Source organism: Indicator indicator, chromosome 10 (genome assembly GCF_027791375.1).
Source record: "Indicator indicator isolate 239-I01 chromosome 10, UM_Iind_1.1, whole genome shotgun sequence".
NCBI lineage: Eukaryota > Metazoa > Chordata > Aves > Piciformes > Indicatoridae > Indicator > Indicator indicator.
This window is the reverse complement of record NC_072019.1, coordinates 22,037,686-22,177,039: the sequence shown is the minus strand read 5'-3', so window position 1 is coordinate 22,177,039 and position 139,354 is coordinate 22,037,686. Positions and strand designations below refer to the sequence as shown.

Below are 139,354 nucleotides of genomic sequence, written 5' to 3'. Positions count from 1 at the left end.
CAGCTGAGCATCATGGATCCTCTGGCTGGCACTTGCAAATCAGTGGGGAGGATAAGACATCAGCCAGGTCTCTGTACGTTCCCTCTCTGTTTTCAAGTGAGAAATAAAATATTGGCTGATGGTACAGCAAGCAGAAAAGGGCAGTTTCACCCTGGGTTATAGGTGGGAAAGCAGTTTACACCTGCAAATCTATTCAGCTGTACCTTCAGCTGGTTCTTGCTACCTATTAATTCCTCTGTTTGGGGGGTTTGACTCATTACATGGGGAAGAGACCCTGATGCAGCTCCATGGGGACTCCAACCCAGGAGTGATTAAAGCACTTGAAGGTAGTGAGGACTTCAAGGTCTCCAGAACCACAGCTTCCCTTTTGCCCTCAATTCCTCCTGTCAGTTTCCCCACACATACACACATACCTTTGCAAATCCTTTGACTCAAGTCACTCGACCCCATCCCCTCCTGGGAATAAAGGGACACAGCACGGTAGGAGCCCACCTGGGCCAGTCACACTCAAAGCTAGCTACAAGGATGGCTCAGCCTGGAGCAGATGCTCTCCCTTTCCCTCTCGTTGATGCACTGGTGCCATGGCAACTGCTAACACCAAACAGCTGCATCAAAAATACAGCTTCAGAGCAGCTTCACTCCCCAAGGACCAGTGGGAATATCCTGGGGATTGTCTTCTCTGGAGGACCCTAGCCAAAGGATGGGCCTCTGGAGTAGGGCAAATCCAGACTGCACTGGAGCACCCCTGCATAAGGCCTAAAACACACCTTGCATAGAAAAGTTCTTATAAAAATAATCTTGCTACATTTTCCCTATTGGAAGGATAAAATCTGGTGTTGCAGGACAGAGTCTGAGAACAGAGCCATTTGCCCTTAGCTCCTGACTCCTGTCCTGGCCCTCAAAGCATCCCTGTGGCTTCAGGCTCTGGAAGCAGAGGAGCAGTTCCAACCCCACTTATCATGATAATGGGGCAGAAAGACACCAGGACATGTCCTGTTGCAGGACAAGTCTTCGTGCAGCAGCCAGATGTGTTTCAGCAACCAGTCACAGATCTGTCACTTGTGAGCAGAAATTTTAGGATGCTGTAAAATGGTTCTGGGGAACAGAAGTCACTGGGACCTGGTCCATGTGCACACCAAGGGGGGCAGAAAAGCTTTTTTCTTTCCATTTTCTTTGCTACTGGGCTGTACAATCTGTCCCACACTTACCTGAGTCCTGATGGTTTTATTGTAACAGAAAGATTTTATTCTATACACTTCCAAGCCCAAGGCAGCTGGCAGGATTGCTGCTGGTTGGAAACACTCAAAAAAAAAAAGTTGATCTTTTGCTATTATTTCTCAGAAGCTCCATTTGGCTGCCTTCAAGCCTCGTGTGGTGATTTCTTTGCCTTCATGGCAGCTATTTCTTACATGGGGGAGCTTCACACACATACAAAAAGATGTGAAAAATGGAACTGTGATTTATTTTCACCTCCAAAAATAGAAAGACAGTTTCCCCCTCTCTAAGCTTCCCTTTCATCCTCTTTAAATAAGTTCCAGTGGCTTCAAACCAAGCCAGCACCCCAGTGAAATCCCATTGCCAAGGCAGATGAGGCAATGTGTTTGTAGGAAACTCGCACCAGTTTCAAACCGTCATCAAGGTGACCAGGGACAGGCTGGCTCTTACCAGTTTACACAGACAGCTAACTGGGGAGGGGAGATGGTGAGGAAGCTCAGCCCCAGATCCTCTGGGCTTTCTGCAAATCAGGCACCCCGCTAATGCTAAAACTTCTCTGGGCGGAGATCGGAGGGGAGCAGAGCCGTGGGGAGCGTTGCTCCCCTGGGATGTGGCAGTGGGATTGATGATGTCCGTCCTCCTCCCGGCAGCGCCCGCGATTTGATTTCTCTTTGCCAGCGGTGCAGCTCCCAGACAAAGGCTGTGTTTAGCACTCGCAAGTGTGCTGGAGCTGAGGGGACACCAGACCTGTCCTCAGCGCTCCCTGAGCCCGCGCTGCCGCTGGGACACGCCGGCTGTGCCCCCGCGCACACGCGTGTACCCACACCTACCCACACGCACGCTCCGGCTGCTCCCCACCTTGCCCTCCACCTCTCCAGGAAGATCCAGTGGTCGGATCAAGGCACATCTTTTGGCATCGAAAGGATTAACTCCCCGAGGAGCAGCAGCGGAGGCTGAGCCTACGCTCTCACCGCGCATCGCCGGCATCTCGGCGCGCTCGGGAGTTGTGGAGCCAACCTCTCGTCAGCTAATCCCCCTCGCTGCTGGCAGCCGGGGAGGCTGGGAAGAGCGAGCGGGGCTGGAGGGTGAAGGGACGGGGAGGAAGAGAAGGAGGAGGAGTGCACACACACCACACACACACACACACGCACGCATGCACGCGCACCCCGCCGATGGCAGGCAGCGGCACCAGATCGGTTGCTGTTTGCGGGGAGGTCTGTCGGGAGCCTAGCGCTGAATAGATCAGGCGAGCAGATCTGTTCTCTTGCAAAAGTCCGTAAGGTAAAATCTGAGAACGGCCGTTCCTCGTTCAGCTGCCCTTTGGACGCCGGACGCTGGGCTGGCTGTTGTCGTGGTTGTTGTCTCTGACTATGATTTTATTTTCAAAGGAATCGATGTCGAGATGCCAGCAAAAGAAGTTCCTGGAAGCCAGGCTGGCGTGGCCAGGAGCTGTGTGCTGCTGGCTCTGTTGCAGACTGGGAGCAGCTGAACTTTTTGGGGTTTGAATATACCTTTCTCCTCTGCAAACACTTCGGACACTGTTACGGCGTTAGGGGAAGAGTGACAGGTCGGCACCATACACCTGGCGCCAGCCATTACCCAGACTGAGTCTGGGGGACAGCAAAGCAAGGATTTTTGTCTCTTCAAGGACCTTCAACTGTGACAAGAAGCTGGAGAAAGGCAGTTTATTTTTCTTTTCCAGATGACTGAAAATACCTACAGGATCCTGTCTCTCCGCCTTTCTTCACTGAGTACCATCAGGGAGAGATGGCTGAGGAACAAAAATGATATTGGTCAAAATCATTCCAGCACCTACTTTTGCCCAAGGAACTTCATGCCCATAGGGGTTTGCTGCAGGCACTTGCAGGAGTGAGGACTTTCATATCACAAATGCATCACTACTGGATCATGTAAGAATTTGCAAATGAGAAACCTGCCCCAGCAAGACCTTCTCTGCCCAGTTTGCAGTACATGGTTTGGTGTAAGCACAGCAATTCTCGCTTCTTTCTCTCCTTTTTAAATCTCTTGAGCTTGGATATCTCTTTCCTCATTGCAATTATGATTATTTGTAACATCAGTGCCATCAAAGATTGGAGCACTTTCCTCTCCCAGATTCTACCCAGCGTTAACAAAACTCTAAACTTGGTACAGCAAGTGGAAGCCACTACCAGCTCAGTTGTAAGTGTCCTCCAGGACCCTGAGCAGGACAACTACCTGTCCAACAGCCAGTCCATGAATTCCAGCAACTTCACAGCTGGCCTCGACCACTTGTTCCAGTACTCATACTCAGACAATGACCAGCTTTACAAGGAGTACAAACCTCCTCCTCGAGATGCTATTCCTCTGCCAAAGGCTGTCCTCTACCTTCTCATGGCAGCCCTGGTGGTGGTGGCAGTGGCGTATGCCATCGTCGGGCATCTCATCAAGGACCTCATTCATGACTTTATAGGTGAGTGTGGGCATCGTGCATTGTGTGCTTTTGGTCAAAAGGAGCCTGGTACAAAGCCTGGGGATGCCATCTGGCTTCTCTCCTTTGCTTTAGGTGGGGTTTAGACCAAGACTTGACCATTTCACATTTACAAGGGTGTTAGTCTATCTGATGTGCTGGGTTCCCCCAGACAAACTATGTGTTGAGCAGATTTCCAGACAAAATCCTTGGGTTTAGTCCCCTTCCTAACGAAATGAGGCTTGTGTATGTGTGGTGTGTGTGTAAAAGTGTGTGCATAGAAGCCTGTGCCACCAAGCCATTCTAAAATTCACTGGCTGGCCTCAACTGATTAGAGGTCTCCAAAATGAAAAGTTTCATTGCAACAGATGCCTGAGCACAGGATAACAACCTGCTTGTCCATTGTGAATGAAAAGCTGCCATATGAGCTTAACCCCTTATCAGACTCCAGTGAATCCACAAACTCATAGGAAACACAGCTCAGCAGTCTGGGTCCCTTCTACAGCACTTCACAAGACCATCACAGCCTCTAGAAGACTACACAACAATAACCCAAAGAGTGAGGGTTCGCTTACCAGCTCTTTCATTTCATCCCATTGTCTCCCTCCTCACTGGGGAGAAGACTGCAAACACACAGCCTTCAACCACCATGGGCAGGCAGAAGCACAGGCAAAGGTGCTTGGCTGGTCAAGGCAAGCTCTCAGTGATACTCTTGCTGTTTGCCCCATAATTTGTAAGGCTGGTGGTGCCAGGGAGCACAAATGTGCACAATTCCCTTCTGAATTCCTGATACTTTCAGTCCCCACACCCCAAGAGCCAGCTCGTCATGTCCTTTTCGGGGGACAGGGCCCTGCTGTAGTGAGCTGGTGGCAATCTTCCAACTTGGATGGGAGGCCAGGAGGGATCCACAGAGGGATTTAAGCTCTTGGCTCCTCCAGATGTGCATACCACCCCGCAAAAGCTCTGGGAACCAGTGTTCTCTGCAAGGGGAGCTGGGCTGAAATCCCTTTGCATACTCCCTACTTTGAGCCTGGGAAGCCCACAGGCTCAATCTCTGCAGTGGGATGGGGATCACACTCATCTGGAGCACAATCCATGTGTTTGTTCACTATTACCCTGTATTTCTGTTTTCCTGGAATGCAAGAGAGACACAGCAGCCCAAACTCTAGCTGGTGCCTGCAGGGTGGACAGCACCCATGCCTTGCTGATGGGACATCAAGCCAAGTGCCTTGGGTTGGGGGTCATGAGTAGGCAAGGGCTGGCAGATATCTGGGACACAGGTATTTGGGAAGGAAGTATCTGGGACAAGAAATGCCAAATCTCCTTGTAGGGAGCAGTGCTAAGGGTCTCACATGAGGCTCAGCCAGGAAAATAACAGGGAGCTGCTGCTGAGGAGTCTTTCATTGTCCCAGCTGGAAGGGAACGGATACTGTCTTAAAGTGTTAAATATAACACTTAATCAGCAGCTTGCTGGGGCTGTAACGTCTCCAGGCTCTGTCACTCATCTGATTTAGCGTTGCTTTCCCAACAAAGATAGGCAGCAAGGACAGAACCTAAAAATATATGTGCTCCTGCCCTGAGACGATCGAAGGACCAGGTCAGAGCAGGTTAGAAACTCTACCAAGGCAGGACCTGGTCCAGTGGCAGTGCCCTCATGGAGCAGACACCCCTGCCTTGGTTGCTGGGGTCCCTGATGCAAGAGAGCATGGATACAGGAACTTAAAAACACCTCCTTGGGATGAGTACTGTAAAACAGGGCCAAAATCCACATAGATGTCATGCTTCCCAGGCAGCAAGAAACACTGAAGCTGTAGTGAGAGGCACCCATGCCTCTGCCATGCTATTTCCAGCTCAGCACCAACGTTCTCTGGTGACCTTGGGCACCTTTTGGGTTTGCCTCTGTGTGGGACGAGGTCAGCAGGCTGCCCCTTCCCTCACAAAGCCTTTTGCAGAGAGACTTTCACAGCCTTTCACCATCAGCACAGCTGTCCCAGTGCTGGACAGGGGATGGGACAGCCCTGGGGTCTGCCTGCTTTCTGCCACTTCAGAAAAAGCCCTTTCCCAACTGAGCTGAGAGCCGAGCATCCTCCCTGCTCCCAAGTTAAGACCAGAAACCCAGATGAGATCTTCTGCCTTATCCAGACAGAGGAGAAGGCATTTCCCAAACTCTGGCAGCACCCTTCAGTGCTGAAGGCTTCTCCCAGCTATTCCTGTTTAGCACTCTGGGCCTGTCTTCACATCATTTATACACTTAAAATGAGCCAGTCCTCAGAGGAGAGCAGATGAGACCATGTTTGTTAACACTGGCAAGCAGCAGCCTTTAAGGAGAAGGTTTCATTTGAATGAGTTTACATAAAATTACTTCAGGGACAGGACAGAGGGACCAAGGGACAGTAAATAAGAAGCTGGTCTATTAGCTGCCTTAACACAATGCCTGGATTTATATACTCAGCAGCAGCTCCAACCTCAGCGTTTCTGTGCTAATCATATTTAGAAGGATACTGGGAGAGATGGAAATAAGATGCCAAAGGGCTGGAGCCTGTTTTGGGGAGATTAAAGTGCGAATAGTTAATCGCTACTTTAAATAGTGACTGGGAGACATCAAGGATGATTTGGACTCCTCAATAACAGCTTGTAGGACACAGCTGAGGGAGTCAAATCATTATGCAGCCCTTTGTGTTCACCAGGACCATGAGAAGCAGATGCTGGGCTTGGTTTGGGGTGGCAGATGAGCTCTCAGGATGCAGCTGAGCTTTTCCCTGTCAAAGTCTGAAAGGGTATTCAAGACACCAGCACCTCTCTTGCAGCCACTTCTTAAAAATTCAATTAGAGCTTGTCCAGGCATCCCTGGAGAGAGATGAATGCTGCTGTGATACTGAGTAGGAGTGGAAAATGGGAGGATGCATTGAAGGAGAGGGAAAGATGTATTGAAGAGGAGGAAGGCAGAGTTCCCCTCCATCCAGGGTGGGGTTCCTGTCTGTCCTCAACTCCCAGAGCACCTGGATATGAGTAAGAGGGCTCTGAATGGGCCCCTCTTCAGCTTTTCCTGAAGAGACCTGACCAAGGAGAGCCCAAAATACCTTCATTTCTCTCTGTGCCCTCCCTGCTTACTCAGACCTGACAAAGTCTCATGTATGTGACTTTCCCAAAATTCATTATATGCCTCTGCTTGGGGACAGATGCAAGCCTCCCGAGGTAGGAGGAAGGCTCCTTCGTGAGCACAGCTAAGACCTGGCTACCAGTTAAGATAAATTGGGTCGAAGCATTTGGAAAGCAGCTTAACTCAGAGCGCTGGAGAGCTGCCAGAGACGGCGCTGCGGCGAAGTGCCGGCTGTGCAAATGACAAGCCTGTCGCCAACGTACCCAGCGCCTAATTACTGCAATGCTTGAGAATCAGCCCGCCCTCCCTCCTCCATCCTCAGCAGTTCACTGAATGTCGCCCTTATTTAAACACCAAAAAAAAAAAAAAAAAAAAAAAAAAGGGGGGGGGGGAAAGAGGCGGGGGGGGAAAAGTTTGACTGGAAACAAAGCTGTTGCCATAGAGACGGTGGCGTGTGTGGTTCCCAGGAAAGCATCTCACTGCCTCGCTTCCCGGGAACCACACGGGGAGGGTCTGTTAGTTTGTGTGGGAGCTGATGTTTTGTGCAAAGGCCTTTGTCAGTGTCACACAGTTCAGCCAACGTCTCCTCTGTGTTGCTGATCTCTGGAGGAGACCGTGAGGAAACTTTTCTTGACCAGGTGAAGTAAGGCAAGGCAGGCTCACTGACACCAGTGAGACCGTCCTGGTCAGTGGCTTTGGGACTGCTCAAAACCCCAAGCCATTCTTGGATTGGGGTATTTCTTCTCTCTGCTCTTTTGACCCACCAGCTGTATTTTTATTTTTCTGCCTTATCTCCACACACCACATTTCAGGCTTCTTTAGAAACTGTGCATGAATGTAGCATTGCTGAAAATAGCTGCTGGGTGATCCTGCAGGGACTCAGGATCTGCTTTTAATTGCTCCCACGCATAACCACAGGGCTCTTAGGATAATTCAGCCTGTGGCAGAGATTGCAGATAGCATCTCAGGCCCATCAGAGAGGACTTATATTTTCTTTTCAGGCTCTTTTTTGAGGATTATTCATTTGCCTCAAAGTTATGGGAAGAAACCATGTCAGGTTCCCTTCTGTTTGGCCACCCTGGTGCTAACCACCTCTGACACTAACCCCCCAGCTTTAGTTTTCCTTTTGATGCATAGTGGTGCATTAGGAGTTCCTTAGCCACTGTTTTAGTGGGGGCTAATGTCTAGCAGCAGCCATAGGATAACTTTCACCAGGTTAATTCCCATTCCTAGGTACTGTAACAACAGTAGATGCCCCATCTCTTCATCCACCTTGACATCGCTGCAGCTGCAGGACAAGCAGCCCTGAGAATAGCAAGCAGAGGTGGCCCCACTCTGGGTCAGATGCTTTTACTGCCAAACTTTTGAAGCACAAAGCCTAAGCAGTGGGATGGCTCCTAGCACACACTTCCAGCTATAAACCTAGGCTAGCTTTGAGGATGAACCCTCCCACATGGTCCAGCATGGTCCAGCAATGGACTGCATCTTGTGCCTGGAGCAAGGATTATGCCTTTCTACTCCTCTTCAAGTGCTGGTCTTCCTTGACCAAGCGTGGTTCCTTACCCTCTGGCCATCTTTGATCTGCTTCTGTGGTGAACAACTAAGGCTGGAGGATATGGAGAGAAACTAACCACACCCCAGAGCATCTCTGCCTCCCACCTACCATACCTGAGTCATCATCTCTCTGGGACCCACTCTCTGGAAAAGCAGTGTTACCCGGCAGATGGGACTGGGAAAAAATGCAGGCTTGGTCCAGTCTTATACTGTTGCAGAGAAGCTATTTTTAAGAGAGTATCACAATTAAATGAAGGCCTTGTCTGTGTCACCCCACTGTCACATAAGACCCTTCATGCTGCTGTCAGCTCTGCAGAGGGACAGTGTCCTTACCTGTCCATTAGCAAAGCAGTGTGCTGGTGTCACTCAGGTTGCAGGGCAGTTTCAACTCATCCAGCACAGCTAACCTAAGAAATTTCTGAAAACAGGGAAGAACAGACTCTGACAGCATGTTAATTTAGAAAGATGTGAATCCTGGGGGAACAGGGGACTTCTTCCTAACAAATCACTACTGCCAGAGGCAGGCAGACATTTTTTTTCCAGCAGAACAAACCTGGGAGATATCTCCTGATTTTGCTAGTGAATAAACAGTCTGTCCTTCAAATGAGACAGATATGATGTCCAGCTGTGACTGCTGCATCGTGTCCAACACATTGATGAATACCCTTGAACTTTCGTGTCCATTGGGAATGCTTTGGCCAGAGCTGGTCTTGCTTTGCTGCAAAGCATAAGGATATTGTTGGGTTGGGACCTGTTTCAATAAAAAAGGTGCTTCTGCTCCTGCTGCTAGGAAAAGGGCTTTTTTAGCAGCTGTTTTCACACCCAGCTCCATTTAAAGCAAATAAACCGAGCATGAGTTTGCTTGTTCATCTAGCATGTTTCCTCTTCCGTTGCTTGTTTCCATCTCTGCAGGGAGTGTGAATGTCTCACTGATCAAGCTGCATTTAAATTCCAGCCCTTTCTCCCACCTCCCTCTCTTCTTCTGTTAGGAGCATCTCTTTTCCCGTGGCTGAAGTGCCTCATGGACCTCCCACCCTGTCCTCAGTGAATGCAGGGGAGCTGGATACCCCACTGGGATGGGACATAGAGCATCCCTGTGTCGCTTGCGCACAAAGGCAGCGGGAGGCTACTCCCTGCTGCCTGCAGCGTGAGGAGCTTCTGACGAAGGACTGTCCCTCATGCTAAAACACATCATGAAATCTGGGCAGCCCCATACAGCATTTTTATGCCTCAAAAAACACAGCAGATCCCAAGAGTCTTTCTCCAGGGATGCTCTTGACAACCAGGGCAGAGCCAGGGAGGTGCAGGGGCAGTTTGCGCCACGTCATTTGGGTGTTCAGGGAGAGATGCTATTCCACAGCTTCTGTCTACCCTATCTCCTCTCCCCAGCTGCTTTGGATCAATTTCTTAGTATTGATCTCACCCCATTTCAGTACTTTCCACCTCATCTTTCGCCCTGCAAGACCTCAGCAGTCAAGCTGAGCCTCGGCACTGCCCAGCGAGCAGGGAGAAGTGTCTCTGAGTTAGATGCTGATATGCCCAGCGAGCAGGGAGAAGTGTCTCTGAGTTAGATGCTGATACCCTAGCATGGCCAACAAAGCCACTTTGTAGTAGAGGCAGACACTACTTTTTCTTGTCTCCAAAGCATGACTGTGCCACTGCCCTGTGCACAATGGGGCCCCCACTCACCACAGCTTTGCCCTTGTGTGTCCCAGGTTCACTGGCTGCAGTTTGACTGCTTGCCTTCTGGATGAAGCCTACATGAGCCCAAATGCGGACTTTGCTCCAAAAGAGGATTTAATTTTCCTCTTGGTGGCAGTTGTGTCAATTTCTGTAATGGATGGAGAAAGAAATACCTATTGTGATGCTACCTTCAGCGGATCACCACCATTCCTCAGCTCCCAGGCCCTCACACCCTCCATTAGCTGATTACACACCCCCACAGGGTTCATCATCCAAGGTTTCTTATGCATGCTTGTGCACAATAGGAGGTTGTGCATCTCATCTCCTGAAAACAACCTTCCACATAAAAGCAAGGTTTAATCCCACTGGGGCCTAAGATGTGCAGCTCTCTTGTCATTTTCCCCTCATCTCTCCCTGGGCATTCCATGGGAGATGCTGGAGCATCCCAGTTTCTCAGCCACAGTCTGGGAGGAGCTGGAGGAAGAAGTTGGGGAGCAGGGTGCAATAGCTGGGACAGAACCAACCAGCAGCAGCTGTCAGGGAAGATGAGGATGATGACATTTTTATGGTTGGTTCTCCAGGGTCCTGCTGGCAGGAGATCTTCTGCCAGCTCCACGGGGCCTCGCTCCTCCCTTCCACACATGGCAACACGCTGAAGTTACAGGCCATAAATGGCCACAAATAACGTGTAATTGTGTAATTACTTCACTCCTTACTTACACAGTCAAATCATAAAGGCATTGCAGTAAATACCCTCTAATGACAGCCTAATTACATCTTCCTGCAGATTACCGGGTAATTAGATCCAGCAGGCTCCAGAAATAATTCCCAGGGAAGCAGCAATTCAGATTAGCACATACAATCCAGCCTGCTTTTACCCAGGAATTAGATTGTGGCATCCTCACACAAGCCACCTTCCCTGGATATCCCCATTGGTGACTGCTCCATGACCCTTTTCCTGTGGAAATGGCTTTTACTGAGCCTCCCCCATCACTTTCCCAAAGCACCCATCCTCTGTATTTCTGCCTCAGCATGATGCTGTGGTGCTATGCTCAGATCTTGCTTCCTCTGCTGCCTGCAGATGTCACCAGGAGTTCATTGTTTGGCCACCAAATGCCACTTCCTCTTGCTCACAGGCATGCAAAGCTGCACTCTTTGCTTCCCAATGCATGCAGCAACCCTCACTCCATGGTTGCTGGGATACCTGGAGACCTGTTACCTCTTTTCCTACAGGTTATTCCCCACCTTCCCTGCCAGACCAACCTCTGCTCCCACTGGACTTTGACAGCTGAGGTCAAGGAAAGCAAGCCAAGGCCTTTAGCAGTATTTGTAGGAGACAATTTTGTCATTGCCTTCTGGCTCCTCCTCACACCAAGCAGCTGTGCGGGGGCTGGTTCAAGCCTGGGAGGTCTTGGGGGTAGGAGAGGGAGGCCCAACTGGCGTGGACCCAGCCTGGGCTGTACAGCCAGACTGGGAAGCAGCCAGTAGAGTGTTTGGCTTTGGTCTAAGCCCAGTAAATCCAAGCAAAATGGAGGCTATAAAGGAAAAAAGACCTAAATGAGCCTTCCAGGCTTGGCTGATTTCCCTGAGGAAGGGTTGTAATGGGGAGCCCAAGCTCCAGTGAACTATGCAAATGAAAGCTGAATGTCCTGTTTGGGACTCAGGGCAGACCCAGGGCTCCCCTAAAGCCTTTAGACCATCTCTCTGCCAAGTTCTCTAATCACCCTTGCCTGCACTGTAGTAGTAGTGGGGGCTGTGGGATTTCTTCGTCCCTTCCCTGCACAATAGAGAGACCCCACTGGTGCGGTGATGGAGGTGAAAAAAAATTAGAAAACCAAGAAAAAAACAGTCACTCTCTGGACACATCATCTGAACAGCATAGTTGGAGCTCTCTCCTCCTGGGAACCTGCACCCATGTCCAGCCAGCTGATGCCAGCAGCAGAGCACAACCCTGCTCTGCTCCCTGCCTGGCCCCCATGGCGGGGCTGGACACTTGCCCTGGCTCCACAGCGTGAGCATCACCCTGAAAGCCATGCACCATGTAACTGGGTATGGTGTGGCCAAATGGCTTCAGTCTGGAGAAGAAAGTCAATTTTTGTATTCTAAAAATAACAAGACTTCTGGGTTTTCTTCAAAACAGGAAAAGAAGCTTTGGAACTGCCAAAAAAAGCCCTACGGTGCACACACACCAAGCACAGGGAGGACCACAGGTCATTCCCATCTCTGTTTTCACGTCTGCAGCAATGTCTGGACACCATTGGTGACCTAGGAAATTAGATCTTAATCTCTCTTCACATCTAGGATCCTACCCTGGCACTTGCCATCATTCAGCCTTGGTCTCCGCAGTGTCTAACTCTGATTGCATTTCTCTGGCCGGGCAGAAGAGGACACGTTCTCCACCTGGCAACCTGTGTCCTCCACCAAAGAGCTGAAACTGAAATGCCCATGCCACAAAGGAGGGAAATGTTCTTCCTTGAGAGCACTCCACTGACAAAAAAAAAGTCCCTCAGAAACACCTAAATAAGGGTGGTCCTTTTGTCTGCCTCCTGACAGCGATCTCCTCTTTATTTTGGGACAGGGCTGTAGCAGAGGGGCCCTGGTGCTCCACTGCCCACTGCTGGCAGAACCTGCCCGGCCGAAAGGGCTCCTCTCTCCTCACCTGCATTTCCCTAATTTTGGTTTCCTCCTTGCTGGTTCCTCTCCATCACAGCTTGGGATGACCTCTCACAGCCCAAATGGACAATTTGGTTGTTTGGGTTTTTTAATGGATTTGTGGAAGCAGCACCACCTGCCTCCACTGAGCCACAGCCCCTCATGCTGCAGGGCATGTCTCGGTCACAACCCCACTGAGCAGCCTGTATTTAGGAGGGTGATCAGTCACCCCCAAGGTTGTGAGAGTGGCTGGAACAGCTCACAGGCACGTTCTGGAGCTCTGGTAGCTGCCAGAAGTCCAGCCCTGAAGCAGCCCATGGAGGATTTGAAACCTTAGCATGGCTGTGATATAATCCCGTGGCAGAGAAGCCATGAGCCCAGCCATGCCTCCAGCCCCATTTGGATGTCACATGGTTATTTAATCATCTCCTCTGCTTCTGACAGCAAAAATTCACTGTAGGAAATCTGTTGCCAGAAAGCCCAGATGCACACTTTGCTTCAAAGACACTTCATTTTCATTTTGGGGATTAGCAGGGTGTTTTCATTTGCCTAAGCAAGGAGGGCTTCCAGAAACCAGCAGTCTGAAAACCACCCCAGAGCTGGGAAGAGCAGAGATCTTGGTACCACAGAAATGGAGGGGATTGAAGGAGCAGAGGTGGACAAGGGACCCTCCTGGGGGGGTGAACACCCAGAGCAAGGGGTAGGATGTAGCGAGAGGTAGTGATTTCCAAATCAGCTTTGACCCTGGGAACAGCCAGAGGTAACCAGGGGCTGGTTTTGTGCTTTTCCCTCCTCCAGACTGGATCTTTGGCCCCAGCCCCGACGACAACAGCAACAAGAGCGACGTCAACTGCATCAGCAACAGTGTCAACGAGATGAGCGAGATGCCCGAGGTGCCGCGGCGTCGGGATCGCCAGCCTCAGGATGTGGTCATTTCCATCAGCGAGACCTGCCACCTGCCACAACAGACATGACAGTGGGGGACAGGCCAGGCAGGACACAGCAGCAGGATGGAGCAGAAGCCACCTTGCAGGACTGAGCAGTGAGAGGAAAGGATGGGGCAGAGCTGGCACCACAGAGAAAAGCCCTTCTTGCCCTGGTTTTGCCAACCTCTAAGGACCTTGCCAGGGTGGGAGGTGTCACCCCTTTTCCTGGACTTGTCAGTCCTGCCCGTGGGTTTGTGACCTTCCCTTCTTCCCTGTGAATAGCAAAAAAAAAAATCCAACCAAAAAGCAAATGCAAAATACACCCACCAGACAAAGCTCACAAGAGAAATGAGCCAGACAGCAGCTGGGCAGTCCTTTGGCATGGGGATGGGGGTGGCGAAAAGGGCAAAGGAGACAAAGAGGCCGTGGGAGAAATGGGGGTGGCTGCATTTCTGGAGAAAGATCCAGGGCTCAGCAAGGAGCTGGGGCAGCAACGTGAGCCAGGGGCTGCCAAAAGGCACTGAAAAGTTACTAGGGGCTAAATCCAGCCCAGTACATTGATGACCTGCCCAGGCCATCACTCCTCCCCTGGCAGCCCATTTTAGCACGTGCATCCTCTAGCTCTGAAGCAGTGGGGTGGCAGCCCCACCTCCCCAGGAAGCCTTCCTCCCCCATGTCCATGGCTAGGCCAGGAACACCGCCTTCCCTCCACCCAGCATTTCCTGAGCAGCAGCAGCTGTACTGGCACACAGCACACCCCTGTTCCCTGAGGCAAGCTGCTGGAGGGGAGGGCAGGGACCCACTTGCAGGAAACTCCAACTCTCAGTGAGGCAAACCAGCCCCTATATGACTGCATGCCTCAGATTCATCTCAGCGTGGCCAGTAGGAGCAGGGAAGTCACTGTTAGGTTAGGTCAACTCTGGTTGGGTCACACCTTGAGTACTGTGTCCAGTTCTGGGCTCCTCAATTTAAGAAGGATATTGAGACACTTGAACATGTCCAGAGAAGGGCAAAGAGGCTGGGGAGAGGTCTGGAGCACAAGCCCTATGAGGAGAGGCTGAGGGAGCTGGGGGTGTTTAGCCTGGAGAAGAGGAGGCTCAGGGGTGACCTCATTGCTGTCTACAACTACCTGAAGGGAGGTTGTAGCCAGGAGGGGGTTGGTCTCTTCTCCCAGGCCACCAGCTCCAGAACAAGAGGACACAGTCTCAAACTGTGTTAGGGGAAGTTTAGGCTCCAGATGAGGAGAAAGTTCTTCACAGAAAGAGTGATCTGCCATTGGAATGTGCTGCCCAGGGAGGTGGTGGAGTCACCATCCCTGGAGGTGTTCAAGAGGGGATTGGATGTGGCACTTGAAGCCATGGTTTAGTTAGTCATGAGGTGCTTGGTGATGGGTTGGACTTGATGATCTCTGAGGTCTTTTCCAACTTTGTTGATTCTATGATCTCCCTCACCACCCCTAAACTAACTGCCACCATGAGGGCTGCTGGCTCTGCACTGGGGTCAGCAGCATGTGCCTGAGCTGACACCTTGTCTGTCTGGGTGCCTTCCTCTTCTCTGCCAGGGCACTGACACCCAAAACTGCCCTTCTCTCTTCCTGCCACTTCTCTCTGCCCAAAGGCAGATCCCCACTTCCCCCTTTTTAAGGGACTTAGGGAACAGTCAAGGTATGAGGGGGGGTGTGTGAGCTTCCAAACCAAGTGGGAAAGGAAGCATCGTGATAGTTTCACTGATATTTTAAGGGCAGCTTTTGCTTGGCTTGGGGTTTTAAACCAGAATTCATCATGTCTCTGTACAGCAGAGTGGAGATATCAGGACCAGTGAGGGGACAACAACGTGCCCTTGTGGCCAAGAAGACTAATGTTATCCTGGGGTGCATTAAGAAGAGTGTCCAGCCAGGCAAGGGAGGTTCTCCTCCCCCTCTACTCTGCCCTGGTGAGATTGCATCTGGAGTAGTGTGTCCAGTTCTGGGCTCCCCAATTCAAGAGAGAGGGAAACACTAATAATAGTCCAGCAGAGGGCCAGGGGATGATTAAGGGACTGAAACACCTGTCTTATGAAGAAAGGCTGGGAGACCTGGGTCTGTTTAACTTGGAGAAGAGAAGAGAGAGAGGAGATATTATTAATGTTTGTAAATATCTGAAGGGTGGCTGTCAAGAAGAAGGGGACAGTGTCTTTTCAGTGGTCCCCTGTGATAGGATGAGGGGCAACAGGTATGAGCTGGAACCCAGGAAGTCCCACCTCAACATTAGGAAAACCTTTACTGTGAGGATGATAGAACACTGCCCAAAGACATTGTGGTCTCCTTCTCTTGAGACTTTCAAACCCACCTGGATGTGTTCCTGTGTTGCCTGCCCTAGGTGATCCTGCTTTGTCAGGGGAGTTAGACCAGATGATCTCCACAAGTCCCTTCCAGCCCCTACCATTCTATGATTCTATCAATGAACTTGGTCCCAATGCCTCTTCCTTATGAAGATCCCTTTGACCTCCACATCTTTACTGGACTTTAAAAAAAAAGTCTGTATTGATGGTCTAGAGAATCCACCCCAGGAAAAGGCAAGTGGTCAGGGCTTTTGCCTCTGCATTCAGGGAGATGAGCCCTGCTTTTCCCAGCCCAAAGTACCCAGCACACCCCCAATAGCAGGGGCCAGAGCACCATTTTCCCCTTCTGAAAGTGGTTAGGAAAAATGGATGTGGTTTCAACCTCCTGCTCTGATGGCTTTTAATAAGAGCCATTACCAATAGTGCCACCTGGGGCTTTGTCAGCTTTGCAGCAAGCAAAGGCTGTATTGACAGTATCACAAACCTCCCCCAAGTAAGTTCCCATTTCCAGTCAGACACACCATAGCTGCCACCATCTTTTTCTTCCATTTTTTTGACCCAGGGTTTGAAAGGTGGCTGTTCTGGGAGCTGCCTGCTGGCTCCTGCACTGGGGCTGTCAAGGGGAGCCAGGCAGCAATGCCGTGGCAGTGCAGGGAGATGCTGGGGAGTGATCCCAGGTCTGTTCCCTGGGAGTAGGCTGCAGTGCCAGGGCTGCCTGTGGCGTGGGGAAAATGGGAAGGTCCAGGTTCCTGGGGGACAGGAGATTCAGGAAATTTTATGGGGGAGCAGAGTTGTTTTCCTTGCTCCTCTGCCTTTTCAACATCTAGAGGCTGGACATTGGGGTGATCCAGGTCCTCCTAGCCACTGCTGTAGAGGGATGGTGAGACCATGTGTCTGGTACTGGCACTGTTCTCAAAAGGATTGGTCCCTGCCATGGGGACATGCCACTCACAGGGCATGAATGGTACCCCCATGGCTGCAGCAACAGCCCCAGTGGCTCCTCTGCTTTGGGAATGCAATGCCCACCAGCTGCTGGAAAGAAGGTGAGATCTTCCCTGAGGATGGAGGCTGCCACCTCCACTCCAGATGGGTTCTTGCTCCCTTCATGAGTTATCTTGGGTGCCACACAATATGGTTTCTCCTACACCACGCAGCAGCTCACACCCAGGGCCAGTGTGGCTGTCACCCACTCTAGGCCACCGTCCTCCAAGCAGAAGAAAGGAACCAAGCTCCCTCCTGTGGCCACCTGCACTGGGGTTCACCAGGCTGCTGAAGGCTGGTTAAAGACCTGGTGAGGCAGTGCCCTCCACTCCCCTCCTGGGGGACAGAACTTTGAAGCCTCTCTCTTGCAGGGATGCACAGCACCAAGGGGGCTTGGTGCTGTGTCCATCCCCTGGATTCACCCAGCCCCCAGGTAATGTTATGGCAGTGTGCCTGGGGAAGGAAACCACTGACCATCTACCTGAGCTGCAGGGTCATGCCTGCCAGGAACCAGGCTGGCACTGGGGCTATGCAGGACCCCTTGGCTGTAGCTGCTTTCTCTACTAACCCCTCTGGAACCTGCTGCATGCAGGGGGAGAACTGCAGAGGACAGCAGTTTCCCACACCACCTTCCTTCACATTCTGCCACCCCTGCCTCCTTGCCATCATCTGGCACCTGCCTTCCATCTAATTTGTCCCCAGACATGTCACCAGGCTTTACACTAGTGTCTTGCTCTGAGGACACTTGTGAGCCTGTCAGAGCCCCAAGAAGCCATGAAGCCATTTTGCCTCCAGACACTGGAAGCTTAGGGTGGCTTTTGGCTGAAAGCAGCTCCTGTCCCTCCAAGAAATCAGTGGCTTTTAGTCCAGCCACCCACTCCTGCAGCTGGCTACAGCACCCTCACAGGACCTCTGAAGTGAAGTGTCAGGACAGGATGACACGGACAAGCAAGGCTGCAAGGATGGGAAAGGGAGAGCTGTTTGTGGGCCAGTAAAAATGGTACAGCAACCTCACCTGCTCTTCTCACCCACTAGGACCCCTGATCTGGACTGTCACCACTAGCCCTTTCCTTTGCCCCCACATCTTCTGAGCCAGGGACGAGGGTCTGGCCATCCAATATCAGAGGCCCATGGGAAGAGGTGCTGAGGATGCTTTACCCAAGAGGTTTAGGGAGTGCTGAGGGGGCAGGGGGCTAATGAGGGTATCAGGCTGCTCTGACTGCTCCCTGCACCTCTTCCGTGCAGGAGGTTGCTCTTTAAGTCCTTCTTTCCTCTCCTAAGCGCCTTAGGGAGCCAGAGTGAGAGATGCTGCTGCTTTTTATAGTAGCTGTAATTCCTGGTGCTCACATCACATGTGCCCTCCCTCCCTGAGGCCAAGGGCTGAGCTTCCCAAACGGGGGCTGCTGCCCAAAAACTGCTTCAAACGCCTTCCGTTTCCAGCATCACCTCTCTCCCAGGGCACAGATCCTGGCTGGGGCTGGTTCTGAGATCAAAAGCCCTTTGCAGAAGGCATTGGAGGGCCACGAGTGTTGCACTCACTTCCCACTCACAGCACTCTGCCAAGGGACAGACAGATGCATGAACAAGCATCAGAGCAAACACCCAGCATCCCCACTCTGCTCTGAGGCTCATGGAGCTGGAACCAAGCCTACTGCGCAGCCAGGAGAAAGGCCCTGAGAGCAGGAGGAGCTGAGGGAAGCTGAGGGGTTCTTTCCTTTCTAATCTCCTCCACCTTTAACAACTGGGAAACTGAGGCAGAGAGGGAGCAGGAAGGAGGCAGAGCTCTCATGGCCCTGCAGTACAGGAGCGGAGCCCTTTGCAGGGCAGCTGATGAAGCTCCACCCCAAGATGTGAGCTTCAGTGTTCCATCTGGGTGGTTCTGGTGCTGGGTGCTGGTTCCCTTCACCCTGTGCTTGTAAAACCAGGGATGGTATTTGAGCAACACAGGTTTCATCCCTGAGGAGAAGGGATGGGGTGGGGTGGGAGTGCCTGCCAGAAGCATATTCCACCTCCCGTTCCTGTGCTGGTGGTCAGTGCTGTCGCCCTACCCAGTCCCCCACTACAGCCATGTGTGGAGGACAGCAAGCACTGCAGCTGGCAGGGGACACCCCTCTCCAGTGCTGCTCCCCATTCATCTCCACTGGTGTCCCCAGTGAGGATGTATCCTGACAACCCCCTGAGAGGTGGCTGTGCAGCATGAGGCCATCAGCCCTGGCCAGGCGGTGTCCCTGCTGGCTGCCATGTGACTTCTTTAAGCAGCTCCACTTCTACTTCTCTGCTGCCACAAGTCCCCCTGACTTTGCACCCTGAAAGGGTGAACTCAACACAACGTTTAGCCTTTTACCATTTCTGTTTCACCGCCCACTGCAGATGCAATTTTCTCCAGCACTCCAGGACCAGAGGAGTCTCATGGGAGAGGACAGCATGGAAAATCCTGCCTAAAACCATTCTGACCCTGCGTGCATCACTTTCCTGCTCCTGCAGGCATGGCCCCTGTCTCCCACACCCTCTTGGCAACACGTTTACTGTAATCCTCACTTTAAACACCCTCCAGGGAAAAACAAACAAACAAACAAACCAAAACACACAAAAAAACCACCCCACGCCAGGGGGGTTCTTCTAGGTCAGGATGCTCTAAGACAATAAAAGCAGATTAATTTCTCAGAGAGCAATTCAGATTTTTCTACCCCTCCCTGCTGGGGACTGAAGCAGGGTCAGGAGGCAGGAGCAGGAGCACACCCCTCTCCTGGGCACATGCAGCTTTTGGTGTCACCCTTGGGGGTGGCATTGAGTGGGGATGACCCCAGGTCCTATCCCTGCGTGCAAGGCAGGGGAAACCCTTGCCAACTGATGAGCCACAGAAGTGGGAAGGAAAAGGTGGCACATCAGGGACCATGATGGGCCAGGGTGGGTGCCCACCACCCAGGGAGGAGGAAGGGGATTGCTGTGCCACTGCTTCCTCCTGGCACCCTGGATGGGCTGGAAGGCAGGCACAGGAAGGGAACACAGCCCTGAGCATGTTGTAGTTACCCACCCATGCCCACACACCCACAAGGCCTTGAGCAGTCACGCTTGTTTTTCACTCCCAAAGCGTGCTGGGAAGCTCTAAAGCCAGAGGATTAGTGTCCAAAGCAAAGACCTGGCCCGCTGCCCGTCCAGGCAGGGAACAGCCTGGGGAGGCGTTTCCTAAAGGCTCAGTTTGCTCCTGGCTCAGGTTCCAGATTTGTCCCCATGTTCACCAGCCTAAGAGTCATTCAGCCCCTGAGGAGAGCAGGCTCCTGGTGGGGGGAACCTCTCAGCGGGAAGCTGAAGGGGGTCCCACAGGAGGGAGGAGGCAGGAGGTGACCATGAGATTCCCACTTGGTGCCTGAGCTGCCCTGGGCAGTTGGAGCATTCCCTGCTCCAGTGTGACTTCTCCAGTGTGCAGTAGAGGTTGAGCACATGCGGCAAGACCACACTTTGGAAGATGGGCACCGGCTGACATCTCTCTCCCTTCTCCTTGGCTACCTCTTAGCATAAAACCTGTAGGAGGTTTCTGCCTTCCTGGAACTCTGGGGCAGTGGGAAGCAAAAGCTGAAAAGTGGGTGGAAACTCAGGACACAGGAACAGCCCTCCACTGGGCTGGTTTAACCCCATACTGGGGAGGTCCTGGGCAGGGCATGGGGAGCAGGCTGAGTGCGAGTTGCTGGCCACAGTTGAATGATGGGGTCATCCTGTATGCCAGGACCCCCAGGACAAAGACTGAATGCCATCCTGAACTGGAGGTGGTTTCAGCATCACTGGGCTCTTCCTGGGGATCACCACTTTGCTCTGACCTGAACCAACACTTCAGCCTTGCCCAACAAACCATCTCAGCTGCCAAAAAACAAAGGGCACACTGAGGCTTAGGAGCATGACCAGCCCAATTTGTCTGCCTCTCCTGCCCCAGCAGGTCAGGCGGTACAAGCCCAGGGTTCTGCTCATAGCAATAAGGCTTACAGAGAACTATGGTGTGCATGGGTCTGCTATTTCTCCAGAGCTTGCCACTGCCTCTGGTGTTACTGGGCCACTTCATTGCACTGCTCTGGCTCAAAACTTTCTCTCGAGGAGTCTGATTCACAGGCAGATCAGGAACCTGCACAGGAACCTGTGCTCAGGCTGGGGAAATAGGCAGAGAGAACACTGTCAGCCCTGGGTTGGGCTTACTTCATCTGGACCTTTTCTTATTTTTTCACCTCAGAGCAGCAGGTTCCAGAGGAAACACTGTGGCAGGGAGGTCTGAGACAAGCTGGTGCTTGTGCATGGCCCTGTATTAGAGCAGCCCCGATACAGAGAGTCTGCCTCCCAGCATCTGATCCCTGAACCATGCAGAGGGAATGGCACAAGGGACAACAACGAGCACCACCCCTACTCCCAGCACCAAGGAGGTGATTGTGCCAGGATCCAGCCCTGCAGGCTGCATCTAGACATCCCCTGTACCTGCTCCCCAGGCCACCCCACAGTGACACAGCCCATGCAGCAAGCCCACTGGGATGTTTGGGGGCCACTGGGCTGCCAGACCAAAGGCCACAGTGGTTGGCACAGAGCCTGGATGCCACCTCCCTTCTGACCATGGAGGCCAGCCTCTTCTCTCCTGGGAAAAGGTTATTTTCACGCCACCTCCCCATAGGAAGAAACATAAATTGCTTAAGTGGCTGCAGTGCTCAGGGGACAGGCCCTTTTAGAGCTGAGCTGCACACAGGGAGGGGAAAGCCCAGGGGACTTTTTAATAACTAGCAAGGGGAGCTATTAAAGCATTTTACTGCCTCATAAAGGCAGTCTAATCTCTGTGTGTATCTTTAAAAAAAAAAAAAAAAGGCTTGCTGGTGGTTTTATTGTAAGAGAGGTGCGTGTTTTCTGGCACCAGCTGGAATCCTGCCTGCTTTATTTGCTTTTTGCTTACCTGATACCAGCACTGAACAGCCCAAGAACAGCCCAAGGGCAGCAACAGGCAGGGCCAGGCAGAGCACTCCTCCCCCAGCAGCTGCAAGGATAGGTTGCAGATCTGCATTGTGGGCCACTTCCCACCCACGGGTGCAGTGCAGAAAGGAGGTCACCAGGGCTGGTTTGGGGCACGTTGGCTCTGCGCGTGCCTCGGCCAAGCCCGGAGGTGGGTGACCCTGCATCCAGGCAGCCGAGACAGGGCAGGTGAAGGCAGGAAAACTGGATGTCTCATCCACCCCTCCAGCTCCAAGGACTGAGATTTGGGAGAATCCCAGATTTTTGGGCTGTGAGAAATGTAGGCTCCTCAGCTGAAAAGTCCATGCCCAGAGGATCCCCAGCAAAGGTTCATCTGCCGTGATACAGAGCAGTCCGATCGCTGGGGTCTAGGTCTGGAAGAGGAATTTTGTTTCTAAGGCTTCTTCACTTGATTTTGGTTTTTGCCTAAGCCCAGCAGAAAATGGGGAAATCCTGCCGAGTCTTGCTGGCTCCAGCATCCACCTCTCCATCTGCAAAAGCTCAGTTTCAAAGCCAGGAGCCGGAACGGATGCTGAGGCCGGGACGGATGGCAGGGCTGGATAAGTTGCTTGGGTTTGCTTTGGAAAGGCTGATGTTTGCATGAGCACTGGCTCCAGTGCTTTTAAAGGGACCCACCCAGGAGCAAATCCCAACAGCCTGAAATCAGAGCTGCGTCTGCTCCCGCCCCCGGCTGGGCTGGAGAAATCTCTGTCCTACACCCAGACCCCTGGCATGTCCTGGGTGGAGAAGGCCCCAGGAGCCAAAGCTACAGCTGCAGAACAAGGGAAGCAAATGGAGAGCCCAGCACAACTAATGGGGCTGGCAAACTCCTAGAAAGATCTTCCTTGAAAATTTTGGGCAGGAAGGGTGAAGCTGCCATTTGTAGTTGGAGACAGCTAAGCTCAGTATCTCCCAGGGATCCAGTCTCATCAGCATCCTTGTTCCCAGCAGACTTGCTCTGCTACCTGACTGTTTCAGGAAGCATGACTTTATGTGTCACCACCCTGATGTGACAAGGGACAGGTCCCTGAACACATGGTTTGTGCCTGATTCAGGACTGGGGCTAAACTGCTGTGTCTGCAGAGCTGCCAGCAGCCCCAGGGAGTTTCAGCCCAGAGCCTCAGCCCTTCCCCTAGAAACCCCATAAGCTCAGCAAAGCACCAACCATTTGGCCTGGGAGAAATGCTACCATTTATTAAGCCAGCTTTTTTTTTCTGCTGAGAATTATTTTAACAGTGCTGGAGGCCTTACCCTGTCACCCCCAGGGACCCTCAGCTGATTGACTGCATGCAGAACTAGCAAGAAAGCAGGGGACAGCCAGCCTTGGGGGACATGGTGGCTCAGCAGCAGCAGTGGAGCTATGCAGGGAGCCACAAGCTGCTCACAGGCAACAGTAAGCCAAGCACAGCTGCTCTGGGGCAGCTAGGTGAGATGCTCATGTAGGGCAACCCAGTCCTCCTTTGTTGGGATTCCAAGTCCTTGCAGATGTGGTCTCTAGGGAAGTCTGAAGGTTGTTCTGCTCTCCATGTCCATCCAGGATGCTCTGAAGATCTGCAGGGGGAAGGAGAGTGCTCGGGGGTCTCAGCACAGAAGGTAGTTTCCACTGAGCTTGCTGCTTCAGAGGCACAATTTGAACCTGTTGTGCAGTCAACCACCTTCCTAACCATGGTAAGCTCTTATCTCACAACTAGAAATAGTTACAGTCAAGTCTTTCCTCTCTCCTGGCTTCTCATTGACATTAAGAGATGTTAACCTCATTCCCACCACCCAGCAAGTAAAGAGCCAGCCTGCAGCCCATGCTGGCAGGGGATCACAGCACTGTGGCAGGAGAAAAGCTGTCACAGCACTCAGCCAGGGAGAGATACACCGATGGGTTGTGAAGCCAGGACCCTCCAGGTGAGTCCATGCATGTGGAAGAGCCCCTCTCCTTGAAGCAGGGGGCTACAGAATGCTCAGGTCCTTTCCTGCATTGTCTGGTGAAGGCAGCAGGTCCTGCCCAAGCTCTCATCCAGCTCCAGCTGCAAGCCATGCTCTACAAGCCATCAAGGAGTGTGCTGGGAGATATGGTGGATGGATAGTAAAAGGCACAGGCAGAAGCCAAGGCTGAAAGTACAGAGAAGATGTCTCCAGGGCAGGGTCACTCCAAATCCACTCTGGCAGAGGAGCCTCACATTTCTGGTTGCTGGTAGAGGGCAGAGATCCGGTGCCATACATCACACAGATGGAGAATCCTGGCTGCCACTCCTGTCACACTGTATCAGGGGAAAGCAGGAGCCTTTTGGAGATTGAGCCCCATGGGTTCTGCCAGGCTTCCCACATGCTGCTACATCCCAGGGTTTCTGCAAGACTTGGTCCTGAGGTGGAAGGCTGTCTAGAAACAAACTGGGACAACTGGATCACTGTCTCCCATCCAGTACTTTGCCCTTCTTGTGTAATCACACTAGAAAGGGAAGCTTGTACCACTGTCCTTCCATTGTAGGGCACAAAGTCATCCAGCCCAAGGGGAGCAGCTATAGTGACAGTCCTGATGGCTCTTCAGGTCAGCATCACAGAGGCAGAGATCCACCCACACAGGAGGAGGGGTTAGCATCTGTCATGTGCTGTGACCAAGCCCCAGGTGCCCCAGGTCAGCTCTGCTCTGAGCAGACACTGGCCTTGAAGATGACAATGGAAATGAGCACATCCAACAGGGATGCCCTGCTGATGGTCCTGCCCTCACCTCACATGCTGGTGCCACTGAGCTGTGGTGCTTGTGAGCACCTCCTGTCTTCTCTGCATAGCCAATTTGGGGGAAACATCCTCAGCTTTTGCAGATAGGATGCTGAGGATTAGAAGGGAGAGGTCCCAGGAGTCTCACTGTCCTGGGTTTCCTGATCAACTCTTCCCTGCCACCAACATCAACGAGAACAGAGTGACCAGCCACTACCTACAAGCACCATCCCAGAGCAAAGGACTAATTTATGGGGACTACCTCATCCCACCTCTTCCAGAAATTTACCACAGGGTAGGCACCCCATCCTTTAGGGCTGCATCACCAAACACTGCTGGGGAGCTGAGAGGAACAGCACAAGCACAACACCATCAAGCCAGGCGGTCCCCTCCTCTCCAGCCTCCCCAACTTTCCCAAGCAGAGACAAATGAAGAAGACCAGGCCAGTTGGAAGAACTGGACTGGGAAGGCAAAGCCACGAGCTACAAGAACGTAACATCATCCTGAGACTGGAGCCAGCGCCAGTGGGCATCGTACTCCATGTGTAGTTTGCTGTTGAGTTTGCAGTTCTCAAGGTCAGCCTCGGCTTTTCGAGCCTTCCCACCTGAGTTCCCCTTCCCCACCCTCTCCCCAGCCCCTGAAGGCAATTTGATGTCTCTGCATGGTTCCAGAGAGGAGGGATGTTCATCCAAATACCCGTTGGCCACCTGGGGCTCCTTAGCAAAGGGGTCATCCTGGGGCAGCCCCGGCAGGGAGAGGTCTATGTGGGGCCATTCATGCTCTGCTTTGCCCTTCTCTTGCTTTGCGAGACCCCTTTCAGGGTCAATCCTGACCCAATCCTGCTCCGCCCTGATCAGGACCCTGCCTGGTGTGGAGGCAGTGGCGGTTTCAGAGGCGTTTTGGGAATACTCATCCATGTCATCAGCCAAGGTGTCTAGGTAGCTACCGACAGAGATGCTGTCCAGCCTGTCGTTGGGGTCCTGCAGGCTGTCCCAGCTGCCCCGCCGCGAGGCCTCCTGGCTCTCCACCAGGCTGTACTGGCTGCTGGCCAGGCTGCTGCAGCGGCTGGTCAGAGTGCTCCTCTCTTCCAGCAGCCACTTCACCGCCTCGATGCCCTCGTTCACCACCACCAGCTGCTGCAGGATCTTCACGTCAACTGCTCGCAAGTAGGCCTGGTGGGAAGACAGAGAGAAGGGTTTTTTGAGGGGGGCCAAGATAACCCTGGTGGCCAAGGGACCCAAGTCCCAGCAGATCCCAGCAGGAGTGTCACCATGGTGGTTGCAGGTCTCCCTAGCTGCCTGATGAACAGCACAGCACGTGGGAACATCCAGCAGGCAACCATCCCAGGGGACCCTTTCCAAGACCTGGCAATACAACCATCAGAACCAATGACTTATGGCACCCACCAGCCACCAACTCCCCAGGGAAAATAAATCTAGAAGACTGGCGACAGGGGTAAGCAAGGACCTGGAGACACTGGGTGCAGAACTGAGCCCAGAGCATCCCCCAAGCTCCGAGAGGTTGATGGCAGGGCAAGAGGACCAGGTAGGGGCACTGTTCAGGGCAAGGGTCTGTTTGGCCCATCAGCATCTCCCTGGTCTGTTTCAGTCAGGTCCCTTCATGCAGTTACTTTCCTGCTTCAAGGGTCTAATCCAAGCCTGATGACAACACGACATGTCAGAATTTTGAGCCTGAGACACCAATCACTCCCAAAAGAGGGGAGGGTGATTCAGGGGACAGATATTGATGATTGTACCACGTTCCTTGCTGACTCCTACCCCTCTGAGCCTGGGGAAGTTCTTTGCAAACCTTGAGTTGCTGCAGAAACATCTGTTTTCCTAACGGGAAGCCCTGCATGCCAAGACATTCCTGTCTGTGTGATACTGGCCGCTGAAAGCCACTGGATTTCCCCTGCGCAGGATGCAAATATTTTGCCAGGAAAGGGAATAAGGCAGCTGTGGAGGGGGAGAGGGAGAGAAACCTATTGTAGGACAGGTACAGGCAGCCTGGAAGCTGTGTATGCCCATGGGCTTGTTCACAAACACACCCCATCCCCAGCACTGGCAAGCTGTGATGGAAATCCATGCAGTCCCCTGGGATCACTCCTAAGCACAGCACTAGGTCCCCAGCATCCGGTGCCCTCAGAGTCAGCCGCCTGCCCATGAGTGACCCTCTGGTCTCTTGAGACCCCTGTCTCCAGTCTCACAGCAAGCACAGCAGCAAAAGCATTTGAGGAACGAGCCTGGGAAAACTCTGGCTGGGTTTTAGCATGTGACACTTCTCAGTCCAGAGGACACGAAAAAAAGAGGCAAAGCAATCCAACAGCAACCCCACGCCCCCCTCCCCTTGCTCCTCAAGCTGGATTTAAATAAATAATAGCAGTGATGTGCCTGGATTGGAGCAGGAGCCAGCTTTGAAGTGCAGAAACTTCCTTTCTAGGCAAGTTATTTCAAAAACTGCCTACAATGGACTTTTCTGCACACGCTGCTAAAGCATCTGGCCTTGGCAGGGAGAAGATGCAGGAGGAGGAAGGCTGGAAAGCTCTGATGGGGAGGTTCCCCATTTTTCTCTGCTTCATGCAACTGTGGCTTTCAGAGATGCCATGGGAGCAAAGAGGGAGAAAGCACTCCCCACTTCCCATATCATTTGCTGCGAAGAGTTGTCTGTTGATTTGCTGCTTTTTCTGGCCAGCCTGACCCCACTTCTCCAGCAAGGTAAGGCTAGCATGGGAGAGAGCCTAGGTCCAGCCACTCTCTGTATTTCTCCAGATGTGGTGGTGATGGATCTGGTCCAGTCAGTTAGTACCAATCTCATACCAACAACAGCCAAACTGTGGTCTGTCACACTCCTCCTCACGTTCTCTTAGGGGCAGGCAGGGGTAGAGAGCATCCTCCAGGGAGAATAGATTCCCTGCTCCCCTCCCCAGCATGCAAGAAACCTGCAGGCACCTTCTCCCTTCAATACATCTAGCCCCATGGATAAAACATCTTCCTCAGACAGAGGCAAGAATGGGAATTTGCCATCTTCTCTCACTGCCCATTCCTCAGAGCTTCAACTCTGAGATTTGGTTCGCTGGTGTCTGCTTGGGGGATTCAAATTTTGGGTTCTGTTCATGGGGATGGGGAGATAGGGGGAGCCCTGGGCTGGGTTTTGGGCACACAGGTGCCATTGCCAGGCTTCTACCCTAGGTGAGAGATGTCCTTGCTTCTCCATCAAGCCAGCAAGAAGAGCCAAAAATAAATAAGAAAAAGCCTTTGTCGGCTGAGGTTAATAACACATGGCTAAGGCCAGGCCTTGCAGAGCATGGGATGACCCTGCCTGCACCTGGGCAGGGCAAACACCACTGCTGCTTCCTCCTCCTTCTCCTCTGAGCAACCCAGGACCTTTCTACTCGGATCAGAGGGCAGCCTGGAAGCTGGGGCAGAGGGAGGATGAAAGTGGAAGAACGATGAAAGCTTTTACTTGGATGGGGAATACCAGTTTGGCAAAGGCATGGGTGCAGAGCACTCCAGCCCCCCAGGTGGCAGGCGGGGGTGTCAGTATATTTAGGCTGTTTCCCTATGGAAACCACTCTCGTTGCCTCCCGCTCCAGTGTGTGCGTGGGAGCGTCCCTTCCCCCCAGCAGCACTTGAACCCATTGCCCAATCTCGCCACGTTTCCCGCAGGCGCAGGCATCATCGGGATCCACAAAAAGAAGGAGGCAAGAAAGCTGCCACCGGCACTCCCACGGTTCTAGGGAAAGGCTGCCACCAGAGCCCAACCCTTCACTAGTCACTGGAGAAGCCTCATAAGGAAGTGAACCCCGGGAAAATTCCCAGTGATGTTTGTGCCTTGTCACCCAGGGGTGACTCCCTGTACGGGGCGGGAGGGGAGACGGGGACAGGGACCCGCCAGCATGCCCTTGGTGAAGGTCCCCGCCCTAAATCCTGATCCCTGAGACACTCGGTCTCTGCCGGAGCCAGCGCCTGAGGAGCTCGTGGAGTGAGGGAGGAAGGACAGAAGTGAATAGAAAGGTCCGTGGGACCTCGGGGGCGGGATGCTCCCCGGGCCGGGAAGCAGAAGACCAGAGGAGTGGGGGCCATGTGTTGGGGGCTGTTAACTCAGACAGGAAAGAGCGAAAGGTGGCAGGGTCCCCAAAATGCAGGCAAAACGCGGGTCATTATTAGGGGACCGTAACCCCAGGGTGGGCAGGCAGTTACCTGGGGGGATGTAGCTACCGTTGGAGGGGAAACACGGACAGTTACGGGGGGCATGCAGTTATTGAGAGGGTCAGCGGGCAGTTACGGAGGGTGTCAAGCAATGCTCTCGGTGCGGCGGGACTCACCAGCTCTAGGCGGAGCGCCCGGAGGCGGTCGGCGAGCGGCAGGCGGGCACCGCGGGCCGGTGCTGGTGGCGGTGCTGTCGCCGGCGGTGCGGGGGCAGTCTCGGCCCGCAGCCCCCGCAGCAGCCCGGCGGGCGGCCGCCGTCCCACCTTGCCGACCAGTTCCCGCAGGTCGGCGGGCAGCGCCTCCCCACCGACCTCCATGCGGGTGGGGCGGCAGCGCCGCGCGGGGCGGTGGCCGCGCTGTCACCCTGCACCGAACCCCGGCCCCGCCCCGGGCCCGCCCCCCCGCCTCCACCTGCCCGCTCACCAGCAAGGTCCGCCGGGGAGCGCAGAGCGGCGCCGGGGGTGGGGATGGCCTTGGCCCCGCCCCTCGCGGCGTCTCTGCGGCGCCGGAAGCGGCGCGGTTCCGCTGGCGTTGAGGGTTTGCGGGGCGGCCGCCGCACCGGCACCGCTGATCCGGGCCCTGCCCAGCCCAGCCTCTGCTCGCTCCGCCTTAGCTTCACCGCGCGGACCGTGAGTAGCGCGGCCGGCACACGCTCTCCGGGCCGCACCGTCCGGCTTCCCGCCCACCCCCCGGGCTCTCCGCTGTCGCGAAGAGCCTGAGCACGCCCAATCCTCCGCTGCTGCTACGGGGGGGCCGCTGCTCCTTTTTGCCTCCATCCGTGGACGCCTGTCTCTCCTTTCCCCCTCCAGCGTGGAGCGTCTCAGTTGCCTTCGCAACCCCTCCTCGCAGCCCTGTGTCCCTGCGGTACCCGTCCTCCTCTCTCCGGCATTGTTGCATATCCCTTGAGCGCTCTTGGTCCCCAGTCATCCTCTTCCTCCTCCGGCAGCTGCTGTGGGCTCTCCGACCCCTAACTGATGCTCTCCGCGCTGGGGAGGGGCCTAGCTGGAGCACCAGAGCCGGTTTTGGGCCTCTGCATCCCTCCCCGGGCCCAGCAGGTTGTGCGGGGAGTCTGGCCTCACCCCGGCAGGGCCCCTCAGCCCAGGGGTGCCGGGATCTCCATCAGGGCTATGGTCCCTGTGTCTAGGCTCGCTGTGTCCCTGCAGCTGGGGATGGTGCTGCTTCACAGCCCTGCTGCTGCAAGTGGGGATGGTGCCTCTCCCTACCAGGGACCCCGCAGGACAGCGATGGCACCTCTGTTATTCCTCCTGGTCAGCCTCTTGGCCGCTTTTGTGTTCCAGAGCATGGGAGTGTGCCCACTGCACTGCAGCAGACTTGCTAAGGGGCTGGCCAGAAACAGAGGTCCTCACAGGCTCATATGTTCAAGGGCTTCCTCTCGCCCTGCTTACAGTCCTCCAGCGAATCGTGGCTTCCTGGATTGCTGCCTGTGGGGCTGGGGATGCTGGCAGGTGAAGCGGCTCCATGGGCCTTTTGCTTGTGCTACAAGTGCCATCCATGGCTGCTGCTTGTGCCAGGCCCTATCTCTCCTGGGGAGAAGGTTTGAAGGTTCTTGCCTTCCTCACCCTGCGCCCATCCCATCCTGGCAGGGAGCCCTGATGGACGTGAGAGCGGAGCGGAGTGCTTCCTGACCCCTGCCCCACACGGCTGCTCCTGTGCCAGCCTCCATGACAATGGACGAGTGGAAACCCAACCCTGCTGCCAAAGCCCACAAGAAGCGGAGCTGGTACCTCGCCTGGAAGTACAAGCTGATGAACCAGCGCGCGCTGCGGAAGCTGTGCCAGGTGAGTCACCCACGGGTCCATGGTGGATTAGGAAGGATAATCTACAGGATTTGCAAGTTTATGGAGCAGCTGTGTAGATGGAAGCGGGTCTGCTGGCAGTCCTGAGTGACCTAACATGCTGGGAAAGTTAATTTTTTTCCCTGAAAAAGCTACCTCTAACAGCTTTGTGCTGATTTATAGGAGGGTCTGCCAGTTTAGCATCCCCTTCCAATGGACCTATTGGATGGCTGTGACAGGAAATGCAATTATCCTGGTGTCATTGGGAGGCTTTCAGCTGGAAACCTGACCAATTCCTTCTCTCCTGGTTCCAGACCCATGCCAAGTGCAAGCAGGGCTCAGCCTGCAATGGAAAACCATTGTTGCCCCATTTGGTTTGCAGTCAAGACTGGTATAATGCACAACAGGTGGACAGAGGAAATAGGACTGGATAACAGGATCTTGTGCCCCAGAGACAGCTGGTGTCTGGGAAAGTCGCAGGCCTGGTTGCTTGTGCTGTAAAACAGCTAATCCTTGGTGGAGCCAATGTCCTAGGGGTGTCTGGGGATATAAGGACAGGAAGGATTTAGCCCTGTGGCAGCAAGCTGCAGATAACGGGTTTTCCTGGTATGAGCAGAGCTCATAAAATCTGTCAGTCTGTTCCTGTGGGAGGGAGCAGGGGAAGGTTTTGCATATGCCTGGGAGGACAAAGGCTTGTGAGGGTTCCCTGAGGAGGGAGACTGCTCAGTCCTGTGTCCCCTGTGGTGCCCAGGGCTTGGGAACAGACTTGGTCACTTAGGCTGCTCACTGTACTGGGGGCAGAGGGCTAGAGCCTGTCTGCTGTCATCTCTGTCCCTCATGGTACTGCTGTGGCTCAAAACAGATGAAAATTTGGCTTAAAATAAAGTAAACTAGAGCTGCAGGTATGAATTAGCCAGGTCTGCAGCAGCTGAGCCTCTCAGCAGCTGTGACTGAGCCTGTCGATAGACCTGACTGCTGGTCTTGCTCTCTGTTGCCTAACAAGGTCACCAAGGCTGCTTTCCTACCTCCCCAGTACAGGGCAGGATGGAAGGTCTGGACAGGTTGGTGAGGTGGCCTTGCTGCTTGCCACCAGGCACAGCCTTCTTGCCATGAGCCCAAGGCTAGGTTCTTGCCTAATTAAAAGCTTTCTGTGCATAGATCCCAAAGGGTGCTCTTACTCCTGATTCAACAGCAAATGAACAAGCCAAAATGCCACACTGACATTTATATCATCATGTCTTATTGCTGGTTTTCCATCTTCCTCAGTTTCTTCTTGAATAAATTTGGCTCCTGCTGGCATGGGAGCTGGTGGTGGAGCCCTGCAGCAGTGTTAGTTTTGGGGGTAATGGCTACTTGGGGTTTTGTGCCCTAAATCCAATTGCAAAGCTTTCCCTTGCTGTATGACTGTCCAGGGCAGTTTTTGGCTTCCCTCTAGAGCTGTGTCAGGGCTGTAGCTACTGGGCAGGGACTTTGTTCCCATGTGGAGCTTCATGACAGAGAAGCTCACCAGGAGCTGTCAGTGTGCACTTGCAGCCCAGAAAGCCAACCAGAGCCTGGGCTGCATCAAGAGAAGTGTGGCCAGCAGGTCAAGGGAGGTGATTCTCCCTCTCTACTCAGCTCTGGTGAGACCCCACCTGGAGTACTGCATGCAGTTCTGGAGCCCCTATTACAAGAGGGATCTGGACATGCTGGAAGGTGTCCAGAGAAGGGCCACCAGGATGAGCAGAGGGCTGGAGCACCTCTCCTATGAGGACAGACTGAAAGAGTTGGGGCTGTTCAGTCTGGAGAAGAGAAGGCTCTGAGGTGACCTTCTTGTGGCTTTTCAATATCTGAAGGGGGCTACAAGAAAGCTGGGGAGGGACTTTTTAGGATATCAGGTAGTGATAGGACTAGGGGGAATGGAATAAAGCTGGAAGTGGGGAGATTCAGACTGGACATGAGGAAGAAGTTCTTCATCATGAGAGTGGTGAGAGCCTGGAATGGGTTGTGCAGGGAGGTGGTTGAGGCCCCATCCCTGGAGGTGTTTGCAGCCAGGCTGGATGAGGCTCTGGCCAGCCTGCTGTAGTGTGAGGTGTCCCTGCCCATGGCAGGTGGGGTTGGAACTGGATGATCCTCGTGGTCCCTTCCAACCCTGACTGATTCTATCATTCTATGACATGCTGCTGTCACCTTTCCACCATGGAGAACTTGGGCCCTGGGTTACAAAGCTCCCTGGATCAAGTAAAGACAAATTGCTTCAGCTGAAATCTTGTCTTTGAATCCTACATCCCAGGCCAACAATGCAGCTCTAAGACCATTTTACCCTTGTAGGTGGATTATTTCTCAACATCAGATGTTTGTGGTCCAAGTCATCCTCCTGTGTGGCTGTTTCAGAAAAGGTCCTTTTAGTGTGCCCTTTCCTGCTTTTCACTGGGTCCAGATACCAGGATAAAGTCTGAAAGTGAGGAAGAGAGGAGCAAGATGTGTTTAATTAAATATGAGTGCTTGCAGCAGTATTGTGGTCTTTTTTTTTTTTTTCCTCCTCTTGATCTAGGAGCAACAAGGCCATTAGCAATGGTGATGATCACATCAGAGGGAATGGACTCCATAGCCCCTGGACCTTCCCGTAGCCCTCTGTGTCAGCATCCTCGTGGGCTGCCTTGAAGTTTGCTGCAGGCAGTAAGGCTGCAGCCTCTGATGCAGTGCAGTTTCCTGAAGTCAGACCTCAGCTTCTTCCCATTGCCTTGCTTTAGTCACACAGCATCTCCTCTTCTGCTGAGTACCCTGAATACGTCCTCGGTTGCAGAGAGAGAGAGAGACACGATCGGTGATGCTGCAGGAGAGGCAGGAGCTAAGGTTACCGTGGGAGCTGTAACTTTGAATTACCAAACTCCTTGCCTGCAGACACCCTCAGCCTTGATGCAGTATCTTAGCAGGAATTTGCTTGCAGATCTGGAAGCAGGGATATGTTGGAAGTGGGTTAATTCTCATGTACCAAGACGTCTGTGCTCTCCAGCTGATGCAAGTGTTTCACCCTAAAACTCAGTCATCTGTATTTCTTTCTCTTTGCCTTTCCCCAGAAGAAAACAGGGGAAATGATAGATGCTTATGATCCCTTGCAAGATTTCCTTGGGGTGCTCTGCAGCCTTTGCCGATCTTGATCTTGAGGTTGTTACTTACAAGTTGCTAACACAAAGCATCCTGCATTGCAGACAGGTGCTGTCCTCTTCCTGCTTGTGACTGTAATTGTGAACATCAAGCTGATCTTGGACACCAGGAGAGCTGCTTATGAGGAGGAAGAGGAGTCTGCACAGGACTATGGTGAGGGGCAGCATCAGGAAACTGAGGGAAGGAAGTAATTTCTTGAAGTTGGGACAAACTTGTGACTATCTACAGCATGAAAGACAGGTCTGTGCATGTGGGTTTAAGAGAAATGAACAGCAAAGGCTGTTGCCACTCCTGATCTGTCTGCTCAAAGCTTCAGCACATTTGGCTGCAGAGGTGTATGTGGGGATAGCTGAGGCCAGACTTGTTGTCATTTTGGATTTCCCTTACCTGCCATTCTGTAGATTCTGACCCATGGCTTGGTGGACTGAGATACCTGGTGGGCATAACCTTCTGGAGGCTTGGCTGGGCTAGCACCAAGCAGGGACAAGCCTGCCAGAGACTGGGCATTTCTTCCCTGTAGATGATGAGATGCTGAATGTGGAGGTTCCTAGGCACCCTGTCAGCAACAAGAAGGTCTTGGATGTTGAGGTGTACTCCAGTCGGTCTAAGGTCTACGTGGCTGTGGATGGGACAACGGTGAGTGATGAGTGCTAACTCTCCCTGTGAACAGATGCTGGATGAAGCTGAGCAGGTGAAGCCTCAAACAGTGGGTGGGAGCACTTAAGTGGGTAGCAAGAAGGTCAGGAGTGGATCCCTCTCCTACCTAAAGGACTTTGGAATTGTTCTGCATAGACTTCTCTGGCATCCATCACTGCCGTGAACAAAACCAAAATGTCACAGGAGAGAGACTTGCCCCTTTTTTGGTGGCTTTGCTGTGCTGAATGGGCAGGGCATAAGAAGTCCTACCATATGGTTCTCATCATTTCTTCACTTGCAGGTCCTGGAAGATGAGGCTCGGGAGCAGGGAAGAGGGATCCATGTCATTGTCTTAAATCAGGCCACGGTAAAGCGTCCCCACGTGTCTGTGTTTGTCTCTCTTACTGAGCAGTGTTTGGCCTTGCTCTTGTAACTGTTGAGTCCATGAGGCAAAGGGCAGCCAGGAGAGAAGTCCCCAAATGCTTGTTTGCTTGTAGTTTCCAGAGCACACCGTGGTCACCCAGAGAGGCCCTGTGTGGCAGTTTAGGCTGGGTGCCCCCTCCTACTGCCACATAAATTACACCTCTGGTGTCCCAGGTGCCCACCCAATAGGGGTGGACACAGGAAACGACATATTTCTACCCATAAATCCTGCGCCCTATAAATCCATCTGCAAAGCCATTCTCTTTCTCTTTCTTCCCTCTCTGCTCCCATGGGAAATGCTCTCTTATCGGGTAATGCCGGGGGAGTATCCTCAAGGCCCCTTAGGCCTGTCTAGGCCTAATGCCAGGAGGAGAATGGAGGGGGGGCAGTCTCAGACCTGGCCAGCCTGAGACTTGCCTATCAGTGGGAGGGGGGAAGAAGGAGCCCTGGGGGTCTTGGCTAGACCCTCAGGGGGGAAAAGGGTAGGATTGGGAAGCCTCTGGGTACTATGTAAGGGGTTCTGTATGCTTTAGGATGTTCTTTGCCACTATGCTTTGTAGTTTGTAGTTCTCTGTAGCTTCACCAATTGCTTTTCCATTTAACCTTTCCATCACTCTCCAATCCGTTTGTCCCTTTTGGGGCAAGAGACGATCTGCCTGGCCTCAAACCAGGACACCCTGAAGTGCTTCTCTTGTGCTTACCTCGCTGTCCTTGAGGAGCAGGCAGGAGAAGAGTTGTTGGGTAATGCTGTCCCGTGGACTTCAATGCACTTTGTCATGCATGAAGGCCTAAGGGCTGAGCTTGCCTGGGGGCTAACCTGCTGAGGTACCAGAAAAGTAGCATATTGCATTGTTCAGGGACTGAGGCTTCCAGAACAGATTTCCATCATTCTGAATGTCCTGCCCATACAGCATGCAAATGTATCTGATGTTTGAATACCAACAGGGTCATGTGATGGCCAAGAGAGTCTTTGACACCTATTCTCCACATGAAGATGAAGCCATGGTACTTTTCCTCAACATGGTTGCCCGAGGCCGGATCCTGATCTTCACCATTAAGGTACGACCTTAGTGTCAAAAGAAAAGTCACCTTGAGTTAGGATGCCCTAAAGCTCAGCTGGACCATTACCTCCTGAGTGTCATCAGGCGTTCCCAGGTCTAAATGTCACATCCCCACTGGGCTGTGCCTCCCTGGCTGGATCACTTGCCTTGCCCTCTTGCTCTCCCTTTTTACTACAGATATGTGCCCAGCAACGCATGAAAGCAAGAAGCAAATGTGTCAGAGCCTAGACCAATAACCAAGAAGCTATGTGGAAATTGGACATGAGGAAATATGAGGATGTGGAGGAACCCTTCTGGGTCCCAGTTTTAGGCTTTACAGAGGACACTGTGGGCTGTGCTCTTTCTGGGCTGCTATGTGAGCAGCTCTGTGCTTCTTCAACATTTGAGGTTTAGCTGTGTGAAGTGTTGATGAGCACATAGCCCTGCTTGAGAACAGTTTGGTCTTTAGGAAACAGTAGTCCATGACTCCTCTGACATCCTTGTGGGTCATGATAAAGCCACCAACCAGCAAGTTTAGTGGCACAGAAACCATAAGAACCTGCTCTTGGAGGTTTCTGGGTAAACTGGTTCAAGGGTAGGTGTGGGCCCTGTATGTCTTTGGTACTGATGGGAGACTTTCCTTGTCAGTATCAAGAGCCAGACCTCAGCTGAACAGTTGTCTTTTGTTCCAGGATGAAGGCTCCTTTCACCTCAAGGACACAGCCAAGAATGTCCTGAAAAGCCTGGGGAGCCAAGTTGCACCATTTCTGAGCTGGAGAGACATGTGGACATTTGCAGGGAAGAAGGGAGGTGAGTCTAGCAGTCAGGTGAAAACAAATCCAGCCCATCCCCAGCACACTGCGGAACTGGTCACAGAGAACAGAAGCTCCATTCCCAGGGACAAGGGAGGGGTTGGAGGCAGAGCATGTCCTTTCGGCAGCTCTCCAGAGGCCAATGGGAAAAGGTGTCAAGCTGCCATCCTGAGTTACAGCCCCAGTCACACCTTGGCGTGGCAGGGATGGGCCCTTCCAGATAGTCCTGACCCTGTGTCCCTGCTCTAGGCGAAGTATACGGAGAGAAGCACGCCAAGTCGCCTGCCCTCTCTACGTGGGGTGACCCTGTACTGCTGAAGACAGAAGTTCATCTGACATCCGTGGAAGGTGAGAAGTAAGATTCACTCTGCAGTGCCAGGTACCTCTGGGAGATGTCTGCCTGCTGCTCTTGGTGTATCTGAGTCAAAGCCTTGGGTCTGTTAGCAACATCCCAGGATGGATTTAAGATTGATTGACGTGGGGATGATAACTTTTAAAATGAGACCAGCTTCCTTTCTTCCTGCTTCCATGGCAGAAAGGTGAGGATTGGGAAACAGGGACATGGTCTGGCCATCTGTCACCACTCCAAACCAGGCCTGGTCTGGTCTTTTCTCGCTGTTGGCCTCAAACACATCCCATTACTGCTCAGAGAGGCCATAAGGTGGAGTTGGCTCCTGAGTGCTTCTGTGGTTATATCTGGCATCCAGAACTGTTGCTTGGTGATGGCTGAGTGTAGGGAGAGACATCTGTGTGGCAGTGTAGCCTGAAACACTCAAGGTGAGGCCATGGGGCTGAGCAGTCTCTCTTTGTTGTTTCGTTTGTTTTTTTTTGTTGGGGTTTTTTTGTTTATTCATTTGGTTTGATGTTTTTGTTTTGTTTGTTTGTTTGTTGGGTTTTTTTTGTTGGTGTTTGTTTTTGTGGGTGCTTTTTGTTTGTTTGGGTTTTTTGGTTGGTTTTTTTTTGTTCTCCTTGGTGCTTCCAGATGCCGAGTGCCACTGGCCTGACACCGAGCTGAACCGCCGCCGGAAGAGGTTCTGCAGCAAAGTAGAAGGTTATGGCAGTGTCTGCAGTTGCAAAGACCCCACCCCCATTGAGTTCAACCCTGATCCTGTGAGTGCAGGCATGGAGCATTCAGGGAAGGCTCCAGGAGGGAGGGCTGGGCTGGACCAGATGTTTGCAGCTCAGATGCAGAGCCCTGTTCTTACTTAAGCTCCATCTGAGTGGTGAAGACTGCCCCATGGCAAGCTCTTGACCCCAGCAAAGATAAGGTGAATATGCATGGTCAGGCCATGTTGGGGAAGGATTGCTCTCCTGCCCTGTGTCTGCCCTGAGCTGCCAGGTTACCATGGGTCTAGGGACATCAGAGTAAGCAGCATAGCCTGGATGTTTGGAGACGGAGCAGCTACCATGGCCTTTGGGCTGTCTTAGTGCAGTGCCAAAGGCTTTGGATAGAGGTCTCCAGTTGGATGAAAGTTGGGATTTGGGAGCTGCATCTGAGATAGCGGTGCGGGGAGAAAGCTGGCAGGATCTTCAGCAGTGCTGAGCAGAGACCCACTTGGTTGTGGTCCTGAGCTAAGGACTAGGACTGTGCAGCTCTGCTGTTTAACTGCAAGACTGAACCCTACTCCTTGACTCCTTCTCTCAGTGGCATAGAGTCATTTCAGTTGGCATGGCCTCTTCCAGCCCCAGTCACACACTCTTTACTCTTCCAGCTCAAGGACAATAAAGTCTTTGATGTGCCTGTAGCTGTTATTGCAGGGAACCGCCCCAACTACCTGTACAGGTAAGCACTCCTGGGGACATGGCTTCTCTCTGTGCCATAAGACCAGACATGGTTCAAGCCCTCCCCTTCATCCTGCTGTCAGGATCCAGCCTCCTCCTGGGGTTGCATGAGCAATATGGGCAGATGTGCTTGGACAGATCCTGGGGTCCTTGGCCATGGGAAAGGGAAGAGGGAAAGAGCCCAAGGGCAGTAGGTCTTGTTCTGTAATCATGCACCTTTCCCCCACCCTAAGGGATCCATACCCCTCTGGGTGGCCTGGGCCCACTGGAGCTTTGCACTCAGGCCCCTCAATCTCTCCCCAGGATGCTGCGCTCCCTGCTGTCGGCTCAGGGCGTCAACCCACAGATGATCACAGTCTTCATCGATGGGTACTATGAGGTGAGAGCACTCCCTGGGGTCCCTGTAGCCAGGGCCTTGGCTCCCCAACCAAAATGCTGACCCAGTCCTTGGTGGGTGGCAGACAATGAGCCCCTTCTTCCTCCTGCAGTGGGTCATGTTGCTCTTCACCCACTCCTATGCAAATTTAGTCAGCTTAGCCAAACCATGGGAAGTGGATAAAGCTGTCCTGGCCTTTCCCAAAGCCCAGGGTTGACATCCCCATGTCAGAAGGGGGCCGGTGTGCAGGAATGCATTTATTATGCTGTGCTCTTGCCATCACCTTCTTTCATTGAGTATCACAAGCCCTTTGAGCAGGGTCTGAGAGTAACACTGCCTGTGCATCTCCTTACATGAAGCAGAGCAAAAGCAGTTCAGCTGTGCCTGTCCAGATCAAGTCTCAGTCAGAGGTGAAGAGACCTTGAATGATCTATTTTCACAAGGCTCATGAAAGCTGAGGCCAGGTAGAGGAGAACTGGCTCTTCAAAGGGCAAATATCTCCCCATCAGCTATACCTTTAAAAACTTTAGAGGATCCCACTGCAAGCCTTGGCTCTCTGACAGCAGGATGTGCTCTGGGACAGGTGTGTGGGATCTCAGTAGGTCTCAGAAGCTTGCTAGTCCTCATATCTGCAGCAGCCTGTGAGATATTTTATGGTTGTTTTGTGATGGAGGTGAGGAAGGGGACAGGTTCATTCCCTTGTAGGCGTCTGTCACCACTGCCAGGTTGTGGGGCTGGTGGACCTGGTTTGTTCGCGCAAGCTTTTACTGCAGTACATCAGAGTGGTTAAAATAGCAGCATCCATTGCCATGGCAACTGGAGCAGCATCCCTTAGCTACAAAGGGGCAGCCTGGATGCTCATGCTGCTTTGGTGGATTCCAGGGAAAGGGGGAACAGTTGGTACAGTGGGAGCTCCTTCTCCCTTTTGTGCCTAGGAGTGGGATGGACAGTAAAGGGATGGAGAATGCCAGCTCAGATATGGATTACTTCTAACCCTAGTGTTGATGTGCTTAGTCAGAGATGTCCCTTTCTTGGCAACTGAGAGAGAAAATGAAGTTGATCGTGGTCTTGACATTAAGCAGCTAGTAGGTGTTCCTGGCTATACCAGTTTTCTTTCCGCACTGTCAGTTGTAGACCTGGAATTTGGGGCATCTCAGATATTCTTGGATATACCTTTGGGCCTGCAGACTAGCAGAGCTAACAGAAACTAAGGACAGTATTTTAAGGACTGAAGGGCCAAAAGGGTTTTGTGAGTTCCTTACTGTGACATGTACAGCATGGCATCATTTTAAGCTCACTTACCCCCAAGAGGACAGCCACATGCAGGGGATTCCATAGGCATATTCTTGTCTCAGGGAGCTGACACTGGCAGAGTTTGTGGAGAATGTATCCAGACGCATGCATTGCAGCTTTGTATCTTCCATTGCAGGAGCCCATGGATGTTGTGGAGCTGTTTGGCCTCTCAGGAATCCAGCACACTCCCATCAGTATTAAAAATGCCAGAGTTTCCCAGGTGAGAAACCTTTCCCAAGTCCTGGGAGAGTGATTTCCTGGGACATGGGATAGCATTTGAGGGAGGCAGGCTTAGCCCCTCATCTGTGTCAGGTTGATGCTAACACAGGCAATGATCTCTTTTTTCTTGCAGCACTACAAAGCCAGTCTGACTGCAACCTTCAACCTGTTCCCGGTGAGTGAGAACTCCTGCCTCCATCCTGTCTTGCTGCTTGCCTGTGGGAACAAGACAGTGCAGGGTTTTCCTGGGAGAGAGACATCTGTGACCCTCATCTCCCAGGAGCTGGAATCAGTCCTCTGGGGCAGGGAACAACACAAGCAGGGGGGTGCTGGTTAGTCTTTCTGCTCCGTCCTTTTCTTCTCCATCTTTTTGACATTCTCCTTGCTTTACAGGATGCTAAATTTGCTGTGGTTCTGGAAGAAGACCTTGACATATCTGTTGACTTCTTCAGGTAAAGCTGTGGGTTTCTGTTTAGGTGAGGCGTTTCCTAGAGGCTTTCTGGTTGTCAGGAGAGGCTAAATCCATGCCATGCTGGAGCTCACCTATCTGAGGCTGAGCACTCCCCAGGCAATAGCCATAACAGTTAAGCCTGCAGAGTCTTGAGTCTGCTGTCCTGGCACTTAGTGCAGGGTGGGTCTGGGATCTCTTCCTGGTTTGCTCTTTTGGGGACACTTACCCAATCTGTACACATGCTTGGGACTGCCCCATAGCAACAGGACAGGGACAGTGTCTAACAGGACTCCTGTTTCTTCTTAAGGAGGAGATACACTGATGGAGTCAGAGATAATGTTGTCCCCTCCCCAGCTTGCTGGGGTGCTCCTTCCCTGAGCTCTCGCCAGCATCAGCTATCTTAGCCCAAGAGATGGGTTAAACAGTCCCAGCAGTTGCAGAGGGGGCTCCTCTCTTGGTAGAGAATTTGCCTTGGTTTGCATGTGGGAAGGATGCTTGACCAGGGACTGGACAACTCTTTCCTCAGCTTTCTGAGCCAATCAATACACCTTCTAGAGGAGGACGACAGCCTGTACTGCATTTCAGCTTGGAATGACCAGGTAGGTCAGGGAAGGATGGTGGAGTGGGAACACCTCTGTACTGTGTTGTTCCCATGTCAGGCTGGGGTCCAAATTCCATCTTTAAAGCAAGGTATCCCCCAAACTATCATGCTAGGTGGGTCTGTCCCCAAACCACTACCTGGGGTGTTCAGAAAGGCCCCTCAAATCACCATCCTGTCCATGTCCTGTGCTTCCCAGTGGCTGTCCCCTGCTTCCTATGCTGAGACCCTCAGTGGAGCAAGATGCCTCCTCTTTGCGTGAGATGGGGTGCATTCAGGGTGCTGAATGCTCCCCTTAACATTATAGGGCTATGAGCACACAGCTGAGGACCCCTCTCTCCTGTACCGTGTGGAGACCATGCCAGGCCTGGGCTGGGTGCTCCGGAAGAGCCTGTACAAGGATGAGCTGGAGCCAAAGTGGCCAACCCCTGAGAAGGTGAGTACCCTACAAGGGCCCTGTCTTCTGCACCTCTATCTCTGCTCCTCAGCAGTTCCTGGTCATCACCCTGTCCCTGTGAATGCAGCTTTTGGAAGGGCCTTGGCTCTCCCTGAGCTTGTACAGGGAATATATACCTAAGCAGAACAGCCTTGGACCAGACAATAACTTGAGAACTATGTAAGCAGCCTCAGAGCTGACTGGGACAAAGGGGCTAAAAGGCAGTCTGGGCAGCCAGAAAGGTCCCTGGATGGTCACATTGCTGAATCGTGTCCCCAGACGTGAGTGTGAGTGGCAATTTCTCCTCCCCAGCTCTGGGACTGGGACATGTGGATGCGGATGCCCGAGCAGCGGAAGGGCCGGGAGTGCATCATCCCTGACATCTCGCGCTCCTACCACTTCGGCATCGTCGGGCTCAACATGAACGGCTACTTCCACGTGAGTGACTGCCCTCTGCACCCGGGCCTTGGCCTTGCACTGAGCTCTGACTCGGTCACCTTTCCAGGTAGCAGGGGTTTTTGAGGCGGCCTCTGAGTACTGCTTACTCCTTACTGAACCCTGTTTGCCTTCCCTCCCCTTTCTTTTCATCCCAGGAAGCCTATTTTAAGAAGCACAAGTTCAACACAGTACCAAATGTCCAGCTTAAAAATGTGGAGAGGTGAGTGCTGGTCAGATTTGAGTGAAGCAGCTGTTTGACTTGACCCTTCTCCCCTTGCTCCGAGAACGTCACCAGCAGGCACAACATCCAGCCCCAGCACACTGGCCTTTGCTGGGGAATCCTTGCAGTGTGGTTTTGTGAGTCTGGAGTCAGCTACCCGGTGCTCCTGGTGAATATATTGAAGGGTCATGTTTTTGCTGCCACATCCTCCAGGACCCATTGGCAGTCCCTGCTCTCCATTAATTGGCTTCAGCCTGCTTTTTAGTGTTACACTGAGGCACTCTTAGATTTGGATCATCTTGGGATGTGCCCTGCTTATCAAACTGTCTGACTCTGCCCTGATCTCTGTGTTCTCTCCTTCCTCAACAGCTTGAGGAAGGATGCCTACGAGACTGAAATTCATCGGCTTCTGGGGTAAGTTCCTGCAGGAGGGTTAGGAGACCATGGAGCATAATGTGTGAACCAACCAGGATAGAAGAAAGGGTGGAGGTGGCCTTGGTCCCCACAGCCACTGCTTGCTTGTCTGAAATACTATGCAGTGGGAAAAGGGAAGAGGTTGTGATCCCTTCTCACTCTGTTCTGTTTCTGCAGTGAGGCTGAGGTATTGGACCACAGCAAGAACCCCTGTGAGGACTCCTTTGTGCCTGACACTGAGGGCAAGGTCTATGTCATGTTCATCAGGATGGAGCAAGAAGCAGATTTTACCACCTGGACTCAGCTTGCCAAGGTGAGGCCTCTGACGTAGCCAGTCCTCACCTCTGCACTCATCTTGGCATCACTAGGAAGCATTTGGCTCTTGTTCTTGGGTTTTCCTGTGGCATAGATGCAGCTCAATGGCTCCTTGCTGTCCTTGGGTGATGTTAAAGTGCTTGCTGTTTACAGAAGGCACTGGGTCCTCTAGGACAAATGCTTGACTCAGTGGAGAAGATAGATCTTATGACTTTCTTACGTGGCATCTCAGGGCCTGATCTGTCTGGTAGTTTCCATCACTTGCCTGGAGGTCATAATCAAACCCCTGTCCTGAGGCAGAAATGGTAGTGGGTTACCCCTCTCCCTGGTGGTGGTGGCTGGGCATGCGCTGCTCTGCACCAGAGTGATCAAAGGCTGCAGGCCTCTGCTGTATCTCAGTGGGGCAGGGGTGGTGGCTCTTCCCTTGTCATGGGACAGCTGACCCTGGTGTCTGTCTTCAGGCTCTGATGCCTCTTCCTCTCTCCCCACCATTGTAGTGCCTCCACATTTGGGACCTGGATGTCCGTGGCAACCACAAGGGACTGTGGCGGCTGTTCCGCAAGAAGAACCACTTCCTCGTGGTGGGGGTCCCTGCCTCCCCCTACTCGTGAGTAACAGAGGCACAGCAATCTGGGTAACACTCCCCCCATCCTCATGGCATTGTCCCCTGCCTGGCACACCTGTCCCAGACCAATCCTGGGGCGCATCACACCCCTTTCTTAATCAGTGTGGTGGGAGCAGGGACAGGATACATGCCCAGAGCTGGAGGATGCCCCAGTGGGAAGATGATCATGCCAAGAAGGCCAGGCAATGCTGCTGGGAGGTGGGATCCTGAGGGGCACCATTCCCCCTGCCCACTCCCATCCATTTTTATCATCTGCAGGTCCAAGAAGCCCTCGTCAGTGACACCAATCTACATGGAGCCTCCTGCCAAGGAGGAGGGGGCAGCAGCAGTGCCAGCAGTTGCTGCAGCAGAGCAGACGTGAGACTGACAGCTGAGAAGTGAAGGGGACCCAGGTGAAGACAGAGGCCCCCACAGTGCAGAGACAGAGTTGGCAGCAGCTCTTGGAGGCTGGTAACTGGACATGGACTCCCATTTCAGGCTGCAAAATGAGATTGCAGAGTCCCTCCAGCCCCCTGTGGTGACGTCCCTCTTTCTCGCACGGAACAGGGTCTTCCCCTGTAGATATTCCACCCCCTGTCCCAGGAACTTTTGTTTTTTAACACAGACTCTTTACTAACGCTGCTCCTTTTGCCCCCTGGCTGGGCAAGGTCAGAGGAAGGAGATGCTCAACTTGGGGCTGGAGGGGACCTTGAGAAACACTTCTGCTTCCCTTTTTAGCCCCGAGAAGGCAGCATGCTCATGTGCAAGTGCTGCAGCCTACCAGCTGGGTGTTATTTATTAATTCTTGCCTGGCTGGCTCTGTGCCCACTCGTGGAGAGGGGATCTTCCAGCGTCTGTTCTATCTTCTGCACGATGGATGCACCTTGAAGACTGATGAGTTGGACATCTACACACACACACTGGCTTCTCTTCTTGGGCTGCAGGGACTGGTACAGCCCAACTCACAGGCAAAAGGTGGTGCTGAAGATCTGAACTTGCTGTGAGGGACATGCAGGAGAGTGGTCAGGTGCCCCTTTCCTTTCGCTGCAGTTGTGGGAGGTGGAGATGGCTGTAGATGGAAGTGGACCAGGCTATGTGCTATGGCTTAAACCATCCTCACCCACCTTCTCTGTGGGGAGAAGTCCTGCCCCCCCAAGTCATGGGAGAGGGGGTGAAAGTGCCTTGCAGATGGAGATAGGAGCAGCAATCAGACATCCTGCCATCTGCAGGGGCAGGATGGACCAGAGTCCTCTGGAGCAAGAGGTGCTGTGTATGATCCTTGACTGTGGTACTGTACCCTTCTCTCCCTCCTCCCTGGCCAGGCACCCCCAGCTTTTGCTGAAGGCAGAGTGGGTAACTTTTCCTGAACCCCCACCCTTACTGTGGTACGTTCCTAGCAGGGAGGCAAGGAGCTGAGCCAGGATGGGCAGCTTGGCTCTCCTGCTGTGGTACACCCCTCATGCAGAGGGAGAGGGGGGTCCCTGTCTCCCCTCCCGTGCCTTAGAAAGGACCCCAGGGCCCCTCCCAGCCCCACCACTCGGTACTAATGTTGCCTCTCTCCCTGCACTGGGGACAGTCCTGGTCCCCTGGCCCAGTACACCTCCCTGTGTCATCCATGCAGCAAGACCTCTGCTCTCTGCCCTGGTCCCCCAGCCTTGGGCAGGGATGCCACAATCAGACTTGCCCTTGTGAGGAGGATTTGCTGCTCATCCCTTTTCTTCTGGTTGCAGGGGCTCTTCCCCTTCATTTTCTCACTGTGAACTGAGTGTTGGGGTCTACACTACACTAACTTATTTATTTATTGCTTGTGGGAGAGGGAGGTAGGAGGAAGGCAGCAGGGAGAGTTGGCAGACCCCAGCCTGCACAGGGGCAGTCATGGAGGCTTGTCTCTTGTTCTCCTGGCTCCATCCTCTGTTGCTCTCCTTTCTCCCTTGCCCAGCATAGGAATGAATAGTTGTGAGCCCAGGAAATCTCCTTTGGCCAAAATGAGCCCTGCATGGATGCAGCACAGCTCTGGCATGACTGCAGGCACTCCTGCCCCTCACACTCCCTTGCATGCCTGTCCCAGCAGCAGGGATGAGATGGATGTAGAAGGGAAAGGAGGTTGCAGGATTGGCACCCTTGAGACTGCAGTACTGGGCTTGGGTTCAGCCCTACCTCCTGCCATCTCTAGTGCTGCCCTTCAATTCTGCTCTGGCAGCCAATGGGCAGATGGCCACTCTATGTTGGGGTAAAGCAGGTCCTTCCAGTGTGATGGGAAAGGGACTTGGCTTCTTGGAAAAAGCAGACTGCTCCCCATAACTTGCTTTGGAAAACACCTGCAGCTCTCCACACTGATGCCTTCTTGGCATCTCTGTTCCCAAGACCCAGTTTCCTATCTCCCTGAACTAAATGCACCCCCCTTTCCCTTCTTCTCTGTCAGTGCTCAGGCTTGGCTTCCTCCTAGCTCCTCCTGGGGCTGGGGAAGGTGGTACTAGGGGTAGGGAATGACTAAATGCAAGTTCCCCTCTCTGCTGCCTGCCCTGCAGTGACCAGGAGGCTGTGGCTCTCTGCTCTCAGTGACAGCAGGGCTTGACTGGTGGGCTTCAACCTCTCTGCACACAGCAATGTGCCTGCGGGGTGCTGCTCTCCATCCCTCCCTATTCCTTCAGCAAGGCTCTGGTGTGGTGGCTGTGGCAGGGCTGGGTGTGTGGGGCTCCCAGGGCTTGCTGCTTTCGGAATCAAATTATTTTTTCAAGAGTAAACATTGCAAAGCTGTTCAGCCTCGTGTGTTCCATAGCTGACTCTGAGTGTGGCCCAGCGCTGGGGTCCCCAGCTCTGGGCACCTGCCTGGAAAGGACAGACCCTTGTGCAGAGCAGGGCAGCCATGGGCTAACGGTGGCCTTAGGCTCCTGCCCTGTGGCTCCTGCGCCAGCAGAGGTCCTCGGAGCTGTGCTGTAGGGTGTCCAAGTACTGGCTTGAAAGCTGTTTCCTCCTCAAGCCTTATCACTTTTATCTTCAGTTCAGCAATGGATGGAAAATCTGACCAGGTGCCTAGGGGCTTTTGGTTGGTATAACCCTGCCCTGGCATCTCTGACTGCTGTCCCCGGAAGACTACAGCCTCATGTTAGAGCTGGAGGGTACTGGACACCCAGAACAGTTGGAGCCAAGACCTGACACTTCAAATCATGCCAGCCTCTTCCTGGTTGTGGCCAGGAGGGGCAAAGCAAAAGCAGGGGCTGCAGGAGGAAACTCCAGCACAAGCACTGCTGCAGCCTTCACTCCTCCTGTGGGGATGGGTGCAGGCAGGGGTGAAGCAAAGCCAAGCACGGAGCAGATGGTCCTGCCATGAGAGAAAAAAGCTGCCAGAGCCTCTCTGCCTGTTGCAGGAAGCCCAGGAGACCTCTCCAGGTTTCACCCCCTGTGGGGCAGGAAGCTCTATAAGGGGTGAGACTGCTTCCGTTTCTAGGTCAGAGATCACAGGACCCAAACAAAAGCACAATGGGAGAGTGTCAGGCACCAGCATGGACTGGCTGCAGCCTGCATCCTGGACCAGCTGCCTCCTGCTACTCTCCTAAGCCCTGCAGCAAGGCTGGGCTTCTTCTTGGGCAGCTGTCACTCCCTTCTTGAGACTAGGCACAGCTTTCAGGGGGGTACCCCCTTGACAGTGGCTTTTTGCCAAGCCCCAGGATCTTTGCTTGGTGCTGCCAGAGCAGGACCTCACCCTCTACCAGCCTTTCCATCCACATCCACCTCCTGTCAAGGCCAAACCCACAGTGCTGAGCTCCTGCCAAGGCACTGGGGGTGAGAGAAGGACCTGTCTGCAGGGAGTGACACTCAGGGGCAGAGCCCTGCAGGGTGATGTGGGCTTAGGTTTGAGACCCACCACATCATGCTCGCCTCAAGGGCCTGTACTTGCAAACTGCTGTGTTCATAGGATCATCCCCTCCTGAAATGGATGGATGGCTCTAAAAGCAGGCTAACCCCCTTGAAGGGGAGTGTTTGTGCCAGACTGACAGAGAGCTCATTGCCCCCCAGCAATGGTGATACCAATGGTCAGTGCCTGAGGGGGTCTGAGTCCTGGAGGTGGGGGGGCACTTGTTAGAGGAGCTGTGTCACACCCCATCCTCCCCTTTCTTGGGGTCCTGCTCACCTCCCCGCTCAGCCCACAGGTGCTGGAGCATCCCTGGGTGTCCAGGAGCTGGTCAGCTGCCTGAGCCATTGCCTGCCTGCCTGCCCTCCCTGGGCAGCTTGACCCACTGGCTCCTGTAGTTTTGCCCCATGTGGCACCAGCTTTATCTCATGCTGCCCAAGCTGTGGGTTCCCAGGCCTCTGCCCCGTAGAGTATTCCCCCTCCCCCCACAGCCCAGGTTCCCTGGCTTTGTGCAGCTGTACAAAGGAGAACCTGTCCAGGCTGCTCCGCGTCCCAGGAGCTGGCTGATAATTAAACAAAAGCAAAATAGCCTTGGCATGAAACTTGACCTTTCCAGAGCTTGGTGGGGGAAGGGCAATTCTGCATAATTCCTGGTAGTGGTTGTTTTTATGCGTTCTGCTCATTAGACAGGGACTTCTGTGCTGGGGGAGGAGGGAGTCCCTGTGTCCTGGTGGTGGGCTGGAATGTGGGACACAAAGTGCAGGCTGACCCTTCCTGCAGCACCTTGGACCCTCTGTGGCCTGCAGATGGAGGGAAGTACCATCTAGCCAGCATCCTTTGAGATAACAGACAAGGATGGAGGAATCTCAGTTCTGGAGGGATGCCAGTGCCCAGGGCATGCTGGCCCTGTCCCCACTGCTGTGTGGGAGGGAGGCAGTGACGCTGTGCCTGAGCCACCTTCATCCCAGCTCAGGGAACTCTTTGCTTTTATGAAGAGCCCAAACCACTCCCAGGAAGGGACTCTACCTGGCTTCTTCCCTTGGCCCTAGCTGTAGGGGATCTCTTCCCTGTGCCCAGCTCACTCCAACCCCTGCTATGCCTCTTGGTGTGGGGCTGCCACCTCCTGTTCCCACATCCAACAAAGCCTGTCAGCAAATTAACCCTCAACTCGGTACTCAGGATTGGTGCTGCAGCAGTGATTACACTGTGCCCAGCACAGCATGGCATTAATGAGCATGGCACCCTAGGTTCAGTGCCAGCCCAAGCCTTTGGAACAGCCCTTTCATCTCCTCTGATATTCCAACAAGTAACTGGGGCACATGTAGAGCTGCCCAGAGAGCACCCCTGAGGCACCCAGGATGGCTTACCTCTTGGGCAAGGAGGAGGAAGAAAAGAAGAGGTGCCAGGGAGGAAATCTGCACCAGGGAACGGGTGCATTGCCTCACTTCTTCCCTCAAGCCAGCCTGTGCCCTTCAAGGATGTCCTTTCCTCCCCAGTCCAGGAATATCACAGCCAGGCTGTTGTGGCGGGCGGGGGAAATCCCCCACAGCGGGCACACCTTGGGCAGCTGATGCCAGATGAGTTTGCTTTTACTGCTTAATCACTCCCTTTATCAGCACAAACCTAAAGAGATGAGATTCCTTCTCCCACTTCTAGCCAAAGCTAACTCCCAGGAAGGAGAGAGAGCAGCTGGTAAAGTGCTGGGCACTGCCCACTCCCTGCCAGCCGACACCCCTCTGCCTTGCTATCACAGCTCCACAGAATAGTTTCAGTTGGAAGGGACCTTAAATATCATCTAAGTCCAACCCCCTGCCGTGGGCAGGGACATCTTCCACTAGACCAGGATGCTCAAGACCTCATCCAGCCTGGCCTTGGACACACCTTCCAGGAAGAAGGCATCCACAACCTCCCTGGTCAGCCTGTTCCAGTGTCTCACCACCCTCACTCTAAAGAATTTCTTCCAATACCCAGTCTCAATCTACCCTCCTCAAGCTTCAAATCATTACCTCTCATCCTATCATTACAAGCCCTTCTGAAAAGTCCCTTCAGTGCTTTCTTGTAGGCCCTTTTCAGGTACTGGAAGGCCACTATGAGGTCTCCCTGGAGTCCCCAGAGACCAGGGGGTCTCAGCCACCCTGCCATTCACTCCTGCCAGCTCTGCCCATCCCAGATTCCTGCCATGGCAGCTGGCCAGTCTGGTTGGCACCCACACAGGGCTTATTGTCCAGCGTGTGGCACAAATCACAGGCAGGAAACACTGAAAGGTGCATGGCTGGAAACTACTAGTAGTGACCTAAGCTCAGGCAAGCAGCAGGGCACTTCCCACAGGCCCTGTGAGGGAGACTTTTACCTTCTTGCTTTTCTCACATTCTGTGTCATGGGTGGAGAAGATGAACCTTTACCCTAACACACACTTTCCAACAGCTGCTTCAGCACCTCCAGCCCAAGGATGTCCTCCCAAAGGCAATAAGGAAATCTCTGTTTGCTACCATGGATACCCAGGGACTTTTTCACCTCATACATGGATAGCACAACTGTCAGCTTCTGGGGTGCTGGCAGACACCCCAGGGTACCAGCAGGGACCCTGGACTACCAGTCTCAAGCTATTAGGCAAGGTTAAGGATGTAGAGATGTCTCGTGGCACCCAGATGGGTTGATGGGAATGGATGGGGAACAAGGGTGTATTCCAGAGCTGGTGGGGACCAGCTTTGATGGATTTTCCTCTAGAGTCCGAAAGCTCTGGTGGTGCCCAGGCAGTGGGAAGCACAGGGCAGTGACACAGGGAGAGCACAGGGAGGCTGTGCCAATCTGGCTTCCTCCCTTTTGCAGCCTGTCTTCCTCCCTTTTGCAGCCTGTCCGGCAAGGGGAGCCCAGAGCCGGGAAGGGCACTAGAGAGAAATCACATCCGGGAGGAGAAACTGGTCCTTCCAGTTTGCTTGCTGGGTAATTGCCAGAACTCAGCACCACAGAAATGGCCTGCCCTGTTCCAGAGAAACCCCATGGCTGGGGAGAGGTGTAAAGCCAGGAGCCTACAGCCAGCCAGGCATCACCCCCAAACCTGCTCCACTCCACAGGGGTGAAGGCAAGACAGTATTTGCCCAAAGCCAACTTTGCAAGGACAGCTTAAAGAGCCCTGATGTTATCCACGAGGTCACAAACACGTGGTGGAACTAGGATCTTCACCCACTCAGAAACAAGGATGAAGGCATGGCCGTTTTCTGGCAGCTTCTCCCAGCTGCCTCACCATGGGGCAGGACCAGACCCCACATCCCTGGAGCCAAGTCATTCAGAACAGGCTGCAGGTTCCTGTGCCCACCCCACTGCCACCCAGCTAGCTGCTCCTGCCAGCATGCTGAGTGCTGGATGGTGCCAGGTAGATACTAGACACCAAGGGGCCACAGCAGTGCCCCAGTGTAGCCCTGTACCCAGTGCAGGAGTTGATAAGGGGGTGCCACAGCAGGCACGGAGCAAGGCAGTGCATGGGGAGGCTGTTTGCACATTGGGTTCATGCCCTGCCACTATCACCCTGTCCTTCACTGCCACCACCCCACAGCCCTTGCAGTCTGCCCCACAAACAGGTAGATGGGAAGCCTCATGTCAAAAACATGGCAAAGTAGCCCTCAACGCCACCTAGCCCCCAAACCACCTTGGCCTCACTTTTGAATGGTGAAACAGAGGCACAGCCAGTGAATGCTCAAGGTAGGATGGTGCCAAAGGCAGCCCATGACACCCACCATCCCCATGCACAGAACTGTAGGTGGCACCACCCAAGTACTGCGGGACAATGCTTGGAGATGGGGCTAGCAGGACCTGCTCCCTCTCACCACCCCAGGCATCCCATTCCAGGGTCCCAGGGCCAGTGGGGACACCAGTACAACCCTCTCCAGAGCCATTCCTGCCTTTCAAGCCAAGCTGTTGCTCCGTCCAATGGCGGCTGTTGGGGAGGGCAGGGCAGGTTTGCATGTTGATGGTAGCCCCCACCGCTCCCTGGCTGTTGTGCAAACACCAGCCTGCTTGTTTCCAAGCACCCAAACAGGTGAGGAAGCAGAGCAGAGGGAGGGCAGTGGGGGCAGGCAGGCTGCCAGGAGGGGTATGCACAGGGCTCATGGAGGTGGGGAGCACAGGGCCAAGCAGCCCTCCACCCTACTGCATTCCTCCAGGCTGAGGCTATTTATTGAAAGTAGCACTGAGATGGACACAAATAATTTTCTGGAGTCTAAGATCAAAAATTTATTTGTTTTTCCCTACAGCAGAGAGAGGCACTTGGCCATGAAATGACAGGGGGCACAGGGCAGCCCCAGCCACCACAGGATCAGGGACCAACAGGGCTGCCTTCATGTCAGGGCAAGGACACAGATCAGCCAGTGACTTTTAGAGGACAACATGGTGACAGAGTCAGGACTGACAAAAAAATAGGTGTAGGGGTAGATATCCCCATGTGAAGGTGTAGGTGCAACCTACAACATCTTGGCCCCAGTTTGATGAGGCAGTGCAGGGGGACACCAGCCAGCCCTTGCACAGGGGACAGTATGACAAAGATACAGCACCCCACCTGCAAGGGTTTGCCGAGGCATTGCTGTGCCACTGCCAGATCAGCAGCCCTGATTGGCCCCTACGCTGCTCTATCTCCTGATGGCATTAGCTACACAGACCAAGCAGCTTCTCCACTCCACCCCACTTCAAAAAAACAAATCTCTATGTACATACTCAGTGTGCCATATCAGTACAAAAATATACACAAACTCTACAGATCCCAGCTCAGTAGATCAAAACACAGCTATAGATCACAGTGCACAGGACAGCGTAAGGCCCAGGGAGCAAGGGGGCCCACCCCAAGAGCACAGCACACCACAGGTGCACCTCAGCATGCAGGGGGGCAGACCATCCTCCTGCCTTGTGGGGTCATTTCCGATCCAGCCGGCAGTACAGGTACATGGAAACCGCCATCGATGCAATCTGTGGGCAGCGAGAGGCAAGTCAGCCCCCAAAGTGTCCAACCCCAGCATGGGATTGGGGCATCCATCCATGTAGCATCCATCCCCGGTGCACACAAGGAGGAAGAGCGGGGTGTGCCCAGGGAAGAAGGCTAAGTAGCCACCCTGGGGCAGATGGTGGTCCATGGGGCTGCACCAGCCCCTAGAAGCACCTTGGCCACCCAGGCCAGTGCCAGCCCCATCAGTCACCTCCAGGTACAAGGAGGCATCACCGCAGTGCTCAGGAACTCACCTCCAAGGCAGCGATGCCAGCTGCCACACCACCCACTACACCTGCATTAGTCCTGATTTCTTCCACAATCTGATCAAAGCAACCCTGCAGGAAGCAACCACACAGGTGATAATGAACAAGGCATAGCAATCCCCCAGCCACTGGAGCACAGTATCCCCAAAAAGCAAGGTACAGTTCTCCAGCCTAGGGCTGCATGGCCATGGAGGCGGTCGGGGGATTTCAGGGAGCAACCTATTTCAGCCACTTCTCAGGCCAAAGCACAGTGTTGCAGGGGGATGGGGGAAAGAGGCAGGGAAATCACCCCAAAAGGTGGAATGATGCCTAGGTTCATGCTCAGCTCCAGGCACACCACCCTGATGCAGAGCTTCCCTTAAGACCAGAGCAATGGTAGCAGCTTTGCTCGTGTCCACCAGGAACACGCCGAGGCCATCACAGCAGACTTCAAGCCCATGGGACAGCCATGCCCAGAGCTGAGGCTGGAGCTATAGAGGACAGGTCTCCCTCCCTGTGCAAAGGCCCAACGCAAACCAGGCACTGCCAGGAGGCAAGCGCCACCGTCACGCCCGTACCGTGACATTGCTGTGTGCAGCGAGCGTGGCGTTGCAGGGCTTCACGTTCCCACAGCAGGGCTCTGGGTAGGTTCCGGTTTGATCGTGCCAGTAGGTGTTGTTGAAGTCTGTGTAGTTATTCAGGCCACAGCAATGGACCTAAGGAGGAGAAAGAGGAAGGGATGAGGAGAACATCCTGCAGGTCTCCATCCCGAGACAGACATTGCTCTAAACCCTGTTGCCCCGTGGAGGGGATTGCCCAGCTCAAGCCAGCTCTGAGGGTAGTTCAGTGTCCTTGGGACTAGGATTTTGCCACATACTCCAGCATGTACAGCTTTCATTCCAGCCACAGGACCACTAGATCCCCAAGGGGGTAGATTCCAAGGCACCTGGAAAGCTGATAGGGTGGTGATAGCTCAGCACATCCAGGATTGCAACGGTGTTCCCATTCCCATCCCAATAGCCCACCCAAGCCTATGCTGGGAGAATCCTGACCCACAGAGGGGGGTCCCAGGACTCAGCACACCTTCTCCATAGTGATATTCCATATTTCTGTGAAAGGGCCATCCACCCCATACTTCTCCTTGAGGACAGGAGTCAACACAGCTGACAGCAGTGTCTCAGCCTGGAAGAAGAGCCAGAGAAACACTGTCAGAAAAGGTATTTGGGAGAACCATGGAGCCAAAAGCCCCTGTACTGGTCTCAGTCCATGGAGGGAAAACAAATCAGGCCCAGCATGGATAGGAGCACATCACATTACGTCCCTTTGACCTGAGGACAGTTTGGCCCCTTCTGTCCTAACCAGCATTTTATGGCACCAAGGCTGCTTCTGACCAGTGAGTCATCTGAGAAGCAGCATAGGTGAGGGAGCCAGGAATGGCATTCACCCTGCGGTTGACTTCTCCAGTGCCTAATGAGGAAGTCATCTTTGCCCCCAGGTGGTTTCTCAGGTGCCTAATAAGGGGTTACCTGAAGCACTAGGAACTTCCTCTCCTGTATGGCTCCTACTATCAGAAGTGGAGAGGCATCAAGCCTAGGCTAGTACTGGATTAAGGGGTTTGAAGAAAGTGGGCAAAACTTGCACCATAACCCTCATTTCTTTGACAAAGGGAATCCCTGTTCCCACCACCCTCACCCCAGCCTGCCCACACAGCTGGTAGCATCAGGAACTGGCATCCCTTCCTCCTGTAGCAGTGCCCACCTCTCAGCTTCCCCATCTATGGGCAGCACTGCCAGCCTCAATATCTCCTGTTTTCCCAAGGGGTAGGACAGATCCCAAATTTTCCCAGCCAAAGACTCAGATATGCTACTCACAAGACCTGTGTAGACCAGAGCCACCACAGCAGCAGCAACTTCAGCTATGAAGATGATCAGCACCACTGAAAAGAACTAGGATACAGCAAGGGGACTAAGGTCAAAGCAACAAGCAGAGTCCACAGAATCCCCAGGAACCCATCTGTTCACCAAGGGCCACAGGACCCTACCTCAGGGTTCAAGCCCTGGCTCACTGTCTTCAGCTCTGTTCCAAGGCAGAAGGAGAACTACCTTGGGGTTCTCTAACCCTCCATCTGCATGGAGCTGATCTCTCCAGACATACTCCAAGAGACACCTTTGCTCAGCACCAGCTTCTGCTTCCTTCCACCCTTGCCCAGAGCAGACTTTTCCTCCAGCACTGCCTTTCCAAAGCCTACCTAGCCACCTTCCACCACATGGCAACATCCAAGGATCACATCTCCACAGAGAAGTCTGTCCCTAAGATCTCCCCCACCAGGCACCCAGCTCAAATGAGGCTCAAAAAAGAGATAAGTCAGGTCCATACCATCATCAGGAGACACTTGCTCTCCTTCTGGGCACCATAGCACCCGAGGAAGCCAATCACGAGCAGAATGGCACCGATGACAATGAGGAAGTAGCCTACATTCACAACCTGCATGACAGTAGAGGAGAGTACCCCAAATACATCCAGGAAAGAATCTCTGTCTGTTGTGACCCAGATGCCAACTCCAAGGAGGGTCCCACCACCGAGCTGCGAGAAGAAAGACAATGTTAGCTCCCAGGTAGACAGAGACCTGGGATCTGGGGAAGGTCCTAGCATGTGTATTTACCCCCTCTCAAAGTTCTTGCCATATCAAAGCAAAACACTGTGGGGCTTTACCACCACAGGCTTGGGGTGGCCAGATTAGTAACTACCCCAAAAGCACATCACCAGCTGCAGCATCACATCTCAAGGGGTTTCAGTGGTAGCAGCAACCCTTGTGCAGGGCAACCAAGCCAGCAGCAGTGCAAGCCAGCCTCCTGACCCAAGAGGAGCAACGTGTAACCAGCTCAGATGCTGGCTGCCACCCGAGTCCCTCCAGCCAGGGAAAACATCTGCTCACACAGGGGAGCAGCTGAGCAGCCAGCCCTTGGCTCCAGACACTCACACATTCCTGCCCTCTACCCACAGAATCTTCCCCACCAGTCTCAAGTCTCAGCTTTATTCAGCAGGGCAAGCCTGGGGGCTCTGCACACACACACACACCCCCATCCCACCACGTGCTTTTCCTAGTAATTCCATTGCTCTGCAGAGCCCAGGTATTTCTCAGGATCTCCCCTACCCCTTCCCCTAGACAGAAGTACAGGCTGTGTGTGCTGTAGAGACCCTCAGCATCCACGACCCTAAAACCACAAGGCATTGTCACTCACATAGACTATTCCCCTGCAGAGACAGAGCCCACCAGGCAGGAACCCAGCAAACCCTCCTGCTCTGGGGCACTCAGCACCCTCCTCCAACCATCAGCACAGTGAGGAACATGGGTGGCTGATGCAACTGCCACCATTCTCAGAGCCCAGCACAGCCCCGTGGGCTTTAACCAGAGTTGGAGACTGCTGCAAGGTTAAGTCCTCAGTCTGGGATCAGAGACCACTAGGGTGCCAGCAGCAGGAGTCCCACCAACACCCAGCACATCCGCCTGTGCGCTTCGCAAGAAGGGACGTGGAGGTGCAGGAGAGGGTGGACTTCAGCCACCCCATGCCCGGCTCAGGGCACTTCCCAAGAGCTGCTTCAGCAGACCCCGGCCCCTCACCCCGGTTTCCCGGGGCAGCCGGGAGTGGGTACCAGGCTCGGGCGCCCCGATCAGAAACAGCAGCTGGGGTGCACTTACGAATATGGCCAGGTTGAAGAGGATCATCATGACCTTGATAAAGGTGAAGCACCCCATCTTTGCGCCTGGGGAGAGCAGAGAGGTTATCAGGGGGTGGCCCCACCCCGGCACAGCCACTGCCCTCCTGCGAGCAGGGCTCAGCCCAACCTCAGGGGAGCTCGGGGCTCCCACCGGGGTCCAATCCCCGAAGCACCGACCCCAGCCCGGCCCACCTGAGCAGAAAGCAGGTCCCGAAGCTCCGACCTAGCCCGCCCCAGCTACACTTTCGCACCCGCCGTGTCGCCGCCGCCTTTTAAACAGGCGAGGTCCCGGGGCCGCCCCCGCCGTTGGACCCCATCCGGCCCAACCCCGTCCGGCCCGGCCCCTACCGGGGCTCCAAGGAGTGGCGATACCACGCGTGTCCCGGGGTGCCTGGTGGCTTGCTGCCCTCTGCCGCCGGAGCCACCCGTCCCGGGGGAACTGCGGGACCCGGCCGACTGCTGCCCTCGCCCATCGCCGCGGCCTCTTGTCGCGGGGTGGGGAATGTGATGTCCCTGTTCTGCCGCTGCTGTGCGCTCACAGCCACGTGTGTGCCCCTGCCTGGGTCCTCACCTGACACAACCCCGCGGAGCACAAGGCTGGGACCACCGGGATAGGAACTCTGAGGGGCAACAAACTATATCAGTGCCGTGACGGCTTCACCCCAGGGCAGATGATGCAGCCTGGTGGTGGTACCACCCGCCTGCCCTTCTCCTCAGACACTGGACAGCCGCGTTGGGCACTCCACTTGGGATGTCCTGGTCATGGACAGCCCCACGCATCTCAACCCCCCTCTGCCACCCACTCCCAGCACAACCATGGTTGAGTCATCTTGTCCTTCCAGGCTGATGCTGTGGGGGCACTGCTGGCTCCACTGCTCGGGCCTGCACCGGCAGGGATGTCTCCAAACCTCCAACTTCCTGGGACAGAACAAGAACAGGTTGCCCAGAGAGATGGTAGATGCCCCATCCCTGGAAACATTCAAGGCCGGGTTAGACGGGGCTCTGAGCAACCTGATGTAGTTAAAGATGTCTCTGCTCACTGCCGGGGGATTGGACTAGATGACTTGTAAACGTCCCTTCCAACCCAAAGCACTATGATGCTCTAAAACAGAAGTAGGCAGAGGGGAATGGCTGGGTGAGACGGTTTGCAAAGGAAAAGCCAAAGCTCCACAGGCTGTCCCTGACTGTTGCACAGGAAGACAGGCAAAAGACTGGCAGGGTGATGGCAGAAGAGGACAGTGACAGCCATAATAACAGGTGCCAGTGCTGAAGCAGGTCAGCAGAGACCTGCCTAAAGGCTGCCAAAAGTGATTTTCTTTGGAAAGACACTTCGAAACACGGCTGGTTTCCCAACGAGGGAGGGCTGCAACAAGCAGCCAGACAGCACACAGGGAGATGCTGTGTCCCCCAGCCTGACTGTAGGGGTGGTCCTTGCCCATCCAGCACACCTTTGGGGTGGGAGCTCTTGTCAGTCCCCTTCCCAGCACCTACACTGTATACCTTCAGATTGTCATCAAACCGAGGAGTGATGCAGGAAGCCAGAGAGCCCTCTTCCTGCAAGAGCAGGCAGCAAATGCAGGCTCTGAGTGCTCTGCACACTCCACCCCATGCCCAGCTACCAAAAAATGCCCCAGCAAATTCCCTGCCTGCCCATAATGATACATTTCTGCAGGATGAAGTCAGCCCCATTGGGCTCCAGCCACAGCCCAGTGGTATTGGGGGAAGCCTTCAACCCTTCCAGGTGCCCTGGGTATTAATGCAACCTGTGCTGAAGATGGGGGCTGTGACCCTTATCCCCTCACTGCCTGCAGCCTCAGCCTTTCCCTACAGCAGCTGCTCATACACTGCTGCCATGAAGCCACTCAGAGTGAGGGGCTAAGCCTTCATCCCTCTCCTGAAGGGGGACCACTGCTCCCTAAATGCATATTGCCTCTCTCCCTGAAGTTGCCCCACCCCAATATGACCCCATTCACTGCATGCAGTCCTCCTATCCTGCAAATTAATTTTGTCAAATGATTAAACACTCACTGCCATTCTCAATCATTCCCAGCCTCAGGGAAAACCCAAGGACAAGCTATGGGATGCTCCACTCACCTCCCCAATGCCTGGGGTTTGGCCACTCCCCCACATTGTCCATCTGAATGCCATTAGGAATCCAGGGCTGGATTTTCTGGCTCTCCAGGAAGGCCTGACCACAGCAGGACAAGCCCAGTGACATTCCCGTGTCCCTCCCACCTGCCACCTCCTCACTGTCCCCATCCCCACAAGCATTCTGGCTGGACCCTGAGCATCCCCTTTCTCAGAGTGCAGGGATGCCTCTCCCTGGAGTGTGGGTAGCACAGCTCTTTCCCTGAGTTACTTGGCCCTGGGAGGCTGAAAGCAGGAAAGTGGCCATAAGTGATTTACCCCTGAGGTCCTCTGTCCCCAGCCTAGCTCTTGGCCTGTACCTGAAGAAGCACAGGATCCAGGCACACGTCTGGTGTCAGGATCTAGCCATGGTGGCTGCACCAAGCACCCTTCTCTCTGCTTTTCTTCAAGGAAAAGCTGGAAGCTCAGCCCCCAGCCTCATGCCTCTTACAGCTCATGTTCACAGTTTGAGGGTTCAAGTGACAAATTTCCATCTCGCTGATGACCCTGGGCCTTGGCATCCTCTGGGTAATGGCCAGGCTCACCACAGGCATGGCCTCCCCTGCATCAGGACCCTCCTAGCCAGGACTCTAGCAGGCCACTGCCACTCTGAGGAAGCATTTTTGAGCAGCCACCCATTTGTCTCTACAGGAAAATTAGCCTGTGATGCTAAAAAGTGCTTGGGAATAACAAGGGGGTACCTAAGCTGCTACCTCACACCAAGTGAGTCATGGGGCACCCTGGCAGCCCTCCCATCAGCAGGGCTTGCTAGAGCCTGCTCAGCCCCCTGCATGAATTAGAAAACACTAATGAGCCTGAGCAACCTGCCAGTGGAGAGGTCAGGTGGGTGCTGAGCTGGGCTTTCATGGCTTAATGCCATCCACAGGGACTCAGCTGGGCAGAGAGGACATCCCCACCATGCCTCAGTTTCCCTCTTGGGCATAATAAGCCCCAAGCAGGGCCAGCCATGGAGACTGGGCCAGCCAGGGAGACCAGCCCAGCCTGGATTGATGGGCTTCAGGGTAGCCCCAGCCAGGTGATCCCCTTACAAAGGGCTTTCATGTGTGTGTGACTGGTAGCATCTCTCCAGCTGTCCATCCAGCTTCCAGTCACCTGGACAGTGGTGGATGGATGGACACACTGCAGTGTGCCAGAGATGAACTTGGCTTCAGATCTGCAGACAGAAGTTACTAAAGTGCTGAATTCATCACTTCCCACATCCTGGTGGAGAGAAACAAAAATCCACAGGAGGCAACAGTTTTTGACATCTCAAAAATGAAATATTTTGGTTCTCAGCTTAAAAAGGACTCAAAGAGTTTTGGCTGGGGAGCTGGGGAAATCACCCGTGCCCCACCCTGGGAGGGACCAGGCAGTGGCACCACACTGATTTCTCCATGGCTGCAGCTCCCACTTGGGGGGAAATCCTCCCCATTCCTGTGGCTATGTGCAAAACCACAACTTGAGTCCAAAAACACAGAGCTGCCCCAGCTGGTGCCACGTTCTGTGCCATGCAGGGCCTAGGGTGTAAATGTGGGGGTGATAAGCTGAGGCTGTGAGCATGCCCCAGCGGTGCTTCCCCTGCTGTGAGTCCCTTGGGGTAAGGATCCAGCCCTGTGTTTTATGTAGCTGATTTTAATCACGATGCCTTTTCTAGCTGTGTGTTAATAAAGCCATTCAAGAGGGGCTTGATGCCATCTCCCTGCCTGTGCACCAGGCTGGGCTTCTTCCCATGCATTCATCCCCCCACAGCAAGCCCCTCCATGCCTGCCCTGCCACTGGCCACCTGCCCACCTCTCTCCAGATAACATTTGGTTTCTCACATCTGTCCAGGCTGGCAAATCCCTCCCGAATTAATTAACAAGGGCCATGCCAAAGCGCCAGCTGCTGTGGAGCCATGCCAGGTGGTTTCAGGGATAGGGAGAGCTGTGGTGCAGGGTCACATCAGGACAGCTCTGTGCCTGAGCACTGCTCTGGGGCTGCTGCAGGCACAAGCAGGGTTACAAAGCTTTTGCAGTTGTCTCACCAGCGAGGATGCCCAGGGCCACCTGGCTGATGGACCTTTCTTGTTCTGTGGGTAGGGGTGTGGGACCTGGCCCACTTCAGTGCCTGGTGCAGGGGTGACCCGGTGCTTGCTGCCCAGGGAGATGGTACTGGGTGGGCATTGTACCCAGTGCCATGCCAGGATGCCCTGCCTGACACAGCAGGCTCTCTGCTGGCCCCTTGTTTGGTAGCTCCTGGTACCTACCGTACTATGAAGCTTCTGCTCTGCAGGGGTGCAGGAAACAGCCCCAGTGACAGCCCTGGGCTATACTCTGAGCCTTGCCTTATGTTCCTGATTTTCCCTGCAACATCTCTCTCCCCAGGTCAGGCATCTTGGCCTCCCAGCCCAGTCAGGCATATTGGCAGCACTGGCAGAGTGTGGCTGTTAGAGCAAGCAGGTCTCAGTTTCCCGTGGTCACCATGTTGAGGGTCTGTTTAAAAAAAATCACAGAATGGTAGGGTTCTGAAGGGACCTCTAGAGATCATCTAGTCCAACTGCCCTGCTAATGCAGGCACACCTAGCTCAGGTGGCACAGGAATGCATCCAGGTGAGTATTGAAAGTCTCCAGAGAAAGAGGCTCCACAACCTCTCTGGGCAGCCTGGGCCAGTGTTCCATCACCTCAAAGTAAACAAGCTTTTCCTGATGCTGAGGTGGAACTTCCTGTGTTCCAGTTTGTACCTGTTGTCCCTTGTCCTATCACTGGGTGCCACTGAGAAGAGGCCAGCCCCATCTTCATGACCTCCACCCTCTAGATATTTATATGCATCAATAAGATCCCCGTTCAGGCACCTCTTTTCCATGCTAAAGACCTCCAAGTCCCTCAGCCTCTCTTCTTAAGAGAGATGCCTCAGCTCCCTCATCAATTTCGTGGCTCCATTGCACTCTCTCCAGCAGTCTCCTGTCTGTCTTGTACTGGGGAGCCCAGAACTGGACACAATACTCCATGTCCAGCCTCCCCAGGGCAAAGTAGAGAAAAAACAAAACCCAGAGGCCAGAGCTCATTCCTTGGCACCTGGGAAGAAAAGCAAGAGAGGGAGTTTTCCTGTTCCTAAAAAGAAGAGAAAGCAAAGTGTGCCCCCCTCTGAAGCAGAGAAACAGAGATGAAACCAAAAGAGCCAACTCCAAAATATCAGTGGAAATCAGATATCATTTCTCCTTCTTTTCTGGGAAGGGCTCAGCCCAGTTTCACAGCCTCACTTACTCCATCCGGGCATGTTAACAACTGTTTATGTTCTATTTAGTCACAGATGTGTGGTTAACTTACCCTGGCTGCTACCAGGAAACTCAGGGCAAGCACGGCCAGCACAGCTCAGGGCTGGGCAGGATGGTGCTAGGCAGCCACCAAAGCAAAGCAGGGAAGAGTGGTGCTACCCCTGTCACTTTGGAAAGGCCAGGATGGGCAGATGAGGTGAATGCCTTCCAAGCAACCCCTGGAGACTCTCCTACCAAGAGCTGTTCTTCCAGAGAGGAGAGGAGAGGAGAGTGGGCTCCATCAAGGAGGCATGTTGTTCTCCCTCTCTGTAGCCCCACCCTGCACTGAACAAATGGTGAGCAAAGGGAGGCTTGAAGGGGAACATGGGGTGCAAGGTTCAAGGATGCATTCTCCTGCACACCACACAGAAAAGCAAAGCCAAAGCTCTCGTTGCAATGAGTGCTACTTATTAATGGGGAATGATCTGTAGCTAATCAGAGCCTGACAGCAGCTCCTGTGCTTGCTCAAGAAATGGGCCTGAAGCACCTTTTAGCTCTTCACAGGGGGATGCTCCCTGAGGGCTCTTTGCTCACTCTGGATGATGTGCCCACCACGGGGCTGGAATGAGGTGGGGTGTTAAATTAAGAGTGTAGGGGTGACAGTGGGGAATTTTGGGAATGATCCTGCTGCAGTGCAGCCGGAGTTGGAGGGGAATGGGTGCTCTGAGAACTGGGGAATGTCTGGAGGCAAGCACTGAGCAGGGGCCCTGGAACAGGAGCTATCTGGCCATGCTGGGGAGGGCTGAGGTGATGTTCAGCCAGCCCCATCTAGTGAGGGAGGACGGGGGACAAGGGAACTTGGCTCTAGCAGGAGATTGTACCTTTGGGATTTGGTACCCTGAGGTACCTCAGAAGGGCAAGATGTCTGCTGCCTGGAAGATGGGATCCCACTCATCAGCCTGGGAAGGGGAGATATCGTGCCAGGCTGTTCCCCTGGTCTTGAACCCTGGGACTGTGTTCAATCCTGGCCAGTATGTAGGATTTATCCTAGGACAGGATGTGTGGTAATATCAGATGGTGATATACCCACCAGATTCCCAAACTCTAATCCTCTCTTAGGAGGAAAACACCTCATCTTTCCCCAGGAAGCCCCTAAGCACTCTGCCACTGTGCCCAGAACCCCCATGGAACAGGCTAAGGAGATAAAGCAGAGCTTTAGGCACTCAGCAAAACCCCTTCACCCACAGTGGGGCACAGGGGACACAACTGGGGCAGCCCCAGGCAGGGAAGCACAACCTGGGGGAGGACAGTGTCTGGCTGCTTGCAGCGAGCCCTGACCCCCTCCTGGCAGCTGCAGCAGCAGCACAGAGCCAGCAGAAATGGGATGAGAGAGACAAGAATCTGAAGATCAGCAGCTGGGCTGGGTCTGGGCTGGGAAGTGGGGGCTGTGTGCTGGCCAGGGAAATGCAGCAGGGGTGAAATCCCTCAGGATGCTGCTGCCCTGCACAATAAGGCCATGCACTGCAGGGAAAGGAAGGGCATATTTGCTGAAATTATGGGTGACAACAGCCATACATCTGCAGGGCTGCTCTGCTGGCCTCAGTTTCCTCACTTTTCCAAGCCCTTCCCCAGCACCTGGGCTATCTCTTTGGACCTTGTGCCACCCCTGCACTGCTCCAGCCCCAGCCTGAATTTAGCCAGCATGCATCTTCCCAGAGCTTGTGTTTTAGGTACCATCGATTTTTAGGATGTCCAACCTGCAGCACAGTCAAGGAGCAACTGCCAGTACAGAGAAGTGAGCACAAGAAGCAAGGAATTTAAAAGAACCCCAAGCCTCTGCACCTCTAGGAACATCACTTCAACTCCTTTGTGCCTCAGGAATAATCAAATACTGAGACAGCTTGTCCATGCCCCACTGTGGCTGGCTCTGCTGAGACTCACTGAGACAGAAACCACCTTGGGGTGAGGCACCCCAAGGGTGGATGTCTCCCAGCTGGAAAAGAGCTGAGAACTGATGCTGTTATTGCATGCAATGGCACTGATGTTGCCGTGGGCTGGCAATGCTGTGGCCCCTTCCATATATGTCCTGCCAGCCCCTTCCAAGTTCTGCCCCACTATATTTTAACTATGTTACTTTTTAAGGAGCCTTTGCTGCATGCAGAAGCTCTCTCAGTATTGCCCTGCACTGCTTCAGGGGATGCCCAACCCTTACCCTGGGCCTGGGGAGCATTTCTGTGCAAATGTTTCACAGCAGAGTGAGGAACAGGAGCATCCCTGAGCTGGGATTCTCCATGGCAGCTCCTGCTTGTCCTGTCCGTTTGATAGCTTCTGTAGGTGGGTGGCCTGGGTGCTGGAGCAGGGAGAAATGACTGATATGAGGGGGAGAGTGTCCATGGGGTGCTGGTCTTTCCGTGTCCTTTAGCATCCCTGAGGGTGGATGGAGTCCCCTCCATCTGTGGCTCACCAACCCCCAGAGGAGGCAATTTGGGAGCAGAGATGCTGCATCTGGGGATGAAATCATCCACTTACTCCTACAATTCCCCCCCACCTCTTCCCCGGTAGCTGGGTGCCCCCCCTTCCCCGCCGCGCTGCGGCGGGGGGAGGCGGGAGGGGGGGCCCGCCCGGCTACCGGGGAGCGGGAGGAGGGACGCTGACATCACCGGCGGAGCGCGGCTCGGCGGGGCCGGACCGGCTCCGCTCCGCTCCCCTTCTCCGTTCCCGCCAGGGAAACCACCGAGCCCGGTAAGGCTGGAATGGGCAGCGGGAGGGGTCTGGGAGCCGGGTGGATGTATGGACCGACGGACGGCCCCGCCGCTGCTGCTAACATCATCCCTCCATACGTGCCTCCATCCATCCCTCCATCCATCCCTCCATCCGTCCCTCCATCCATCCCTCCATCCCCCTTCCACGGGGTCCTGCGGGAAGCTGGAGGGCAGTGGGTCGGCAGCAGCAAAACCATTTTCTCCGGACAAAGACCTCTCTCTCGGAGGAATATTTAAAAATACACACACGCACACACAAAAAAAAAAAAAAAAAAAAAAAAAAAAAAAAAAATCAACCACCACCACCCCCCGAAAATTCTACATCTTCATCCACCAGCTCTGTGCAGCAATGCCAGGCTGGAGCTGCTGGAGAGGAGCTGCATGTGGCAGGAGGTTTCTCAGCACATATGTCTATTTTAAAAGCCCATGGCGTGATCTCTTGCCCTACTTTCCAGACTCTTGCTGGTACTTTCCTTGCGTGCAGTGGCCAAGCCCAGCTGGCGGGAGCTTCCCAGGAAGCAAGAGCTGAGCAAGCCGCTGGGCACTCCCCAGTTTTGGGATGGTGGGATGGGGGAACGAGATGGTGGGATAGGGGTTGAGACAGCAGTTTGGTTGCTAACACACTGCTTTTCTCTCTGGCAGAGAGAGGGAGGTCTCCGGCACCATGCGGATGAGACCAGGCTGAGAAGAGGATGGCACATTTGTATCCAGCTCCCCAATTAGCCTCATTTGCTCCCCTCCATTTGCCCCTGCAGTGAAGACTCCCTACTCACACCTGAGCCAACCCTGACGAGCCCTGGGCACCAGTGTGGCTCAGCAGCAGTTTTGGGGCTGGAGGGATCAGGAGCTGCTCTCCAACGTGAAGATTTTCCAACTGAGATTTCTATTCTGCATTTGCAGGGAAGGGAGCGCTCCCATCCCCACTACACTGACCCAGTCCGGGCATACCTGCCCTGTGCTGGGACCCCGAGCCCCTGATGCCTGGCTGGATTTGGGCAGCGTGATCCACACCACGCCATCACCATGGCCTCCTCAGATGGGCTGCAGTACCGGGCTCTCTACGAGTACAAGAAGGACCGGGAAGAGGACCTGGCACTGTGCCCTGGGGATGTGCTGACGGTCAGCAGGGCCGGGCTGCTCAGCAGCCCTGACTACAAGGACGGGGACGAGCGCAGCCCCCAGGGTTGGCTCCATGGCTTCAACGAGCGCACCAAGGAGCGCGGTGACTTCCCTGGCACCTACGTGGAGTATCTGGGTCCGACACGCATTGTCACCACCTCTACCAAGGCCAGGCCGCGGCCCTTGCCCCCACCACCCGCCGGGACCCCCACACCCTGGGGTGAGTGCTGGGGGAGCAAGAATGTGGTAGCCCACGGGTGGGCGTCCCCTGCAAGATGGTGAGGGTGGTATGGAGCCCAGGTAGATGCTTGCATTTGGGGTGGCTTGGTGGAGACCCGCTCTCAGGAAGGGAATCCATCTGCAGGAGGAGGAGCTGCCCTGGGAATTATCTGCCCTGGTACATCGAGGCAGCTGCAGAAGGGTCAGAGGGTGCCCAGGGCATTGGCCCCCCCACAGTTTCCCCAGCAAATACACTGCAGGGATTGCTCCTTGTCTACATCCCAGGCTGGCTGCTGTGGCAGCATGGGCTGTCCAAGGGGGTCAGTGTCCATGAGAGCACAGAAGAAGATGCAGGAGCTCTTTGGTTCTACAGGGAGAAGCAGAAAGCCCCATGACAGTCCCTGGGGACCTTTTATTACAACTGCACTTCTCACCACCACTGCGGCATCCGATTCCAGTTGCTCTCAGTGCCCGGGTGAGCGCTGGCCCTTGGCCAGCTCCTGGCCTCACTGTCACTTTGGGCAAGATGGAGTGGGGGACAATCTTGGCACGCAGTAGGTTTGGTCCCTGGGCGCTCCTCCATCCCTAGGGGTCTGCAGCACACTGCTGGGTGAGATATTCACTGTAACTTTTCCAGGAACAGGGTCCTCTGGACATTTTTGTGCTGGGATCTACCAAGCTTGTGCAGCCAGTTCTGCTCTCACCAGTGGCCAAGTGAATTGGGGCTGGGAGTGGTTTCACAGCAGTTGTGTAATGTAGCCAAGCTAACAAAAAAGAGCAAAGTAAGAAACCCCCCTTCCAGCCAGACACAACCTGGTGATCCCAGCCAAAGCCATGGTTCTCTGCTTCTCTGGGATGTGATGGAAGAGAAATGGCTGTTCTGTGTAGGCTTGGGGCTAGGAGAATAGCAATGCCTATACCTATGGCTGCTCAGAACCTTCCTGGCTGCTGGCCTGAAGCCTCAGGCACACTCTTCTCCCAGTCTGGCACCAAGGCACAGATGTGTCAACTAGAAAATCTGTTTCCCGCCCGGACTGGCTAGGCATTGGAGGTCTTGGGTTTAGGGGCACACTCACTGATAAGGAGTCCATCTCCCTCCAAAATATGGTTCAAGGTCCTGTTGCCACCATGATTTAAGAGGGACCACCTGGCCCCTGAGCTGATCATGGCAGAACTCAGTTGGTGTGGGGCAACTCTTTCTCTCAATACCACCCACCACCACATGTGGGGCTACCATCAGATCCTGCTATTCATCCTGCTCAATAGCATGAGAAGGATATTGGGACCCCTCTCTGCCTGCTCTCTCCAAAACATGGATGCTCCACCCCGACAATCATCCGAGTGCACCAAGATAGCTGCAATCCCAGCAGCACTGGTGAGGATCAGTGAGCAGCTATGTGCTGCCTTTGCAGGAGGGAGGATGCCACTCTTTGGGGGTGCTTGCCGTGCCAGGCAAAGGGTCTGAGCCCCCATCCCAGTGAAGCTCACCAGTGCCTGCAGAGTCCTCTGCTCCTGGCCGTTTGGCAGGCAGAGTCCTAGCAAACTCGGTGCTGTAATGTGGACAGCTAGGGTCAGACAGGCGCAGACCCCAAGGGCTCTCCAGCTCCGTTCACCAGGAAGAACGACGAAGCCACCTTCTTGCTTCTGCCCATCACCATTGCCTCCTCCTGCCTCACACAGAGGGTGGCAAGGGCTCCTCTCTGAGGGGCTGGGTGGTGTGCTCAAGGACCCCTGACCGCAGGTAGTGTGAACATGGCGATGTGCTACATCCCTAGCAATACGAACAGCCTGGCTGGAGACCTGGCCCATGTGGAAGGTCTTGGCGCAGAAGCCTCAGCGCTGCACACGCTTGGGTGAGAGGAAAACAATTTCAAGTTAAAAAGACATCAAACAGATGGTTTGGGGTTTTGTTTTGGTTTGTTTTTTTAATAGGGAAAACCCCACCAAAACCAGGTTCTGGGGGTAGACAGGGGAGGGTGCTGCCATCTGCAGGATATGCCCTGGTCATGGCCTTGTATCTAGCCCCACTGTCCAGGGGGAAGTTGGATGCTGCTTCCCCAGTGCTGTGCCATAGGGTGCCCATCCATGGGATGCCTTTCCTGGGGCAATGCCAGGGTGTGCAGGTGCCTTGGCAGGGGGAAATTCGTGGCCCATGACTATGTCTTTCTGCAGCAGTGGAGCAGCATCTACCATTTTATGTCAGTTTAAACCCAAGCCTCCCGGCTGGCAGGATTTCTCTTAGAGTAAAAATCTCCAAAGTGCTCTTGGAAGAAAAGGGACTTTTTTTTTTTTTCCTTCTTTTGGAAAATTCTTCCCATACTGTTCTCATTCCCAGATGGAGGTTTTCAGGGACATTTGTTTTGGCTGTCCCAAATGCTTATTTTTCTGCAATTGCAATGTACCATCCTGCGTGTCCTCAGTGCATGGGTGCTGAGTCTTGGTGCTGGCTGGGGACCCCAAGCAGAGTGGAAGCCTTTGGAGGAACCCTAAATAGGAGAGACTGCATTTCCCAGCTGTGCGCTGCAGCCAGGGCTGGCTCTGCAGGGAGGAATGGTCCTTTTTTTTTATTAAATAATATCCTAAATATGGTTCTGCAGTGGATTTGAGGCTTCAGGGGACTTCTTAGGGGACTTCCCAGGGACTTGGTGGCTGTTTTGCCCCTAACTGGGTGCTCTGGGAAGCATCACTGCTGCAAGGCGTCACCTCTACTTGGCCCGGGGTTGGAGCCTAGCTGTGTGTCAGGGTGTTGGGGTCCAGCCTGGCACTCCATAGGGACAGGATGGGTTAAAGCTCCAGCCTGAACTTGGGACCATTCCTGATGTTTCCAGGAAGGAGAAACAGATGTTTGGGTTTTTTTTTTTGCCATTGCCTTGGAGGCTAAAACCCAGTTTTCCCTAAGTATGAAAACCACCCCTATGGTAGAGACATTTTCCATGGGCTCCCAACCACCTGCTTTACTTTAAACTCTGAAATCTTTCCCATTCTGACCCAGTGCACCCTAGAGTGGTCCCTGTTGCCAGGCTCTCAGGTCACAGCCATGCCCGTAGACCAGAGGAGCCACCTACAAGTAGATTGTCTGCATCCTTCCCTGCTTTCCAGAGAACACCAGGACATCACCATGGCAAAGATGAGAGCCTGCATCCCAACCATTGCAGACAGCATTTTTGCAAAAGGTCAAAGGCAGCATGGCCCTGTCCACAGCCCCTGATTTTATTTCACTTTTTCACTCCTTAAAGTTGTTATGTTGACCTCACACATAAACTCTCTGCCTTCTGCCAGGCAGTAAAACCCACAGGCAGAATGAACTTAACAAGGCAGCTGACCCAACTGGAACACACCTTGCTGACAGGGAAAGGTCACACTCAGGCTTTATTTAATTTGCTATAATTTTCTTTTTGTAGCATTTTTCCAGCAGAATAGATCCACTTACCACATAAGACAGGCAGATGAACCCTTGGCACATCAGCCTTTCCTGATGCTGTCTGCACCCCTGCAGCCATACACAGCTCTGATGTGCTGTGGCCAGTAGCAGCCCCTGAATATCTCCTGCTCCTGACTCCTCTTGTCTGCCCCCTGCTCTCGCCTGCTGCCTTACCAGAGGGGTTCAAGGCCACTAATAAGAGACAGCAATTGCAGGGGGAGGGTAAATCCCAGTGCTGTCAGGGTGTCTGTCAGGTCTAACTCACATAGGTGGAGAAGTTTATCAGCCAGGGTCATAGGGAGGGAGAGATGGATGGAGTGTGCCATGGGCTACAGAGAGCTGCTCTCACCCCTGCCAGCAGGGTTGCTCCCCTCTGGCAGGGTCTTTGGTGAGATGTCCTTGGTATAAAGCCCAGGAGCTGGCAGCGGCTGGGGATCTGTGCCATGAGAAGCCTGGCCCATGCTTGGTTGAAGGGCTCCGCAAGGACTGGTGGAGGTTTGTGCTAGCCAAGGGGGTGACTGAGCCCTCCCTGGGCTTGCGCTCAACCCTGTTGTAGACAACAGATATTCCAAGTGGGCGAGAGCTTCAGGGAGCCATGTTTGTGCCAGGTGTGGATCTGACACCCCAGCTCCTGCCAGGTGCTGCTAAAGGCTATGGATGATGAGAGGAGGCAGTCTTAGTGCGGTGGGAGCAGAGGTGGGGAGCCAAGCAAACCCCTTCAGGGTTTGGCCTGAAGGGTCTCCACACTCAGCGTGGTATGCTTCCTGTGGGCAGGGCACATACCCAAGCAGATCTTTGCAGATCTTTTCATCTCAGCAAGTGCCTGAGCCCCTGATGGTGACTCTTATAGCAAAAAGAGGATAAAGTAAGGGAGAAATTCTCCAAATTGGATGTGCATGAGCTGAAGTGTTGGTTGTAGCTGTGCCAAAGCAGCAGCTTGATCCTGTCTGGGGCAACCGAGGAAAGAAGTTGGAATTCCTGCAGGCAGGAATTTCCAAGCCTTTCTCCCTGTCTTTCCATCACAGGACACCCCGGGCAGGCAGATCTGGCCGAGCACCCCACCCTCCCCGAGCAGGCGTTGCCAACCGTGGCCAGGCTCATCGAGGCGTTGGAAAAACAAGGTACGGGCAGCCACAGCGCCCCTCCGCGGGGCGTAGGGGGGCACACATGCACATGAGCACCTGCCCCGAGAGCATTGCTACAGCCAGAGCTCTCCCCACACACCCCACACCCCTGTACCCGTACAACGTGGGCAGAGTGAGGGAACCTGGAGTCCCTGCCTCACTCCACGTTAGAGGGAGGACTTGGGGCTCAGAACTGACCCCTCTCTTCTTGTTGTTCCCCAGGTCTTGACGGTGAGATGCTCTACAGATCCCCCCCAGGTGTGCTGGGGGATGCTGAGCTGAAGCAGGCTCTTCTGGCAGGTAAGTCCACAGCCGGAAAGAGAGCCATGGAGGTGCTGCCACCTGGACACAGCACGGGTGGGTTACTGATTTTGACCTCGTTATAGCCCTAATGACAGCTCTGTATGGCCCTGCTTGCATACGAGCCTCCCTCCACTCCCCCAAAACTCCAGTGTGATGCTGCTGAGAGGGATACAGATGTGAGGCTGTGGCTATTCACTAGAAGCCCTTTTTTCTTCACAGGGAGAAAAATATTTTCTTTTGTAAACCTTGGCGGGGGGAGGGGTCTATTTGAAAAGCAGGACAGGGAGAAAACCTCTTGTGGGTGCAATAGGGGAAAAGCGGGAAGAAAATCTCATTTCTTAGGGGAATGAAAAACGTTTTGCAGGGCTGAGGTGGAGGAGGGAAACGACATCTCCCCACCCCTGCTCCTAAATTCACGGCTGGGATGGCACGGGGGCGTTGGGGACGTGATGGATCCAGGGTGCCGCTCAAATCTGGGGCTGGGGGGAGGAGGCTGCGTCGATCATCCCCATCCTCCTCCCGGCCGCGGTGCCCAGAGGGCGGCACTGTGGCACCAAGCACAGTCCGGCCCCGCACCGCCCGGCCCTGGCACCGCGTCCCCCTGCCCCGCCTGCCCTTGGTCCCAGCATCCCGGGTGCTGCCGGCCGGGGCACGGCGGGGGGAGCGCGGCGGCTCTGCCAGCGCCGGGAGCCGGCGGCAGCCGGGCGGTGTTGCTGGGGAGAAGGGCGATGATGAAATCGCTATTTTAAGCAGCATGACCTCATCGCTTTCCCCGCGCACCGGGAGCCGAGTCCCCGCCGGGCGGGGGACGGGGCTGCGGAGACGGGAGGGAGGGAGGAATGGATGGATGATGGATGGAGGAGAGGAGAGGAGATGTTGGGAGTCCTGGAGTGCTCCATCCCAAGTGCCCAAAGAGAGCTTTGTTCACCCAGGGGTGATCGCGGTGCACCCCACTACCCTGCCCTCCTCTGCTTGCAGAAGCCTCTGCTGCAGTCTGGGGAAGACAGGAGCAGCAGGATGCACAGCCAGCCCAGATTTCCCAGCTGATCTCTGGAGGAGGTGAAAGCATCCAGAGAGCTATCCCTACGGCCCGGATCGCCCTGGGCACTGATGCCCAGTCTGGGCAGAGGCAGCAAGAACAGCATGAGAAGGATGCTTTGCTTTCCGAGCACGCAGGAGTTCCGAGTCCTCCGGCCTCCCTGCGCAGCTGGTGCAGCATCCCCATCAGGCACGGGGCTCCCAGCAGCTCCTCAGCGGTCACCTCCAAAATCCTGCCCAGCCTCAGGATACTCCCCCACCCCAGAAACAAATGCCACTGGCTTTGCCAGAGCCAAGGCAAGCTCTGAGCAGCTGTTTGGGTCCATTCAGGTTTTCATCTCCCACTGCAGGAGCCAGGGAATGCCATCAAGCTTTTCAAAACATTTGAAAGCCCTCAAAAATCCCCCATGGTACCAAGTGACTTGATGCTCCCAAGCCCCCCATCTCTTCTAGGACCTAAATAAGCTCTTTTATTTGACAGCTCAGAGGTCTGACCCTGTGCTTAGCAACACTGAGCTGGGCAAAGGCAGAGCTCCCAGGAGCTGGCTGAAGGGCGCAGAACATCATGCATTTGCTAGCTCTCAACTGGAGGGGCTGATGCTCAGCCCTGCTAGAGGGATGTTCTGCAATCAGGATGGGCATGATGTTCTTGCCAAGGCCAAGCATTCCCACAGAGCCCAGGTTTGTCAGCCTGTTCCCCTCCCAGACTCCTGCAGACCAGGGACCCAGTGGTGCTTCGTAAGGGCTCTGCTTGAGCCCAAACCCGGCTGGGGAGGGCAAGAGAGCATCTCTGCTTTGGCCCCGACACAGATCCTTTCATTACATTTCGTAGGGTAAAGCACCCCTGACAAAAAATAGGGGTTTGCATGCTCCATGTGTGAGGTGTCAGAGGTAAGGGTCACATTTCTCTTCCTCCCTGCTCCTCTCCCTCCAGGCCCCTGCCTCTGCTAGCAGCCTGCCTGCAAAAGTCAAGCTCCATCTTGGGAAACGGGGAGAAATCGGAGCCACAGCTGGAACCAAACCCCATCTTGGCTGGGAGGAAAACTGGGTTCCCACTGGGGGTTTCAGCTTCCCTGTGAATACCCAAATCACACTAGTGTTTGGCAGTGGTGGCAGGAAAACTGCTAGAGAGTGCAAGGGGAAAGGAGCAGGGGCTGGAAAAATTGGGTGTTGGTTTTCTAACTCTCAAATCTTAACATGTCAGAGAAATCAGAGTGTTTTCTACACTAAAAGAGCATCCGAACTTTCGGTGGGGAGGAGGAAGTTTCTCTGGGCACAAGGAACCATGCAGGTCAGAAGAGTCTTGTTTGTCCTGAGGAGCAATTGTGTTCCTGGAGCCAGGTAGCACAGGTGCCCATCTGAGTTGTGCTGATCAAACCCTTTCCCTGTCTTCAGCCTTTTTGGAGCCCTGACCCATAAGGAACTTGGCCTGAGGAGGCAGCCAGTGGGTAAAACACAGACCAAAGGATGGTCTGGCTCACAGCTGGCTTATGTTAGCTCCAGAGGAGAATTAATTGGTTTAGGACACTCAGTGCTCCGTTCAGACCCTTACGCCTCAAGAGGCAGGCAGAGCCATGCGACATCACTGAACACGGGAGTCAGAGTCACATGGCAGCACCAAGAGGGGACTTAATGGAAAGCTGCAGCCCCACGGGGAGCTGAGGGGACTCGCCAAAGGCTTATAGGCAATCGGCCAGTGCCCCGCTGCAGTTGCAAGGAAAGAATCATGGGCAGAAAAAGGAGAAGACAGTAGAGCTTTAAATGGCAGCAGCAAGGTGCAGCACTGGCCCCAGCTGCCCACAGTGTTCCCTGCAGTGCCCAGCTATGGGCTGCTTCAGGGCCTGAGGGCATCTGTGCCAGGGGCCACACACTGACCCTGAGGGTCCCAGCCCCCAGCGTGGCTCAGGGGCTGTTTGGAGTGAAGAGGATGCGGCAAATCACCTACACAGTCCCCGGTGCCTGGGCACACGAGGCCCTCCAGTGCCCAGGGGTGATGTCTTCTCACCCCACGCTTGCTCAGGGTCATGCCCAATCCTGCCCACACATCTCTTCCTCTGAGATGTGCCAGGTAGCTTTCTCCTCATGGTGGCCACTGAACCTCAAGACTTTTCTTGGTTAGTGGCAGTGGATCCATGGCTGGGCTGATTGGCACTGAAGCCCTTCAGAGCTGAGGGACCTAAGCTGGGGGAGGCTTGGCATGGAGATGTCTGCCAAGTCCTGCATGTAGTGGTCAGGCAGACCTTTGCCACCACTGTGTAAGGATGATCTGTATCCTTATCCTTCCTTTCTGGTGAGGGACAGGGCACAGACACCCTGCAGGGCCCCCTACCCTGAGTGCCCCATATGGCTTGAATGGGGCTGAACCCACCCAGTGCTGAACCCTCCCGCGTTTTAGATAACCATGCCTTAATCTGGGCTCTAGCATTCAGCTGCAGAAATGAATACTGAAACCCTTCCCCAGATACAAGTCTGTTGCTGGCAGGGCCAGGCAGAAGCTGCCTGCGCCCCGGGGTGCCGGGGCGAATCCGGCAGCAGCACGAGGCGGATTGGAGCCGGCATCTCCAGGCGTGCCATGCCTGCGCTGCCATCCTTTGTGCTTTGATCTCGGCCCCAGCGCAGAGCAGTCTGCCTAGAGACATGCTCACGTGCCCAGGAATTAGGTCAGGCCTCGGTGGGGATTAGTGAGTGGTGGGCTCTGGGGCTTCACCAGGGCTGCTGGAAGCTGCTGCTGGGCAGAAAGGGCTGCGGGTGGAGTGAAGAGCTGTCAAGGAGACCTCACTCTGCTCCCCTCATCATCACGGCATGGGTGTCCAGGGAGGGAGTATCACAGTCTCACAGTATATCAGAGGTTGGAAGGGACCTCGAGAGATCATCAGATCCAACCCCCCTGCCAGAGTAGGATCACTTATGGTAGTCCACACAGGAATGCATCCAGGTGGGTTTGGAAAGTCTCCAGAGAAGGAGACTCCACAAACCCCCTGGGGAGCCTGTTCCAGTGTTCCGTCACCCTCACTGTAAAGAAGTTTCTCCTCATGTTGAGCTGAAATCTTCTATGTTCTAGTTTGAACCCATTGTTCTTTGTCTTATCACTGTGAACCACCAAAAAGAGCCTGGCCCCCTCCACTTGACACCCACCCCTCAGATATTTATAGCTATTGATCAGATTCCCTCTCAGTCTTCTCCAGACTAAATAGCCCTAGGGATCTCAGTCTCATGAGTACAGCCCCATCTTCATCCCTGGGATGCCAGAGGGGGTTGGAGGCCCCTGGGGGCTCTGGTTTTCCCATGCCAGGCTAGTCACCCCACCACGATGACTTTATAGCGGCGCCCCAGTGCCTGCCGTGCTGCTTTTTATTTCTGCCTGCAGTGGAAATAAACCCTGTGTCAGCAAGAGCATGAGCTCATCTCTTATATTGGGTGGTGATGAAAGAAGGGTAAATAAACCGCAGCAACACACACGCCCCTGCCAGACCCAGCAGGGTGAGTAGGGGGGGAGCTTTTGCCATCCCCCTCCCATACCTGCTGGGGAAACTGAGAAAGGGAACTACCCTCAGGAAGCTGAAGCAGGGTAAGACAGCCTCACTGGGCATCCTTGAAAGGGGGTCCCAGCACCACTGCCCTGGCTGAGGGCAAGCCAGGGGTATGCTGAGGTGGAATCCAGATGAGAGAGTGTTTAGGGCTGCTAGGAGCTCCCCCCATGCCTGGGCAGGGGGTGTCATGGCAGCTCCCAAGTCCCCAGCACAAGCAATCAGCAGGCTGTTTGAGAGATGTTACAGTGATACTGAGTCAAAGCTGGGGAAATACTCCCTGATTCAGAGCACAGTTGCCCAGTAAACCACCACTGTGGGATGCCCAGGAGCCTCAAATTCTTAGTTGGGCCTGGGGGAGGGAGGTACAGGTTCCATTCAGATGGAAAGGTATAGACTGCAGGACTAGGAGACAAGGACATCACTGCTGGTGACTGAACCCAAAAGGTCTGGAAGGGGTAGGGAAAGTCCCAAGTCAGTATCACCTCCAGGTATGGGTAGTTTGGGTGCCACTCTACTACCGGGACCAAGCATACAAGAGTGTCCTGCTGCAGCAGCACTTGGTGGCCACAGTTCAGCTTAGCCTGTAGGACTGCCTGTTTCGAGAGGGGCCGTGGGTGCTGGGCAGAGGCTACACCCTATCCCCCACATATCAGCTGGGGAGATGGGTGCAGCTGTCAATTGTGGCCACATTCAGGGGACAGCCAGTTACCAGAACCCACTCAAGCCTTTCCTTCAAACAACACACCCTGCCTCCACACCACCTCTTGACTAAACATCCTCCGCAGTTACCAAAATTCCAGGCTTACTCACATCTCCCCAGCTGTCTGCAACTTCCAGGAGAGGTCCTGGTGTTTCCTGCCCAGCCTGACTCAGCCCAAAGCTGAGCACTCCTGGCACTCCTCTGCCCCTGCTGGGATGCAGGGTCTGGTATCCCAGTGGGAGGAGGCTGGGTGCATCCGTTGCTTTTCCTTCTGGGCCAGTGATCGTCCTGTGTATTCTCTCCTCAGCCCCAAATTTATTCCTCCTTTTCACCTACCATGGGCAAAGGGACCCTGCTGGGCCTTGGCTGCTTGCTTGTTCTACCAGCAGGTTAGCAAGCAGGTTGTGTGCTGGAGGGCGTTTGGATGGGTTGAGGTTGAGGTTTTGGGGTGCTTTGCTTTGAGTTGCCGCAGGTGGATGGAATTCCTGTGTCATTAATGCACCAGGAAGCGACACGAACAGCTGGAGAGTAGCAGGAGAGCATTGACTCATCCTGCAGCATCATTAACTTCTTATAGCTGGTTATCATCTCCCTCTGATAAAGAGAGAGCAGCACTGGTGGGGTCTGGCTGGCGGTAATTGACTGGGAAGGCTCCAGAGTTAACCCTTTCCCAATTGCCAGCTGAGCCTTCTCATACTGCTGGAGTCTAGCTGGTGTCACAGAGCAGCTCAGAGCACCCCTCAGCCATGATCTCAGCTTAACTGGGAGCCCAGCTCCCCATGGTGACTCTAGGAGCAGGAAGGGAGCTGGAGCAGGATGATGCCACTGCATTTCTGGGAGGATGAGCGCCATGGGCTAATGGCTATTTCTAGCCAGCGTTGCAAGGAAAATGGTGCTATCAGCAATCAGTCCCTGTTCACAGGGGGTGAATCCCCCTGGCCTCCCCATCACACCTCTCTCTGGATGTGAAGATGTTTTTGAGTCAGGCTTTGAAACCAGCTGAGTCTTCCCTTTGAACACCCCCCAAGCCCAAGCCTAATGATGCAAACGAGCTAATTAGGCCGCAGTGGAGCCCAAGGCTGATTGCCTGGGGCCAGTGCCTGGCAGCAGCCCCTTCACTGCACAGAAACAGCTTGCGGCTGCTCTGCCCAATCCGTATCAGCATCCTTAAGGCGAGTGACAGGTCCCTGCAGAAAGCTCCGTGGCGAGCAGGGAAGCACAGACAGGCTTGCTTGAGGCAAGAAGGAGTTTGGGGTTTGCCTGGTGCATCTCTCTATAATGCAGATGCTTGCTCAAGCAACAAGATTCTGAGACTCCTCAGTAGCATCCCTGGGTCTTAGCCATGCACTGTGGGTTTTGAGCACAAATGGAGGTTGGAGCATCTCATTAGATGCCAACCTCTAGGATGCCAAGAGAAGAAAGATCCATGAAGTGATGCTGTGACATCAGGGAGTGCCGGGAGGGCAGCACCCACCTTTGCCCTGGGTTGTGTTTGGCCATGCTGGATGGCTGCCTGCCCCAGCGCAGTGGCATCTCTCCTGGCTGTCTCCACACTGCCCCAGAGCACAGTGCCCGGCCAGACGAGTGCTTGCTTCTGAGAATGAGGTAGCGTCTCTGGCGGCTGGGTTAAAGGCTTTGCTTCAGGCATTGGTCAATCTGTTTTCTCTCTGGTCTCTGAGCCAAATGGTATAAGGGACCCACCATCACTTCTTGTTCCCAAGAAGGCAGAGGAGGAGGCAGACAGGCTTCTGGGATGCCTAGTCCACACTGGGGACATTCTAAGGAGAGGAGATCAAGGTCAAGGTCCCCAAACCAGGTTTTGCCAGCAGTCAGGGAGGCTGCACCCCATCCCAGCCCCACCAGCAGAGTACCTCCAAAGACTGGCCTTAGGAAATGGCTTTTCTCTGCTCTTCTGGGTTTTATCTCCTGAGAAGGGAGCACAGCCACACCTGATCAGCTGAAATGGGTGGAGACTCAAAGCATTTTCTGCTGGAAAATGCTGGGGTGGAAGAAGGAGCACCTCCCAAAATGACACCCATTTCAGTAAAGCTGCATTTGGGGGTAGAGACTCAGAGAGAGGAGGGGAGGTAGGCTCATAGCAAGCCCACCATCTTCTTCCCAATCACAACACACTGGGCCATTTGGGGCCTGCCATTCCATCTTTAAGAAAATGCAAAATTTGCTTTACTTTTTTTTTTTTATATCCTCATTTACAAGAAGCAAGGAGTTGAGTTTCTACAAATTACCCATTTCAAACGATCCCAAGCATCTTGGGCTTTTTTATTATCCCTCCCCAAGATTTCTCCTATGAAGAGAATTTCAAAACATTGTGTTTGGCTCCAGTTCGAATCAAAGATAGATTTTGAAACTTCCAGATCTTTGCAAAGGAGACTATCACCCTCCAGGCAACCACCTCCCTGCCCAGCTGGGCTGAGAGACCTCCAAGACAAACTCATGAGGCAATACCAAAGGATGCTGAAAGCACCCTTCCCCCTGGACCCTGGTGAAGCAATGTCCCCCTGCCAGCCTGGCCGCGGGGCTCAGACAGATCGTGGGACCGTGGGAGCACTACCTCTATCCTGAGCCCAGGGCTCAGCCTCCTCCAGGTGCTTTGCCCCAGTCTCTGGAGCATCCTTCACCATCTGCTCCAGGGCAGCTGCCTTTCAGGGCTGGGAGAAGCAATGCCAGCTGGGGCACATTCAGAGTATTTCAGGCTCACTGAGGGTGATGTGAGCAACCTGCATTGCCTTGTTCCATGGATGCATTTTTCAAAGCAGTTTATTCAGGGCTGGGTTTGGCATATGATGCCTGGCCCTGATGGCCAGAGGCTGCCTGGGGTAGTGACTCAGCCCATCCCATGGGTGATATCTTGCAGTGGAACTCCAGTTCGATCCCCTGCCCCATGCACTGGGTGTATAACACACATGAGGCAGAGACAGTGCCTCGTGCTCTCCATGGCCACGTGGAACTCAGGGTCAGTGGAAAATGGGACAGAAATATTTTCAGGGAAGGTTTGGCAGTAAAATTTTGTGCTGCCATGCCTGAGTGATGGGGGCATGGGTGAAGAAATCAGCACCCATGTCCAGAGGAAGGTCTGTGGGAATGGAAGAGCTCCATATCCCATGCTGGAGGGGCAGCGCCAGGGTCTAAGGGCTCCTGCTGGATCTGTCCCTGCAGATGCCTCGGCTGTGGACATGGATCTGTACGATGCTCAGACGCTGGCAGAGGCCCTGAAGTGGTACCTCCAGGAGCTCCCATCGCCCCTGGTCCCCCCAGCCCTCTACAACGACTTGGTCCACATGGCTCAAGGTAAGCACAAATGGGCTCCCAACACTCCTTGGATGTTTGTGGGGCTGGAGGAGCTTTGGGAAGCTCCTAGGAAGGCTCTCCGGCATCTCCAGAGTTGCTCCTGACCCCATTTCCTGCCCAATGCTTCACTAAGGGCAGATCCTGAGAAGGACTGCTGGGAGCATCCTGCTGCACTGGAACAGGCTGGCAGTTTTGGGGAGATGCTCTGGGAAAGAAGCAGCTTCACCATGGCTGCAGCATGGCCCTCTCCCACTGCAGTACCCAGAGGAGGAGGTGCTGCCTGCTGGGACAAGTGTCTGCCAAGGCTGGGTGATGTTGGCCCCAGAAGAAAGTGTTATGATAATGTTTTGGCTCTACTGCTCAGGAATCTTTTACTGTAATCTCGTTAACTCTTGGCTTTTTATGGGCATAGAAAATTGTCTGCTTTTTCAGCTTAGTACCATTAGGAATTGGCTTTAGGTCCCTGTGAGTTTCCAGCCTCTGTGCAAACGTAGGAGAGCATCAAGGTTTTGGGGTTGTTTGGTTGGTTTTGGTTTGGGTTTTTTTTTTTTTCAAGTAAACAGTGCAGGCTTCATACCCAGGTCAGCAGAGTCTACTGTTCAGCCCAGCAGGCAGCCTGGACCAAAATCCATTTCAAATGAGTCCTCACAATGCTTCTCAGCCCCTCCAAGCCCAAGGCACCACAGGCATTGCCAGGTACATGCCAGGTCCTTGCCCACCATCTTGGAAAGGATCAGAATGCCTTGCCACCTTCAAAACCAGGATTTCCCCTTTTACAGCTGTCAGTCACTGCAGTATCCTCCATCCCCGTGCATCACCTCCCTGTCCTAAGGCAGATTAGTGCTTGGGCAGGTCATGCTCTTGGCTGCCTTAAGAGGCACCAAAAGATCACTCATGGCCAGACCAGTGCAGCCTTTTACTGCTGTGTCCTGATGGGAAAAGGCCATGGGCTCTTTGTAGCCCCCAGCAAAGCAGGAGAGACACAGGGAGAAGACAAGGAATAATTCACACTCGGTCCTCCCTGCCCTGTGCAGAGACACAGAGAAATACCCCTGGGGCCGGTGGCACTGAGATGCTGCCTTCCCCTCACCCTTTGGAGAAAGGAGAAATCAAAGGCTGCCTCACTTCCAAGGATAAAAACGCAATTAGGAAGCAATTAGCTGGGTTGCCTCGTTAAGCAACTTCAAAGGGAAGAGCCTTTCCCGTAGCCTGTGCCAGAGTGGGTCTGCTCCTGGCACAACGGGTGCAGGAGGAGGAAGAGGAGGAGGAGGAGGGGCAGGAACAGAGGCAAAACCGATGGGGATTTTTCTGGGGCTTTAAAAAAATATATATAAAAGTACAAATCTGTCAGGGGTCGATGCTGGGTTTTGGCAGCCTGCCTTGCAAGCAGGCTCCTTCTGCTCCGCTTGAGGCTCGCAGGTTAGAAAAACAGCACACTGACCACCTGCAAAAAGAGGTGGGGAAACATCCCCAAATTTCCACTTTGGCTGTGGACCTTTCCCTGTGGCATGCCTTGGGTGCAAAACGGTGCAAAAAGCAGCCAGCTGGTGTGGGGGAGGCCGGGATAGAACCTGAACATCCTGTAGGAACAGTTTGTTGGCTACAGGGGCACACAAACACCTTATCACCCTCCCAGCTGGGCTGCAGACCTGTTCAGGAGGGGATCCTGGACCTGCCACCCCTCCAGCTCTGGTGCACCTCAGCCCCAGGGTGGATGCCTGGAGCTGGCTGGGCATCAGCCAAGCCTCAGCCCTGGTGCAAAGAGCCACAGAGAGCTGAGTCAGCCCCATGCCGTGCCAGGCTTTGAAGCTGGCTGAAAGCAACACAGCCCTAGGGACCTCCCTGTCCTCCACAGATGAAAGGGCCTGGCCAAGGCAGGGATGGAGGATGGCTGAAAAGCAGCTGTTCCTCATGCTTGGGGCAGGGCTATGGTCCCAGGCCACTGAGCTCACAGCTCACAAGACCAGCAAGCTTTGGCCAAGGCTGCCAGAGGGCAACGAGGACATGGGGAGATGCTGGTGGGAACACTGCAAGGCCATGAGGACAGTGCCAGGACAGGGGGCCTGGCAGCATCTCCATAACGTGCATGCAACATGATTAGGTGTCTGCTTGTATTGATGTAGGCAATTCCAGCATCACTGGAAGTAGCTGCCCCCCAACCAGTCCTTCCTGCTGCTGCAGTTCAGAGTGCAAGAAGCTGTAGTGGAAGGGCTGCAGAGACCTCCCTGAACCCTACCTGTAACTCTCAGCCCAGGTGCAGCCTTTTTTCTCCTAAACCCTCTTTTGCCTCCCAGCTTCCTTTTTACTGCAGGGGAGGGCTGAGCCTTTAAATTTAGCAGATCTTTCAGCTGATGCCCATTTTCCTTCCTCTGCTTTGCTCTGCCTTTTCCATGACTTAGCAGGACAGGGTAGAGCTTGGTTCTTTCTGTTCCCCTGCCCTGGAGAACCAGCAAGGAGTGCTTAGGTGCAACCCCTGCCAGGTGAGCAGCTCAGCCCCTCCGTGCTCCCTCCCTGGTGGTGCTGAGAAGGGGAATGTGCTTCTGTTACCTTATAGTCTGATTGGGGATGGGGCAAGTGGGTAAATGGGGCTGGCAGCTTCCAGCAAGAGGCATATGAGGTTCTACATGCCCTCTGCTCCTTTGGGTAGCCATGTCCCACAACCTGTCTGTGGGGAAAGGATGAGCTACAAAGAAACAGTCATGAGTTTGAGGGCAGAGGTTAAGGTCAAGCATTTTGTGGCTCTGTGGGGAGTAGAGAACTGTCGCAGCTCATACCATGTGTGCTGGCAGTTGCCCATGAGTGGCAAGGGAGTGCCCAAGCCTCCTGAACTGACATTTCTTCCTCTTCTACTCTCTGCTGCAGACACCCCAGGCCTGGAGGAGTGTGGCCAGCGAGCCAGAGCCCTGCTGGCCCCCCCGGCCCTGCCGCAGCCCCAGGCACTGCTCCTGCAGCAGCTCACCCACCACTTCTGCCGCCTCTGCCAGGGCACTCGCAGGAGCCGCCTCTCACCCCGCCTCCTCGGGGAGCTCTTTGGAGAGCTGCTTCTCCGCCCCGCAGCAGCCAGGTGAGGTGCCCCTGCCACGCAGGGGACAGGGTGGGCAAGAGAGGGATGTCTATAGCCAGGCATGGGCACACTAGTCCCCGACCAAGATAGTTTTGCTGGAGGACAAAATCCAACAGTGGCTCAGCCCCAGGGTTTTCTGAAGGGGGAGGCAAGAGCTGGGAGCCCCCATCCCAGCTGTGATGCTCTGACATCACATTTGTTCCCATGGTGACCAGACCTGGGGGTGGGATACATAGCTTCACCCTAGTCCCACAGGAGTGCATGCAGGGTGGTCTCCAGGTGGACTGAGCTGTTGGAACTCTCACAGACAGCCCCTTTCTCCTCACAGCACTGAGGCAAGCCCTGAGCTCCGTGCAAGGATCCTGGAGTCCCTCATCATGGCCGACGAGGTGGCAGAGGTGCCAGCAGCCCCTGGTAAGAGATGCTCAGCTAGCAGCAGTGGGGGGTGGGCAGTGGGAGTGAAATCTGAGGTGGTGATAGCAGCAGGTCACAGGATGAACTCAGTGACTGGTACAGTGATGGGAAGGTGCCTGTGTCCTTGTGGCAGTGCCTAAGCTGCTCTGACTCCCTGGCTAGGCACAGTTCCCATGTCCTTGCCACGTTCTGGGAGCATTTCTTTCTGGTCCCTCAGAAGGTTTGCAGCTGTTTTCTTGCTCAATGTCTGTATTGCTGCGTGCAGTGCAAACGGGTGCCACTCCCCATTTCAGGGAGCTCAGTGGATGCAGTGGTCTTGTTTGGGGGTTGTTGTGCAACTTGTTTCAGTGAGCAGGCACCTGGCTGCAGTCTGAGAGGAAAAAAACACCAACACAGCCATAAACAGGCAGGATGGTGATTGCTACAGGATCAAATCTGGGATTGTTTTTGATTTGAAGTTAGTTTTTGCCTGTGTAGAATTGCACTGTGACCATCAAAGCGCCGCTGCTTCCTCCATGGGGTATTCCCAGGGTGGAGATGAGGACAGGCACTCGTCCCCCACCTCTCCCTATTGTGGGAAAGGAGCAAAGAGCAAGAAGAGTGTGTGTTTTTCTGCAGATGTGAATGACCCCTCCTAGCCTTCACCCCCCCAGGACTGCAGTTCTGCTCCTTTCATTACCAATACCAGCATTTGCCTCCAGCACCTCTTTGCACTTCTGCTTTAGTGGTGAAAGTCCCAGCCCTCTGCTGGCCACTTTCTGCTGCTGTGTCACTCTTGCTTGGTGGTATCTCACGTCCCATCCGTGTCCAAAACCAAAGCACATGCTCATTGTGCCCTCTGCAGCACTGCAAGAATGGGTGGTAAGTGGTCCATCCAGGCAGGGATGTACGTGGGAGGGAGGGTGCTCAGTAGAGCACAAACTTCAGTCCATCCCTGTAGGATCCCGTCTTCAGACAACTGCTGGGATTCAGCTGTCTCCCCACACCAAGCTGCCCAGAGTCCCATGAGGCACAACTGCTTTTAGCCCTCCTGCTTGGAGATGTGTCAGCATTGGTCCCAGGGAATCTTGACTCCTCATGATCTGTCTGGGTCCTTGCCATCACCCTGCCTCCCTGGGGGGTGGCCTGGCCAGGCAGGATTATGACTCTTAATATTCCTCATAAATCAACCCTTTCAGACCTGTCATCTTATTTATTGCTCTTCCCTGAGCTCTTGGCCATGAGTTTGTTGAGATCTGTATGTCTCTTCCACTTGCTGATCCAGGTGTTGGGCAGCCGCAGTCTGCCGTTACTCGGAGTATCTGCTGCCAACTCTGGACCCTGTATTGTCACTGCCTGCCCCCACCCCAAACTGAGCAGAGAGGCTGGGGACGATCCTGAGCTCCTCACGTCCTTTCTGTGTCAAAATCTCCTCTACAGATACACCCTCATGTGGGCACTCCACAAGTGTGGGGCAGGGCATGGGGCACCTGGGCTCACTACCCCAGAGGCTGCCTTGCTGCAGGACTTCAGCCAAGTCCTGCCACCTCCCCTTTCTTTGTACCTAAAAGCAAGAATATTATTACTTGGCTGTCATCACATTAGGATGTTGGGAAGCTTAATTAAATGCCTGCAAAGCGTTTTTGAGAGCTGCAGATGAAAGGGGCTATATATAAAGCGCAAAGAATTATTATTAGCGGTGGGGTCCGTGCCCCGGCCCTGCTCCCATCACCCTGGCCCTGCTCCCCTGTGTCCCGGCACTGTGATTATTTCTGTGTGTGTGTGGAGTTGTGGTTTGATAATTATAGAAGTGAAATAGCTATAAATACCCTGCAACAACACGGCGTGTGTGCACAGAGCACAGGAATAGGAGTCGGTAACTGACACGGAGGAAACCGCAGCGTGACCTCATTCTGACTCAGGCACAAATATACCTCGTGGAGTGGGAGGGGGCAGCTGGGGGGTTGGGGCAGCTGGGGAGCTTTGGGGACGGGGGGCACTTGGGAGCTGCAGGAACAGTAGCTGCTTTGGCACCGAGGGTCATGTACTGGGTGAGTTCTGAAGCTGTCTGCTAACCCTGGGGAGGTTCCTGTGTGGTCAGGGTCTCTCCTCACCCACGTGTCCTGTGGCTGATAGTGGAGAACTTGGATGTGAAAACTGTCGAGTCTAAAAGTGTAAATTATATAAACCTGGCTCCTGGAGGGACTTACTTGGGCAGATTTGCTGTTGTGGAGTTTGCAGCATCCCTTCCCCTAGATGCTCCTCCTAGGGGTCCCTGCAGCTGCCTGCAAATGGGCTGCAAAGAAGAACGGTGTTTGAAAGCAGTTTCCAGCAACTGTGGGATGCAGCAGTGGGGTCATGCTGGAGGCATTGGTTTGCATTGGGTAATGCCATGGATGGGTGGCAAAGCTGGGACAGAGCCCATGCAGCCACATCCAGGCCACCTCACCATGCTGTGCTCTCCAGTACCTCAGAGCTGGGCAACCACCCCAGCATGGGGGCATTCCTCAGCCCCACAGGGATCTAGGACAGGGGCACACTGAGCCAGCAGCAGAACCCCGGAGCCTGGAGGTGAGAGGGCAGCGGGAAGCAAGGGGAAGAAGTGATGCAAATACCAGCTCAGCTGAAGGAAGATGACTTCATCTCCTTTTCCTCTCCTGGTGCTATTTATAGCCCCTTTAATTTACTCCCCTTTGCTTTATTATCTCTCCAGCAAGCCGTTAGCCCTCAGACAGCAGGATGCCTTTACTCACCACACAGCACAGACTTCTGCAAAAAGAAATTAAAAAAAAAAATAAAAAACAACCCCACCTCCTCCAAAAACAAACAAACAAACACCCCTAAAAAAACCGAAACACCACCAAAAAGAAAAACCCAACCCAAAACCAGGTGCAGAAGGCAGGGAATGGCAGCAGAACACTGGAGACAGGACCATCACTGTACTGTGGGATGGAGAAAATGAGGAGATTTGGGCTCCTTCTGGGGAAAAGATTTGGCAAGTGCGATATCCCCTTCCTCCTTCAGAGCAGTGGCTAGAAGCGACAGGACCAGTGGTGCCAGAGTCCCCTCCTTACTGGGGGCTGCTGTTCTGCTGGGCTGTGATGAGGCAGGCATCCTTTGGTCCCCCAAGATCCCCAGCCCTGCCCCACTTTGTGTGAGGCATGGGTATAATTCCACTGCATGGGGATTGGGCTCCAGCTCCCTGCCCTGCACCAGGGAGAAACTGAGTCATGGAGACACCTGCCTAAGTGGCTTCAAAATCCAGTCCCTGTGGGGGTGGTTGGTCCACAGATGCCCAGCACCATAGCAACTCACACTCCAGAGTTCAGCAGGGATGGAGGCCACAGGGCGGTGGTGGTGGGATGGTATCCCATGACATCTCATGGTGTGATACACTGGGCACTTCCCAGCCCTCTCTGACAGCATCACCACTGAACAGCACTGCCACATCATAACCCAATTACAAGTATCTGGCTTGGAGGGGTTTCATTTGCTTTTTTTTTTTTTTTTCCCCTGTTTATTTTCCTCTGAATCCAAGGGAAAAGCCCATCCTCTTCCTGGCTTGTGTGTCAGCATGTCATGGTGGAGGTTGTAGATTCAGATGTGCAGGGGTTCAGAAGGGAGGAGAGGGCTAGCCAGGAGGGACCAGCCCTGGAAAGGGGTGAGGACCCCCACCTGCCTAGGATGCTGAGGACAGTGTCTGGACACTGCCCTACCTGTGCAAGAGCATCCAAGTGCAGCCACGAGCATCCTTTCACTCAGCCTGGTGAAACAGGGTGCTCCAGGTTGTTACCCTTTTGTGTTTCATCCCCTTGGGGCTGCTGATGGGGAGACTATGGGTGGAGGGGAGGGGAAGGGGGGGGGCATAAGAATAGCCAGGTGAAAACCTAGCCCCTGGGTGGAGAGGAGCATGGGGAGGCTGTGGCAGAGTCATGCCAAGACATCTGATTCTGCCTTCCCTAATCTGCAAATAATACAGAGAAAACAAATTAACATTGGGTAAGGAGGGGAGGGGGGCAGAATGGAGGAAAGAGAGCCAGAGCCTAGCTGTGATGTGAGATATGGAAAGTGGCTAAAAATAACAGATCCCTGAAGGCATGGGGAGGAACATGATGGGGATCCAGACTCCTGTCATCCCAGAAGGCAGCCTTGTGCCTCCCCAGCTGCTCTGGCTGTGATGCAGTCCAGCCCAGTGAATCTGGAGAGGGAAAAGTTTCTGAGACGGGCAGCAGCAGGGAGATGGAAGGTGTAGAGCCAAGCCTTGGAGCAGAAGCTGGGGGACCCCAGACACCCAGGGTGCCTCACTGGGAGGCAGCCACTACCTGACCCACTTGCACGCAGCCAGCAGGATGCTGCTGGGAGACCCCAGGGGCGGTGCCTGTGCGGCTAATTTTAGCCCACGTTCAATTAGTCATGGAGCAGGAGGGGATCGTAGCATCACAGCAAACCCAGCCTTTGCCAGTACCTCTGCCAGGTCCTCTGCCTACCCCATGCTCACTACTGGGGGTGCTTGGAGGAGCAGGGACTGGGGCATACCCCCACCTCATGATTGTGGGCTGAGGAACTAGAACTGACCCTGTGCCACAGTACTCTTCCTCTGGCTGCTTAGGGCAGCCCCAGGAAGGATGTCCCATGGCAGCCTAAGGACAAGGGGATAGGAGGCCACCCTCAGCATCTCCTTGTGCTTCAGTTTTCCCTCCTGGCTGGTAGAGGTGTTGGTTGGGTTTTTCAGGTTGGTCTGTACTGCCCTGGGAAGGCATTTTCCTGGCATGCCAGGGCTCTGGGATGTGTCCCTGAGGAGGGGAACAGTGACACCCAACAAGGGATGTTTCAGCCCGCCCAGACCTCTGCTACATGCCCTAGTGGCAGCTTCTGGGTTACCAGCTCTGGCACCTTTCCATCCCCAAGCTCTGCAGGTGGCCATGCCCAGGCTATGGCAAAGCTGTGGCAGGAGCATTGCTCAGAGACTGGCAGCTTGCCTGGGACAAGAAACGACCCTGGCAATGCCATGGTAATAGAGGGTGACAGACCCATGGTTCCTCTCTTCCCATGGCAGCCACAGCTCTGCTCCACCAGTCTCAATGTCAAAGCATGGCATGGTCCAGCCATACCCCATGACAAGGGGAACAACTCCTAACGGAAATGCAGCTTGGCTGGGATTGAAACCTTCTTCCTCCCTGCACTGCATGGCCAGAGCTGATAATGGGCTGGATAACCCCAAGCATTGTGTGTGCCACCAGCCCATGACCTGCCAGGGTTTCACTGCTGGAGAGGAAATGCTGTCACTCAGGATTCAGAGGGAGCCTTGGTGCCTGCCAGAAGTGGGTTTCTGGGGCTGCCCTGCCTGGTTTTCTTTTTGCCAGCATACAAAGCTTTGGGATATCTTCATCAGATCCTCAGTGGTGCTAGTCCAGCCCACTGTGGCAGTGGTGCTGGCCAGCTCTTGGCTATATGGCTGTGAAAGGTGCCAGTCTGGGAAACCTGGATTCAGGAAGGTTGGCTGGCATGGCCAGGGTCTGACTTTCTGGATTTGCAGGGCTCTCTGGACAGAGCTTTGTCCCTGGGATGCCTCAGCTGCCCCAGCAGGCAACTCCTAGAGACCAGGCTGGCTGAGCAAACACTCTCTACCTCAGATGCAGCCACCAGTTTGGCAGTCAGAGCCCAGGCAGGGCTGGCTCACTCCTCACACCAGCTGCTGGCCGAGCCAAGCTGCAGAGCATTGTGTGCCAGCACACGTGTCCCAGCTCCTGCCCTGGACGCTGTCTGTGCTGGAGTCACCCCTGCTGCTGCACTGACTGGCTGAAAACCACTGTCAGCTTCACCAAAGATGGGGAGGGTGACAAAGTGCCAGTCACACCACCAGCCACAGGACGTTTTCTAGCTTGGCACCAAAGCTGGCAGCATCCTCTTTTGTGTGGTGGCATTTCTGTCCCCTGCAGCCTGCCTGGCAGCAGACAGGCAGCAGCATGTTGCCTTGCTGCCCTTTTGGTCAGGAGATGCCAGAAAAGGGCAATGCTGCCCATGGGCATTTTAATGCCGGAGTAGGAAGGCTTTAGGGTGGCTGATCCTTCTGTGATCCCACCAGCACCCCTGCACTCTGCCTCCCTTGAGAGCACCCCAGCTCTGCTCCAAAGGGGTGGGAGGAGGCAGGCTGCCTCACACACACAAGTGGCTCTGGGGAAAGGCAGGATTTGTGCTTCCGTGAGGGAAAATGAGTCACAGGGGGGAGGCAGGGCTGTGCCAGCAGCTGAGTGTGGGACCAGGGTAAGTGGTTACTGTCGGCTGCTATCCAGGAGGTCAGGCAGAAACGCTCTCACAGGCCTGGCCTGGCTTTAAAATCTATTAACATCATTTTGCTGTTGGAGCTGGGAGCCGCACAGGCAGCAGAAGCGTTCGGCACGGCTCAGATCAGAGCAGGATTTCAATTACAGTAATCAAAGGTGGCACAGATAAGAAACCCCTGGTCTGCAGAGCCACGACAGCTGTCCTCTGGCTCAAACCAGCACCCATCCAGAGCAGTTCCATCAAAACCACTGAAGTGGTACTAGGGTAAAATTGGATTGTGAATCCATTTTCATCTGCCGTAGTGGAAAATGCTTTCCCTGTGCTCTTTGGGGAAGAAAGCCACTTTGTCAGGGGGAACAGCAAGAGAGGAATGTGCCAGGTGTGCAAGAAGGGGACATTGTCGCCAGCAAAAGCACTGATGGTTGCTCATGGATGATGGAGGCAGCAGGAGGAACAGTTGGGATGCTGGAGCATTTCAGCTCAGCCCCCTGCTTTCCCCTCTCTTCTTCAGCCTGGTCCTGCAAGGATGAGTGTAGCTGAGGCAGGGATGCACTCAGCTTGGTTCCAGGCTTCCTGGAAGGACGGACAGCCCTCTGAGCCCCTCTATGTCCGTAGCACTCCAGGCTGTATTGCAGGATAGACACCCCTGGCAGTGTGGAGGAAAGCCTGGGGAGAGGGTCCCTGAGGGGCAGGAGCTGACACCTCCTCTCTCATCCTTGCAAATGCCTGGCTTGGTCCTTTTGAGATGTGTCACAGGCACACTTCCAAGTGGTTGACCCTTTGCCTGTTCCAGTGGAGACACAGAGTGCCCCAATCTGGAGCGTGCCCAACCTTTCCCACCAGCTGGGGATGATGCTCACAAGGGGATGCCCAGGGAAATCTGCCTTCTGCTCTGGTCTCTGCCACTGCTTGAATGTGTCCCTTGGTCACCCCCTACTTATTTGCCTTCCACAGTCTGGGAGTGCAAACTTCTTGGATGGCAGCAGCAAAACCATGTGCAGCAGTGTGCTGGATTAGCTCCCCCACCTGCTGCCTCCAATCCCCTCACCGCTTTGGGCTCCCACCCCCAGCCACTCCGTGGACCCACTGGTGACCGCCACAGCCCTGTGGAACCTGTGATGTGGTCAAGCCATGGGGGCAGCCCCTGGGTCCCATGTGTACAAGGGGCCCTTTCTGCCCCTGTCCCAGCATGGTGGGGGCCAGCCAAAACACAGTGACTCTTTCTGTGCCTGCTGGCCCCGGTCCAGCCTGGCCAGGTGTCAACTGCCCGGCCGCGGCATGTCCCCCCCGCGGAGCGCGAGCCCTCTCTGGAACACTGGGGGTTTGTGCAGGGCAGCAGGTCTGAATGGCAGGTCTGTGTGGCCAGGGCTGCTGGGCAGGGAGGGAAGGCAGGCTGCTTGCCTCATCTGTTTACCTGGAAGTGGAGATGGTGGCCAGGCCCGGCTGTGGCGGGCACTTTCATGCTGGAGCTAACAGGATGGGGAGTGCCGCACTGTGCCCATCCCTGAGCAGCCTGCAGCGTGCCAGCGATGTGGGCAGGGACTTGGTGCTGCTTCTCTCCCTCGTGCCAGCACCATGGTGGAACTTTCTGCCCACCACAGCTGGAGAGCTGGAGCCTGGGGAGGGATGTGGAGATGGGGCCCAGGCTATCACAGAGGTGGACAATACTGCTGATCCTCTTCTGCCCTGCAGCATAACTGTGCCCCAGGGCTTTGCAGAGTGACACTGCATGCGTCTCCACGCTGGCCATGTCCCTGTCCTGGCTGCATGCCCCCACACTGTCCATCCCTTGCATCATGCCCCTGGACTGGCCAGATCCCCGTCCTGGCTGCCTGTCCCCATACTATCAGTGATCTCCACACTGGCTGCATGTCCCTGCACCATCCTTAGCTCTCCATACTGGCTGTGGGGACCCACACCATTTGTGGACGCCTAGAAGAGCTGTCTCTACAAGCAGGCTGTGAGTTCCTGCACCAGCAGTGTCCACAGAGGAGCCACTTTATAATTCCAGAAGAGAGGGGCCATCCATGCAAGCTGTGAGAGTTTTGTCCTTATGTAAGCCAGGACTGGTAGCCACACAAGAGCTGCTGAGGAGGGAAAGAGAACAATAGCATCTTCATCAGCACCTGGATGCACAGGGATTAACAAAGCTGGCTCACTGTTCCCAGGGTTCAGGTTGCCTTATCTGTATCTGTTCCTACCCAGCCACTGCTGGAGCTGCTCCCGATGCCACACAGCTAATCCCAGAGGCTGCCAGATAAGGCAGTGACACGGAGCTGTGCCCTGACCTGCTCCTGCCACCCAGGCAGGCTGATGCTGGAGATAACCAGAAGCCCAAGGCAGAGATGCAACAAGTTTGGCGTTCCCAGGCTCTGGCAGTAGTATATGCAGGGTTGGGAGGCAGGTGCTTGCATTGCCTCTTATCCTGACCTTAAGGCTCAGTGACTTGGTGTTTGCAGAGGGAAGCAAGTGGTGAAGGAACTGGAGTGCCCACAAAGGTTGGCATCTCACCACACATCCCAGCACTGTGTTGTCCCTAGGAGACATGGGGCTGGTGTTAGGCTACTGGACCTCACACTACACAGACGTGACTGCAGCATCCTTGCTCAGCATCCTTGGCTCTTCCCAAGGACCTGGAGGACCCACAAGTCCTGGCTGCCTGTCCCCAGTGCTGTGGGCCAGGTGCCTTCCTGCTTGCCTCTAACACCCCTAATGTCTCCATTCTGCACTGCCCTTTATGCTCTAGGGTGGGAGGAGCATCCAGGGCTGTGCTTCAGCAGAATCCCAAATTTCCGACCTGGCATGCACAGCACCATGGCAGGGCCTTTATTTTTTCAGCTGCTTCCCTGTTTTCTTTGCAACTGGGCTCTTTTACCGGGTGATGATGATCACAGAGATTATATGGGGAGAGCTCAGCACACCGCTGAGCAAACAGCTTGCAGTGTGATGCCCAGACCCAGGACCTTGTGGTGGCCTGCCCGTCATGCACACCACATCTCAGATGACTCCAACTATCCCTGGCCTTGGCACACCTAAGCTCTCACATGAGTTTAGGATTTAAAGCTACGGGAAAGATAGCCTGGGCAAAGCTTTCCAAGGTGACAGCAGAGGAAGCCACTCCAGGAGAAGGAGTGGGGTCAGGGCTGCATGAGCCCCCATGACCCCTGTGTGAATGGGGTTTGGAGGACTGAAACTCTCAGTGAGAGGGTTTTGGTAACACAAAAAGCACCAGACCAAGCTGGCCCTGCCTGAACAGCTTCACTGGGCTGGTTTGGGAGCAGTGGTAATCATTGAGAGGCTGCACATTTCTGAGAGGAACTCTGTTCCACAGCCTCTGACAGCTGTTTCTGCAAGAGCCTTAAATTGAAACATCTGGAGTGCTTCATAAAGAGAAACCTAAGTGTTTTGGGGTCCAGAACAACCCAAAAGATCCAGGATAAATTCATGAGCCATCAGCCTTGACCTGAATCTGGTCTTTCCAGCAAGGCAGCCAAAAGCCCTCATCTAAGTCATTTCTCCCAGCTTTCAGTGGGATTAGAACCTGTGCTGGCAGGCATCCCTGCATGCCAAGCACATCCACCCCCTGAAATCCCTTTGCACTGGCCACAGCCTCCATCTCAGCTTCCCAATGCTTGCTGCTGCCATCACTTCCAATTTAGTCCTTCTTGTGGCAGAGACTGATTTAGAAGCACTTTGCAGGATGGCACTTCCCCTTCCCTCCCCTTCCCCCACTCCCACCAGGGAGCTGGTGCTGGCACTTCGCTCTTCCCGCTCACCAGCACTGAGGAACACCGAGGAGCTTGAATTACTTTTTTCCAAGAGGGGTGGATTTGCTTTGCAGAAAGATAAGGGCTGGGGAGCAGTTGTCTGCTCTGCTGAGCCTTTTGCTGTCTGGAACAGTTTGGTTTCTTTCTGGGTGCTTCTTCCATGGCCTGCACTGGCAGGGTTGGGAGAGGGGCAAAAGTATTGCTTGGACCCCCAAGGAGGGGAAGGGTGAGGAGATTGTGCTGGAAGACACATGGGTTTGTCCCTGCCTGGCCTCTGCAGGAGTGGGGAGAGTCAGCCTGAGAAGTAGAGAGCGGGTTTAGGGAAGAGCTTGGAACAAACCCTGCTGTGCCAGTCATGGAAGTCCCCCACCAGCTCATCCATGGGGCATGCCCGCTCTGCCTGAGCTGCTGCCTGCCAGTCCTTTTGCCAAGGTGGTGGCTGCAAGCTCCTGCTGCTTCTTTTCACGTCACGCCCTCCAGCCCAGAGGTGAGGAAAGTCTTGTCTTCTCCATCCTCCCTCTTTCCCTCCTGGGGAGAAAGATAAAAGCAAAGAAGTCAGTGCCAGGGTTGGGTCACTCAGGGTTTAAAAGAGTCAGAGCTCTCCCCAGGGCCCACAGAAGCTGGGGGAGAACTGAATCTTTCGGGCATGGTGCTCCTTCCAGCTAGAAAACAGCTAGAGCTGGGTGTCAGCTCCCATGTCTCTACTTGATTGTGGTCATGCCTGTGCCACATGTCGTGGTGCCCTGGTCCCCACAGCTGCTTGATGCTTCTGCACCAAACACTTTCTATGTGGTGGCTTTGATTTGGTGTCCCCAAGGCTGCCACCCAGCTCGAGACCATGCTGCCACTGTACCATCCTCAGCATCCAGCGCTTGAAACCACAACCTCTCGATGAGCATCCTCCCCAGAGAGGCTGCTCTCTGCAATTAATCCGGGCATGGTTTATGCTAACGACTCTCCCCACTTTAAATTATAAATGGCCCTTGGCATGTGTGCACACAAACACACGTGCGTGCTCACAGATCCTTTAAGGCCATCATTAGCTGTAATTAGTGGGATCTGTCACTCATCTTTGGCAGTTAACTATGGGCCCTGAGTCAGAGGAATCCGGCGGCAGATAAAATAAACACGATTTCAAACAGTTTGGAAATAACAAGCCCTCATTAATCAGACAAGCCCCAAAGGGAAGCACTTGGAAAAGCAGCAGCTTCTTTGCTGTTGCCGAGAGCAGGTCTGGGTGGGCTCCATGCTGGCCCCCGCCCGGCCCAAACCCACTCTCCAGTGGGAGCAAGGGGTGGGACGCTTGGATGCTTTCTCACTTGGCTGACTTCATGGCAGGGCTGAGGTGTCAGAGCCAGTTAGCTTGGGCAAGAGGCCTGAAAACTGGTAAAACCCACCCAGAAGGGTTCCTGTATGCCCCCTCTCTGGGTGAAAGCAGCTGAGGCAGGATCTGGCCCCAAGGTACAAGTGAGAGCAATGCTGATGTAGGGTCTCAGATCCGGGTGCAGATGAAGCAGCTCCAGGATATGGGGAAGGGGCTGGTATGAGGGATGTTTCCTAGGGAGCAAGGGGAGCTGGGGAGGTTTCTAGCTGTCACAGCTGCAGCTAAATCACAGCAAATAGGAGGGGAATGGGACACACGAGGCTGGATTATATTACAAAGGAGCAGTCCATCATGGGGTATTTAAAATAATCCGCTTAGATGCACAGTAGCAGATTTGGAGTGCTAAGGGAATTGAAAGCACTGTGGCTTTGCAAGGCTGGATCAGATGTAGTTAAGATGCCACTTAGGACAGTACATCCCATCCTGCCTCACTGCCCCCGGGCACAGGCACATGGCACCCAAAGCCCCTGCAAGGCCACCCTGGCCCCACCACCCTGCAAGGCTATCCCTGCCCCACCAGGGAGGCACCCAAGGTGACACTGGCTGCATGGGTGACAATGTCCTGCAGCATCTCCCTGGGACAGGAGGCATATTTGGGTGGTGGTAGTCCCAAAGCATGGAGACACAGGCTGGACTAGGTGCAGGGCAGAGGACTCCCATGAGGGGCCAAGCCTGCAAAGGCCTGAAGGAGGTTTAACTGCTGCTCAGAGTCCAGGAGATGCTTCATGCTGAAATCAGCTGCCTGGCAAAACAGCTCAGACCTGGCAATGCCCAGGAGGGAGCTGCAGCTGCACAGCCAAGGGATGGGAACCTCCTCTGAGGACATGCATGTGGCACTTGAAGCTCAGCTCGGGGTCTCCAGCAGGCTGGGATGGGGTGTCACAGGGGTTGCATGGGGGTCTTGGTACCTGCTTTGGGGAGGAGTTAGAGGTACGTCTGCTTTGAGGACAGATGGCCCCATTTGCAGGGGTGCCAGGTGGGCTACTCTGCGTGAGCTTCCAAGCTCCACAGCATGGCCAGTGGTTACTCCTAATGCCACAAGCTTCGAGGTCCCCTGCTGGAGTCTGCAGTCTGCATGAGTAGGAGCATGGGCTGTCTGAGCATCATCACACCGCTCCTCTAAGCTGGGCTGAAAGCTCAGCCCCAGAGAAGCCAGTTCAGCCAAACAATAGGATTTAATTCCAAAAGTTTTGTCCTAGGCAGGCATTCCCCCAGTAGATCACTCTTTCCAAAAACAGATGGTTTCCACCTCGAGACTGCACTCATCCCAAGATGTTCAGCCTGCAGTAGCCCTGTAAAGCCAGACCCAGCAGCAGGCTCTCAGAGCCAGGCAACATTGCCAAGCCTGATCCTGGCATAGAGCTACCCATCATGCTGCCCATCCCTGTGCTCCCAGGGAGGGCAAGGCCCAGGAACAAGACCACAAAATCCAAGACTTCATGTCAGATTAGGTCACAGGATTCCCTGGCCCTCTGCTTGCACTTAGCCTGTGCCCTCTGTTCCCCTGTGACCCCACTGCAGTGTCACACCCGATGCAAGGGCTCACTCCTGCAGGGTTAACCACTGTCCCCAGCTCCCCTGAGCATTAATCCAAGGGAGGATTAAGGTTAACAAGCTCCTGGAGCTATCTAGCCCTCATGCCTCCCAGAATGGACCACTCTGTCCCCACAGAGGGCACGGTGCCCTGCTGTCACCCTGGGTCTTGCTGCTGTCATCCTCAAACCCACCAACCTGTCCTCTGCCACAATGCAGCTCACTTGGATTGCATGGCATTGTGCTTGTCTACCACTGAACTGGGGCCCATGGGCTATCCCTGGGGTTTTGGAGGCTTCCAAGCCTCTGTGATCATCTTCCTATTGCTTCCTGCAAGCCCTAGGTTGGGTGTCATCTTCTCCCTGCCACTTCTTGCCTGGACCCTGTGCTCTAGGTCACTTGTTCCTAGACAGCTCTGAGTTCGTGACTAGTTTCAATGCGTGAAAAATACCTTAATCCCTGGTAAACCCTGATCCCTGCCTACCTCATGCTCCCCATGAGAGCTCTCCACTCCAGCCATAATCTCTAAGGAGAGGTCATCTGTGTACCCTCCAGTCCTGGGGACAAGGGACCCTCTCCAGGGCACCCACAAACTCTTGGGGCTGGTTTGCAGGTGCTAATTAGTCTTGCCCAAGGAGTTCTCTGTCATCTGCAGGGGATGGGGGACAGTGGGATGGTGGGGACAGAACCCCCCAGAGATGCTTCTGCCATGATATGGGATGACCAGTCCAGGGAGCTCATAGATGGAGCTGCCACCCTCCTGCATCCACCTTGGTGCCACCATCCTTGGAACAGGGGTTTTTAGAGAGAAGCACATAAATGCTACCTGTGTTTATATAGTTATGATTTTCCTTTATTTCTGTTTTGGGTTCAGTGAACAGAGGCCCCTGCCTCCCAATGCTTGCTCTCTCCCAACCCCTGTCCCATTGTATCCAGAGGGGCTCCCCAGGGTATGGAAGTGGAGGATGCCAGGAAGTCACACCGTAGCTTGGCCTTGTTTCTGCCCCCTGCCCCCTTTCCCCAAAGCCAGGAGCTTCTGCTTGCCTTACCTGCCCTAACCTGCAGCCCCATAGCTGTAATCCCCCTCCTGCTGCACCCACAGGATCAGAGGCTGCCAGTGTCAAACCCATCCCAGAGAAAAAAGGACGCCAAGTGGTGGGGGGTGAGGGGGGGGTGTGCTAATAAACCCTAATGACACCTTGCAGAGCGGAGGAAGGCGACAGGCTCTCCCCAGCCTCTTGGGTCTCTAATTAGGCAAAAGCAAAAATCCCTGTTTGCAGAAATATCTCCTATATTTATAAGAAGCAAAGACAATGCTGGGATAGAGGCTGAGCTGAGCTTTTAACCAGCCAGATTACACTTAGCAGGAGCATTTACCTCTGCCTCTAATCTGCCTGCCACAAAGGCTTGCTAACTCCTTCCCAGATTTATCTGCAAGGCTTGAATTCTTCCAAGAGGGAGTTCGGCCCCGGCTGGTGTTGGAGGGCTGTGGGGCCAAGACTCAGTGTTTCCCCCAAGGCATATCAAGTTTGGGTTGGATGACATTTTGGCCACAGACTCAATTTTCTTCCTGGCAGGCTAGTCCTGCAGGCAGGATGGGCAGATGAAGAGCAGGCACGGGCAGTCCTTTGGTCCCTGGGAGCTCAGTTCTTGTGGCTTAAAAACCAGAGGCTGTGCAAAGCGGCAATTTGGCCATTTCTGAGCAAAAATCACTGCTGCATAAATGCAGAGCAGAATTGAGAGCTCTGAAGAAGTCACCTGGCAGGCACAGCTCCACTTGTTTTCAGCTGGATTTCTTGCAAAACCGTAAATCATCCTCAGTCAGTGGTGGGTGGCCGGGGTAGGACTGGGGAAGGCTGCTGCAGGACACGGCCATGCTTCCCAGAAGCCGTTGTCTTCTGTTTCCCCTGACTCCTCCACCCCAGAGCAGCCACATCCTCCATCACCTGCTCTGGATTGGGGCCATCAGTCCTCAGAGCCCAGGGCACACTAGATGCACACTGGTGGGCACCAACATTATGGCTATGTGTGAGCAGGATCCCATCCCATGCAAGAAGGATCCATTCCTTTATGAGTATCCATTCCTTATCCCTCACAGGATGCTTCATGTCCATGCCAGGGAGGAGAGAGACACAAATTCTGGCCCTTGGTCCCACTGCACACTTGCAGGGCACCCCATGGCACAATGACCCTGTGCCACTGCTGGGAGCTGCAGTGCCCCATTAAGGGATTTCAGTGGGGTAGGGAGAAAGGGACACAGTGCAAGCTGCCATCACCGAGCTGGCTGGTGTCGGGCACCATGCTACTGGCACAAACGTCTCTGCGGAAGCTCGCAGCCCAGCAGTGCAGTCTGTCAGTGAAGACAGCCCGGCTGGGAGAAGGGCCAGGAGCGGCCGCTGGCACTGTTGCAAGCCTGGCTCTGCTCCACAGGGCCTGGTCTGAAGGGCTGCCCACCCTCCATCTCACCCCATGCCGCCAGCACTAAGCCCTGAGTGCCAGGTGAGCAGGCAGAGCCGGGAAGGAAGAGTGAGCCAGGACAGTAAAGCCAGGGCTGAGACCTCCCCTGACTTCTGGGAATCCAGCAGTATTGGAAATTTCCCTCCAGCATGACTGCATGGGAGGGGACAGTGAGTCCCCCCAGACCGTGCACAGTCTCCTTCCATCCGGCAGCACCTCCCAGGGCACAGCAGGGTGCGAGGCTCCAGCGCAGCGCAGGCCAGGGTGACTTGGTAGCCATCATGCCGCCACCAGTGTGCCGCCACCAGTGTGCCGCCACCACCTCCCCGGCACCAGCTCCTCGCACAATGGCCGGAACACAGGCACAGCCGGGGGGTTTCCTGCCAGCCCACAGCACCCAGCCTGGCCTCTGCATGCCTTTGCTGAGTTACTCACGTCGTTTCTGCCACAGCCAGGTCTTTCCCTACCTCTCCTCCATAAGCACAGCTGGCTGCCCCCGTGCTGCCGCAGTGGAACCACAATGCAGGGCTGGGGCTCTCCTGGGCGTGGCAGCAGCTGTAACCACTCCACCCAGGCTTAGTGTTTTCAGCATGGCAGTTGAGCATTATTCTGGGCGACAGAAAACACCTGGCAAGAGAAAATCCACCTCATGTGATTCTGAACTTGCTGTGGTATTTGTGCTGGACTTGAGGGTGCCAGGCCAGAGCTGGCAGTGGCAGGGTGGCTGGCCACAATGTGGTCCCAGCCCACAGCTGTGCCAGCAGGGTAAGACATAAGACATCAGCCCCCAGTGGGTCCCATCCCCACTGAGAGATTTGCTGACCTTTGGGATGTATCCTGGGGCAACTGGCTGCTCTGGCCACAGGTGCCTGGCAGGGACTGTGTCCATAGGGCTGGGGTGGCAGGTGGAGTTTGCCTCCTGTGGCATGCTCCAGTCTCCTGCATGCTGGCTTCCAGAAATTACTTGAAATTCTATGTCTCTTGGCACTTTGAAGGCATGTAGGTTTAAAGCCCATGTCCAACATCTGCTCCCTGTGGTGGGTGAGCTCTACAAATGCCACGCAGGGCATCTCCAGGTATGCAAGAGCACTCTGCAGCCAGCTCAGTGCTGGGACGGGAGTTGTTGCTGAAGAAGAAAGTGTGGTTTGGTCATCACAGCTTTTGGGTGATGAAGACACAGTCTCTTGGGATTGTTGCTTTCTAGTCAAAGTGCAGGGGTCCTGCCTCTGCCACACTTCATTAGATGTTGCCTGGCACAGGCACTGAGCAGCAGTGCCAGCGGCCAGTGGTGGGCCCCTTCTGTCTGAGCCCTTAGCAGCCTACGAGATGGCAAGTGGCTCTCCACCATCAGGCTGTGAACAGCAGGACTTGGCTATGGAGAGAAGGAGGTGTGCAGGCAGGAGGGGGCTCCCCTGCCCAGCCCTGGTGCCTGTAGGCTCTGGTGTCAGATTGACACCCCAGGAACTGTGAGAATCAGCCCAGATGGGAGTTTCTAGCCAGCCCAGCGGTGGGCAGGCAAGGTCATGTGTGTGTGTCCATGCTTGGGCGTCTGGTTACACATACCCAGGAGTTCACCCCTGTTTCACCACCTGTACTCCTCACCTGTTGCCTCGCTAACAGGCAGCCGTCACCCAAACAAACAGCCGCCTCTGGACCATTTCTGCTGGCCGGGGGCTGGGACGGCCCTACAGGGAGTCCCCCTGCTCCCCTCCTCCAGCCTGCCGGGCAAGGGGCCAGCTTGGCTCCCGCAGCCTTTTCTGTAGACGCGGCTGGTATGTTCCCCACAAGCTATAGATGGCCTGGCTGCTGCTTACAGTAAATCTGAGTAAGTTGTTCTGGGTAGAGCGCTTCAAGTCTCGCCGGCAACAAGCCGGCTGTATCCTACTAGCACAATCGTTTGCCGCGGGCGTCTCCCGGTTTCCAGCACGTCCCTTGGCTTTCCCAGTACCGACCTGCCGCCGAGCGTCAGCCGTCATCGGCGCGAAGCCGCTTCGCAGGGCTTCCTCACCTTCCTGGAAGCAGCTGAAGTCCCTGGGGAGAGGAGCTGCGCCTGCTGTCACTCCCCTTCCTTTGGCTTCAGGTGCACAGGAAAGCCCGTGAGGGAGGATGCTGAGGCACTCGCTGCTTGCCAGCACAGTCCCACAAACCACTGCCTCACCACCCTCTTTTCAATCTGCCCTCCAACCACTGGCTGCAATCTCCAGCAGAGACTGGGAGAGTTTTTCCTTTTTCTCGGTGAATGTGAAATCTTTGTGGCTAGCAGATGAACTTGAAATGCCACTCATGCATTTAAGGGCTTAAATGGGATTTATGTGGTGAAGACGCCTGCTCCAGCCCTCTTCATGGATGGGCAACTCTAAGCATTGGGAAAAGGCAAGGTCTGGCTTAACCTGAAGAGTTTCTGTCAGCCCTCAGGATTATGTTTGGCATTTTGCTCTCCCTCACCCACAAGGACTTTCTCCTTACCCACTTGTTAAGTGAAAACCATTGAGGGTCTCATATCACCACTAACAGTGAGGCTTGGTGCTGAAAAGGTTGTCCCACACCTCACTTCATATTTGCACCCTGTGTCCAGAAGAAGGTGAGGTGCAAACTGGCAAGAGATTCAGCCCTGTTTGTTGAATAACCAAGAAGCAGAAAGCAAGCAAGGCATCAAAGACAGATCACCTCCCAGGTGCTGTCCCTGCCACCCCTGACCCAGAGGCCTTGCAACAATGCTGCAGAGCAGCAATCCCAACCCCACAGCATCTTCTGCATTTGGCGCAGCCCTCCCCAGCAAACTAAAGGATGCACAGCAGACACAGGCAAGGGAGGAAGCCTGCTCTAGTCTGGGGTTTTTTCCTTTTTTTTTTTTTTTTTTAGAAGCAGGCTGCAAGCTTGTGAATTTGAGCTATTTTTCAAGTTGGTTCCTGCAGTGGAAGTAATCAAATAACTGTTTTTGCACTCATCTAGCCCAACAGCTCATGCTCATGGAGCAGAAACTTGCTGTCAAGACTTCTGGGATGTGGTTCCCCCATGATGTTATATCATGCTTATAACAGCAAGATGTTGAGACCACAGGTGCTTTCCCAAGGCAGAGCCCTGACACAGTCCAGGCACACTGCCAGCCAGTCACTGGGACAGATTTGTGCCACCTTTCTCTCTCTGTACCTGGCAGCAGGCTTTCTGCTATTCCACTTGACCAAGAGGGTGCTCCCCGCATCTTCTCCACCCCTTGTCCTCTCCTTCCCTGTCCCACCAGTTTGCAACTCCAACAGCCCATCTCTGGCTGTCTGTGCCTCCCTGTGCTCCTGGAACAACCCAGCTGCTCTGAGTGAGGATGGAGGATGCACATTGCCACAGGAAAGTCAGTCAGGAAAGTGGTAGCCGCCTCCAGCTCCCAAAGTGACAATGACATTAATGTTTCTATTCAGACCAACCATTTTTTTCAGGCATTTGTAGCCCCATCTTATGTGTTTTTCTTTTTCTCTCTCCTTTGGGGTTGGAATTATTCTGGCTTTGTGGAAAAACCAACTCTGAAGTGCTCGGGGAGTGGAAACCTCCCATTATACTTTTGAAAAATAATATTAATCTTCTCTCTCCTTTTATGAAGATCTTGCTCCCCAATGGCTCAGGACTGGAGGTAGGCATTTGATGTGGAAATAGCCCTTGCTGAAAGAGCCCTTTTGATGTCTGATTTTCACAAGACCAACTCCAAACTAGCTGCAGGGGGCATCAGGTGCTGGCAGGGCTGGACCCCCAGAGGTGCCCAGGAAGGACACGGGGCAAAGGGAGGGTGCTGCCTTATCTGCCTACCTGCTGTTTTTTCAAGCAACAGGCAGGTCTGTCAAAGACAAAGGGAGACAGGCATTTCCACTCAGGAAAACTGCCCTTGGCCTGATTCAACCCCAGGACTTAAGGCAGGTGCCCAGCTGCAGTGGGTCAGAGTGAGGGATTGCAGCTCTTGGCCATTCATGTTGTCCTCTCCCCAACAGCACGGTGGGACCAAGCTCTGTGCTCCCACAAGCATGGCTGTTGGTGGTCCTCCTATTTCTTTCTGCACCAGCTATGTTCTGCACCCTGCCACTGCCCACAGCAGAGGCCAGTGGCTCTGGCTAGGAGATACTCATGTTTCCTAAAAGCAGTTCTATACCCTTTCACCCAGGACAAGAGAGACCTGGCATCTGCCCATCAACCACAAAGACCAGCAGGTAGTACAAGCAGAATTTGACCTCTGGAATGCCAAGGGAAGAAGAGGACAAGCTGTCTGATCCCATCACCTGCTGGGGTGCCCAAAATGCTTGTGCTGAAACCTACTCACTGCGGGGAGCCGGGGCCATGGGGCTGTGCTGTTAGGATAAGGATGATGTACATGAGCTCAGTGGGTGTGGAGATGGAAGCAAGATAGCTGGAGCACCACTGACCAGACAGTATCCATAGGCAACAGCATCCTCATCCTGCAGAGACACAGGGCACACTGGATACTCACTTTAGGACTGAGCCACTGTCTCAGGGTGCTTCTGGTGGCAAGGAGCCTGGTCACTCATTTGCCTTTTACAGTCTGACATTGCTCCTAGCTCCGTATTTAGGGGTTTTAGTATCCACCAACTTCGCCTCCTGTAATGCAGCAGCAGCAAGCCTTCCTATCCTTTCCCTGCCTCTCCTACTGTTTTCTCTTATTTAATCAAAGCACTTTTAAGAGGCAGTCTGCTGGAGGCATCACCTAAAACAAAGTTGCATTGTGCACTTTTGGTCAAAGATAAGAGTTTCCAAGCGACCGGGCAGTAAAGGTGGCTTCTTCAGGTGCTGGCAGCTCTCAGAGCAAACAGTGTTTGGAATGTGTTCACCCACCAGCCAGGATTTGCATAAGTACAATAGCCTTCTTCACTTCCTGGCAGCTTCCTGGCCTAGAAACTGTTGTATTAAACCTTAGACCAGTGTGTTGGCCTGGTAAGCAGTATCACACTATTTACTTTGTCTCTCCCCTTTTTCTTTTTGGAGACAATACCCATTTTATGCCTTGTCAGCAGAAGGCAGGGTGAGTGCTCACCCTCTGGGGCGTTCCACTTGCCCTGGAAGCTGCAAGCACTCAGCCTATGCTCTGCAAAGAGCTTGCATCCGGTGTGTGTTTATGGCACCAAGAAACAAAAAGTTTTGCATGTCTCTACCAACCTGTAATGTGGGGACATGGGACTTCGGGACATGGGACTTCAGGACATGGTTTAATGGCCATGGTGGTCTTAGGTTGACAGCTAAACTTAGATAATCTTAGAGGTCTAATTCTATGTTTCCATGATTTAAGAGAGAGACCCAGCCACCTTTTTACCCAAAAGCTTTGTCCTCAGTAAAATCTGAAGATGTTGTGAGTTTTGTCTGATCCTTGAGGAACGTAAGAACTGCTGGACATCTGTAAATCCTGGATGTGAGTACTGTGCTGGCACAGCTCTGCCCTAAGACATGTGCTTAGCAAGGCCAATGCTCCCCAAAGGTGGGGGGCCAGCTGCACACGTGCTGTGCAGCCCCTCTGTGTATGGGCAGTAAAGCTGATGCTTTCCAAATGCTCTGGATTTGTCGCTCATTTCAATGACATCTGTGCAGCAGAGGCATTGATGGGCTCAAGCTTCCAGCTAACAGCCAAAGTATTTACCTGGTGTGCCAGGAAGCTGAACTTCATGCTGCAATGACTGATCTGCTAGCACATGCCCACCAACAGCTACAGACAGGACTTAGTGAATCTCAGAAACTTTGGTGTTTGATGGTGATAAAGTCTAATCTCATGGTACAAAGTAGTGTGGTGGTTTTCAGGGATGAGGAAGGTGTTTTTCTGCCTGCTCTTAGAGGATGCCTAAGACTTCACTAGGCGAGAGTGGCAGCAGAGACACAGAGTGAGTTCTCAGTGCACTAAAGTCCCATCTGTCCTCCAGGAAATTAGTATTCTTCTCTTGGGAACCCAGTGTTATTCAACTGAATTCCATCCTCAGGTTTGGAAATATTCAGCAGGGAAAGAACCTTAATGCAAAAGACAGACAAAAAGAATCTTAAAGAAGCTGATCTGCAAATTGCCTTTGCTCAAGGCCTCCCTGCCCATTGCCTTGGCTGGACAAGGAAGGCATCACATTCATGTGCTGGTTTTAAATGCTTAACCTACACAGTGCTGTTTGTTTGATTTCCTCGCTTAGAGTTCTGAGGCTTTTCTTCCTGCACTTATTTACTGTAAAGCAAAGAAAGCCAGGGAAAATGATCTCCAAAGCAAATAGAGCCATGTTTCCATTTGGAAAAACTTAGAGGGAACGCGTGTGTAGCTAAGCAACAATGCATGATGGTAAATGGGTCATTTTCCAAGGCATGAATTGCATGTGGATAACTGCAAGGAAATCAGCCCCAGCCAGCACACTGTCAACGTTTGAATTCTTGGCCTAAGTGATTAATAAGAAACAAGATGACTTTTCAATGCCCCTGAGAGCTCCCTGGGTTGTTTTGGTGTTTTTTCTCCCACTTTCGGTCTCCACCCAAAGCTTGGGTGGAAGTCGCCATTGCTGTGGCTAAGCAGAGCTCTGACTACAGATGCATTGCAGTGAAGTTCCCTCAACCTAAAGAGCAATGGATCAGCTCCATTACATCCCATGGAAAGGGACAAGGACAACGGAGTCCCATGGCAGGACTGAGGACTCAGCCATGAGAAATTTCCTTCTGTTTAGGGCCAGAGTGAAGGCAGCATTCATCTATGCATTAGCACTGATGCTCTCCACCACTCCCCAGCAGTACGCAGGGCTGGCTTTGCTCACTTATCTTCCTTGTGAAACTAGATCATCTCTGCTGCAAGCAAAGGGGTGTGTGGAGTGGGGGGATGTGGGGTTCTTACTACAAGATAACCATTATGGGTATATAAGGATAGTAGTACTAGGATAACACTAAAATTGTTCAGAAAACCAGGAATGGGAGAGTTTGCTGGAAGATAAGTAGGTAAGGTCATGTATGGTTGAGGGCAAAAAACCCACATCATGTAGCTGCTGCACCATGGGTACTTGGCTAACCGTCAGGTGAAGGGTTAGGGAACCCTTCAGCTTTGCATCCTAGGGCATTACAAATATTGTGTTGATTTGGGTGGGGGGTTTTCATAATAATTACAAATCTACAGAGTTCAAGCTTTGCATATGCAGAAGTGACCACTCATCTGGGCTTTTCCAGAATCCCTCTTACCAGAAATGGTACCACCTTCAAACAAGTACTGACAATTCAGCCTGAAGGTCATCAGGTGGGATGTCAGCAGAGCAGAGAAGAGACCTTTCTTTTCCTAGATGTGCCTTTGATTTCCTCTTCCCGATGCTTGCATCACTGGCTGTGATTGGAATATGCACTGCCATGTTTATTAAAGACTTCTTGCAGGAAGGTATTTGGATTATTTCTTTCCTCCAAAGTTCTACAGTTCCTCTTAAAATCAGACCTAAGGAATTTACAGAGTGGTTATTGTGCATTCCTTGGCGGGGGGGGTGGGGGGTGGAATCTGAGCAAGTAGTTTCAGTGCATTAAAGCAATGAATAGAGGAAGAGAAAAATATTTTCAGTTCCTATGCAAGTGTTACATTTCCAAAATGTCCTGGGTTAGGACATTACAACTGAGGATGGCTTTTTTTCTCTCTCTTTTCCCCCCCTCTGATTTCACTGAACTTGTTACAAGTCTCCTTCCATTTTGCTCACCATTTCCAAGCGACTAAATAGAGGGATGCCTGGAATGATGACAGAGATGCGAAGTGCACAAAGGGACTGGAGTGTGGTCCGATAATTCTGTAATTGGAGCTGCTTGAGGCAAAATTTTTTTCAAGCCAGTGTAAATGGGGATGGCTGAAACCCTTAACAATCAGTCTGTCAGGCTGCTTCTTTAATAGATTGCTCTGTTTAACTCTCTCCGTTTGTCACTGGCAAGATGACAAGAGAAGTTAGTGTACTGGAAAATATAAGGTAACTGGCAGCTCACCAGCCCAGTTCCACAGCCCCACAGACCCTGGGGTGCTGCAGTGCCAGAGTTGGGATCACTGGATGCTTTGCCACCTCCATGGAGGAGGAGGAGAAGAGGAGCTTGCAACCTCCTGCCCTTCCTAGGGGTAGGAAGACCTGCAAAAATACCCTGTAGCTCTGAGCTCTGAGACTCACATAGTGAGGAGTGTGTGGGGAGAAGGGGTCCCTCCCATGGCTGTGGTGTCCCTGAAGCACCATGCATGCACATCTGGCTGTGGACTAGGAACAGGGTGGGAGAGGAATTAGGTGTCCTCCCAAGGCCAAGTCACAGACTTTTCATCAGCTGCAAACTGCCTTTGTTTTCTGCTTCACAGCACAGATACTTCTGGGGTTAAGCACTATGGGTTAATGTCAGTCTTCTGGGGGTGTTGGGTGCAGGGAGGGGAGCACTGGCAGTTAGAGAAGATGCATCCAGTGTGTGTGTGTGAGTGGAGTGCATGAGCACATGTGAGTGTGTGCAAGTGTGTGCTGCTTTGGAGATGCTCTGACACCTCCATTGTTCACAGTCAGCCTCTGAAATTTGGCAGCGAAGATGCCCGGAGGCTAGAGATGTACCTTTCATTTTTCCCATGAAATTCCATTCTGGTTTGGCTGAGTTATAGAAAAAAAAAAAAAAAAGTTAGAAAATCGCCATTTCCCTTCTGCTGCCTGCATTCCTCAGGAAAACTTTGGCAGCCTGTCAAAACAATAACTGAACGTGAACTTTCTAAAGAGCTGGCCTGGTGCTGTCTGCCAAAGCAGCAATTCAGCACAGCTCAGTGTGGTGTGTCCTTTCTCTCACCCCCTCCCCATGCCTACCCCCTTGCATTCCCATCCCTGGGCACCCTTCAGGGCAGAAATGTCCACCCCAGGCACTGGTGGGCAGAGCATGGGGTTGGCATATGCTGCCCAGCTGCAACAGCCCCATTCACCTCCCCTCCCCTTGCAGGACAGCAGCTTTCCACTTCCAGCCCTGACCATTACTCCTGAGATTTTTGGGGCAGAAATCTCTGGAGCAGTGAGGAAGGGCCAGTCCAAGCCTTGCTGAGGAATACATTAGGTCCAGCTGCAACAACCCACATTGTAGACATTTATGTGAAAGACCTTATTCTGTTAAATATGATTTCCTATGCTAAAAGAATGTTGTTTACAATGGAAAGCCAAGTGCTTTTAAGTTAGGAAATGCTTAATGTGTGATTCCTCACAAGCTCAACTCTGTGCATGCATTGTGCTAGACCTTCACCTACACAAGCCCTTACTTCAGGCTCTTTCCTTGTTGGGTGGACACGGAAGGGAAGAGGGCATGAGCAGCTCTGGCAGCTGTAAATGAGACACTTCCTAACACTGAAGTGTTTCACTCGAATTTTTCTGCAGACCGCATATTATTCTTTAATACAGGTTTTGAAGGCAATGTGTAATTTTCAAACCAAAGCACCCAACTTCAGCACACTTGCCAGAGTTTTCCCTCACCACAGAAATGTGGCCACATCTAGGGCAGAGCAGGGAAACTGTTTTGTGGCCTATTAGGACATAAAATTGCTCTAAAGCAGAGAGGAGGAAGCATGGTCCTTGTTAAAAACACCTATTACATCTCATGTGAAGGTGCAGGAGGATGCAGGGGACAAAACTGCTGCTGCTTCACCCCCACAGGGGTGACAAATACTTTGGTCTCTGTGATATTTTCGGGGCTCAGATCATACAATTCAAGAAGATGGTGCTTGCACCATCCCTGTGCTGCCAGAACTGCACTTCCTCCCACTTCGTCTCCTTCCAGCAAGCCCCAGGTTTAGCTTGCAGCACACTGAGCTGTGCTGAGACCCCAGCAGCAGTGTCTGAGGTGAGAAACAGGCAGGAATAATCTGTTAACTAAACCAAACTGCTGTGGCTGGTTGTTCTCATGCTGTTACTTGCAAGATGGGAAGCTGGCCACCAGTCATGGGAGATACTCCACAAATCCTGGTGCAGCACAAGGCTAGTCATTTTGCGTAGCATTTACCACAGGCCAGGGAGTCACCCCTTCCAACATGAACACAGCTCTACCTTCTACAAACTCCCCTCCAGCAGGACCTAGGCTTGTGATAATCGGGAGTGGCCAGGAGTCTCTAGCCTGCCCCCAAAATCTCTCATCGTTCTGGTGTATTTGACTGGCAGCACTGTGGATTCAGCCCCTCTCCCTCCTCCACCCTTCCAACCATAAAAGCCCGTTGTGGCCGACATTCAGCTGTCGGATATCACATTCGCATGGCTCGGCAAAGAGGAAACCAAGCAGTTTGGCACAAATGGCTTTTCTGTGTTCAGCCTGTTCCAGCATGGATCCTTTTGGCTCCTCCTGAAGCACATGGAAGTACTCAAAACTTCAATATTTAATCTTGCCTTGAAATGTAAATTGTCAGATCCAAGGAAATGAAAGCAAGTGAATGCATGGCCATCGATGTGGGGACATCGGGGAGGCAGGAGATGCTGTGCTCACTTCTTGCCTTTCAGCTTTAGCATGGGGCATCTGGACCCTTTCTCAAGCATCGTGCCCCTTGCTGAAGCATTGACATTATCCCCATGATTTTGTTACAGTGCCTGAACGTAGCTTTTCCTGACTTGGGATGCTCTAGTGCTCAGCCAAACCTCAAGCATCCCTGAGTGCTCAGTATGCTCCTGGTTTGGTTTCTGTTCTGCAAGGGCAGTGCCATGATGCTGAATGCTTAGATTTTGTGCCCACAGAAGAGACACACAGGCAGATGGGATTTTGCAGTCTGTTAAGGCAGTACATGTCCCTCCCTTGCCACCCTCTACTGCAAGGCAGGAGGTGTAGTAGCAGAGGAAGCACCCCATGCATGCATGTTGGGAGCCAAATAATCCTGATTATAAGCACAGTTTTGAGAAATAAAAACACATTAATATTCTGTTCTCTCAAGGCATTATCCTACTGTTTACCATTAGACACAATCCTTTGCCTTAAATTGCATCTTTGATTAAAGCAGCAATGAGAGAAACCAGTGCTAATAACAAAATGTATTCTGCTTTAAATCACTAAAGTGAAAACATCAATAAGCTGTAACCATCAGTGCCGCCATGAAAATGAAGGCAACCACCATGGGAAACAGCAAGGATGAAATCCACTTTGCCAGCATAAAAGCCAAGTAATTAGGTCTTATGTGGGTGGAACTTATAATGAGGTGCAGGAAGGGGGAAAATGAATTTCAGTCCAAGCCTCCCTCCCTCCCTCCCTCCCTCCTTCCTTCCCCCACCAGAGCTGCTAATCCAAGTTTGAGGGCAGTGGTAGGGATGGCATTCTCAGGACCATGGGGTGTGCAAAGTGGTATCCACATCTCCACCTGCACCCATCACCTGACCCTCGTGGGACTGCTCTGCAGCCCAGCCCCACACACCACCGTTTGTACCCACAGCACCAACTTAAATTTCACTGGGAGGGGAGTATGCTTCAGGACAGGCGTTCCACTTCGAGCAAGCTTGAGCTGACACATTGTATCGGCTCAGGAAATTTCATTTAAAAATTAGAAAAGGGAATCGTATCTGGTTATCGGGGATTAATCGGAGTTTGTGGACAGGGATGTAAAATTAATTTATCTACAGCAAGTTATTTGAATCAAAGCCCTATGCTCCTCTGCAGCTGTCCATCCCTCAAGGAGCTCTATTACTGCATCAGCACTGCTCTCAATTGCTTGCCATGGATCCTCTGTACCCAGCCCTTCCCACGTACTGTTAAGATGGGTGTAGCCTTTCAGTTACTCAATGCTGCAGTCACCATCCAGCTCACCTAAGACAGGAGTGCTTTCAAGAGCTTTCTACCTGGTCCTAGAGCAGGAGAAATTATTCATAACTTTCCCTTCCATGCTTTAAAGTGCAAATAAAGCAGACAACTTCAGTGTTGGGTTTTCTAAGGTTCCTTGACATCTGTGCAGCAGATCAAGGTGCCTGTCTGTCCTTGTGCCTGTGACACCAGTTGGAAGTCTCCAAAAAGGACTTTTCCTTAATTTCTCAACAGCTGTCATTTTGCCTTTCCTTAAGGATGCTTTGCCATGCTAAGACCAAGGCTGGATGCCGAGCTGGCTGTATTTCTGCCTCCCGACAGCACTTGTGGGCTGCGGTCTCAGGGTCTGGCCATCAGGATGTGGTTGGCTGACAAGCTGAGGTTCAGCTTCAAGGATGTTTGCAGCTCAGATTTACCCCAACGCTTGCGACAGGCTGTCATCCAGTTTGATGCCTTTTCCTCTGCTTCCCCTGGTTATGTTGCTAGAAAGAACTTTGGGTTTCCCCGGGGTCACACTCTAGTTAGCAGACGGTTATGACGCCCTCCAAAATGTTCTGGTTATTATTTGGAATACACAGCAAGCAGCTGCCACGGAACTACAAAAGTAAGGCAGGGGAGGAGAATCCGTGTTTCTATCAGGGCTTGCAGCTGGCGGGGGGATGGTGTGGCCCACGGAGGGTCGACCTACCCAGGCCCCAGCAGGGAATTGGGACAGCGGTTACGCCAGCACAGGGCCTGAGCTCCGCCGCTCTCCCCTGGATCTCACCTCAAAACGAGGCCGGGGGGTAGCAGTTAAGCCCGGCGCTGCGGCCACTGGCCCGCGAAGTGCCATTCCCCGTCAATGTGGGCAGTATTCCCACACGGATAGCATGAGGCTAGCTTTAACAGGGGTCGCACAGCCCACCCCCAGGTCTGCCCCGGACAGGGTGCAGGCCCAGGGTGCCCAGCGCCCCTTCCGCTCCGGCCCCGCTCTGAGCCTCAGCGCTCGCCTTTCTTTGTCCCACTTAGTAACCAGGGCTTCCAGCCAATCGCCATCGAGCCGGCCGGCTTCGCTGCCAGCTGATTGGGTGGACTGCCCGGAGACCTCTGCCAATCGCGGCTCTCGCTGCTGCCTCAGACAAAGACAGAAGCTCTGGCAACTGGGCTCGACTCCCTCCGCCCCCCGCGTGTGCTCCGCGGCAGCGGCCCCTTGGCGACAGACCAGCCGAGGGACCTACCACCTCCCCCGCGCTCCTCGGAAAGGGGGGCCTTTCTAGGAAGAGTCGCCGAGCAAAGCAGTGGCGGTGGCGAAAGCGAGTCGGATAAAAGAGAAGTGAGGAAATAGGTTCTGGGTTTGTGCCCACCTTTCTTTCTGGGCGTGTCTCGCCGGCGTGAAGAAGGACGGTTTCCCCTTCCTTTTTTTTTTTTTCTTTTTTTTTTTTTTTTTTGCCCACCCCTCCCCTCTGCCTGGTGGAAGCGCCCGCTCATACGACCCCCTCCCCTTCCACCGTCCTTCTCGAAGGGGTTAAAAATCCGGCGCGAAGCCCCGCCCCCAAGCCCCTCCCGCGCCGCGCCGGCTGGGGGCGTGGCCACGTGCTCGTCAAGAGGCGGTTGGCGACGGTTGGGCCCCTCAGAGCCTCTTAAAATGAAACCGAGCGGGGCCGGGCGTGCTGCGGAGAGCCCGGGGCTGCGACTTGACAGAGCCGCCCGCTGCCGCCTGCGCCGCGCGGGACTGCCAGCCGAGCACCGCGGGCCACGACGCCGCGGGCTGCCCGCCCGACGCTGAACCGAGCCGACGGGGGACCGCGGGCCGAGCGGCCCCCAGCGCTGCCCGCCCCGCTGTGGGCTCCGCGCCCGCCGTTATTGTTGCCCGCTGCCCCCTCCTTTCTCCTCCGCCAACGGAAAGAATTCATCCAGAGCCCGAAGTCTTCCCCTTTTTATCCGTTTCTTCTCCCCCTCCTTCCCCTTTTGTTTGGGGGTTTTGTTTTGCTTTCAGCCTGGTGTTTTGCAAAATACCCCGAAAATGGCGATTTTTAGGGAGAATTGAGGAAAGTGGCTTCTCTGTGGAAAGGTGTCTTTTTAAACAAAAAGAAGCACTCCGTATATATATATATCTATAAAATACATAACTACCTACCAGTCTTGGTTTCTGCAGGGCAGCTGCTGAGGCGGCTTGTGTAGAGAGGGGTTTTCTAATGAAGTTTTAATTTTTCGATTTTTTTAAATTATTTTTTTTTCCTAGAAGTGATATTTTAGTGCGAGGTGGATTCGTCTCGCCTCTTCCCCCAACCCCTTTCCCCTCCCCTTTTTTTTTTTTTTTTTTAATTCTCCATTAAAAGCCGAGAAAGCCAACCTCTTTATATTTATAAACCTGCCGAGACTTGACTGTCGCGATGTACAACACGGTGTGGGATATGGACCGCGATGACACGGACTGGAGGGAAATGATGATGCCCTATTCCACTGAGCTGATATTTTACATTGAGATGGACCCTCCAGGTAGGGAGCTGAAACCTGCGAGCCTGCCTCTGCACCCCTTGCAGCGGGTCGGTCACCCTTGTGTTCTGCGTTTCTCCCCGTGCCCGTCCTCCCTCTTCCTTGCAGACTTTTCCCGTTTGGAAAAGGAGGGGGAAATCTGCAGAGGGAGAGTGGGGGGGTAAAAAAACCCTGCTGTTAAACTTCACGTAAACTTTCCAGGGACTTGAGCTTGCTGTCTCCTGGGCAAAAGTATTTTAATACTATTGGTTTGTGGGTTCGGGGGGGTGGGGGTGGTTCTTTTATATTTTTTTTTTTTCCTGGGGAGTGTGTGTGAAGATAACGGCAGTTTATGGTGCCTTTCAGGTGATAGAAAGAGGCAGGAGAGTTTCTAGCTGCCCTTCTCACAAGTCTCCTTCTTTTTAAGCTTTTATTGAAAATCGTATATTTTGGCTGTATTCATTTCTAGAGGAGCGTTTTTATTAGCCTCTTCACCTGTGTGCCTTTATGTGCCTGTAACACTTTGATGGTTGTGATTTACCTACATCCATTCAGTTCCAGTTTAATCGCTTTCACAGTCTCTAAGACCCTTTTCTCTGCAGCTCTCTTCCAGCGTTGACAGATGAGGTGTGTTGTCGCTGAGTTTCAGTACTGGGGGTATAATACTTGGGAACAGGCTAGATTCCGTCCCTGGAGACACTGTTACTTTGATAACACTTAATAACATTGTTCAAAAGGGTTTGACGCAACTTTTCCTTTTTCCCCATGGAATGCCAGTGCTGAAAATAGGGAAATGTTTTGCCCCTCGCTTGCATGAAGTTTTTAGATTGGACAGAAAGTTTCTTTTGTACCTGAAGAATGCAGGAAGGCTTGCAAGGAGAAGAGATTGACTCTTTCTTTGGTACTAAAAGTAAGCTTAAATGGGTACTGGTGAAACCATATCTATATTTATAAGAGTCTAACAAGCTAAGATCAAGTGTGGTAATTGAAGGGCTTTTATGTACTCAGGTCTCTTATGTGTATAGCCAGAAGTTACAGTAAAATATACATCAAAAATCTTAGCCTGCAGAGAAACTGATAGCAAATAAATGCTTCTAAGTGTTACATTCAATGTAGCATGTACTGTTTAGACTTCAAAAACGTGCTTTTCAGTCTGTGCTTGAATCATGGCTTGTCTCTCAGAAGTGTAGTGTAGTCTTTGTTTCAGTGCAGTGAGTTTTGGGTTGTTTTTTTTTTCTTTCTATATGTATATAGTACTTTAAAAGAAGAAGAGGTGGTGAACATCTCGAGATTTTTTGATCTTGAGGACCTTATGCTTACTTCCCTTGGTAACTCTGATGCTTTAAAAATTGGACAGATCTCTCAGGATGCACAATGCTAGCCACTCACTACTCATCAAATTCTTGCATAGCTGACACTACCTGTTTTTCGATGCTATTCCTGAAAGCCTAAGTTCAGTCAAATGTTTTCTTCTGTGAGTTTCAAATTATAACTTTCTTGTAAATATTTTTGATTTTAACTATTCATGAGGTTAGTATTTGTACTTGTGTGTATCAAGTGACTAAAAACTGGAGTTCCGTTGTAGATGACTTAAAACAGCTGGTATGGGGGTTCTTATTGAAAATAAAAAAGACCCTTGAATGGCTTAGTTTGAGGAGGCTGCTAAAAGGGGCTGGCCTAACTGAACTGGTCAGAAAACAGCTCTCCAGTATTTCTGCAGGAATTTGGCCATGGAGCCCTGCGAAGTTTACATTAAGAAGCAGCGTTTCTGTCAGTAAGAATGCCTGTACTTCCATAATTGAAGCCCTGTTGTCAGGGATCAAGGCTTTACGTGGTCCAGACGCCAGTCAGCAAAATTATTTAATGTTACATGATGATCCCTGAAGTGTTCAGTAACTTTCTTTCGTATTTTTAAACTAGAAAGGCTAGAGCTGGAAAGGGTGCATGGGATGATCCCCACATGAATGTCCTGATTTCATAGAATGATAACTTTTAAATTACAGGGGGGGGGGGAGGAGAGGAAAGGGTGATGGAGGTGGTCTGCTTTTTTCTCATCCAGAGGTGGGGTGGGGAGGAAAAGCATTTTCTGATCTGGGATGATAGGTCATCCCTAATGGGAGTGTGGAGGTATTTATTTCAAAGGCTTAAACATGCCTTGGGATAAAGGCACTGCATTTGCACCCGGTAACAAGCACAACTCCATTTGGCCTGCTTACAACAAAAATTTGTGAAGGTTTTCAGTATAGCATTCCCCCACACGGTGACTGGAGTTCCTGAGCAGCTGAATGGTGGCAATATGTTTTCTCAGCAGCACACGGACTAACAATACACAGCTAGTGTCCCTGCTGCCAAAGGAGGCAGCGCAGTCTTTTGTTCACAGAACTTGCATGGAGAGATCCCTGGCTGGCCTTTATGCTGCAGGACTGGGCACCGACTGATACTGGGAGCCAAGTGTCTCAAATCACGCATGACTGCTCGTGATTACGTTTTAGTGCATCTAAACTTCAGGCAGAAGACAAAAGCAAGGTGAACATGATGTGCAGTGTCACCCATAACCTCCAAGTCAAGGGTAGGGATACTGTTTCTTGTTAAGGGCCAGCAGATCTTTAATTTATCTTGGCAGGCTGTCTCAATACCCACCTTAGCGTTGCCCAATAATAATGCAGAAATAAAATCCTGTCATGGCAGGCAGCCTGCAGCACAGCCATAGCTTCTGTCAGGCCTCAGTGCACCTGCACCAGCTTATCAGTGTGCTTGTGTTTTCTGTTGAGGGCTGTAGGTGTAAATGGATGCTCAGAGCAGGTCCTGAAGCCTTGCAGATAGAAGACTTGCTCAGAAGATCAAAATAGTAATAAAGCTGATGCCTCTCTCACACAGGAGTTTTTCAACTTCCCCAGAAGCAGGATTGATTAACAAGGGATTGCTAGCTTTCTGCTAGGATTTAGTCCATCCCAACAGTGGGACAGTTTTCCTAAGTAGAGCAGTAGAACTAGGAATTCAGCTCTGCCAGCCTTGAACAGCATGCCTTAGAGCAGTGTGCAACTAATACAGGAGGAGCAGTGCTGACAACCAGCAGGTAGATTCCTCTTACCTAATGTTCTTGCCTTCTGCTTGCATGGCTTTTGGCATCATAAAGTGTATCATTGGCATAATGTAGGATCTAGGTGCAACTAAATAAATTCCAGTGCCTAAAGACAAAACTGGAGCCATCGTTTGCCTGTAGCTAACGCAGTAGCTTCTAAATGTGCTAATGAGGATTAATTTAGAGCACTATGGCTGTAGCAGCATCATATATGCTGGTTCTGGCATTAGGAAGCTGGCTGTCAGGGATTGACTTGCATGTTTGTTCCTGTTGTGGGTAGTGCTGTCTGAAATAGGCTACTGGATTGAATTTAGTTTTGATGACCTTTGTGCAGGTCTGAAAAAAGTTGTTATTGCCCTAAGTTAAATTTTTGAAGAGCAAAAGTTACCAGAGCACCTCAGAGCACTATCTTTCTTTTGGTAAGCAGGTCTAAGTAATGTCTTTTCCTCTCTAGATCTGGGATATATTATCAGTTGTGTTGATGATAAAATGTGTAATCACTGAATACATTTTGTCACAGTTGGATGAAAATCAGTAAGAGTGTTCCACTGGGATTTCAGACACAGATGTCAGCCAAGATATTTGGCTCAACTACAAATTAGAGGTTAGTTTCATTTGTGTGTGTTATGAAGAAAACCGTAAGTTTCAAGTAGGTTTACTAGTGTGGAATGGGCTCTGTCTATTTACAGAACACCTATTCTATGAACAGAATAGGTGTTTGTCCTAAAGGTATATGAAAACTACCCTTTTTAAGCCTTTTAGGCCCAAATAAGACCAGCTGCGTTTATACTTTGACCCAACTGTCTTCCTTGCATCATGTGCTGCATCTGACTTTAACAGTGCTGTTCTAGAAATTATTTTAATAATGGAGAGGGGCAGCAATGATCTTCAGGCTACTTAATTTAGTCTGCTTTGCAAAAGCAGCACTGCCATTGTATGAATGAGACAAGTACTGAAGGAAAAAAGTATACGTATTTATTCATTATAGTTTCTGTTTTCTTCTCATATATAATTTGACAACCCTTGTTTTAGAGGAGTGATACTAAAATTGTAATTTGGAAAAACATAGGGTTGTGCTCTCAAGGGCAATGTTTACTCGTACCAGTCATGGTGTATCATCAGTGTTAAGAGTGAAAACTGAATGTGACTTCTCAGTTGGGGTTTGTGGTATGCTGTAGCCAGATGTAGGTGAACACTGCCTCTCTATGCCTGAATAGTTTCCCAGTGGGAGAACAGTTGCAAATTTTAATGGTATTGTCCTTCAGCTTACCTGAGCTGACTCAAGAAGCTTATCAAAGAAAAGTTCTGGTCTTATATATCTTTAAAATCCCCACCAAACAAAAAAAAAGACAAAACCCCCAAACACTAGCTGTACTGGTCCTATGTGTACTAGTGTATGTGTAATCAAGACAGCAGCACTGTGGCACCAACTGTCTTCACTGCAAATTTAAGTCTTTGTGAAAGTCAGGTTTCAAAAACAGCTATTGGTAGTTGAGTGTTTTCTTGTTACAGAAGGGAAGCTTCTGCAGACAGTTTTTGGATACAGCAGGGAATAAATAAGACTCAGCCACTTTTATCTGCATATCCTGGAAATGGTTTGGAGTCTTGGCTCCTGTGAGGATAGTGATATGAAACGATTGTGTACTGCTCTTGTTACACCTAGATTTCTCTACTACCCCTCAATGCCTGCTATAACAAATTTTTTTATTTGATTGCATTTTCAGGCTTGCTTTTGCATTCCTTGCGTTTGGTTTGCATTTTGATGGCTCTAACTGTTAATGAGTATCACTCATCAGCTTTCAATTAAATACATGAACACCAAAAAAATCATCATTAATATAAAGTGAAACAATGGTTTGCTTGAGTTGGGAGAACCTTCTTTAAAAGGTGGGCATTTATGTTTATCAGGCTTGCAGATGATGAAGAAATCGTTGAGGAGGGAAGGCCTATTGAAAGAAATTTAGTTCTGTGTCCTGTAAAACTGTAGTTTTATGCAAACTAAAACATGGGAGAACATTCTGAGAAGTAACCAAGCCCTTCACCACATGCTTGAAGGCAAAACCAGCAAATGTTATTTTTGCAATTGTTGTTCTGAACTATTTTGTGTATCGCATGATGCCCATACCAAACAGGATTTAGTCACTACCTTGGCTCCTTCTACCTCACTTGTTTAAAAGGAGAAGATTCGTCTTGGAGTTTCCTTTAGGAAACTCAAAAAGCAGAATTGACTTCTGTCTCTGCTATTGCCTGCATGGTGTCTTATTACAGAATGAAGCTATTTGGGCTTATCTTTGCTCTGCAGCTTGGGAAAACAGAGGCATAGCTGGTTATACACATCTGCGCCCAGTACTGAAAGCAGTTGGGTGCCTTACATCATCTCATGTTGGTTGTTTAATGAGTCATTTTTGGGGCAGAGAACTAGAGAACACTGGAAATGGCAGCATAAAGAATACTTTTATCAGCATTCTGTATGTTTTAAAGCTTAGGCTTTATTATTGTTAAAAAGGCTGTTAACTGTGTTGAAACAGGTTGCTGTAAAACTTGGTCCCGTTAAAGCAAGAGGTGTGTTCTAGCTGGATTTTTGGAAACTCCTTTTTGTAAAGCAGGTTGCTGAGTAATGCTTAAAGAACAGTCTCTGCTCGTGTTCTATGGAAATGAGTCAGATTTTCTTTTCTGCTTTTTATCTCATTTCTTATGGCAGGTCAAAAACTGCACAAGAGCTAAGTAAGCAAGAATCCACTTCTTGACAAATCTAAACTATAGTGTAGGAGCTGGTGCTGGGTCCCCAATACTGTGAATGGATGTTACCTCTTCAGAAGATATTGTCCTTCATCTTTGTGTCCTCTACTCAACAAAGATTTTCCAACGTTTCAGTTAATATATTCCAGTACCTTAAGCTCTTCTGAAAAAAAGTGGCTACATAGAAGGGAATTTTATAAGAATTCATACAGTTCACATCTAGTGCTCTTTGAAAATGGAGATGAAATACTTCAACTGCTTCAACCTGTGACTGCTTCCAACATTTGCCTGACGCTACTAGTTCTTGTGAACTGGAAAAATCTTATTTTAATGATGCTTCCTAGGAATGTTACTTCTAAAATCAGTTGTCCCTGAAGCTGATGCATGGTTATTTAGGAAAGGCTTGGAAAAACATCAGGTTTCTCAGCACAAAAATTTTGGGGCTTGAACAAACCAAAAAAAAGTCAGCCTGTATCCCCTTCATCTTGTTTGTTCTTTTACCACTGAATAACTTGAGTTTTGGGCTGGTGTCACATTGGGACCTCCTGTACTTTGGCTCAGGTTTTGCCTTTCAAACATCTTTTTATTTCCTTCTATTAACTACTACTTACTATCCATTTTTTTTCCTTTTCCTTGTGGAGAAAAAAAAATCCCCAGAGACTTAGTCAGGGTTCTTATATTCTGTAGCCTTATCCTAAGTTTCAGCCTCTCTAGTTCCTAGCATGTAATGCTAGAGATGATCATCTCTGCTTCTGGAGGCATTCTTTCCTTCCTTGCATCCCTGCTCTCAAAACTCTGAAACCAAAGCTGCTGCAATGGAGCTACTGAACATTGCCATTGTGAAGGTACACAGCACACTGTTTGGTGGGTGAGTTTTTCTTTGTGGGCAGCAGGGCATACACTTCAACAAATGCACCAGGAATATGTTTTAGAGGTGAAATGGATGAGAGAAGCTCATTGATGTACTGTGTATGTGAATTCTGGTGTCTGTTACAGCCTGAGTTTGTAATTGCAATTAAATTTCCCAGGTTGGCAGTACTCACACTGCATTGCCCTCTATAGTCATCCTGGGGATGTTGTAAGAGTTTAGATTGCAAGCCCTCTGAGGAACTTCTCCAAAGTGTCAAATTATAAGTTTTCAAGTTCGTAGCATCTCCACTCTGATTCATCTCCTGTCTCTAAAATTAGTCTCTTGAAGGATACAAAGAAGCTCAAATCAATGAGATGAATGCTTAAGACCCTTTCTGTTTTGAAGGGCACAGTACAGTCTCACTGGTCAGTTTTGGGAGAGTGAAAGAAGTTAAACTGCTGCTGGAAAATGGATTTCATTATATACTTTGGAGATCACCATGCACTTGAATGAGGAGAGTGAATCCATTTCTTTTGTTGCACCTTGATATCTCAGCATGAGCAATGGCTGAGCAGTCTGAACCTGGTTAGACAACTTCATGTGTACTCTGCTCAGGGCACTGTGTAGGACTGCATGGGTTAGGACTTCTGCCTTGGTGGAACTTCCTTCAAGATGGAGCTTCTTGGAAAAGATGATGCATGACACAAAGTACAGCAGTTTTCTTCTGAATACTTCTCAACTTGCAAAACCCTTCTAGAGTGCTGATTTGAACTGCACCTTTTGATTTTCATTTAGATGGCTCTCTGTTAGCATTGTAGGTAGTGTTGAAATGCTTCTACTTTGGTAAACAGAAAATAGTTTGACATAAGCACAGGGGCCAGGTACTGTATGAGGAATAGTTTTACATACTGCTCTGAGCTAGTGGTAAGCTGAAAGGAAATGTTATTTACAGCTATATTATTAAGTAAGCTTTTGTGCAGCAAACTTCTCATTAGTGCCAATTATTTTTGTGAATTGGTTCTCCTGTGAGGTTGCTACCTGATGTCTGGATGGATGGTTAGCCATTGAAATATGTGGGGGAAACAGCTTCAGGCTGTTTGTATTTAAAATTGCTTTTTGTTTGGTTTTGGTGGGTCTCCTTGTCTAGTATATCACATAGGCCTGACTTCATTCTCCATGTTCCACAATGAAAAGTTCATAGATCTCAATCACTGTGCTTATATTTTTCCTTACACTTATCCAAAAATCTATCTCCATGTATTGATCGCAGTATTTTTCTTATAGCTCTTTGAAGACCCTACCTGTGGAGGGTTAGACAACGTGCTGTGGTATTTCTTTTGAGAATGCAGATGAGGGCCTGCTTTAGTTAATAAGTGACAAGGACAATCTTCTTGCTCCTTGTATTTTATGTTTATTCTTATTGTATAGTCTTGTAGAACTTGCACTGAATACTGTCAGTATATGGTTGTTCTTATCAAACATCTTAGATTTTCATGGACAATAAAATGTCTGCTGCAGTTTTTCATCCAAAGAGTTGGTAGAATCCTGGGTCTGCAGGCTAGGGCATAAAACTTTCTTCCTGAAGTTGATCATGTGATGCTGGATAGTGACAGTCTGAGTGATGAAACATGGCAAAAGTTCTAAAAGATTGTTATTGTTGTGATAGTCAGTTTATTAATAGTGTGCTAATTATACTTGGCAGGTAAAAGAGCACTTGTCCCTTTTATTCTCCTCATGTTAACTTTGGGACAGTCACTTCAGCCCTTTTGGTGATGGTACCTCTGCTGCTGCTGTTGCTTTGCAGCTGTCACACTATGGTCTGGGTTGAAAGGAAAATTGTTCTGATAGAACAGTGAAGATAATTGGAAAGATGAGGGGGTTCGGCTTTGCAGCTTCGTGCAAAAGCTGAAATGAGGAGGAGACACCGTGTTACTTCATAGTGCAGAAGTCCAAGATTCCAGTGCCATTCGTTTCACAAGTATCTTCCATTGTTTCCATCTCAGGCAGTGAAGTAACAAGCCTTGTAAAGTGCTCCTGAAATGCCCTGAAGAACTCTGAATTTGAGCCAGCCCCGTCTTCATGCTGTGATTCATTGTTCTGCAGGTGTCTTGTGGTAGATAATCTTTTAACCTGTGCAGTAGCTGTGGATGCTTATGAAGAACAGCATAGCAGAAGTTGGGCAGACTGTAGGAGTTGAAACAGTGACTGGGAGGTGTGGGAGAGGACTGGATAGCTGAGGAGTTTTCAAACCAGATAGATCTTTATCAAAAAAAGCCAATTAATCAAAACTGAAATATTTCTTAAAGGTGTGTTGGTTTTTATGAAAGTTCATAGAAACACAAGCAAAGCTCTAATGGGAGTGTTTTCATTGGAAGCCTGCCTGGCTGTCTGCCCACTTGTCTGCTGTTTTTCGTAATGAGATATTGAAAGACTTCAATTCTTTGAATATGTCTTGCTCTTTGGCATCTTGCCTGTTTTGGGGGAGAGTGAAAATATGAGCATGCCTGAGGTTCTGTGGCCAGCAATAATGTGATCAAGTAGCTTCCTTCTCCGTCCCTTGAGGAGCTCTCAGTGCGTGCTAGCTGCCCTTTGAGGAAGGGCAGCTTCGAAGGGCATTGGCGCTCAGTACTTTGCAAGAGGGGTCTTGGCAAGAGAACTGAGGAGCCAAGATGCAGAGCTGCCAAGATAACTTACCTGCTAGTGGTGGGGAATGAGCTGCTGTCAGCAGGTGTGCATGACCCTCCTCTTTGTCAGCTGGAAAATCTGCAGAAGCGTGGTGCTGTATTGCTCTGCCTCACACCCGTAGCACACAGTTCCCCTGAAATGATGTGCAAAAAGCACATAATGCTTTTTTCTCAAAGGTCTTGAGGGAATCTCATGCAGCAATGACAAGTACAGCACTGTCAAGGGAGGGAAACATTTTGAGGCTTTGCCTTGAAAGTGTTAAAGATGACACTGTAGAGAGTAGTTAAAGAACTGAGGGGTTTTTTTCCTATTAAAAAAAAAAAGCAAGAAAAAAACAGCCTGTGTTTTCGTTCCAAGGCCTTATCTATACCTCCAAAGGGAAAACACTGTCCTTAAGGACATTTAAAAAGTTAACCTAACCGTGGTTTGCTTGCATGTTTCTATAGTACTGACACTTTGATTACAGTTTGTAGGGCATGTAGTGCATGTCAGGCTTTTTGAAGCTGGATAACTATTTTGGAAGTCTTCTGATCAGTTTTCTGCTTGTTCACAATGTGGAGGGAGAGTAAATTGAGGGCTTCAGAAGGAAGGCTAGAAAACAAGATCATGGAAGCGTTGAGTGACTTGAAATTGACTTTGAGTAGTTGGCAGCTGTGACTATTTGTAACAATAAGGTAGAGTTAATACTGGATTTAAACCTGCTATGCTTTAAGTACCTGGCCTGCAGCTCTTAGAAAATACACATTCTGGAGCTATTCTTAGACTTTAAGTGGCATCTGCCTTAAAACTGCAAATCATAGTTTAACTGACACGTTTATCTTGTATGTAAATACTGCAGACAGAAGAAACAGGCTACTTGAGTGAATGCTGTGTGGGGGTGCAGACCCAAAGCAGTCTTCTTTCACCTCTCCTGAATTAGTGACATTGAAGACCCTCAGACAGTGCTCTGTGGTTCTTGGGTCTTGTGAAGTTTCTGATTCAAAGTCTGACAGGGAAGAGTGCTTATGTCATGGAAGTCATGGTGTACTTGGAAGTTAAATTCTGGATCGACACAGCCCACTATTTTCTCCAAAAGACCTAAATTTAAATAAATAATAACAGTGCTAAAAACATCAGACACTTGCCAGCTTTTCTTTATTGCCTTGATTTTGGAGGTGGTTTGAATTTCAGGGAATCAAGTCAGTTAAATCTTGAGTAGTCTTTTTAAAAAGCAATTGTGAGCAGTCAAGGAATGATTAGAAAAATTACCTTTGCAAAGCCTGATCACTAGGCTTTGCTCTGTGGTCCTGCACGGCAGCTCTGGGGAACAGCTCGGCTGAAGCTACCTGCTGGAGCCGCACGGCAGCCTCCGGGCCCTGACGTCACAACATCCGATTGCGGGCCCGGCCGCATTGGCTGCTGCTGCCTCTGCTCCATCACCAGCTCCTTTTTATTTCCTCCCCCTCTTCCTAAGTGACACCAATCCCGGACGGGGATTTAGCTCAAGCTAGGCTGCTCGGGGAAGCTAGAGGAACTAGAACTGCTACCGAAAGAAAAAACAGAGATGCTCACTAGTGCATGAGGGAGAGCCAGTCTGTTGTCAGTGCTATGCCAGGTGGTCACTGAGGGCTGAGCCTGATTTGGGAAGGGATGGGTTCAGCTGAGCTGTTGCCTTTTGGGTTTCGGAAAGGTCTGTGCTGTAAAGCTGTCCTAGAGACATTGTAGGGTGAGAATGCTTGTGTATCTGGTGCAAAGAGAGGAGTTCTTTATTAGAACAGATAGCTCCATTGTGCTGTTAATCACTTGTGATCAATGTTCTTTTCTCTCAGGAAAAGGGAGGCAAGAAACCATCAGAATCTTTCACTCTAATCAGAGCTTGTTTTGAGATAAAGTAAGATTGTGCCTGTGGCTAGATCAGAATTGGACCCAGTGACATGGAAAGAAACACGGCTGCTCTTGAAAGCATTTCTGTTGACTTCAAGCCAATCTTATTTTACTTTACTGTAGAATTTTCATCAAGCATGCTACATAAAACTATTGGGGTGGGGTTTTTTTGTTTTATTTAAACTTTAGACTTTTTAAGGGTTTCTGTAGCTTCTCATAGAAACATAAGATTTCTCCTAGCATGGTGGTTAGTACTGTCCAGGTACTAGTAAAATACTGTTGTAGAACATCTCTTTTAGCAGTCCACTGGGCCAGTGTTTTGAGAGCAGTTGGGTGGATGCTGTGTGGTTAGCAGCAAAGTGGTTCCCTTGTGTCTCCTGGACTGTGGGATTTATACTACCTGGGTGCTCAGTTCTCCATTTGTCCAGACTACAGTCCTATCAGGCTGAGAGGGCAGGCAAGAAATGCTGAAATGGGTGAACATGTTATTCTGCTGGGTAAAGCAAAAAAGGAAGGGCCTGGTTCTGTATCCAATACAGGGGAAAATCTATTATGACTCAAAGAGCTCAAAGTATTAAAAGTAAAGAATTAGATCCATAGCTCTCTGGAAACAGGGTCCACCCTTGCAAATACTTTTGTATTTTTAAAATGTGCAAGCTATTAAAAAGCATTTTTCAAAAGTCTATTGTGAAAAGAGCTGGCTTCCATGAGTCAGGTTTTACAGGAACTGATCCAAGCCTTATTCTTTTCCCTGGAAGAATTTCCTTACAATTTTCTCATGCAGAATGGAGTTCTGCAGACAACCCCCTCTATAGTGAGAACTGATACTTATTAAGGGAAAGAAGGGGGGGGGGGGGGAAAACCCCACCTGTAGTAAGGGTACTTGGTGTAATGTCTAGTGCTGTGTCAGTATGCCAAGCACCCGTTCCTTACCCTGCTGGTTTTTGTTAGCTTGCTTTTCTCTGCCCAGTACCTTGGAGTGAGTCCTAACAAAACTGCTAAATAATTCCACAGTATATAAAGGAGCAAGACTTAATCTTACAAGGAGGGCTAGAGAAGTATTCAAGGACTCTAGAGAATACTTAAAAGACTCTTCTGAAAAGCCTCTATTACCATTGTAAAACAGGCTTTTATGCTGAAAAATACCTTGAAGTTTTTGATATTTCCAAGCCTTAACTTGCAAGACCCAGTGAAATAATTGGTGTTGTAGCTTCCTAAGAGTTCTCCACACTGTTTCATTTGCTTGTTGATGACTCAAAACCTACAGAAGAGTCTGGAGTAGATCATAGGTTTTCTGAACTTTGGTTTATTGCCATGTGCAGGCACTGATGAGACTCAGAATCACTGTGTCAGTCTTGTTGCTTGCTAAGAGTAATGGAGTACCACAGCCAAGATGTGAGGTGGGGAGGAGGGAGGACCTGAAGACATTCTCTAATTCAGGAACTTTGAGTAGGGGTGATGGAAGAGCATGTGGCACAATAAATAAACTTCACTGTACAGATTTAGCCTAGATCTATATTCCTCTGACCCCAGAAAAGCAGGATGGGGCTGGGAGCTTCAAGCAAAGTAGGGTTTAGGACTGTGTCTTACTCTTGATGGTGCTTTGTGCAAATACTTAGGTGCTATGCAAACAACTGTGGCTGAGCTAGGAGTAACTGAATCCTCCTAACCAGGAAGCTACCTCACAGAATCCAAAGGTTTTCACCTTCCTTTTATAACAAGACCTGTTATTGCTTCACTAGATATGTGCACACCTGAAAGGTCCCAGCTGACCCCATAAAAAGATCCTGTATGCCACTCTTTAATGCTCAGTCCCACAGAATGAATGCTGCTATCTGAATCAGGTGTTTGGTCAGCAACCCCAGGGTGCAAACGTCTGGGTCAAGGTTCAGGTTTAGTTTAGATTGGCTCGATTAAAGTATCTACTGGTTTGTCTGAGAACAGTGAAGTTACTGTGTCAAATAATCAACATGAAATGATATTTGGAGCTGCAGCTGGAGCGCTGTTTTCTCTCTTCTTTAATGTGGGAGGTGTGGCTCAGTGGTGAGCAGATGGATGGTGCCAAGTAGCACACCTCTCAGTGTTAAGCCATTCAGCACTGGAACTAGAGATCAAAATCCTCTTTCTGCTCCTTTTATTTGTACTTCTAGTTCTGCACTTGAATTGTGTGCATCTGAAAGATGGCTGTTGTCAGTGTGTCAGGCCTGCTCGCTGATGCTTGTGTAATCTGATGGCTAGGGCATGGGGCTGGGAGCACAGATGTTCAGGATCTGACTTAAAATGTGCTAGTAGCAATCAATGTGTGTAGCTGCTTTCCTACTCTGAATCCAAATGTGACCTGTCCTTGTAAAACACTGTCTTATGAAATGCCTGAAAAATGCTCAGTTTCAGTGGTAGTGTTTTTGGTGAGGCATTCAGACCCTGTAAACCAGAGGAGAGCCCTCTATGCATCTTTCTTGAACAAAATAGTGTAATGCATTTCTGCTGACAGACAAGTCTCTGCCAATACATGAGCATGCCCATGGCTGCTGAATTACTCCTGATGTAGGACTTACATTTGAGATGAAAATAAAGTTGTTTGAGCAAAAACTGACGAAATAGAGCTTCAGTGCGTTGTATGACCTGACATTGTGTAAGCTGTTTTGAGAACAGAACTAAAAGCTTTGAATTTGGAATAAGGGAATTCTGGGCAGGTATGTACTAGGCCCACAGATGCACAGTCCTGCCTGTCATTCAAGTATTTGTAGCATCCCTTTTCCTATGGTAAACACTTCAACTACATAAAGTGCAGGCGCTCTAACAGTGACCTAATGTCCCCTTGCCCCTTCCTTTATCGCCTCGTGTTCTGTAGTGTTCAGAGTCATAGCAAGAGCCTAAATGACAAATCTAGTATGAAACGTGAACTTTGGGCCTGTGATGGATATACTAGTGGTCAACCACCACTTCTCTCCCTAGCAGGATTTTTCCCTCTGAAGATAAATCCATCTGTTTGCTCTTAGAGCTTGGCACAAGGACTGGTGACACCTGAGCAACCAGTGTGTTTCTGTAGTGGTGCACAGTGCTCTCCAGGCTGTGGCTTTCAAACAATACACCTTTGTAACTTGTTTGGAGGTTTAGATGGTGATTGTCCTTGCAGTTGTGCCTGAGCCAGTCTTCCTTTTAACAAAACCTCATGTTTCCTCATACTCCTGCCCATTCTCCTCCCTCAAGCATGCGTTTGGTTTGAGAATTAGGAGATCTGGGATCATAGTGCAGCAGTTGACTGAACTTATTTTAAAACTACACATTCCATTTACTTAAAGAGCTCGAGATCCAAGTTCAAGGTGCGCAATTTCTCATGCTTTTTCACTGTCATATTTTGTTAGCAATTCAGTTATTTTCCCCTGTTTACCTTTCTTTAATCTGTTCTTTTTCAGCTCTTCCTCCAAAGCCCCCCAAACCAATGACTCCAGTCAATACAAATGGAATGAAGGACAACTCCAGTTTCTCTCTGCAAGAAGCAGAGTGGTACTGGGGGGACATCTCAAGGTATGCAATATTCCTAAAATATATTTTAAAATAATAGGTGTTATTAAAAGTAGAATAAGCTTATTAGAATTAAAGAACAGGCCTGTTTCAGGTAGCATAGTATAAGAGGGAAATGCTTCAGGACTGTTCTTGACACAGCACATAAGTAAGAGTCTTCAACTGGATCCAGGACTTGTGTTTAAATTGTCTCTGCTCTGGTGCCTATATTGCCAGTCTTGGTGACCGCTTTTGCAGGTTTCTAAATTTCTGCAGATACACAGTCTTTAATAGAAGATAAAATTATTTAGTTCAAAAGAAAAATGCTTCTGAATGCACTAGCTAGTAAGGTTTTGTTAAGCATACAATGTTGGGATGCATGCAGCTCAGCAAAATTTCAGTAGGAGATTCAGAATGAAAGTAGTTGCATTCTTACTTTTGGTTTCTTTCACGTTTGGTTAAAATGTATCTGTGTTAATTTCTATTACGTGGTGGTATAAATATAGCTTTTACAAATGCTAACCATCACCAGCTTTGAGCAGATGATAGACACATACCAAATGCATTTTTACCTCTTAAGGAAACCCATTTTCTATGTGCTTGAGAAAATATATGGCTTGGGAAAGGTTCAGAAGATGAAGTGCCAGTTAACATATACTTAATTGCATAAAGGATCTGAAGTGTCCAGTCATCTCTTTGCCTCTTAAGGCACTTCTGAAAAGTCTAGAATTTGGAACTCTAGGGGGAAACATGAGCAGGGAGTATGTGCATGAATTGCTCAGACTTGAGCACATAATACTTTAAAACACTTTGTCAGATCGAGGCATGAAAAACTTATTTGCCACAATGGTTCATTGAAGATCTAAGAAGGGAAGTAAAGTTTCATATCTTTATTGCGCCAACCTTATCTTTATAAAGCAAACTCATATAAATCTTGCTTTTGAAGGGCCTTGGCAGTGATGTTTTTCTGTTAATTCGAACTTGGGGCAGAGTGGTGAAACCTGATCACAAAACCCACTAGGCAATGTTTGTTTAAAACTGCTTGATGTTAGTTATCAGTTTGACGGCGGATTTATTCCTCAGCTAACAGCGCACGTGATGGCAGGAGCTAATGCAGTACAAATCATGCTGAAGTGGCTTTATTAGATTAAAATGTGGCACATACATGTGAAGATGGAATTGTTTATGACCCTAATTTGACAGGCAGTAGGTAAGGGCTGCATCGAGCTGTCTTTTTCAGGCAAAAATTTATGCTGAAAATTTTGGCACAAGCTCCAGGGTGCAACTCACAGGCATAAACCCAAGGCCTTAGATCATCCCTATCTGTTCAAAAAGGTGGCCACCTGAGTTAAGCAGGTCCAATCTGTAGAATGTTCTGAGGGGAGTGAGCAGATAGGCACATGATACTTAACAGGGCTCTGTCTGTCTTACTAACAATGGTTTGCAAGTAGCTTAAATCAAAACCAGGGCTGTTTCATAACAATGCTTTTGTACCTTGGTATTTGAACAAAAAAGCTGCTGTTGATTTTTGTGTACGATTCACGTAGGCTTCCTACCTCACTTAGATAACATCAAGGCTACCTGATAAACTCATATTTTCCAAATGATTGTATTAAAAAGTGCTTAATGCTTCTGAGAACCTGTGAGGGAGCTGTTATAAAGTGAGATATGTAATCTGGGTGAAATGGTCACACCTGGCAAGACCCTTAACTCTTAAGCTGAAATAAGTAATGCTTATAGGTACTCAGTTTGGCTAAAAGATTTTTTTTTTTTTTAATTTCGCTTAGGGCTCTGGACTGAGTATCCTTTTTCTTTGGTGGTAAAGAAGGAAAAGTTGTGAAGCTAGTAAGGTTGTAGTGGTTTAAAACTGCTGTAAATAAGATCAAAGTTAAGCCAATAATGAGTCTCTTGAGACTGAAACTGTGGTAAACTCTAGACACCTTTGAGCTATGATGCTAGAGACTGCTTCTTAAGGTCAGGACTGGTTTCTCAAAGGGGCACCTGTTTCCAGTGTAGACTTAAGCCTGAGCAGATTACAGGGAAAGGATGTAAACAGAGACAGATGCTACTATTGCTTAAACAGGTTTTTTTTCTAAGTGATACCTGAGTGCAGCTATATTTTAGTGTATCTATACAAGTTCAGATTTGCTTTAAATGTCCTAAAAGACAGGAGAGCCTGAGCGTGAAAGATTTCCTGATACTTTGAAGATGGAACTTCTTATGCATGCTGGTGTTGCTGGCTCCAACCTTGACACCTGTAGCAAAGGTGGTCATGTCCTTAACTCTTCTATTTTGTCTTCCATTGTATTCTCCAGGGAAGAAGTAAATGACAAACTACGAGACATGCCAGACGGAACTTTCCTGGTACGTGATGCATCAACCAAGATGCAGGGGGACTACACTCTGACCTTACGGTAAGCATTGAGCAGTTGTGGACCACGTAGCTGAGTAGCTGTAGACTGAGTAGCTAGTTACTTTACCAGTGGCAGCAGTGGCTGTGTAAAGCTGACATAGGTCAAGTTGAGAGGTGTTCCTAAAGGTACTGTAGATCACAGAATCGACAAATAGTTTTTGAGAGTTGGTTCTGTCCCTTGCTAAACACTACTGTAAGGATCTCTGTGTAGGCTAAGTAGGACTGGGGGAGGAGAGCAACCCAGTAGTGCTTCATAGTTTCAGAACTGCTAAGGTGAAAGGTACTTATAAACTAGGGCTTTGAGTAATGGGAGGGTGCTGAATGTCTTGTCAGTGTGCAGCTCTGGAGAATTGAATACAGTGTCTTTGTGAAAAGTGTCTTGTGTCTTCTGATCTAAACTTTAGGAAATACTGAACTGGAGCAATGTTTCTTCATTAAAATTGTCTGCAAGTGGCAGACTTCCCAGAGCTGCCCCAGACCTGTCTGCTGCAGTTAGGCAGTAGATCTCATGTGATTAGCTGCTGGTGCCTTGCCCAGCCTGTCCAGCCACTTGCCTCTGCCAGGCTCCTAAGATTGGTTGTTAGAGGCAAATGGGTGAGGTGCATAAGCTACTGCCTCATAGCATAGCTTCAGGAGTTACTGTGATATAGTAGATATTTGATCTTGCCATGAAATTCTATTGTCTTAATGGCAGGTTTGACCCCATGGGGGTAGTTTAAATTCTGCTTTAACTTCTGCCTTGAAGTTGATGGCTTATGCACTACGGTTTGGTTATTTTGATGAATGCAGATGTCTTTAGGAACAAAATTGAGAGTGCAGGAAGGATAGGCTATTGTCTAAACAGTCTGTTGGTGAAAAAAGGAAGAAATAAGCACTGTATTTGTGGAAACTGCTAGAATGTATAAATCTGGATAATGTGAAGTCCTGAACTTACAACCATCTTGTAATCCTCAAAGGACTTTTTTTGTTTAGGTTTCTGTATCCTGTATGAGCATCCATAACTCAAGAGACTTGTTAATCAGCTTATAAATATATACTCACTTGTATACTATTACTTGACCCCAAATTGCAGGAAATTGAGGGTTTGGGTTTTCATATGGCTACTTTGTTCAGCCTTCAGCATCCTCGTTTTCCCTTGCAAAGCTTCTGGCAAAGCCAGCGCTTAAACACCATAAGCTGGCTCCAGAATGAATGCAAAGGAAGAGATTTACTTTGGGCTTTGCTCCTGTTCAATTCTGTGTGTACTGACTCAAACCACCTAGTATCTGTGTGTATGTAAGGAATCGCTCTGCGGGTGTCCAGTGTCAAAGCCACTTGCCAAGGAGTTTCACTGGTGTCTTTTAGCAGCCTTAGGGTTGAAGAGGGATAGGAGGCACACAGTAAAACCTCTCCATGACTCTACCACTTTACAGGAAGGGTGGCAACAATAAACTGATAAAGATCTATCATCGGGATGGAAAATATGGCTTCTCTGATCCACTGACCTTTAATTCAGTTGTGGATCTGATCAACCACTACCGCAATGAGTCTCTGGCTCAGTATAACCCAAAGCTTGATGTGAAGTTGATGTATCCAGTGTCCCGGTACCAGCAGGTAAGATCCTGATCCTTCATTGGACCCCAATAGCTGTTAGTTCAGACAAGAATGAAGTTGCAAGCATGTATGTAATTGGTTTCTCTGTGAAGTCTGATTTATTTTGGAGGGTTTTTTTTAAACTTAAAAAAACACCAAACAAAAGAGTTGCCACATTTGACCTCACCATGCTTGTAATAATGGATCTTCCGAATTGTCTACCTGTTTAAGCTTCATTTTATGAAGCTTCCAGTCTGTCTGAGCAGTCCATTAAAGAAGTGAAACCTGATGTGAATCAGACTTAAACCTCTGAGAAGCCTTTGGTTTTTTTTCCCCTTGGATCCTTGTGGACACTGTTGTAGGCAGCATAGTCTTTGAAGCACATGCAAGCTGTACAGCTGCTCTCTCTGTGCATAGCTGTCTAGATTTTTGAAGAATATTTGTTTAAAGTTGTATTCAGTAGCCTGAGACGCTGTCCTGCATTAAGGAAGAAAAACTGCAGAGTTTTTCGGAAAACAAAATATTCTGAGGATATTCTAAGGGATTCACTTCCTCCTTTCTCCAATGGGGAGGGGATAGCAATGCTGGATCTAAGTTGTAGTGTTTTGGAAGCTTTGTGTTTTGGCATGGTTTTTGGTGTCTTACACTGTGACACCTAGTTCTAGTTCCTACTGTCTGTAAACAGTAGAACTTGTTGGAGGAAGGGAGATTTCAATACAGTGCCTGTTCTGTAGAAACCTGATTATAGAAATTATGCTAATGACTGTAAAATGCAAACATGCATAAATGGACAAATGAATACTCTTAAGAAAAAGCTGCGTTGCTTGATGACTTAATAGCTTTCTGTATGTACAGGATCAGTTGGTGAAAGAAGATAATATAGATGCAGTAGGTAAAAAGCTTCAAGAATACCATGCTCAGTATCAGGAAAAGAGTAAGGAGTATGACAAGTTGTATGAAGAATATACCAGAACGTCACAGGTTGGTTCTGCTTTCTCTATCTTTAAGTCTATTTATTGTTGCTTAAGAAGAAAACTATTTTAACTTGTTAAATTTTAACCAAATTTTAACCAAAGGCAGTCCAAGAAGTCAAAAAACAAGGAAAACAACTTAGTAAATGGTGGTGGAATAGAGCAGGATGGTTTCAGAGCTGATGGAAACAGTGCATATTACTTGTTACTTGGAGTTATGGAGTGGGGCAAGGAAGAAAGGAGCTGAGCTTGCTAGTGTAAGGTAGAACAGTGAAGACAGGCATCTCCTGCAAGCTTTGCAGGCTCTTTCTATGGCTGAGTATTTCCAGCTGCTATATGCTGCAGTGAGAGTTGTGGAGAGGTTTGTCCAGGTTTTTCGTAGTCGTGTTCAAATCAGATACCAGATATTCCGAACTAAGGAAGTATAAATACAGTCTTTGGACTGCTTCGTATAAAATAAGATACCTCATATATGGGGAGGAGGTTTACTGGCAGTCATCCTGCAAACTAAGATGGAAAATATGACTAAAATATTTGAGGGGTTTGCAGTCTAACAGCATCGTGTGGAGGAGGAGGGCAAACTTACAGGGAGCAAGCCTTGCCTGTACTTCCCTGTCTCTACTCAGACATTTGCTTAAACTTTAAACTGATTAATCGCATCTTGACTTGTGGGGGAGAAAAGTTCATCTTCTCAGTCAATATGGGAAAGCATAACTCTTCTATTGTCATCTGTATCATGAAGAAATCAAGGACTCTTTCTTCACGTAGGAAATTCAGATGAAGAGGACAGCAATTGAAGCATTTAATGAAACTATTAAGATATTTGAGGAGCAGTGCCACTCACAAGAGCGATACAGCAAAGAATACATTGAGCGATTTCGCAGGGAGGGGAATGACAAAGAGATTGAACGGTAGGTAGGCTCTCAACTTGTTTGCACAGAATGAAAAGCTAGTGTCCACCCTGACGCTCCCATGAAATTGTTTTATGTCATTTTGCATAATGTAAACCACTTTGTAAACTCAGTATTCTCTCTGAGACCTTCCCCCAAGGTGTCTGAACCTTCAGTAAAACCCTCTTCTGAGAAATTGCGTTGTAGACAGGAGCAGTGGGAAATCTCTGGATTGTTCTCTTAACTTCAATAAATCAAGATACTGTGATGAGGACCAGGAAAGGATCAGAAAACTAATTTTATTTGCTTATCCCACTTTGCTTTGGATTTGCTCTGAATATAATTCAGACAAATCTGTACTTGTAAACTGTGAAATGTGCATAGATCTGGTAAATCTCATAAATCTATAGTCATTTTTAGTTACTTTCAAAGAAAAGCAGTATTTCATTCTCTTCTTAGTAGTGGATAGTGGTCATGTCACAGAAATTGAGCAAGGGCCTCTTGTTAAGATTGCCCTGCTGTGAAGATACAGCTCTTCCTGCTACTATCTGGGCCTTTGAAGAAATGCCTAACTTGACACAATGCTTTGAGACACAGTAGGGTAACCTTAAGGAGACTTTTAGACTCAAACAATTACCTGTAATAATCTTCCTTGATTGTGGTGCTTCATTCTGACTAAAAATAAATTAACTGGGGAAATTGGTAGTTAAGGAAAATTACCTAACCTGCAAACTCTTCTTGAGCAGGCAGCATTTCTTCCTGGCAGCTCTTCATAAGGACTGGGATCATGGGTCTGAAGGCTGCATTTGAAATTTTGCTGGTTCTATGATCCCAGTGGTAGGATTGCATAATTGACATACAAAAAAACCAAGTGAGTGACAATGAGGAGGAATCTCTTCTGGTTTACCCTGCATGTGTGCCAGAAATATATTAAGGTAAAATGAAGGTTCAAACTGTGCAAGAAAAAAAAAGTGGTAGACCTTCTGGCAGCCTTACTGTAATTCTCTTGTTAAGATGAGGTGGTCAAAGGGAGGAGCTGCTGTTATGGTAGTCTGTGGTACTCTTTTCTAAATGCTACTGATAAGGTTCAGTCCTTCTAGACTGGTTTGCCCTCACCTCAATTATTACACTTGTTTTCAGGATAATGATGAACTATGAAAAATTAAAATCACGTCTGGGTGAGATCCATGATAGTAAAATGCGCCTGGAACAAGATTTGAAGAAGCAAGCTCTGGACAACAGGGAGACTGATAAGAAAATGAATAGTATCAAGCCTGACCTGATTCAGCTCCGCAAAATCAGAGATCAGTATCTTGTGTGAGTAAGCCTGACCTGTACCTCAGAATAGTGTCTCTGATGAACCTGATTAATGATTGTTTCCATCAGGGTAATGAGAACTAAATTATTTTCATAATCAAGGTTCTCCAAGTGTTAAGGTGCTACATATCCAACATGGAATGCCTGGGTAATTGGTTGGCCTGGTCATGTCTGCAGTACTTAGTCTGCCACAACTTAGGTGCAACTATTGTAAATAAAACATTTAAGATAAATGAGTTATAAGCAAAGTTTGTCAGCTAATGAAACAGAGGTTAGTACTTTTTGTCCTAGGTGTGGCAGATGTTGCTTGTACCCACACTTGATTTCTGACACCTCTGTTACCAGCTCTTAGTGTCCTTGGGCTGGACTCATAGCACTAGGATTCTGGCAGAAGACAGAAGGGGAACACAGTGTCTCAGAAGGCAATGTTAAGAGGTTAAAAGCCAATGGCAATACTACTTTCATTTTCCCAAGAGAAACAGGCTGCTGTCACAATTACTATTCTGCTTCCTTTGTGGACTGCACCGTGCAGAGTCAGTACCTATTCCTCAGGCTCTGTTTTTTTACTATGTCCGCTAACAAGCATCTCAGAAGATGGTGCAGGGAAGCATTCTTACAGGATCTTTGGTCTTTCTACAGCTTTTTTCTACTGGAGAACAAACTAAGGTCCAGAGTGTGTCTTTGTGGGACCTTGTGTCTGAGCTTCAGCTTGCTCAGTATGAAAACTCTAATGTTATTAATGTTTTCTTATTCTGGCAGATGGCTCAATCACAAAGGAGTGAGACAGAAGCGAATAAATGACTGGCTGGGGATCAAAAATGAAAATATTGATGAGTAAGTGCTACTATACATGGTATTTTACTGAGAAGTTTTAATAAGTGTTTTCTCTTGTGAGGGTTGGTAATACAAAACACCAGTTTCTCAATACGGAACTGTAGAAAAAGGGGGAAATTCTCCAGGGCTAATAATTCTGCTAAAGAATTTAAGATTAAATGAAATCAGAACAATTAAATTCTAAATCAAAGCCTTTAATACTTGTTCATTAGGAGTCTGTCCTTCCAATTTGGGGGTGTTCTAGTATTTCTTTGAATTTCTGCAAAAATAAATCACTCTGCTTATTAATTCCTTTACCAACTTCTGGTTAAGTTGATAAATTTATCCTCTCTTTCAGCACATACTTTATGAATGAAGAGGATGAAAACCTGCCACACCATGATGAGAAAACTTGGTTTGTTGGGGATCTCAACCGTATCCAGGCGGAAGACTTGCTCTGTGGGAAACCCGATGGAGCGTTTTTAATTCGTGAGAGCAGCAAGAAAGGATGTTATGCTTGTTCTGTGGTGTAAGTATTTTCCTTTTTTTGTTCTAACTACTCAATTCATAAAAATCTTTCTTCTGCAGAACAATAGCCAGGCTCGGCCTAGCCTCAGCCTACTCATTGGAATGTGTTACATGTTTGCAGGAAGACCTCTTACGTTAGAAGCTGTGTTGCTATGACTGTGGAATAACTCTAGTCCTAGCAGTCTCTTCAGTCACCATGGTAGTTAGCATAAAATTCTGAAGTATCCCAATAGTCATAAGGAAATTAAGGCCAAATTCTTCCGTTCTTCCCTGCCAAGGAACACATGGGAAGAAGTAAAAGGAGGCTGTGAAGCTGTGTAACGTCTTCTGTGCTCATTTTCAGACGTACCTAATTCTAGATGGCTTCTCTTGCATGTTTAAGATAACAGAGATGCTTCAGAGGAGATGTTACTTGCAAGCAGTAGTTTTTGACATTCACACAGCCTTGCATTGATTTCTTGTATTTCACTTCATTTTATGCTGGTGTAATGGAGGTCAGAAACAGTCTTGATTCCATTATCTAAAAATCCTTCAAGCCTGTTCTGGAGTGCAAAATGGCTTTCACTGATTTATTTCACATGAGGTTAATTGCTTCTGAAAGCAAGTCTGAGGAATGAATATGTGAAGGTATATCGCCTCAAGGCAACTGAAGATTGTAGTATCTGCCATGTTCAAAATGCTGTTCATCACAGTCACTGAAGTGATGGGTTCATCAGATACTTTTGGTTAGTGTCACACTACAAGCTAGCAAAGGGATGGCATGAAGTAACCTTGTTCCTACGTGTGACCTGGATTGAAATGGGCTCCACTGCAGGGATTACATAATACTCCATGTTTCTGGCAGATGAGTGTTTCTAGAAGCTTTGGAAATACTGTTACAGTAACTGCTTTGCCAAGTTAGGGACTCAGTCGCTATGACTTCAGATAATGAACCGTTTTGAGCTCCTGCCATGCTTAAGATTGCAACACTATCCCTCACAGTGCATTCTTCAATTCCTGAAATACACTGTAGGTCCTAAGAATTTGTGGGGTTTAGTGGCTTTGCTTAGTAGAAAGGTTTCCAGATAAGTTGAGCACACAGTTGTTCTTGACTTCAGGTGTTTATCTTCATGGTTAAGCTCTTGACTTGTCCCCCAAGAGTAGTTTGGAGAACAATGCAGGAGGGAAATCTGCTGGGCTAGAAGAGACCTCTTATGTGGATTGTTATGCCAGACTGTTTAATCGCATGCCCTGAAGCAGTGATTCTTCAGACTGTATTAATCTCTACTCCTATCTACTGGGTCCTCCATTATGTCATTTAGTGACTGTTAATAGACTGTCACTTTGGCTTTGTCCTTTGATGTTCTCCTGTTTCCTTTCCTTGCAGAGCTGATGGAGAAGTGAAACACTGTGTGATCTACAGCACTCCAAGAGGTTACGGGTTTGCTGAACCATATAACCTGTACAGCACACTGAAGGATTTGGTTCTTCATTACCAGCAGACATCCCTTGTCCAACACAATGATTCCCTAAATGTCAGGCTTGCCTATCCTGTCTACGCACAGATGCCCCCCTCTCTCTGCAGATAAATTTGGAGGAGGAGGAAAGTGTTGGCTATCTCGGATTCTTTTCTACAGTTTTTACTAGAACTCGGAGGGCATTCTTTCTCCTTAGACTGCTTGTTTTGCACAAGAAGAGATTCTGTGAATGTGAATCAAAAAGAGGCCTAGCAGCAACAAGATGACAACTTGGGTGTAGGTGTCCTGGTGCTACTTTAAAAGCTCAGCTGTGCTTTTACACTGATACTTTTGTTTCCTTATGAGGGGAATAAACTCGACACAACACATACAAAAATACTGGAAGCAAAACATCGTTTTATGGAGATAATTTTTTGCCAGGCACCTTCAGTGGAACTTGTAGTTGGATTTTGTTTTCTCTTGTTCTTGTAGAGACAATTTGAAGCCTCTGTTTGAGGCATCAGTAATGTCTTTCAGTCTTAAACCCCCAAGAAACTAGGGGGGAAACTCTACCACAGCAATTCTTCTCTGTTAATTTTAGCAGCTTCACTGCAATTCAGCTGAACTTCCAAAAGAGAGCTTGTCTTGAGGTAGCATGGAATTTGGTGAGAAGACCAAAGGAATTATGGGAAAGCTTCAGGTTTTTATTTAAGTGGAAAAATGCTTGTAAGGAAAAGTTGCTTTATTTTTTTGTCACCAGTAACAAAGTTTTGGTTTCAATGGCATTACAGGTCTTCACTTCAAAGAAAGGTTTCTAACCAAGCTGAACACACCAAAACTTTGTTTGTTGCTAGATTGAGCACTTACAGGGAAGGTTGCGTTAGCATCCACACGTACTTTCTACACCAAAACTTGAAAGAAATAAAAGGAAAAGCTAAACTTTGTGTAGCCTCAAAACACTAAATTTGTCTGATCTAGTGTAATCGCTCACTCTCCTCTTTCTTGACCCCAGTTCCTCCTGTTCCTCAACTTGGGGTTCTGTTTCCAGTTTTCGATGATACTGTGCTTCAGAATGTAAACCAGAACGAAGCTTGCACTCTCCTGTTGCAGTTCTTGCTGAACAATGACAGATTCTTGTAACACTTGAGTTTTGTATAGAAGAGGTAGGTGCAGTCAAATGCTTCTGGATGGCTTATTGTACCAAATTCTTTCATGGGGTGTAGTCATTTCCAGTTGTATAGAAGCAAGCATGCTAATTATAGATCTCCTCTGATTTGTTCTTTGCAAGCTAAGCTCTGAACCCTCACACCACTACAGCCAAGCAAGGTTTTACACTGGTATAATCTAAATTCCCTTGTAGTTATTTTGGACATGATGCAAAACACAGGGAGGGAAGAGAGCCATACTCAGTTATTGGATGTCTGGTACCATCCTTTGGCAAGGGCTGCTGGTAAAAACTGGAGTGGGTAGTGCTGGGCTTTGTCAAGTACAGCAATCATCCAATAAATCCCCTCCCTGGAAAGTATACAAAGCAGCTTATTTCCATTCCTTAAGCTTCTAAAATGAAAAAGAGCTAACTTTGGCAAACTCAACCACTTGGCATCAAAGAAGAACTGGCAAAGCAATTGTTCTGTGTGCAACCTTGAAAGTTACTTTTGTTCCTATTACTGGAAGCAGTTCCCTTGCACTGCACCCATTGTGCAGGGCAGGAAGCAGACGGTCATGCAGGGCTGAGAATGCTCTGGACCTCTTTCTGACCTTGGGGCTGATTTCCTGTTCAAATGGTGGGGTGTGGGGTTTTGGGGTTTTTTTTGTTGTTGTCATTCTATAATGTCTGGCAGTAGTGCCAGGCTTGTTGGTGGTTACTGTTTACACTACAAGTATTATTTCTCTGAATGTCATGAATTTACAAGCAGGGAAGTGACAAGGCTGGAGCACTGACAGCCATAGCAGGAAGGGAAGTCTGGTTGCCTGGAATGTCTGTGAGATGTTCTATTTTGCACTAATGATCCTGATACATCCCAGGCACTTTCTAATCTGCCAGAATGCAAAGAACTCTGTAGTTGCCACTTTAAATGAAACACTACAAAACTTAACCAAAACTGGGTGAGAGGAGAAGATTCATGCAAGCTGCTGTTGAAGTGACCCACATCTGCTCGTGTGTCTTTTC

General features: G+C 51.4%; 4 protein-coding genes across 8 annotated transcripts; 2 read left to right on the top strand and 2 right to left on the bottom strand.

The window, feature by feature from the left end:
• Nucleotides 1-24,835: 24,835 nt before the first annotated feature.
• LURAP1 (leucine rich adaptor protein 1) lies at nucleotides 24,836-29,087 on the bottom strand. Its single transcript, XM_054384334.1, has 2 exons — nucleotides 28,887-29,087; nucleotides 24,836-25,734 (listed from the first exon to the last, which is right to left on the bottom strand). The coding sequence occupies exons 1-2, from the start codon at nucleotides 29,085-29,087 to the stop codon at nucleotides 25,045-25,047; spliced, it is 891 nt and encodes a 296-aa protein (XP_054240309.1). The 3' UTR covers nucleotides 24,836-25,044.
• Nucleotides 29,088-30,458: 1,371 nt separating this feature from the next.
• POMGNT1 (protein O-linked mannose N-acetylglucosaminyltransferase 1 (beta 1,2-)) lies at nucleotides 30,459-44,168 on the top strand. 2 transcript variants are annotated; one of them, XM_054384016.1, is made up of 21 exons: nucleotides 30,459-30,569; nucleotides 33,758-33,866; nucleotides 34,234-34,349; nucleotides 34,651-34,716; nucleotides 35,718-35,831; nucleotides 36,505-36,622; nucleotides 36,874-36,972; nucleotides 37,607-37,734; nucleotides 38,337-38,407; nucleotides 38,710-38,785; nucleotides 40,212-40,295; nucleotides 40,428-40,469; nucleotides 40,688-40,746; nucleotides 41,272-41,344; nucleotides 41,651-41,779; nucleotides 42,092-42,217; nucleotides 42,373-42,437; nucleotides 42,807-42,851; nucleotides 43,029-43,164; nucleotides 43,664-43,773; nucleotides 44,050-44,168. In XM_054384016.1, the coding sequence occupies exons 1-21, from the start codon at nucleotides 30,459-30,461 to the stop codon at nucleotides 44,150-44,152; spliced, it is 1,980 nt and encodes a 659-aa protein (XP_054239991.1). In that variant the 3' UTR covers nucleotides 44,153-44,168. The 2 variants fall into 2 exon arrangements, with proteins under 2 accessions (XP_054239991.1, XP_054239992.1); XM_054384017.1 differs by having other exon boundaries at nucleotides 30,459-30,573; nucleotides 33,762-33,866.
• An 8,357-nt stretch (nucleotides 44,169-52,525) lies between these two features.
• On the bottom strand, nucleotides 52,526-56,597 carry TSPAN1 (tetraspanin 1). The gene is made up of 7 exons (XM_054384478.1): nucleotides 56,541-56,597; nucleotides 55,217-55,423; nucleotides 54,712-54,786; nucleotides 53,924-54,022; nucleotides 53,419-53,556; nucleotides 52,850-52,933; nucleotides 52,526-52,579 (listed from the first exon to the last, which is right to left on the bottom strand). Exons 1-7 carry the CDS (start codon nucleotides 56,595-56,597, stop codon nucleotides 52,526-52,528), a joined length of 714 nt encoding a protein of 237 aa, XP_054240453.1.
• Nucleotides 56,598-65,705: 9,108 nt separating this feature from the next.
• On the top strand, nucleotides 65,706-137,316 carry PIK3R3 (phosphoinositide-3-kinase regulatory subunit 3). 4 transcript variants are annotated; one of them, XM_054384632.1, is made up of 15 exons: nucleotides 65,706-66,047; nucleotides 70,481-70,562; nucleotides 70,788-70,865; nucleotides 79,314-79,445; nucleotides 82,308-82,509; nucleotides 82,838-82,923; nucleotides 127,157-127,268; nucleotides 129,560-129,658; nucleotides 131,070-131,250; nucleotides 132,085-132,210; nucleotides 132,969-133,111; nucleotides 134,231-134,407; nucleotides 135,167-135,241; nucleotides 135,579-135,749; nucleotides 137,115-137,316. In XM_054384632.1, exons 1-15 carry the CDS (start codon nucleotides 65,706-65,708, stop codon nucleotides 137,314-137,316), a joined length of 2,208 nt encoding a protein of 735 aa, XP_054240607.1. The 4 variants fall into 4 exon arrangements, with proteins under 4 accessions (XP_054240607.1, XP_054240611.1, XP_054240610.1 ...); XM_054384636.1 differs by lacking the exons at nucleotides 65,706-66,047; nucleotides 70,481-70,562; nucleotides 70,788-70,865; ... (1 more) ...; nucleotides 82,308-82,509; nucleotides 82,838-82,923 and adding an exon at nucleotides 112,434-112,545; XM_054384635.1 differs by lacking the exons at nucleotides 65,706-66,047; nucleotides 70,481-70,562; nucleotides 70,788-70,865; ... (2 more) ...; nucleotides 82,838-82,923; nucleotides 134,231-134,407 and adding an exon at nucleotides 112,440-112,545.
• Nucleotides 137,317-139,354: the final 2,038 nt, after the last annotated feature.

What these genes read in the sequence shown, in the direction of transcription:
- LURAP1 (XM_054384334.1), bottom strand. Translation starts at nt 29,087, where the DNA reads ATGGAGGTCGGTGGGGAGGCGCTGCCCGCCGACCTGCGGGAACTGGTC. An exon ending in GGGCGCTCCGCCTAGAGCTG is followed by an intron (nt 25,735 to 28,886) that starts GTGAGTCCCGCC and finishes TCTTCCCACCAG; the next exon opens with GCCTACTTGCGAGCAGTTGA.
- POMGNT1 (XM_054384016.1), top strand. Translation starts at nt 30,459, where the DNA reads ATGGACGAGTGGAAACCCAACCCTGCTGCCAAAGCCCACAAGAAGCGG. An exon ending in TCCTGATCTTCACCATTAAG is followed by an intron (nt 35,832 to 36,504) that starts GTACGACCTTAG and finishes CTTTTGTTCCAG; the next exon opens with GATGAAGGCTCCTTTCACCT. An exon ending in TCATCGATGGGTACTATGAG is followed by an intron (nt 38,786 to 40,211) that starts GTGAGAGCACTC and finishes CTTCCATTGCAG; the next exon opens with GAGCCCATGGATGTTGTGGA.
- TSPAN1 (XM_054384478.1), bottom strand. Translation starts at nt 56,597, where the DNA reads ATGGGGTGCTTCACCTTTATCAAGGTCATGATGATCCTCTTCAACCTG. An exon ending in CTGCACACAGCAATGTCACG is followed by an intron (nt 52,934 to 53,418) that starts GTACGGGCGTGA and finishes TGCTTCCTGCAG; the next exon opens with GGTTGCTTTGATCAGATTGT. An exon ending in CTGGCATCGCTGCCTTGGAG is followed by an intron (nt 52,580 to 52,849) that starts GTGAGTTCCTGA and finishes CGCTGCCCACAG; the next exon opens with ATTGCATCGATGGCGGTTTC.
- PIK3R3 (XM_054384632.1), top strand. Translation starts at nt 65,706, where the DNA reads ATGGCCTCCTCAGATGGGCTGCAGTACCGGGCTCTCTACGAGTACAAG. An exon ending in TACTGGGGGGACATCTCAAG is followed by an intron (nt 127,269 to 129,559) that starts GTATGCAATATT and finishes TGTATTCTCCAG; the next exon opens with GGAAGAAGTAAATGACAAAC. An exon ending in GACTACACTCTGACCTTACG is followed by an intron (nt 129,659 to 131,069) that starts GTAAGCATTGAG and finishes ACCACTTTACAG; the next exon opens with GAAGGGTGGCAACAATAAAC.